A 121,896-nucleotide genomic window follows, 5' to 3' on the forward strand; every position below is an offset into this window, starting at 1 on the left:
AGTCTTCAAAAAAACCTATACACAATTTAACTTCCACTGATACTTCAAGGCAATCAAAAGCAGTAATTGGGTGTGGGACTTTCTGTTTCTGACCCATTGTGACTACAGAGGAGAAGACCATAGATGAATGTTAATGTTAATCGGCCCTCATTGAAACCCTCAGGATGAGATCAGGGAAGGTGATAAGTGCCCATCTCCTGCATTAACACTTTGTTAAAGAAGCCTGGATACAAAAGTCACAAAAAAGAATTAAATACAGTAAAAAAAAAAGCAGGTGAGGTTCCAAGAGGGAAAAAATGGGTAAATGGGTAATGGGGCCCTCTGCCACTTAGTACACAGTTCAGGACATCTCTGTTTGTCACTTCATATTCTGCTCTTTGTGTATCCAGGGAGCCATCCCTCAACACTGCAACAAAAGAGTATATTTTGGGTGTCTGGAGTTTGTGCTCAGAGCCCTTCAGACCAGCCACCAGTATTGAATATTCAAAGATGTTCTGCTGGTTGGGATGTGCTCCCATTGTAAGTATGTGATTCTGCAAAGTTACCTGCCTACATTCAAAATATTAAAGTAGGTGATTCTAGCCATTGGAACTGTAATTAACTGTTTATTGTTATCCTTGTCTTTAAGGAATATAAAACATCCCGCTGCTGAGTGTTGGGAGAGGAGAAATAGATTCTCCAGAAGGTCAGTTTGTGTTGAACAAAGACCTTTTATACTTACCAGCTTCCAGTGTCCAGTGACTCAGTCACAGTGACAACAGAGGAGGTGAAGCTCGTTTGATGTCACTGAAGGAGGATTCAGCATGATCAGTGTAAAGATGCTGTGGATTTTATACACAAGCAACCAACTCCTTGTCTCACAGCTTTGACTTGTTACAGTTAAGGAGTTTAATTCCGGGTTGTGGGATTGAACAGTTTATTTGAAGAGCTCGGAACAGCATGTTGCAACAGGTAGTGTTACTCCCCCCCCCCCCCCCCACCAGCTCCCAAGACTGGGGTTCAGTCCTGACCTCCGATGCTTTCCGTGTGGAGTGCCTGGGTTTCCCCCGGGTGCTCCAGTTTCCTCCCACGTCTACAACGCATGCCAGTTTGTAGGTGAATCAGCCGCTGGGAATTGACTCTGGTCTGAGTGAGTGTCAGGAGAGTTGATGGGTTTGTGGGAGAGAATGTGTTGTGGGGAAATAGTTGGGGGGGGTGGGATTGTTGGGATTGCTTTGAGAGCTGACATAGCCTTGATGGAACAAATGGCCTCCTTCTATGTTGTAAAGAAATATGAGAGGCGCGAGCTGGCATGGTCACATGGGCTGAATGGCCTCCTTTTGTGCTGTGAGCTTCTACAAATGTCCAACCAGACACTGCCTTTCTGGCAAGCTGCCAGATTCGCTGATGAATATTTTATTGAGCAGGTCGGTACATCCAGGGCACCCGGAGCCATTTGTTTCTCCCATGAACAATTAGAAAGATGCAGCAGAGCGCAGGAGATCAATTGTGTCTCATCAACTGTCTCACTTCAGTCAGAAGCAGCTTGATCACTTAAAGGGACCACATCACCTTGCAGGACCCATCATCAGTCGTGGCTGATGTGTAGTGATGGTGGGGTGGGGAAAGGGGCAGGTGGGAGAAGGAGGGAGTTCTCCCACTGCAAAGCTTCAAGCAGGAGTCAGACAGATTGTTGGGGACCATCCTCAGTTCCAGTCAGAGTTGTAAGATGTCCAGAACACTCCCAGTGCAATAGTGAGAGGGTGCTGCACTCTCGGAGGTGACACCTGTTGGATGAGATGTTAGGCCTATCTCTGAGCTCAGGACAATATAAAAGACCCCCGGTGGAATTTTGACAGAAATCAGTGAGTTCTCCGTAGGCTTGAAGGGTGGGTGCTGAAGGAATGATTTCCCTAGCGGAGAGGCCTGGATCTGGAGTGAACTCTCTGAATTTCTTCTCTTGCAGATTCCTCTTCTAGCCCAGAGAATTCTTGGACTACAGGACACCGATGGTCATGGGGATCAGACAGGAAAGTGGATCGGAGGCCAAGATCAAATCATATCGAACGGTGGAGCAGACTCAAGGGGCATAAACCACTCCTGCTCTTATTTCACAGGAGTCCTTCCCTATACTTATCCCTGAGCTAACCAACTGAACAGATCTGGCCAGATGTCTTTATTGTTTTGATGGGAGCTTGCTGCGCACAGTATGGGTGTTGTAGTATGGCGGTACTGGATTACCACCCAGAGGCGTGGACCACTGATCCAGAGACATGAGTTCAAATCCAACTATGGCCTCTGGGGAAGTTAAGTTCAAGCTATTAAATAAATAAGGAATAACGGTGCAGTGACACAGCTGGAAGTGCGGCTGTCTCCCAGTGCCAGAGACCCGGGTTCAGTCCTGACCTCCGATGCTGTCTGTGTTGAGTTTGCTGCACATCTCCCTATGACCATGTGGGTTTCCTCTGGGTGCTCCGGTTCCCCCCCACATCCCAAAGACATGCAAGTTGGTAGGTTGATTGACCGCTGTAAATTATCCCTAGTGTGTAGGTGAGGGGTAGAATCTAGGGGAGTGGATGAGAATGCAGGGAGAATGAAATATGGGATTAGTGTAGGATTAGTGTAAGTGGGTACTTGGTAGTTGGTGTGGACTCTGTTGGCTAACAGTCTTGTTTCCATGCTGTATCTCTCTATGATTCTACAACTAAAAATCTAGTATCAATAATAAGCATGAACCTACAGGAACATTGTAAAAACCAAGCCAATTCACTAATATGGTTTAAGGAAAGAAACCTGTCCTCCTTACCCACTCTGGACTCCAGAACATCAAGGTCAACTGCCTCCCCCATTTAGGGCCAACTATGCCTGGACAATAAGTGCAGGTGTTGCCAGAGATATCCTGTGGACAAATACCTAACAAATGTCAACAAATAACAAAAATTTCAAAGGTGCCTCCAGGGTGGAAAAATATTTGGGGAGATCCAGAGGTTATTGCAGGTGCTATTTAAAAGCAAAATCTGTTGCGTTAACTAGATATGATACCAATTATTTGCACAGTCCAACTGAAGTGCTAAAATTTCTGATCTGTGGTTTGGGAAAGGGAAGATGTAAGTTGTTCAGTCTCTCTAGGGAAAGCAGCTAACATAATCACAGACCCCTCCCACCCTGGTCATTCCTTCTCCCCCCTCCCACCAGGCAGAAGATAAAAAAGTCTGAGAACACGTACCACCGGACTCAAGGACACCTTCTACCCCACCTTTATCAGACCTCTCAAACGCTAAAGATCTCCCAATCAACCTCGTCGTGACCCTTACACTTTATTTGTCTACCTGCACTGCACTTTCTCTCGAACTGCAACACTATAGTTTGTTTTCATTTTACGACCTCGATGTAATTATGTGCGGCATGATCTGTCTGGACTACACGCAAAACAAAAGCTTTTCACCATATCTCAGTACAAACGGCAGTAATAAACCAATTCCAAACTACTACCAATACCAATACGCCTAATCACATTCCAGTCATGTGAAATGCATCAGGGAGAATAACTGGAACTAGCAGTGAAGGCCCCCACCCCAAGGGTCTTCTGCTAATCCACGAGGAATGGCCTTTGAAAAAGGCCCTCCATCAGTGACTGAAACTCCAGCGTCTACTCTCTCAGAGCAGAACTGGGGGAAGCTGGCTCCGGCAACAAGGGCACACAAAAGAAGGGACTATTTGATGCATGCCAGGAAACCTTCAAATCTACTGGTTAACTTCCAGAAGGAGAGACAAATAGGGCAGCTTTCACGTCCTCAGGTCACTGACAGTTAATGAATCTTTTTCTCAAAACTTTGCCAACTTGCATGAACAAGATCCCACAAGCAGCAACAAAGATAACGCTGGGTTTTGGTTGAGAAAATCCCATGGAGCTGCTTCACCTTGAATAGGCACAAGGTGTCTACACCCCTCAGAATTTAGAAGAATGAAATGTGCTGTTGTGGTAACATAAAAATTCTTATAAGACTTCACAGGGTTGATGTGGGGATGATTTGTTTGGCGTGTCTAGAAGCAGGGGTCATAGTAAAGTAAGAAGCTGGCCATTTCAGGATAAAATGAGAAGAAATTTCTTCATGAATCTTTGAAATTCTCTACCCTGTGGAGCCTCAGTCACAGAGTATGTTCCAGGTACAAATACAGATCTTTGGATCTTAAACAAATCAAGGGTCGGTGTAGAAAAATGGTGCTGAGGTAAAAGATCAATTATTGGTTTTATTGATGGCAGAGCAGGCAAGAAGGGCTGAATGGCCTCCTCCTACTCCCAATTCTTATATTACTTAAATACACAGCAGAAAGACAGACCACATTTACTCCCTGCCAATGTGCACACTTTATCCAACCTTCACCCACCACCATAATCTCTTTTTATTCCTTTCACCCTCGAGCATACATCCTGACACCCCTGAAACCCAGTTCTCCTCTTCACTCGACCACTCCCTGTTGAAGGGAGTTCCTGCCACTCTCTTAGTAAGGAGGCAAAACTAGGGGGCATAGGTTTAGGGTGAGAGAGGAAAGATCTAAAAGGGACCTTAGGGGCAGCTTTTTCATGCAGAGGGTAGTGAGTATTTGGAACGAGCTGCTAGAGGAAATGGTTGAGGCAGGTACAATAGTATTATATAAGAAGCACTTGGATAGGTACATGGAGGGGCGGGGCTTGGAGGGATATGGGCCAAACGCAGGAAATTGGGACTAGCTGGGTGGGCACCATGGTCGGCATGGACTGGTTGGGCCGAAGGGCCTGCATCCATGCTGTATTGCTCTATGACTGTATGACTCTAAGGAGGTTTCTCCTAAATTCCTGCATGGAGTTTTCTGTTACTATCCCCAATTCCTATTCCCCATGTGGGCACACTTGCTCTGTATCAACCCGACTGAACTCTTTCAGAATTTTAAAGCCCTCTATCGGGCAACCTTCACTCAGACCCAACTCCCTCGATCGCACAGACGGTGCCTTCACTCATCTTGTAGGTTCACCTACAGTGTGTCCATCAGCACTCTGCAGTGGGGTTTAAACTCTGAGCTGAGTCTGCAGTCACTGAGCCAGGGCCAACATTTGCATCCTTTTAAGGGGATGTTAATTAATTCTGTGTCAAATGTGCACATGAAAATATTCTTGCAATTTTTCTTCTCTGAATCACAGAAGCAATAATTTAATGAACCAGAAGGATAATGACAGGATTTGCTAAAATATTAAAATATTTAGTCTTCATTCTGAATCTCAATGAGCTGGAGAGAGAGAGAGAGAGAGAGTGTGTGTGTGTGTGTGTGTGTGTGTGTGTGTGTGTGTGTGTGTGTGTGTGTGTGTGTGTGTGTGTGTGTGTGTGTGTGTGTGTGTGTGTGTGTGTGTGTGGCTGCCTGGTGCCACATAGACTTGATGATGTGGTGTGATGTGCGGAATGAAGTTACACAATGCTGCACCCAGATTCACAACCCACTGAGTAAAGAAATTTCTCTCATCTCTGCTCTAAGTGGCCAAGCATTAATCCTGAGCCTTTGGCCCCTTTGCCCTGGATAGATAATGTCTCAACTGCCCACATTGGCCCAGAAAATTCATTGCACAAAGTTGCTTTTTTTTCAGAATTATGTGATTGAGATTAACATTTACTGAGAGTAAAATGCAACAATGCTCATTTCTGTGGGTAAGTCAGCCTTTGACCTCTGCCAGGGTTCCTGGACTGGGCGTGTGGTGCCCACAAGGTGGCATTATTTCACCACGAAATGCCTCTTCTGAGGCCTTGCAGGAGAAATTAGACCATGGGAGTGATCATCATTGGTCACTCTATTGTTTCAGTTACATTGTACTGGGTTTGGACCCTTGTGAGTTAAGTCTTTTACCTTTCATCTTTCTGGCTTCCCCCACAGGGCATAGAACTGACTCTCCACCCCCGTCCCACCCCATCACACCTCGATCTCTTCCCAACCCACGGTCTCCCAAACCTCCAGTTCCCCCAGTCAACTTAAAGTGTTCTGATGCTCCAACCTTCCAAGGTCTCTCCAGTCCCCAAATCTTCCAAGGCTCAGATCCCGACCAGAAATCCCCAATGTTCCACCATCCTCTCCCCACCAACCAATTAACAGATCTTCCAGCCTTGATTTCTTGATCCCTGCCCTGACCCCTGGCACCAATCCTTGTTATCCAGCTATCGATGGTTGGACCTCACACTCTGGAATTTCTAGACCAATGCATTTTGTGTGATCTTTAGCTTTGCGACGATCGTGCTGTTGCCCACGTCATCCACTGCTCATTGTACAGCAAGTGCTTTGAAATACTTCGGGAAGGTGACACCATGAAATGTATAAACAGAAGGCTTTTTCGTTCTGTATAAATACTGTGAAAACCTCCCTGATGAGCTCTGAGCAAAGGGTCTAATAAATTGAGACTTTGATATAGAAATACTGGAGGCTTAAGTGAAATAAGAGTTATTTCATTTAAATCATAAAGACCAGTTTTAATAAATCAGGACACAAGCTGTAATTTAATACACTTGGATTTAAAGTTGTAATATCTTCACATACAAAATTAAAGATTTATTTCTAAGGAAATATTGACAGTATCTGTGGGATTTATCTGCAGGTCCTGATATAGAAGATCATGATATTTGCAAAGGTTTGACAAATTAACATCATAAATCTGGTGTGAGCATATCAGAGGAGCTATATTGTGCACTTGATCTCCTGAGTGATTCTTAAGCATCAAGATCATGAAGATTTGGATTTTGAATTGCTTTGAAAAGTGACTCCAGGAGCCCAGCAGACAGACAATCAACCTTCTTTCCTCTGCTGTCGTCTCACTCCTTACTAAGTCATAAGAATTATCCGGGCAAGTGTGAGGTGTTGCACTTTGGGAGGTCAAATGAAAGGAGAAAGTATACAGTTATTGGTAGGCCCATAAATAGCATTGAAGTGCAGAGCAATCTTGGGGTCCAGGTCCATAGTTCACTGAAAGTGGCCACTCAAGTGGATAAGGTGGTAAGGAAGACGTACGGCGTTCTTACCTTCATTGGTTGGGGTATTGAGTATAAAGCTGTATAAAACTTTAATCAGACTGTACTTGGAGTATTGTGTCCAGTTCTGGTCACCCCATTATAGGAAGGATGTGGAGACTATGGAAAGGGTGTAGAAGATGTTTACCAAGATGTCGCCTGGATTAGAGGGTATGAGCTATAAGGAAAAGTCAGACACACTTGGATTGTTCTCTCTGGAGCTTTGCAGGCTGAAGGGAAACCTGATAGAGGTTTTTTTTAATTATAAGGGGCATAGATAGGGCAGACAGGATCTTTTCCCCAGGGTAGAAATGTCAAACACCAGAGACAGGTTTGGGGGGGTGGGGGGGCGTGGAAATTTAAAGGCAACGTGAGGGGCAGGTTTTTTAGGTAGAGAGTGGTCGGTGCCTGGAGTGGGTTACCAGGGGTAGCAGTGGAAGCAGGCAGTTTGGTGGGAGTTTAAGATGCTTTTAGATAGACACATGAATATGAAGGGAATGGAGGGATGTGGAGGATACACAGGAGGAGGACATTTAGTATAAATTGGCATCAAGATTGGCACAACATCGTGGGCCGAATGGCCTGTCCGGTGCTGGAGTGTTCTATGTTCTGTGTTAAAAACAATGGTAACTTAATTCATAATAGAGTGCACTTATGGAATATGGTACTGTGAACCTGTAACAGTCACTGTAGCAAACTGAAGTAGGTTACACTGTGTAGGACTTGTACTCCTGTAGGCTCGTAATGGGAAATAATGTTCAGTACAATTGAGCATTTAACATTAACTGCAAGATATTGGTATTGGTATTGGTATTGGTTTATTATTGTCACTTGTAGCGAGGTACAGTGAAAAGCTTGTCTTACAAACCAATCATACAGGTCAATTCATTACACAGTGCAGTTACATTGAGTCAGTACAGAGTGCATTGAGGTAGTACAGGTAAAAACAATAACAGTACAGAGTAAAGTGTCACAGCTACAGAGAAAGCGCAGTGCAATAAGGTGCAAGGTCACAACAAGGTAGATCGTGAGGTCATAGTCCATCTCATTGTGTAAGGGAACCGTTCAATAGTCTTATCACAGTGGGGTAGAAGCTGTCCTTATATCTGGTGGTACGTGCCCTCAGGCTCCTGTATCTTCTGCCTGATGGGAGACGAGAGAAGAGAGAATGTCCCAGGTGGGTGGGGTCTTTGATTATGCCGGCTGCTTCACCAAGACAACGAGAGTCCAAGGAGGGGAGGCTGGTGTCCGTGATGCGCTGGGAAGGGGAGGCTAGATAACAGAACCTGATACAATGACTCGTGATGACCCATGTTTCCTACCCATGAATAATTTCTTTTAGTAACATCTGCTTTTACGCAGCACCTGGCGACAACAAGTTGTGTCGCTGGAACATTCCGGCAAAGGAGGTGGTCGGGAAGCTGGGAGATGTGAGCCGGAAGGGACCAAAAGCACAAACTGGTCAAACATGCCCGAGGGAGCCTCTCCCCCCACACCCTGACGCCTCAGTACCTTAGACCTCTCTGAGGGAACCACAGGGAAATGTCCTACCAGCAAATAAAAGAGGCATTCAGAGACAGGGCTCTGTAAAAGGGCAGTGACTTCAGCTGGCCCTGTCTCACTGCCCCTCCTGCAGCCTGCTATCTAACTACTAAGAGGGTTATAAGGGTGCTTTTTCCTTTGAGCCTTGAGGCCACAAGGCTGCCCTTGGTGAACTTTGTTCAAACAGATTTTCAGTAGTGATCTTGACCCTCCCGCTTGGAAAGTAGGTTTTTGTCTGATTAAAACCTAATCCGACTGACTTCAGATCTGAGTGGAATCGAGCTAACTTTTAGTAACAGAGGCTTAAGCCTCTCCTCATAAACCTGCCGATCACACATGTACCTTTGACTTGTCTCACCACCATTAAACCTCGGCTGTGTCAATGTTTGAACTATTGTTTAATTACCTTTTCACATTTACAGTGTCCTTCAGATAAGATGTCTGCCTGGTTTAGTAGATGTTCAAAATCCCTCACCGCTGTTTCAAAGAAAGCAGAAATTCCTCCCAGTAATCTAAGTTATGTTCCGCCACAAATTAAAATCATTGTGCACTCTCTTTATAGCTGTTGATAAGAACTAGAAGCAGGACAAAGTCATTCATCCCCCCAACTGTTTCACCAGTCAGTAAAACCATGGCCCTTGCAATTTATTTGCCTACCTGCACTGCACTTTCTCTGTAGCTGCTACACTGTATTCTGCATTCTGTTTTCTTTTAACTGCCTCGATGTAGTCCATAAGATATAGGAGCAGCATTAGGCCATTTAGCCCATCTAGTCTGCTCCGCCATTCAATCATTGCTGATTCTTTTCCTGCCTTCTCCTTGTAACCCTTAACCCCCTTACCAATCAAGAACCTATCAACCTCTGCCTTAAACACACCCAATGACTTGACCTCCACACCCCTCTGTGGTAACGAATTCCACAGATTCACCACCCACTGGCTGAAGAAATTCTTCCTCATCTCAGTTTTAAAGAGACCCCTCTTTATTCTGAGGCTGTGTCCTCAGATCCTAGACTCCCCCACTGATGGTAACATCCTCTCCACATCCACTCTATCCAGGCCTATCAGTATCAGATGTACTTAGTGTATGTGTGGCTTGATCTGTCTGGAAGGCATGCAAACAAAAGATTTTCACTGCATCTCGGTACACATGACCGTTGTAATAAACCACTTCTAAACTAATTTGGGGGCGGCACGGTAACGTAATGGTTAGCATGACACTATTACAGCGCCAGCGATCGGGGTTCAATTCCCGTCGCTGTCTGTACGGAGTTTATACATTCTCCCATGTCTGCGTGGGTTTCCTCCAAGTGCTCCAGTTTCCTCCCACATTGCAAAGACTTACGGGTAGGTTAATTTGGGTTTAAAATTGGCAGCGCGGACTTGTTGGGCCAGAAGGGCCTGTTACCACGCTGTAAATAAAATTTTACAAAATTTTAAAAAAATGTAATTCCTGATCCTGATTCTACCCAAACCCACATCCCTCAGCCCCCTTGGAGTCTAAAGCTCTGCTCATACTTTTACGTACCAGCAACAAAAGAAACACACTGAGTCATGTATAAGTGTTAGAAACTATTTTATTAATAACTACTTGTGATAATAAGAAAAATAAAAAATGTTAGATATTAAACATTAACCCCCAAAACTAAACCCGAAGTGTGTGTGTGGCAAATTCCCAAACTCCAAGTCCAGGAATAGTTCTCAAAGTTCAGTTCAGCGAGCCATAAGGTGAAACATGAGCAAAGGCTTTTGCAAAACCATCGTTGACTGAAGAGAAAATGTAGAGAGAGAATAGAGAGAGATTACGAAATCCAAATGTTCCGTGATGGAACCCATACAACACCTCCATCACTGATGATCTCCACTGCTTTGTTCCGAAGTATTTGCCACCCCGAAAGGCATTCGAGATGTGGCCGTCCACAGAAGTACCTGTTTCCTTCTACAGGTTAACGACAAAGTGGACTCCACTGGACTATTCCAAAAATCCATACGTGGATTGTAGTGACAGACACAGTTATTGTTTTTCATCCATGGATACAGAGACCAGCAGGCAGTGTCTCTCTCTTCCTCTCTCTCTTTTCTGACTGAACCAAAACGTTGGCACGTCATTATCTTCTGCTGTTGTCGTAATGATCACACACACACACACACACACACACACAACTGTACTATATCTTAAAGGGACATTCACCAAATAGCAACCTAATCTGTAACAATACTCAACGACCCAGCATCTGCATCCTTCTGGGATGGAGCATCCAAAGATCTACAATCCAGAGTGAAGGGATTTCTCCTCATCTCATTCCTCAATGGCTCAACCCTTATCCTAAGATCATGCCTGGGTTCTACACTCTCCTGAGACACCACCCTGTCAGACCCTCCCAGAATCTTATCCATCTCAATGGGCTCACTTCTCCTTCTTAATTCCAGTACCATCCAATCACAGCGCAGAAGGAGGCCATTCAGCAATCAAGTTCATGCCAGCTCCTTGTAGCACAGTCCCACTCCCTCGATCTTTCCTGCAAACTATTCTTTCCCAAGTGCCCTCACACAGGATGATCTCCACGTCCCAGGAATCAATCCAATGAATCAACTCTCCTCTGGCTCCAAAGGACCTTTCCTCAGACCACTGATGAGATCTTACTGTGCTCAATGTATCTGCCATATTTTACTACATAAAAACTGTCTACACTTTAAACTGAATGATTGTGTGTTTAGGCTCAGGACATGTTTGGCACCAATCTTGCCCAATTCCATTTCTACAATGTGATAGGTGGCCAAGTCTCCCACACTAGATCAACAGTACAGTAGCACTGAGCCTGTGGTAATGGGGCAGACCTTCCTGAGAATGTAGGAAATGGTCGCTGTTAAAAGACACATTAAAGCAAAGAAGTGACTAATCGGGCCAATATGGAAATCATAGAATCATAGAGGGATGCAGCACAGATACAGGCCCTTCAGCCCGTCCAGTCTATGCCAACCATCAACCACCCATATTTGCTAATTCCACATTAGTCCGACTTTATTTTATTCTCATCAACTCCCCCCAGATTCTACCCGGTACCTACGCTCTAGCAGCCAATTTACCTACCAAGCCACACATTTTTGGGATGCAGAAGGAAACTGGAGTACCAGCTCGAAGCCCACGTGGTCACAGGGAGAACATGCAAACTCCACACAGACAGCGCCCGAGGCCAGGATCAAGCCCAGTCACTGGAGCTGCGAGGCAGCTGTGCCTCTGCGCCACACTAGAAATATCTTGATTCAGAAAGTGCAGAGAATGTGGATTTGGCTCCCACAGGGGTGGTTGAGGCAAGGAACTGAACTGTTTCCAAAAACGGGCAGGCACAGTAGTGTAGCGGTTAGCATAATACTTTACAGCGCCAGCGACCCGGGTTCAATTCCGGCCAGTGGTTGGGGAGCTACATTGTGGGGCTACAGAGGAGGGGAAATGGGACTGATGGGATTGGTTTGTGGTGAGCCAGCATGGCCTCAATGGGCTGTGTTATAACAAGTAAGTAAATAAATTAGTCTGCAACAGTCCATACATGACCAGAGCAGAAAATCATGGTGGCGAGGAGAGGGAGAGGGAAGTAATTCCAGGTGGCAACATGGCCATTGATGATGGAGGATGAAACCAGGGCTCAGGAGCGTACAGTGTTAGCACTGGAAATTGGGAGCACCTTATACACAAACTCAGGCCATCCCAGTGCATGCGACAAACAATGAAGTCACAGCCCAACGTATGCACAGCAAGCTCCCACAGACAGTGCAGTGATAATGGCCAGATAATCTGTTCTGGTGATGCTGGTAAACTGGTAAATTGATAAATTGCTTTATTATTGTCAGATGTACTGAAGAACAGTGAAAAACTTCGTTTTGCATGCCATCCGTACAGATCATTTCATCACATCAGTACATTGAGGTAGTACAAGGGAAAACAATAACAGAATGCAGAACAAAGTGTTTCAGTTACGGAGAAAGTGCAGTGCAGGCAGGCAATAAGGTGCAAGGCCAGGAGGAGGTAGATTGTGTGGTCAAGAATCTGTCTTACCGTACTAGGGGACCGTTCAATAGTCTTATAACAGTGGGATAGAAGCTGTCCTTGAGCCTGGTGCTACGTGCTTTTAGGCTTTTGTATCTTCTGCCCAATGGGAGAGGGGAGAAGAGAGAATATCTGGGGTGGGAGGGATCTTTGATTATATTGGCTGCTTCACCGAGGCAGCAAGAAGTGTAGACAGAATCCATGGAGGGGAGGCTGGTTTAGGGATTAATATTTGCCCCAGGACAGTGTAAAGGTTTCCCCACTCTTCCTCCAAATAGTGTCCCTCCCCTGAGAATGTGGACACAGCCTCCATTGAATGGGTTTTTCTGCCAAACAGCACTCATGACACTGCAGGACTCCCATCAGCACCGCACCTGACAAGGTTCAGCTCGTCTCTAGAGCAGTGTTTGAACCCACAGTCTTTGGACTCTGAGTTAGTCATGGGACATGGGAAGAGGCCCTCCGTCTGCCAACCATCCAACTCCCAGTTACACTCATCCCAGACCGATCCCATTTTATTCTCCCCACATTCCCATCAACTACCTCCAGATCCCATCGCTCAACTGCACACGAGGGGCAACCCACACGTCTTTGGGATGTGGGAGGAAACTGGAGCACCACGCAGTCACAGGGAGAACGTGCAAATTCCACGCAGACAGCACCCAAGGTTAGGATCGAACCTCAGTTGCTGGAGTTGTGAGGCAGCTGGTCTACTAACTGCGCCAGAGTGCCGCCCCTGCGCCCACAGTGTAGCGGTGACCATGCTGTCCACAGCTGTCCCTGTCAGTATTTACCCATCAGTGTATCTCGAGCTGCAGACACTCAGACTTGGCTGCACTGTTTATAAATGATCCACTATTCAAGAAAGAACCCCGGCTCGTGGCCTGTGCAGCACTGCCGTGTTCCTTTTGTAATATAAGAACAGAAAAGGCATCTTTCACAGATTCCTTCAACATGGGAGAAAGGCGAGGCCTCACCACAGCAGACCATCCCCCCAGGTCAACGCTTGGGTGGACCAGCCAGTGGGGACCTCGAGAGCCCATTGTGGTGCGGCAGGGACCTCTCCTGGCCTTGACTGAAAGTACACCTGGTGTCGTTCTCCATCACCTGCTTTTAGAACATAAGAGCACTACAGCACAGTGCAGGCCCTTCAGCCCACGATGTTGTGCCGACATTTTATCCTGCTCTAAGATCTATCTAACCCTCCCCTCCCACATAGCCCCCTATTTTTCTATCATTCATGTGTCTGTCTAAGAGTCTCTTAAATCTCCCTAATGTATCTGCCCCCACAACCTCTGCAGGCAGTGCGTTCTACGCACCTACCACTCTCTGTGTAAAAAACTTACCCCTGACATCCCCCTTATACCTTCCTCCAATCACCTTAAAATTATGTCCCCTCATGTTAGCCATTGTCGCACTGGGAAAAAGTCTCTGACTGTCCACTTGATCTGTGTTCTTATCATCTTGTACACCTCTATCAAATCACTTCTCATCCTCCTTCTCTCCAAAGAGAAAAGCCCTAGCTCACTCAACCTTTTGTCCCTCTAGCTCACTTTGCCCAGTCACTCAGCGGTGAAGTTAGTGGACTAGTGTTCAAAAGGCGCCAAAGATAAAAGTTCAAATTCCACAAACTCCCAATAAAAAGTATTGGGGTGTGGACCTTAAGAGCTGAGACCTGCAGTGTCATGGGTCCAGTGCTGGAAGGTGAGGTTACGTTGTGTGGCTCTGTTGTGTAACACAAACCCAAAGAGCTGATTGATGCCTTTTGTGCCATAAGTTTACGAATATTCTGTGGTTCCACGGTGGCAGCTGGGGGAATTATATTTACAAAGCTACTGTCAGTCGTGATAACTAGGGGACGACTGTGGAAACTCACCTGTTTCGCTAATGTCCTGTGGGAGGTCACAGGTATAAACAAGAGTTAAGAGTGAGGTGAGGGAAACATTTTTTTACACAGCATGTGTTGGAGGCTGGAGCACACTGCCTGCAGATGTGGTGGAGGCAGGTTCTATTGTGGTCTTCAAGAGGGAACTGGATAAAGACATGGTGAGGAAAAAATTGCAAAACTGCAGTGGGAGGGCTAAGGGATGGAACTAGCTCGTAAAGAGCCAGCACAGATATGATGGGCCAAATGGTCTCCATCTGCATTGTAACCACTGTATGATTCTATGATAAGGAAGGAAGTCTGCTGGCCTTACCTGGTCTGATCTAGGTGTGAATCCAGATCCAGCAGGGAGGTTTAGAATCCAGATGAAGGGGTCTTGACCCAAAATGTCAACTGTCCATTTCCCTCCATAGATGCTGCCCGACCCATTGAGTTCCTCCAGCGCCTTTGTGCGGTTGGTCCAGATTTCCAGCTTCTGCAGTCTCTCTTGTGTCTCCAGCAATGGTGTTGAGTTGTAACAGCCACCTCCATTTGGGGGAATTAGGGATGGACAATAACTGCTAGAACACATACATTCTGAAGCATTTCTTTAACTTGTGGAATGTGCCTCTCAATATGTTATCCCAACCACTCCGGACGTCTTGGATAATTCCACTCAACAACAACATGCATTTATGTAACACCTTGACTAAAAGGCTTTAACTTCCCAAGGAACTTCACAGGTGTGGAATCAGGCTGGGTGAAGAAACACTGATCAAAAGACAAAGGTCTTAATGAAAGTCTTAATCAAACTAAGAGAGTCAGCAAGGGTGAGCAGGGAGGGGCACAAGGGTGTCCTTAACATTGGGAGGTGAACATGTGCACGCCCACATTGCCCACACCTTATGAGAGACAGTGAGGTCATAGAGTTCTGCAGCACAAAACAGGTTCTGCAGCACAAAACAGGTCCTTCAGCCCATAGAGTCTGCACCAATAGGGCAGGCACGGTAGTGTAGTGGTTAGCATAATGTTATTACAGTGCCAGCGACCCGGGTTCAGTTCCAGCTGCTGTCTGTAAAGAGTTTGTACCTTCTCCCCGTGTCTGCGTGGGTTTCCTCCAGGTGCTCCGGTTTCCTCCCACATTCCAAAGACATACAGGTTAGGAAGTTGTGGGCATGCTATGTTGGCGCCGGAAGCGTGGCGACACTTGTGGGCTGCCCCCAGAACACTCTATGCAATAGATGCACTTCACTGTGTGTTTGGATGTACATGTGACTAATAAAGAAATCTGATCTTATCTTATTTACACTAATCCTACCCTAACTGCTCTCATTCTCCCTACAGTCTCATCAACTCCCCCAAGAATCTACCCCTCACCCACATACTAGGGTGTTCGAGTGCGGAGGATTCTAGGGCAGGAGGAAGACACAGTGAGGTGTTTGGGTGAGGTCATGGATGGACTTGAAAACCAGGGGAGAATTTTAAAATTGTGGTGTACTGGACTAGAAGCCAGTGTCAGTCAGTGAACATGGGGTGATGGGCTGCAGTTCTTGCATGCGTCGTGTTTTTAATGCATTATAAGCACCAGCCACATTATGAGACATAACAAGTCGACGGTGGGTCATACAAAGAGAGTTTAGCACTGGTGATCAGCACAGGTTAGTCAGAGAGGTAGGTTTCAGGTTCTTCTTACATCAGCAGAGGCTTTTATTGACCTTCGGGCTTGGACAAGATATTGGGAAATCCTAGTTATAAAGTCTCCCCATATTTGTCCCTGTTACTCTGCCAACAAAACAACAGAATCAGTGCTAGTAGAATCGACCGTGAATGTAGGTGGGATGTGGGCTCCCGAACCCTTGTGGGATCCTGAGTTCTGGAAATGCAGGGGACGTGCCTCATGTCCCAGAAAGAGAAGCTTAGATTTCCTTGCAAGTCTTCAGACATCCCGAAGCATTTAGTTTTTTGCAGTCACTGACACGTTGTCACTGTTGTGATGTAGGAAACACAGTGGGATAGATGTGAACAGGAAGATCCCAGAACAGGTACATGATCATGCTTCTGTGTTCTTGTTTGAAGAATGAGCTTTGATGAGGACATCAGTCAGAAATCTCCTGTTCTTCATAGAATATTATGCACAGAATCTTTTATTTCCCTTACACATCACCGCTGACACTCCCTCAGCACTGCAATGTAAATTGTAAATTGGTTTATTATGGTCGCATGTACAGTGAAAAACTTTGTTTTGCATGCCATCCATACAGATCATTTCATCACATCAGTGCATTGAGGTTGTACAAGGGAAAACATAAAACATTACAGCACAGTACAGGCCCTTCGGTCCACAATGTTGTGCCGACATTTTATCCAGCTCTATCTAACCCTTCCCTCCCACATAGCCCTCCATTTCTCTATCATTCATGTGTCTATAGAAGACTCTCTTAAATGTCTTAAAAAACAATAACAGAATACAGAATAAAGTGTTACAGTTACAGAGAAAGTGCAGTACAGGCAGACAATAAGGTGCAAGGTCATAATGAGGAAGATTGTGAGGTCAAGAGTTAACCTTCATTGTACAAGAGGTCCGTTCAATAGTCTTATAACAGCGGGATAGAAGCTGTCCTTGAGCCCGTGGTAGGTGCTTTCAGGCTTTTGTATCTTCTGCTCAATGGGAGGGGGACGAAGAGAGAATGTCCAGGGTGGGTGGGGTCTTTGATTATGTTGGCTGCTTTACCGAAGCAGTGAGAAGTGTAGACAGAGTCCATGGAGGGGAGGCTGGTTTCCCTGATAGAATATCAAACTGGTTTATAAACTCCCATTTTTGCAGGAGGACAGTGTGCGCACAGCTGATTCTTCCCGTGGAGTCACTCCTACAACAACAACTCCCATTTCTGTAGCACCTTTAAAATGCAAAAGCAGCGACAAAAAAGTGTTTCCAGTTCACATAAGGAGGCACTGGGGCAAATAAGCAAAGACTTTGTCTGAGGGTGACACAGCTGGTATAGTCGCTGCCTCACGGCGCCAGTGACCTGGGTTCAATCCTGACCTCAGGTGCTGTCTGTGTGGAGTTTGCATATTCTCCCTGTGACAGCATCGGTTTCCTCTGGGTGCTCCGGTTTCATCCCACGTCCCAGATCACATGCCAGTTGATCGGTTAATTGGCCACTGTAAATTTCCCCTGGTTTATAGGTAGGTGGTAGAATCTGATGGGATACCGTGAGGAGAATGAGAATAGGATTAACATAGGGTTGGTGTAAGTGAGTGGTTGACTCACTTCACAGACTCAGTGGGCTGAGGTGCCTGTTTCTGTGCTGTAAGACCCTATGACTAGAGGGAGATTTTAAACAGGTTCTTAATGGAGACAAGTGAAGCTGAGAGAATTCCAACATTCCAGAAATGATAGTTTGAGACAACCCACTAGTTGTAGAGCTACTAAAGTTGGGAATGGTCATGAGTCCAGAATTAAAGCAGTGCAGAAATTGCTGGTGAGTTTAGAGTTGGACGAGATTACAGAGGTAGGGAGGGAAAGTGTAGGGATTTAGAAACAGGAGTAAAAATTATAGCAGAGAGTCAGGAACTAGAGTCGGCCAGTGAGCTTTGGGACCACAGATGAATGAATCAGAATCAGGATCAGGTTTATTATCATGGACTTACAGTATATTTTGTGATATTAGTTGTTTGTACAGTGCGATAACTTAAAACTACTATAAATTACAAAATAAATAAATAATGCAAAAAAAGGAATAATGAGGTAGTGTTCATGGGTTTATGGACTGTTCAGAGGGGAAGAAGCTGTTCCTGAAACATTGAGTGTGGGTCTTCAGGCTCCTGTACCTCCTCCTTGATGGTAGTAACAAAAAAAGGGCATGTCCCGGATGGTGAGGGTCCTTAGTGATGGATGCCGCCTTCTTGAGGCACCACCTCTTAAAGATGTCCTCGATGGTGGGGAGGGTTGAGCCTGTGATGCAGCTGACTGAGTCTACAACCCTCTGCAGTCTCTTGCAATCCTGTGCATTGGAGCCTCCATACCAGGCGGTGATGCAACCAGTCAGAATGTGCTCCACTGTACATCTATAGAAATTTGCAAAAATCTTTGGTGACATGGCAAATCTCCTCAAACTCCTATCGAAGTAGAGCCACTGGCATGCCTTCTTCATGATTGTATCAATGTGTTGGGCCCAGGATAGATCCTTAGAGATGTTGACACCCAGGAACTTGAAGCTGCTCACCCCTTTCCACCACTGACCCCTCAATGAGAACTGGTGTGTGTTCTCCCGACTTCCCTTTTCTGAAGTCCACAATCAATTCCAGCAGAATACTGGGTCATCTCACATTCACATAGAGCAGAATGAGGTTGACCATGTGAATAAGGCATTAGTCAGGCCATATTTGTGAGGAATTTTGGGCCCCATATCTAAGGAGAGATGTGCTGGCCCTGGAGAGGGTCTAGAGGAGGTTCACAAGAATGATCCCGGGAATGAAAGGATTAACGTACGACGAGCGTTTGACGTCTCTGGGCCTGGAGTTCAGAGGGATGAAGGGGGGGGGGATCTCGTTGAAACCTACCAGATACTGAAAAGCCTGGATAGAGTGGACGTGGAGAGGATGTTTCCATCAGTGGGAGAGTCCAGGATCCGAGGGCACAGCCTCAGAATAAAGGGATGTCCCTTTAAAACTGAGATAAGAAGTGAATTCCACAGATTCACCAATTTCCACAGACGGCTGTGGAGGCCAAGTCATTGGGTGTATTAAAGGCAGAGATTCATAGGATCTTGATTGGTAAGGGGGTTAAGGGTTATGGGGAGAAAGTGGGAGAATGGGGCTGATAAAAAAAAATCAGCCATGATTGAATGCTGGAGCAGACTCGATAGGCCAAATGGCCTAATTCTGCTCCTTTATCTCATGGTCTAGTCAAGTCCAGAGGTAGTGAAGGTATAGGTGAGGGTTACAGAAGCAGGAATAGCCAGTCTCAGTGAAGGCGGAGAGTTCAAAACTCAGCTCAGTCACAAATATAACACCAAGGTTACGAATGGACTGGTTCAGATTCACAAACCCTCTGTTCTTGCAACACCCAATGAATGGGTGATCTCATCCTTCACAGATAAAGACTTATTAGCAATAAATATGATCACAAACAACAGGAAAAATGACCATAACTGCTGGAGGTGGCAGAGGAAGGCAGTAAAATGCTCCAATAAAAAGATGTGACTGAACAGAGGCAGACAGCGTTCTGTCTTAATGGACTCAGAGGCTTAGGGCCAGGAGTCTGCTCTGTGCTAAATTAATAAATTAGAAACACATCCACTCCTGGTTCTTTTCCCGTTTGTCTGTCGGATGAAATATGGAAAGTTGGTATTGAGATGCAATGGAGATGGGGGCCAACACTCCCTGCAGTCTCAATCAATGTCACAGGGGCCGGAAAAATGAGGGGAAGCGTGTTATAGGGGGTGAACGCTGATGTGCAGACAGCAGCCTGGCTGCTTATGAATGATGTGGCCTGTGCTGGAGAGGGCAGAAAGCTAATTAAAACTGGAGGAAGGGGCTTTAATTAAAATCAGCCCCTGTGCCCATCCTGCTCCACATTCTGCAGACTGATCACTGAGACACTTAGTTTTAATTTATAACCACTGAGCCTGTTTGCTAATCTAAAGGATGTGATCCTTCTAAAGTTACTTTTCCTTCCATTGGCTTTCCTTTTCTGTTTAATTCATTCACAGGACATGGAGACCAGCGATGAAGCCAGTATTTATTGTCTATTGCTGACTGACCCCTGAAACCAGTGATTTACTGGACCATTCAGAGGGAAGTTCAGAGCCAACGTCACTGGTAGGTAGACTTGGAGTCACACATGGGCCCACTAAGCAAGCACAGCACCTGCCTAATAGTTTTGTGGTCAATGCGACTGAGACCAGATGTTTATTCCAGATTTACTTAATTGCTTGAATTTGAATTTCCCAGCAGCCATGGTGGAATTTGAACTCACAATAATCCATAAACCTGGATTAGAATCCAGCTATCCAGACTGGGCCCAGTGGGTCTTGATTGTATACGTTGGGCTCATGTCAGGTATGGAAAAACACACCTACGGGCCTGGGTCTTGTTTAGATTGGCCCTGGTTGGAATGGGTTTGGGTCAGAGTTTCATTTTACAGACAGGCAGATTTCTACTCCACATACTGAACCTCAGCCCCACTTAATCACATGACTTCCAACCACTCTGCTCTGACCCTCCAGCTATCGGCCAGCCAAGATGTTCATCCTAATAGTTGGGGGGGTTGGAAATGGAATTGGAATTGGTTTACTATTGTCACATGTACCGAGGTACAGTGAGAAACTTGTCTTGCATACCGTTCATACAGATCAATTCATTACACAGTGCATTGAGGTAGTACAAGGTAAAACAATAACAGAATGCAGAATAAAGTGTAACAGCTACAGAGAAAGTGCAGTGCAGGTAGACAATAAGGTGCAAGGTCATAACGAGGTAGATTGTAAGGTCACGAGTCCATTTTATCGTACTAGGGGACTGTTCAATAGCTTTATAACAGTGGGATAGAAGCTGTCCTTAACCTGGTGGTATGCGCTTTCAGGCTTTTGTATCTTCTGCCTGATGGGAGAGGGGAGAAGAGAGAATGTCTGGGGTGGGTGGGGTCTTTGATTATGTTGGCTGCTTTACCGAGGCAGCGAGAAGTGTAGACAGAGTCCATGGAGGGGAGGCTGGTTTCTGTGATGTGCTGAGCTGTGTCCACAACTTTCTGCAGCTTTTTGCAGTCTTGGGCAGAGCAGTTGGTGTACCAAGCCGTGATGCATCCAGATAGGATGCTTTCTATGGTGTATCGATAAAAATTGGTGAGGGTTGAAGGGGACAGGCCAAATTTCTTTAGCCTCCTGAGGAAGTAGAGGTGCTGGTGAGCTTTCTTGGCTGTGGCGTCTACGTGGTTGGACTGTGACAGGCTATTGGTGGTGTTCACTCCCACGAACTTGAAGCTCTTGCAGAGACCTGCAGAATTTCTCTTAGGTAAGGCAGGTATGTGCTCGATGGGCCAAGTGGCCTCCTTCCACGCTGTGGCTCTTCTGTGATCTGTGATACTCGTGACCTTTCCATGGCCAGTCAAAAAGCGAAGAGACTCTTGTTACCTGATTGGAGGATTCTTGGTTGTCAACCTTGCTCAACTAGAAGTCGGCATAGACTGGCCTTCTCCTTGTCATGATTCCCACGACTTGTATATTGATGACTCTGTTTCAAAAATGTTGCTTCAAATCCCCCAATGATATTTCTCCCAGGCTTTCCCTCTGGCACGTTCTGAAGGTTTGATACCCACTGGCTTCACCCACACTAGGGTGGCAGTATCATCTGCCTGCTGATAGCTCTTCCACGTCACCCTCAGCCCTTGAATCAGCTATGACTCAGTTAAGAGCATTCTCACTTCCAATATGGACAAGACCCACTCCAGTCAAGACCCAGACCAAAGAGTTGAACACAAATTCACACTGATAATCCCATGACAGAGCTGAGGCAGGGCTGCACTTCCAGAGCTACTGTCTTTACCGTCTGTGACGGACTCTCCACAAAATTCTGGTACAGATAATTCTAAAGGTTCAAAAAGTTATGGGTGAAGAATTTTATTCTCATTTCAGTCCCTTTCCCAAAGAGTGTGACCTCTATGTCAAGATTTCCCCAGCCAGGAGAAAACATCTATCCAGCTCTCCACTCTGTAGGAATTTCATATGGTTCAATGATGGGTTGCTGCAATACAGAATGAGGCCATTCATCCCAACTTGCTGATACTGGATAATTTGAAGTGACAACAGAAACAGAACTCCCTGGCATTTTATGCACAAGCACTGCAAGAAATTGGAGAGATTGCAGCCCAGTCTATCACGAAAACCAGCCTCCCTTCCATGGACTTTGTCTACACTTCCCGCTGCCTCGGGAGAGCAGCCAACGTAATCAAGGACCCCTCCCAACTCGGTCATTCTCTCTTCTCCCCTCTCCCATTGGGCAGAAGATACAAAAGCTTGAGAATATGTACCACCAGGCTCAAAGACTGCTCCTATCCCACCATTTTAATACACTTGAGTGGACCTATTATACAATAAAGATGAATTCTTGATCTCTCAATCTACCTCATCATGGCCCTTGTATTTAATTTGTCTTCTGTTTTTTTTTCCTTTTGTACTACCCTTATTTATGGAATGATTTTATCTGGATGACATGCAAACAGAAGTTTTTCACTGTGTCGTGGTACATGTGACAATAATAAACCAATTACCAAGTATATTTCATGTGTATGGAAGCTGCTCTCTCACAATAACTCCGAGTGTAATGGTGGAGCACTGGGACTTCAGTCTGATGCCGCATGCAAGAGTCCTGAACCTGCTTCCATTCAAAGAATATTCAACTCAAGAAATGAACACTCAGAAATGGTGTTTGATTAACCCCTCCCTCTCCCCCACCCTGCACCCCCTCCCCAACCATTGCTGCCTGAACCTGGTTCCTCAACTGCCAAGATATCCCAGTCTTGGATTCCTAAACAGTGACTGCCCTTCTCACTAACTGGGCACGGTGGTAAAAAGTCAGAGAGACAGCATGGAAACAGGCCCTTCAGCCCACCAAGTCTTTACTGACCATCAAACACCCATTTACACTAATCCTACGTTATTCCTATTTTTTATTTCCCCTGCATTCTCATCAACTCCCCACAGATTCCACCACTCATCTACACACTAGAGGCAACTTACAGCATCCAATTAACCTGCCAACTCGCACACCTTTGGGATATGGGCGGAAACCCACACAGAGAGCATATTACAGATTCCACACAGACAATATCCAAGGTCAGGATTGAACCCTAGTCTCTGGCACTGTGAGACAGCACCTCTGCTAGCTGCACCACTGGGTCACCCAGGGTCTTACCCTGGACCTCCTTGATCTAACGTTGGCACAGGCTCGAGGAGCTGAATGACCACTTCCCACTCCTGTGTTCCTAAAGATTTGCTGCTTGAAAATGTACGGTTTAAAAAGTGCATTGTATTCCACCATACAGAATCATCTTGAGGAATGGCGATGTAAATGAAGCACTTACAATGTGTCTAGACAGGAGGAAGTAGGGTGAAAGGGGTTGTTGAGAGGGTGCGGAGGATGAGACCTAAGATTATTTAACAAGCAGCAGGTGCAATGGGAACGAGGAATCTTGTTAAATGTTTATTAGCAGACAGTTGAGAGTCCGAGATGGAGGCACCCGGGAGGATGGGAAAGAACAGAAGGTTAGCGTTGTGGTTCAGGCAGTCATGGCTTTGTTTCAGCTTTATTCATTCATTCATTCCATTATCATTAGACCTGCAGAGAGTTTCTGCTCCTCCGTGCGTACAGAAAGGGGAAGCCAGATCTCCTCGTCAGCTTCATGTTCTGCGTAGATCCACGGTTTTGTACTCACCGTCTTCGTTCACTGTTAGAATCCTAAAATTATTCAGCAATATACTGCACAAGGAGGAGACCCAGCCCATTGTGTCAGTAACAGCTCCTTGGCAGAGGAATCCTTAGAGTCCCTCCACACTATTTTCCCCAAACCCTGGACTTAACTTCTGTAAAATGTATTAATATCAACTCTCTCTTGCCCCATACAAAGCCTCTGTTCCACTTCCCTGTCCAGCATATGTTCCAGATCACAACAAAAGTATTTTCTCAGATTGTCTCCATGTCTTTCAACAATCTGTTTTCTTATTTTCCCAGTCCTGATGAAGAATTCTGGACCTGACGCATTAACTGTTTCTCTTTCCACAGATGCTGCCTGACCTGCTGAGTATCTGCAGAATTTTCTGTTCTTGTTTCAGATTTCCGGCATCTGCAGTTTTGTTTTTATTTTCAAATTCTTTCTGTTCCTGAGTCCACGATATATCATCTCCTGTGGTACCTAGAACATAGATCAGTACAGCAGAGGACAGGGACGCGACAAATTCTGCAGCTGCTGGAATCTGGAGCAAAACACAAAAAGTGCTGGAGGATCTCAGCAGGTCAGGCAGCATCCATGGAGGGAAACGAACAGTCGACATTTCGGGTCGAGACCCTTCATCAGGACTGGAAAGGAAGAGGGCAGGAGCCAGAATAGGAAGGTGGAGGGAGGGGGAGGAGCACACGCAGGCAGGGGAGAGGTGAGTCCGGGTGAGAGAGGGATGGTAGGTGGGTGGGGGAGGGGGAGAACATGTAATAAGCTATGAGGTAGAAGAGGCAAAGGGCTGAAGAAGAAGGAATCCAGTAGGGCAGGGCAGTGGACCATGGAATAAAGGATGGAAGAGGGGAGGGGAGGAGATGGGCAGGTCATCAAGGCAGGGGAAGGGAGCCACAGGAATAAGGGAAGACAAAGGAGTGAAGGAACACAGCACAGGACAGGCCCTTTGGCCCATGATGTGCCAAACTAATCAAACCAATGACTCCTACTTAATCTAACCCCTCTTCCCTGCACATTGACCATATCCCTGCCTTCTCTGTATATTCATGTCCCTGTCTAAGAGTCTCTTAAACACTCCTATGCTACCTGCCTCCACCACCACCCCTGGCAGCCCACTCCAGGCCCCCACCTCGCTCTGTGTAAAAAATGTGCCCCACACATCTCCTTTGTACTTTCCCCCTCTCACCTTAAATGCACGCCCTCTAGTATCAGACATTTCAATCCTGGGAAGAAAGAAAGAGATCCTGGTACTGGTAGTTCTAACCAAGTACCAGGAACCTGAACAATGACGGGCAGGTGATGGCCCCTCCCCCACGCTGGCCCATGCAGCCAGAATGGCCAACGTTGCTCTGCATACACAACCCAGCCCACTTAAAGCCCGTGCATTTCCCTCAAAGGCATGAAAACCGAGGGAAAATTGAGGGAAAGGATCTGGGAGAATTCCCCTCAAACCTTTGTCTTTGCCTTTCAGTGTTCACTAAGTATACGCGCTGTCATAGAGTCATTGAGTCACACAGTACAGAACAGGTCCTCCGGCCCAACTCACCCATGCTGACCAAAGTTCCCGCCAAAGCTATTCCCATTTGCCCGCATTTGGCCCATATTCCTCTAAACCTTTCCTATCCATGTAGTTGTCCAACTGTCTTTTAAATGCTGTTATTTTACCTGCCTCAACCACTTCCCCGTGAATGGAGCCTTCAGCTGTTTAATAAATGTTAAATAAATACAAGTTGTTGAGTGCAGCCCATGTGTTGATCTGCCATAAGGACAAGTGCAAGTAATTCAACTTGACAGAGAACTCCCTGGATTTGACCGGAGTCTGTGTTAATTATAATGTCTAAGGGCACATCTGGGTCTGAATTAAATAAAAATTGAGAGTGAGATAAAAACGTTTTGGTGCTTTACAAGTGCCAATCATAGCACAGAGTTTTAAATGTGATAATTTTATAACTACCATATTTCTGGAGCATTGTTTCAATGCTATTCAACCTGTCATCCTGAGTTCCTAAGCCAGTGTTTAATGATACAGATTTTCCATCCAGCTGCCTCCAGTGTGGGAGTCTGTCACATGTTATTATGTTCCTTTATTACGAGAGAGCTGCAATCCCTGAAGCTTCCATTCACACTCTGTGCTGCCTTGTCTCCTCAAGGCACTGGGTCCTGTTAGGCTGTGGGGGGGATTTCCCACCTCAACGGCCCTGACACAGGCAGGACTGAATATTGGGGAAGTCATAGGAGGAACTATCCATTAAAATTATGGGCAGGGATGTGGAATTTTGACTGTCCCAGAATACTGAACCCGTAGTTCCAAGCACACTGCTGGTTCTCCAAGGACTAGCTTACTTTTCATATGTGACTCTCAATTATCCCCAGTATCTACTTACATTTATTTAATCCCTTTGCTATTGGTATTGGTATTGGTTTATTATTGTCATTTGTACCGAGGTACAGTGAAAAACTTGTCTTGCAAGCCGATCATACAGGTCAATTCATTACACAGTGCAGTTACATTGAGTTAGTACAGAGTGCATTGAGGTAGTACAGGTAAAAACAATAACAGTACAAAGTGTCACAGCTACAGAGAAAGTGCAGGGCAATAAGGTGCAAGGTCATAACAAGGTGGATCGTGAGGTCATAGTCCATCTCATTGTATAAGGGAACCGTTAAATAGTCTTATCACAGTTGGGTAGAAGCTGTCCTTAAGTCTGGTGGTACGCGCCCTCAGGCTCCTACCCGATGGAAGAGGAGAGAAGACAGAATGACCCGGGTGGGTGGCGTCTTTGATTAATATTGCAAAGCACTTAAGAGAACTCTGTGAAGAAAATAAGACCAGGCTGCTTAGGGAAATGTGCACATGGATGGACATACATATGTACACATGAGCACATGGCTACAATCAAGCAAAAATATGCATGAACACAGACATGGGTGCCTGAGTATGACTATGTGTGTACACACGTGAATACAAGAGTGTTTGTACACATGTGAAAAGTATATATATTATGTACACATAGAGCACAAATATTGGACGTTATGTTGCAGTTGTACGAGACGTTGGTGAGGCCACACATGGAGTATTGCGTACAGTTTTGGTCACCCTGGCGTAGGAAAGACATCATTAAGCTAGAAAGAGTGCAGAGGAGATTTACGAGGACATTGCCAGGATTCAACGGCCGGAGTTATAGGGAGAGGTTGGGCAGGCAAGGACTTGATTTCTTGAAACATAGGAGATTGAGGGGTGAGCTTCTAGGGGTGTAAAAAATCATGAGGGGTAGAGATAGAATGAATGAACACAGTCTTTTTCCCAGGGAAAGGGAATCAAAAACTAGAGGGCATAGGTTTAAGGTGCGAGAGGAAAGATTTGAAAGTGTGATTTAATAGTGCAGAAGGAGTTGCCCTTCAGGTCCCTAAAAAATCTAAGGGTGGTGTATATATGGAATGAGCTGCCAGAGGAAGTGGTTGAGGCACCACAACAACAGTTAGAAGACATTTGGACAGGTACATGGAGAGGAAAGGGTTAGAGGGATTTGCGCTAAACGTGGGCAAATGGGACTGGCTTAGATGATCATCTTGGTCAGCATGGACAAGATGGGCCAAAGGGCCTGTTCCCGTGCTGTATGACTCTATGGCTCTACGAGTGCATACACAGTGCAGACATCACCAAGTGTGCACATTCATATTTGCGCGTGTACACACACACACACACACACACACACACACACACACACACACACACACACACACACACACACACACACACACACACACACACACACACACACACACACATGCAGGTCCAAGTTGCTTCTTTTATTTCTTGTTTATTCAGCAGTCACAATTGTTCTAACCTAGAGCAGATCAGCTTCCTGCTCCCAACTTTGGAGAAACTGACCAAGGAACTAGGGATCGATCTGTGCCCTCAGCTCGATACAGAGATAAACCTAAAGGCTGCTCTTCGGTGTTGAGGGATCAAAGTCAAAAGTCAAAGTCGAGTTTATTGTCACATGCACAAGTCCATGTGTGCACAGGTGCAATGAAAAACTTACTTGCAGCAGCATTACAGGCACATAGCGTCAGATAAACGACATTCACAAGAAAAACATAAATTAAACATAAATTATACACAATTTTTGCAAGAAAGATCACAATTGGAACAAAAAGCAAAGTCCATTGTAGTGCAAAGTGATCAAAGTGGTCATAGTGTTGCTATACTGAGGTAGAGATTAGGATGATGCAGGTGTGTATCAAGGTGTGTGGTGTGGAACTTTCATCCATCAAAGCAGACAAATGAAAGGGAGCCTTGTAGAAAGGAACCAGCTAATTCTGAACATCAAATCTGCTGTGTGAACAACATAGATACTAGCTGCCAAGACCAGGCCTGATGGCAGGAAGCAGCTTCACAGAGTATCCAGAGTATCTTTCAGAATAAAGTAATTTTGGCAAGGTCTCCCAAATCATTTTGATTGATCAGAATCAGGGTTGAGGGTGGATGTGTCGGGAGATTTCACTGAAGCATGAATGAGATGGGCTGAACAGGCTGTTTTGTACTTTAGAACCTGAAGGAAGAAAAATTCGGAAATAGACCTTGAGGAAACAATCCCAAATCCAGCAAAGTTTGCTTTATGTTGTTCAGGGGATGGAAAAGAATCTGAATAATGCACCCAGCACACTACAGGCACAAACCTGGGAGTATTACGGGGGTGTTGAAGTCCCTTTAAATATGGGCCTTTAAACAAGATATTCAATACTGCAGTGCATGAGGTCAGATGGAATTATTTTTAACGTTGCCATGCTGTTGAGCTAATTGACAGCCAGAACAGGAAAATGATCTTTCTAGCTTCCAAACTGGATGGCACAGTGGAGCAGCTAGTACTGCTGCTGCCTCACAGCGCAGAGACCTGAGTTCAGTCCTGACCTCTGGCGCTGTCTGTGTGGAGTTTGCACGTTCTCCCTGTGACCATATGGATTTTCTCCGGTGCTCCGGTTTCATCCCACATCCCAAAGACGTGCTGGTTGGTAGGTCAATTGGCCACTGCAAATTGCCCCAAGTGTGTAGGTGAGGGGTAGAACCTGGGGGGAGTTGATGGGAATGTGGGGAGAATTTGTGTGTGTGATGGTCAGTGAAGACTCCGTGGACTGAAAGGCCTGTTTCTGTGCTGAATGACTCACTGACTTTCTACATGGTCAAAGTGCATGGGAAAAAGAGGTTTTCTCTCAGTTTAATTTTCCATTGTCAAAGGTGCAAGTCCTTGTCTATCTGTGTATGCAGATGTGTGTGTGTGTGTGTGTGTGTGTGTGTGTGTGTGTGTGTGTGTGCGCGTGCGTGTGTTTCTGTGTATGTATTTGTATGCATATACAAACTCAGAAGTACATACACAGATAGACAAATAGGCATAGTATACCTTAGACAAATGAAACATAAACCTAGAAAGCCTCCCCTACATGTGTACTTTGACAATATAACTTGGAGGTCAGTGGGATCTGCTGCCTGTTCTGGCTGTCAATCAGCACAATACCATGGCAACATTAAAAAGAATCCCATCTGTCTTCATTTACTGCAGTATCCAACGCCCTATTTGCAGGCCCATACTTAAAGGGCCCTCACACCCCTATAGCAATTGCAGGAAGGGCTCACCACCTCTGTTGGTTCGTGTCTGCAATAATGTATGAACATGTGTGTTTGTCACTGTTTTTATGTTTGCATCTGTATGTAAGTGCTTCCATGAGTTTACATATCTGTACATGTTTATATATGGTTATTGGTGTGTCTGTTGACATCTGTACATTGATGTGGATAAATACACGTGTGCATTTATTGTTTGTGTGTATAAATGATTGCATGTGTGTTAATGTACATCTGCCCGTAAATTTACGTTTGGTGTGTTCCCACAATGTATGTATCAGCTTGTTGACCCTCTATTCTGTTCCACTTTCACGAGTGTGTGAAGTCAGGACGAGGAGTTCCAAAGCAAGAAGCAAGATTTGGAAGGTCAGAGGTTTAGCAACAGCAGAGGAAATGAGTTTTGTCTTCCAGAAGGGAGTTTCTCCCTCTAGCAACTTCTTCTGGCATTTCCACCTCAGGCCTGTCCAAGTGGTCCTCGGACAGTGCTTCCAAGCCCCAACAGCCATCTGTCACTAACTGCCCTGATAAGGTAACAGCAGCCTGAGGGTGAAGTGCTGAGGCTGCACAGAACCTTGGTTCCAAACGGACAGGAACAGAGAGTAAAGCCATTAATCAAAAACAGAATAAAATCTGTGCACCTTCAACAACGTAAGTGGATCCTTATCAGTAAGCACAAATCAGAAATATTCCAACACAGACCTTGGTCAGAGGGGAGCAGAAGGTTGTGAATTTGGATCCTACTCCAGAGACTGGAGCACATGGTCCAGACCAAGAATCCCGACGCGGTGATGAGCTTGGATTGTTGAAGGTGCCACGTTTTGGAGGAGTTGTAACATCAGTGTCCCATCTGAACTCCGGTAGATGTAAAAGATGCCACAGTGTTTTGGAATAAGATTAAGGTGCTTTCCCCATTCTCCTAGGCCAACATTTACCCCTCAACCGGTATGACCAAAGGAATGATCATCACATTGCTGGTTAGAGGGTAGGGTCATACAGCATGGAAACAATTCACTCATGCCAACCACGTTGCCTACCTGAGCTAGTCCCATTTGCCCACGCTTGACCCCTATCCCTCTAAAGCCTTCCTATCCATGTACCTGTCCAAATGTCTTTTGAACATTGTAAATGTACCTACTACTTCCTCTGGCAGCTCAGTCCAATACGCCCACCACCCTCTGTGTGGAAAAGTTGCCCCTCAGGTCCCCTTAAATCTTTCCCCTCTCACCTTACACTTAGACTCCCCTACCCCAGGAAAAAGACTGTGACCATTCACCTTATCTCTGCCCCTCATGACTTTATAAACCTCTCTAAGGTCTCCCTACATTCCCAGGGATAAAAGTCCCAGCCTATCCAGCCTCTCCTTATAACTCGAGCCCTTCAGTCCCAGTAACATCCTTGTGTTGTGGGAGCTTGCTGTGCACAAATTGACTGCTGCATTTCCCATGTTCCAACAGTAACTACACTTCATTGGGATATCCCGGGCTGTTGAGATATGATGCATAAATGACAGCCATTCCACCTTACACCAAGCGTTTCCATTTACTTGTGATCATTGTGAATATCCCTCTGCCACTAATCACATTCAACTCTCCACTGCTCAGACTCTCCGTAAAACAGCTTAACCGCTGAAGCAGCACTCTGCATTTCGTGCTCCAAAGGTTTGTCATTTTATAGCCTCTGCTGACTGGGATGCTAAAATCTATACACCTTCACCATTTTAAAAGCACTTTGATTTATTTTTATATTGCAAGTACCTTGCTGTTCCTTTTAGACACAGATGTTCTGTGTTAGTTCTACAGGCTAAACAAACTCCTTGGTTAGGTTTACAGAAGTGGACAGAGGCAGCGACTCTGTTGCTCGGTTCGAATCACCTGATGTGCTACAATCGCCAGGATGAAGGTCCCAGTCCTGCACTTTGTAGCTCCACACTGGAATGGGAGGGAGTTGCCAACTGTGACCACCACCCAGTGACTTCTGCTGCAGGTGGTTACCCGCTCTTTGATCGCAATTCTGAAGGTTTTATCACACAACTTACCCCTTCTCCCTCCTCCTGCCATTGGCTGGCCAACATGTCCACCTTCACAGCACCAATCAAATAGCGAGCAGCCTCTTCAGCGTCTAATTGGATGATCTTGACTGTCAGTCCAACAGCAATTTTTTTTCTTACCATCAACATTTTTGGAAATTTCTTTTGCATGACGAGATATTATGGGATGGGTTGTACACTTCCAGAAGAGAGTTATGGGCAGCGCATTGACCCAGCCAGTAGAACTGCTGCCTCACAGCTCCAATGACCCAATCCTCCGGCACTGTCTGTGTGGAGTTCGCACGTTCTCGCTGTGACTGCGTGGGTTTCCTCCGGGTGCTCCAGCTTCCTCCCACATCCCAAAGATGTGCAGGTCAGTAGGTTAACAAGTTGCCCCTGGTGTGTAGGTGAGTGGTAGGATCTGGGGGGAGTTGATGGGACTGTGGTGAGAATGAGTTAGGGTAAGATGAGTGTAACGATGGGCACTTGATTGTTGGCACAGATTTTGGTGCCCTCAGGGCCCATTTCCATGCTTTATCTCCCTGTGTCTCGAAGAGTCAATAGTGATTTTCAAAAGGTAGTTAGCTTGGCTGTCTTATGATTCCAATGACCTGGATTCGATCCTGACCTTGGGTGCTACCTGTGCAAAGCTTTCACACTCTCTCCCTCATTCCTATTCTGAATAGGCATCTCCTATTTATATTTGCTCCATTGCACATTCTTCATTGTCCCAACAGCAAGCTCCGACATCCAGGAGCTCAATGCTACACCCAGTATTGGTATTGGTTTATTATTGTCACTTGTACCGAGGTACAGTGAAAAACTTGTCTTGCATAATGTTCGTACAGATCAATTCATTACACAGTTCATTGAGGTAGTCCAGGGTAAAAACAATAACAGAATACAGAGTAAATGTCACAGCTACAGGGAAGTGCATTGCAGGTAGACAGTCATAACAAAGCAGATTGTGAGGTCAAGTGTCCATCTCATCGTATAAGGGAACCATTCAATAGTCTTATAACAGTGGGATAGAAGCTGTCCTTGAGCCTGGTGGTATGTGCTTTTAGGCTTTTGTATCTCCTGTCCAATAGGAGGGGGGAGAAGAGAGAATGTCTGGGGTGGGAGGGGTCTTTGATTTTGTTTTGCTGCTTTACCAAAGCAGCGAGAAGTGTAGGCAATGGAGGGGAGGCAGGTAATCAATGGAGGCATCACAACTGCCTCAGAATATCTAAGCCAAGGATGTTGACGGTGATAGAATTGGGAATAGTCCTCTTCCACCCACACCCCCAAACCGCCAATTCAAAAGGCTCCTCCTTTCTTACCAAAGGAGAATAACCACTGGGTGAGACGTCGGGACCTGCCCTCACCAGTAGAATTGACACAGTTACAATAGTGGCATGGCTATGGCACAGCACCAATCTGCTGGATATACTCAGTGAATGGGAGTTCAAACCTCACCATGGCTGAGGACTTTGTTTCTATTTAAAACAATAAATCTGCTATTAGTTAAAAACCAGTTGACAAGCTATGAGGCTGTCATAAATCCTTCATTATATGTGACTCCATTTAAAATGTTGACAGGTAAGGATAGAGTAGATGTGGCTAGGCTGTTTCCCTTGGTGGGCGTGTCCAGGACCAGAGGGCACAATCTTAGAATTAGAGGGTACAGTTTCAAGACAGAGATGAGGAGAAGTTTCTTTACCCAGAGGGTGGTGAAATTGTGGAACTCCTTGCCACGCACAGCAGTGGAGGCCAGATCAGTGGGGGTGTTCAAGGAGGAGATAGACAGATATCTAAATAGTCAGGGTATCAAGGGATATGGGGATAAGGCTGGCAAATGGGATTAGAATAGTTTTTTTTTTCTCTCTCTTTTTTTCCCACCCCATTTCTTTTTCCCTTTTCCTTGGAGCAGACTCGATGGGCCGAATGGCCTGCTTCTGCTCCCTTATCTTGTGATCTTGTGATCTTAACAAATGAGTGCTCAGTTGTATCCAATCAGGACAACTCACTATGGGCAATATATGTCGGTCTTAGCTGCATCATTCAAGTTTACATTAAGAAGAAATAGAATTCCAATAGGAGTCATCATGACACGCAGGGATGGTGAATTAGGGAGAAATAACCTTTGAAGTTATTAAGAAGCAAATCATTCTTACTGACAAGAGCCTCAAAATCTAAACAGCATTGTTTGAAACCCGAAAATGAACAGGGAGTTTAGGTAGAAACGTTCCACATCAATAAACATGTGGATTAAGTTACCAGAGAAGGAGCGAAGGTCATACAAAGTAATTATTATGAATGGCTTCAAGAGACGGCTACATATTCTTGCAAAGAAACAGAATTGGTGAGGCCACAGGAAGTTGGGATTAAAATCGACCAGAAGGAAACAGACTTATTAGGTCAAATGGCCCTTGCCCGATTTAATGGACTGGGGGAGGAAGGGAATGGATGACTAGAAAATCATCAAGGGTGCACAGCACACGCCCGTGCTCTTGATTCATATTTCCACTGCATCCTGAGTTCCCTGTGCAAGAGCCTGACACGTGTTCCATTGTCTCCTTGGAAGCTGTGAGAATCACTATACTGTCAACTGTGGCTCTATGGGAAGCACTCTTGCTTCTGAGTCAGAAGTTTGTGGTTTCAAATCCCATTTGAGAGAACTAAGCAGAAAACTCGAAGCAGCACTGTGGTATCCCGGAGGCTGTAAGCTAAATGTTGAACTTGCCTTAGCGGGATGCCATGAAAACCCAGCTGCCCGAGAGTGACCTGTGATATGTGCTTCTGGGTCGGGCTACCTAATGTGCGTGGAAAGCAGGTTTCATGGGGAATGTTGATGTTTGGTAGGGAAATCACTTCAGGCATAAGCGATTGACACTGTGAGGTGCCTGGTTGAATTTCCAGATTGACATGAAATGACCTGAACTGAATAGGCTGGGGATTATGTCCCTTGAGCGAAGGAGGCTGAGAGGTGACCTTATAGAGGTTTGTACAATCATTAATGGCATAGATAAGGTGGATGGTCACAGACTTTTTCCCACTGTAGGGGAGTCTAAAACTAGAGGGTACAGGTTTAAGGTGAGAGGGGATGGATTTAAAGGGGACCTGAGGTGTGACTTTTTCACACAGAGGGAGGTGGGTATAAGGAACATGTTGCTCGAGGAAGTGGGAGAGGTGGGTATAATTCCAACGTTTTTGGACAGGTATATGGATAGGAAAGGTGTGGAGGGATATGGGCCAAACACAGGCAAGTAGCTCAGGTTGACAACTTGGTCGTCATGGACAGGTTGGGCTGAAGGGCCTGTTTCAGTGCTGTATGACTCTCTGACCTGGAAATGGCTCTGGTAAGAACATTTTCAACCATGTAACACTGAAAGGTACAGCAAATTGTGATTAATCTCTAGGTTTAAAATACTGAAAAGCCTCAAATGCTATTGTGTGTACATTCTCCATGGCAGACTGGAGTCAATTCATGCATCATGGATTCAAAGAAACATGCATTACAGAAGACCAGTCAGACCAGTGCATTGGTATTGGCTATCTGAAAGGGCAGGTGCTCTCTCTCAAGGGCCTTCTTTATGTCCAGAACCTGGTGGGTTCCTCATCTGCCCAACGCTGTTTTACAATTATTGATCAAATCAACGTCTACCCTGTCAGACAGCTTGTTGTGTGAAAGCTTACTCAACTTTCAGTTAATTAATGAAGTGTCCATACTAGTGCCTGCTCGCTTTTGTCACGCGTGTTGCGACGCTGATATCTTGTAGTTACCATTCTTTGCCAAGGCTCAGTATACAGTTGTTATCTCTCTGCCATGTACCAATGTTAGGCTAGCAAAGTCCAGTTCCGGTAGCTGAAGTAGGGAGGATGAGAGAATAAGAGATATAAGATAAGATATCTTTATTAGTCACATGTACATCGAAACACACAGTGAAATGCATTTTTGTGTAGAATGTTCTGGGGGAAGCCTGCAAGTGTCACCATGTTTCCAGTGCCAACATAGCATGCCCACAACTTCCTAACCCATACGTCTTTGGAATGTGGGAAGAAACCGGAGCACCTGGAGGAAACCCACGCAGACACGAGGAGAATGTACAAACTCCTTACTGACAGTGGCCATTAAACCTTTGGTGCCTCGCAGGTCCATGCATCTGTGGGCATCATTAATAACGGGTTCTGTGGTTCTATACTCCTTTCTAATCCCAGCTGCTTTACAGCCAAAGAGCTTTCTTTCTCTGCCAGGTGTAATCACAGTCGCAACATGGAAATGCAGTTGGCCAGTTTGCAAAGGTCCCACAAATAATAATTTTATTTTGATTTAGCAATGCTGATTCAGTGATAAGCACCAGTCCAGGAGGCTTTTCTTCAAAATACCTCCATGGATTCTTCTATTCCACCTCAGAGGCCAAATCAGATCTCAGTTTTAACATCCAACCTTCCCTTTCAGTTCAGCCTTGGTTAGTAATGCCAGAGCAGTCACACTCTGCACTCTGCTCCTGAAATTCAGCTCTAAATGGAGTCAAATTAACAACCCAGGTTCAATTCCAGCAGCTGTCTGTGAGGAGTTTGTACATTCTCCCTGTGACTGCGTGGGTTTCCTCCGGGTGCTCTGGCTTCCTTCCACACTCCAAAGATGTACGGGTTAGGAAGTTGTGGGCATGCTATGTTGGCGCCAGAAGCGAGGCAACATTTGCGGGCTGCCCCCAGAACACTCTATGCAAAAGCTGCATTTCACTGTGTGTTTCGATATACATGTGACTAATAAAGAAATTTTATCTCACATGCATGTGCTATGATATTGTATATATACCACCTACAGTTAAAAACAAATTTCTCCCTGACACCTCCAGTATTGCACACTCCCTCCATGCATAGAGAAATAGGAGCAGGAGAAGGCCATTCAGCCCTCATGCCTGTTCTATCCTTCATTAAGATCGTGAGTGATTTTTACCTCAGCCACACATTCCTGAACTAGCCCCATAACCCGATGATTCCCAAAACCCAACCAATCAACCGCTCGCTGAATGACTGAACCTCCAGAGCCCACCTGGGCAGAGAATTCTAAAACTTTGCTCCCCAATGGGTGAACAAAACTCTTTACATCTCAGTCTTAAATGGCCAGTCCTTATTTTGAGACACAAGAGACTGCAGATGCTGGAGCTTGGGGCAACAAACAAGTCACTGGAGGAACTCAGTGGGTTGAGCAGCATCTGTGGGAGCAAAGGAATTGTCGATGTTTCAGGCTGAGATTCGAGTCCAGTCCTGATGCAGCGTTTCGACCCGAAACATCAACAATTCATTTGCCCCCACAGATGCTGCTCAACCCACTGAGTTCCTCCAGCAGATTGTTTGTTAATCCTTCTTTTGAGACTGTGATTGTTGGTTTGGGACACCCAGCCAAGGGAAATAACATCCCTACATCTACACAATCAAATTTCATAACAATTTTGATTTTTTAATTGAGATCTGCTCCTATACTTTACCAAACACTCACTTTGTGCGTTGGTGTGGGATTTGAACTATAACCTCCAAATGGAAAGGTTTATATAAAGATAATGATAACTGCGGAGATTATGTCACAGGACCAGCAGCCAGAGTTAGAACATAGAACATAGAACATTACAGCACAGTACAGGCCCTTCGGCCCACAATGTTGTGCCGACACTTTATCCTGCTCTAAGATCTATCTAACCCGTCCCTCCCACATAGCCCCCTATTTCTCTATCATTCATGTGTCTATCTAAGAGTCTCTTAAATGTCCCTAATGTATTTGCCCCCACCACCTCTGCCGGCAGTGCGTTCCATGCACCCACCACTCTCTGTGTAAAAAGCTTACCCCTGACATCCCCCTTACATCTTCCTCCAATCACCTTAAAATTATGTCCCCTCGTGTTAGCCATTGTCGCCCTGGGAAAAAGTCTCTGACTGTCCACTCGATCTATGCCTCTCATCATCTTGTACACCTCTATCAAGTCACCTCTCATAACTTCTTCTCCAAGTAGAAAAGCCTTAGCTCACTCAACCTATCTTCATAAGACATGCTCTCCAATCCAGGCAGCATCCTGGTAAATCTCCTCTGCACCCTCTCTAAAGCTTCCACATCCTTCCTATAATGAGGCGACCAGAACTGAACACAATACTCCAAGTGTGGTCTAACCAGAGTTCTATAGAGCTGCAAGATCACCTCGCAGCTCTTGAACTCAGTACCCCGACTAATGAAGGCCAACACGCCATATGCCTTCTTAACAGCACTATCAACCTGCGTGGCAACCTTGAGGGATCTATGGACATGGATGCCAACTTCCCTCTGTTCCTCCATTCTGGAACATTGAATCAGAGATGAGAGTTAGAATCCTATCAAGTAATTAAATAAATAAAACATATCGTTCACAAACATCCGTCAAAGGAGGAAATCTTCCCTCTGGCCTAAATGTGACTCCAGAACCCCCAATGCAGCTGACTCCTAACTCCCTCCTCTGTTCAGGGGCAATTACGGATGGGTAATAAATGCTGGCATTGCCAGAGACATCCACATCCCATGAACAAATGAAATAAAAATTGCTCTGCTCTCAGTGATGAAGTTACAGATGTGTCACACCTCCTGTGGGACTAACTCCCAGGAGCAAATGTAGAGCATGAATATGAGCATGGACTATTGAGCCAAATTGCCTCATTGCATACTGCAGATATTATATTATTCAATTCATTTCTCCGTGTAATGGAAAGGTTTCCTCTTTCATCCTCTGATATTCTAAAATTAAACTCTAGAGTGGCTGAGTTACAATGGAAACCAGATGTTTGTTGATGTAAGGAAAATAATCGCTGGCTGTTTCTTCACCAGTTTTAACTTGCCAGAAGAGGCAATATATATTAATACACCGGCAAGATATCTGAACACAGAATAAAATGTTGGCAGAGGCATAGGAGAGGGAACATGACTTCACTGGTTAAGGAAAAGCTGCATCCCAACCTCTTACTGCTACTAGTGTTCGGAGAAATAGTATTTGAATGTCATGAAGTCACAGTTAGTGCAGCTGTCTCGCGGTTCCAGTGACCCAAATACAATGCTAACCTCTGGTATGTCTGTGTGGAGTTGGCACCTGCTTCCCCTGACCACGTGGGTTTCCCCCGGGTGCTCTGGTTTCCTCCCAAATCACAAAGATGTGCTGGTAGATTGAAAGGTCGCTGTTAATTACCCCTTAGTGTAGGTTGATGGCAAAAAGAATCAGAAGAGATATGATGGGCATGTGTAAGGGTAAATTACAGGGGTATAGTGAAATCAGGACAGGAATGGGACCAGTGGGAGCCAGCATGGACCAGTGGGTTGAATAAGTTCCTTCTGTGTCATTAGAAGTACCTGTCTCACTGTCATTTTCTCTTTTAGTCCTTTGCTAACACTCTAATTGGTAGGCCTGGCAGCATCTATGGAGGGAAATAAACAGTCAACGTTTCGGGTCGAGACCCTCCATCTGAAGAGTCTCGACCCGAAACGTTGACTGTTTATTTCCCTCCATAGATGCTGCCTGACCTGCTGAGTTCCTCCAGCATTTTGTGTGTGTCGCTCCAGATTCCAGCATCTGCAGAATCTCTAGTACTCTAATTGGTAATTGATTTACTGTTATCACATGTACCGAGGTAGAGTGAAAAACTTGTCTTGCATACCATTCGTACAGATCATTATGCATGTCATCCATACAGATTATTTCATCACATTAGTACAAGGGAAAAGCAATAACAGAATGCAGAATAAATTGTCAGAGTTACAGAGAAAGTGCAGTGCAGGCAGACAATAAGGTGCAAGTCCATGAAAACGTAGATTGTAAGGTCAAGAGTCCATCTTATTGTACAAGAGGTTTGTTCAAGAAGTGGGATAGAAGCTGTTATAAGACTCTGTGGATTACACTGGAGATAAGACAGATGCACCCGCAACAAATGCATCAAAATAAAGGAGGTTACTGAATGGGCGGTGTTTAATATTGAAATACAAAAAAAAGTTGTTGGAGGTGTAGCGACTCACCGTCCGAGCAAGCGAACCGGCTCGGCAGTCGGTTCGCGCGTCGTCAGAGTGGCGAGGCCCAAGATGGCGGTGGGCCTTCGTCTTCCCTGAGCGACAGGGAGAACCCGCGCGCGGGAAAGATTTAATGACGTGGCATATACGTCATTGCCGTTTGGAGTGGGCGGGAACAGGCTCTCTTAAAAGGCCCGCGCAAGGCGGGAAAATAAACCAGTTCTTGTTCTGAAACCCTTCGACTAGCGTCTTGTTTTTTCACATCGTGGTAGCAGCCACTACAGAGGTCTGAAATAGAAAATGCTGCAAGTACTCAACAGTTCAGGTAGCATCTGCAGAAAAAAAAACAGAATTATTGTTTCAGGTCAAAGACCCTTCATGAGAACAGTAAATGTTAACTCTGTTTCTCTTTCCCACAATGCTGCCTGACCTGCTGCGTATTTCCGGCATTGAGATATTGATGGTTAACCAGAATGAATAGACCATGCAACCAGCAGTTTGATCCTATCTTTGTAGTGAATTAATTACTGTTGTGCTTCAAATCGAGTGTGCCCATGTAGGTTGGTGTGGAGTGGATGGGGGTGCATGAGGGGTGGGACATTTCTAGAGGTGGACTTTTTTTGGGATGTGTTCCCTCTTTCTGGGTTCCCTCCACCAGAATAAGTAGATTTATTAATCTGATAAACTCTTCAATCACTTAAAAAATCTTAGTTCCTGAGGGAATACACAGCGACCCAAACTCATGATTTGACCATTTAATAAATATCTTATGTTTTGACATAATACAAAATGTATAACTGAGGCTCAGTAGATAAGATGAAGTGAATCAAAAACAATTGGACTTGATAAAGCATCCTCAGAAACCAAGCCATGGCAATACACCTGGACATTACATGCTACAGCAAACATATGATGATACAGCTCTCTCCTTAAGGGACTATGGCCAATCATGCATGCTGTCCTCATCCAGGAGCCCAGGATGCTACTGGTCTCTGCTGCAAGGGAATGAACCAATGGTGAGATGAAGGAAAGTTTCTCGGGCAACTTGTGGCATGGTTTGGAGTGCACATCTTGATTGGTTGGAAGGTCTTCACCTTCAAAAGTGAATGAACGAATAGTTCTAAATATTCATAGGGAAAAAGAAATGGATCAAAAGAGATGATATCAACTTGAAGTAATAAGAGGCCTCTTCGTTTAAATTTTGGTAGGATTGTTGTCACACGTAGGCGAGACCAGCAAAGATGGTAGGTAAACTTCTCTGGATTTTACATTAATCTGGAATTTTAGTTCCGTGGACTTTATTAATGATATTAGTATTTAATTATGGATTTACTTAATTAATTGAATGTAAAATCCCACCTGCCCTGCTAGGATTCAAATTCACATCACCAGATCAAAGGTTGAAACTGAAGCTGCCATAAAGTCACAGAGTCACACAGCATGGAAACAGGCCCTCAGCCTACCGAGTCCCCACTGACCATCAGATACCCATTTCCTGCATGTTCCCATATTCCCTCCATTTTCTACCACTCGCCTACACCAGGGGCAATTTACAGCAGCCAATTAACCTACCAACCTATATGTCTTTGTGATGTAGGAGGAAACCGGAGCACCCTGAGGAAACACATGCAGTCACAGGGAAAATAATAAAATGCCACAGAGACAGTGCCCAAGGTCAGGATCAAACCTGGGCCGCTGGAGCAGCGAGGCGGCCGAACACCATTGGAATCTATCAGGCTCACCCAGTCAGGAACCACTTTGAGGATAAATCACCAGACCCTGCCTCTCTGCTGCATGGTGTGCTTCTATTGATCTCGATGCATCATTGCTGCTGAACTAACGACTCAGTACTTTGTATTCATTAGCTCATTGAATGGCAGCGTGAGCAGCAAGGTCAACATTTATTGCTCTTCTCCAGCTGTCCTGATATGGCGGTGGACTGCCTTCTTGCAGTAAAGGTTCCCCCAGGGTGTGAAGAGCCGGGGTTGAAACTGAGCAGCTTGCTGGACCATTTCAGAGAGTAGTTACATAGGAGCCAAGCACTTTGCACTGGGTCAGGAATCACAATGAGACTGGATAAGGAGCAACAGATTAACGGACATTAGTGAGCCAAGTGTGTGTTTAACAATGATAACAGATACTAGTTTTCTTTTAAGAAATCCTGATTTATTTAACTTAATTTAAAACCTTCAGCTTGCCGGGGTGGGGTTTGAATTCACACCACTGGTCATAGAATCGAAAACAGGCCCTTCAGCCCAACTGGTCCATGCCAACCAAGATTCCCATCTAAGCTAGTCCCATTTGCCTGTGTTTGGTCCATATCCCTCTAAACCTTTCCTATTCATGGACCTGTCCATGTACCTTTTAACTGTTGTTAATGTACCTGCCTCAACCACTTCCTTTGGCAGCTCATTTCATCTACTGACCAGTCTCTGGCTGAAAAATTTACCCCTCAGGTTCCTATTAAATCTTTTTCCTCTCACCTTAAACCTATGCCCTCTGGTTCTTGATTCCCCAAAAAGACTGTGTGCATTCACCCAATCAATGCCCCTCATAATTTTATACTCCTCTATAAAATCACCTCTCATTCTCCTACACTCCAGTGAAAAAGTCCCAACCTGCTCAACCTCTCTCTATAACAACTTTGACTTTGTAATTGGAATTGGTTTATTATTGTCACTTGTACTGAGGTACAGTGAAAAACTTGTCTTGCATACTGTTCGTGCAGATCAATTCATTACACAGTGTATTGAGGTAGTACAAGGTAAAACAACGCAGAATGCAAAGTGTTACAGTTACAGAGAAAGTGCAGAGCAGGCAGACAATAAAGTGCAAGGTCATAACGAGGTAGATGGTGAGGTCAAGAGTCCATCTTATCGTACTAGGTGACTGTTCGATAGTCTTATAACAGCGGGATAGGTCTGTTTAGTCACTTAATATTCTGGCTGGTTGTTTATTCAGGGAGCCGTCCCTCAACACAGTGACAAAACGGGTATATTCTGGGTGTCTGAAGTTTGTGCTTTCAGAACAGCCACCAGTACTGAATATTCAAAGGGGTTCTGCTAGTTGGGATGGGCTCCCATTGTAAATATATAATTCTGCAAATTTACCTGACTATATTCAAAATTTTAAAGTTAGGTAGGTGATTATAGCCACTGAAACTGTAATTAATTGTTTATTGTTGTCATTGTGTTTAAACTGTATAAAACATTGTGTCAGGAGAATGAGATTTTCTTGGACTCTCTCTCCGGAAGATCTGCTGTGTGAATAAAGACTTCCATATCTCCGAGTTACAGCTTCCACGTGGCTCAGTTTAGTCAGTCCCAACATCCAGTACCTGACTCTGACACTGAAACCTTCCAGGCTGGAGCTCAGTGGCCCCAAGTGGTGCTCCAATGTCAATTGCGTTCATGCCAATTGAGGACTGCAGACTACAGCCTTAAAGGTCTAAGGTCAGGTGCAGCCTGGACGGCAGGATCCAGAGTTTGCTTCAGAATCCCGAGACTTGGGATTTTTTTTTAATTACTAGGGAGTCTAGGTCAGATCCAGCAAAGTCCCCAGGTCTGCGCAGGCAGGCATGCACAGGTAAATTTGGAGAGCAAAGGAACAGTTGAGTCTGGGTGATAAACCCCCGAAAGATGTTGAGTGCTCCAGTGCATCCTTGTAATTGCGGGAGCTTGCCTGCCTTGTGTTGCAACTGAGCAGTCTTTATATTAACAGAGCACATGTGGCACCTTCTGGTCAGTGAAGAAACTGCACAGGAAGTGATCTGGCAACAGTGCAGAGGTCATTCCCTCACGATGGGAAGTCTGGACTCTTTAATCCGAATGTTCCTTTATGCACTTCAATAAGATCTTCCATGTGACGGAAGCAGAGGATTAGTGACAGGATAATTGGGCTTCTGAAGAGTCATACGTGTAGGCCTAGTCATTTTTTCAATCTACTTCATTGACTATGATTCAAATAATACATTCAAAATCAGTTCTTATCCCAATTATTTTCCACAGCCTCAAAACTATGGAGCTTTATCAGACCCCACCCCCACCTTTTTATAGAGTCATTGAGCAATACAGCATGGAAACGGGCCCTTTGGCCCAGCTGGTCCATGCTGACCAAGATTCCCATCTAAGCTAGTCCCATTTGCCCGGATTTGGCCCATAATCTCTCTAAACCTTTCCCATCAACGTACCTATCCAACTGTCTTTTAAATATTGTTATTGTACCTGCCTCGACTACTTCCTCAGGCAGCTCATTCCATATACACACCACCCTCTGTGTGAAGAAGTTGCCCTTCAGGTCCCTTTTAAATCTTTCCCCTCTCTCCCTAAACCTATGCCCTCTAGTTTTTGATTGCCTTTCCCTGGGGAAAAGACTGTGTGCTTTCACCCTATCTATTCCCCTCATGATTTTACACAGCTCTAAAAGGTCACTCCTCAGTCTCCTATGCTACAAGGAATAAGGTCCCAGCCTGCCCAACCTCTCCCTATAGCTCAGGCCCTTGAGTCCTGGCAACATTCTCGTAAATCTTCCTTGCACTCTTTCCAGCATGATGACATCTTTCGTATAACAGGGTAAACAAACCTGTACACAATACAGTTCAGTTTCACCAACGTTTTGTACAACTGCAACATAATGTCCCAACTCCTATACACAATGGAGACAACAAGAGACTGCGGATGCTGGAATCTGGAGCAACACACAAAGTGCTGGAGGAACACAGCGGGTCAGGCAGCATCTGTGGAGGGAAATGGACAGTTGACATTTCAGGTCAAGACCCTTCCTCTGGACTGGAAAGAAAGGGGCAGATAGCCAGGATAAGAAGGTGGGGGGAAGGGGCGGATCGGTGGATCCAGGTGAGGCGAGTGATAGGCAGATGAGGGCTGGAATGATGTCAGAAGCTGGGAGGTGATAGGTGGAAGTGACAAAGGGCTGAAGATGATGAAATCTGAGAGAGGATGGTGGGGCATGGAATAAAGGGAGGGAGGTGGGGAGGGGAACCAGTGGGAGGAGTGTGTGGGTGACGGGCAGATGGAGAGGGTAAGAGGTGCCGAAAGAGACACGGTGATGGGGGCCAGTTGGATCAGGAGGAGAGAGAAAAAACAAAATGGGGGAAAAGGGACGTTGGGGGGAGCGGTTACCGGAAGTTTGAGAATTCAACATTCATGCCACCAGGTTGGAGACTAACCAGGTGGAATATGAGGTGTTGTTCCTATAATTTTCGTTTGGCCTTGACCTGGCAGTGGAGGAGGCTGTGGACAGACATGTCAGTGTGGGAATGTGAGGCGGAATTGAAATGGCTGGCCACCGGGAGATCCCAGCTTGTACGGCGGTTGGAGCAGAGGGGCTCAATAAGTGATCTCCCAATCTGCGTCGGGTCTCACCAACGTAGAGGAGGCCGCACCGGGAGCACCGGATGTGACCTATAGTCAATGCCCTGACTGATGAAGGTGAGTGTGCCAGACACGTTCTTCACCACCCTGTCTACCTGTGACGCCACTTTCGGGAAACTATATACTTGTACCCCTAGGTCCCTCTGTTCTACAACACTCTCCAGGACCCTGCTGTTCACTGTGAAAGTCCTACCCTGGTTTGACTTTCCAAAATGCAACACCTCGCACTTATCCGAATTAAAATCCATTTGCCATTCCTTGGCCCACTTACCCAGCTGATCAAGATCCCCTTGTAATTTTCGATAACCTTCTTCACTGTCTATGAAGCGACCTATTCTACAGCACCTCTTTCCTCACTTCCTACTGCAACCTACTGGCTTTTAAAACAAGAAGAATATTGGTGTTAACTAGCTAACTTCTCCTGGGAGGGTAAGGAAAAGTTTAGTTTCTGGACCCCTTTTCATAACCTCAGATTCATTGACATGGAGAGTTACAGCATTGAAACAGGACTTTTGGCCACTGAGTCTGTGCCAACAATCATTTTTATACTAATCCCACCCAAACCCATTTTATTCTCCCCACATTCTCATCAACTCCCCCCCAGTTCCACCATTTATCTACACACTCAGGGCAATTAAACTACCAAACAGCACATTTTTGGGATGTGGGAGGAAGTGGAGACACCCAGAAGAAACGCATGCAGTTACAGGGAGAACGTGCAAACGTCACACAGACAGAACTGGGGCTCAGGATTGAACTTGAGTCACTGGAGCAATGAGGCAGCACCTCTACTGGTGCACCAGTGTGTCGTCTTAAAGACCTTTTCAGTCAACAAAGTTCTGCTGAAATGCAGCCATTCTTGTGGGAAATGCTGCATCAATTCATGCCCAGCAAACTCCACACTGAGTAACATTATAATAATCAGGCAATCTGTTCTTTGTGGGATCAATGTTAGCCAGAACACCTAGAAGCTCTCCCATTCTCTTCTTCAAATTATTGTGTCCTGTAGAAGGGTCCTGACCCAAAACGTTGACCACCTACTTTTCTCCACGGATGCTGCCTGGCCTGCTGAGTACTTCCAGCATCATGGTGTTTTTCATCTGGATTCCAGCATCTGCAGTCCTTTGTTTCTCTAGTATTACTGCTCCACTGCGGTCTCTTCAAGGATGCCCACTTTGAAGAAGTTTTCTTCCTCTGTGTCCTGAAGAAGGGTCCTGACCCGAAACGTTGACCACCGGCTTTTCTCCATGGATGCTGCCTGGCCTGCTGAGTTCCTCCAGCACCATAGTGTTTTTCATCTAGATTCCAGCAAAGGACTCCATTCCTTTGTTTCTCTTCAAATTATTGCCACAGGGTTTCCATGTCCACCTGAGAGCAGATTTCTTCAGCCAAAGAACAGTGAGAATGTGGAACTCGCTTACACTGGGAGTCTGGATAGATTTGAGGTCTTTTAGGGAGGGCTGGACAAGCACGGGGGAATAGAGGCTTACACTGATGAGAAAAGGCAGGAAGACACTTGAGTGTTGAGATCAAGAAGGAGGCAGTGTTGGGATCATTGAAGAGCATTAAGGTGGAGTTTTAGCTATAACCATAGAACCATAGAACACTACAGCACAGAAAACAGGCCATTCGGCCCTTCTAGTCTGTGCCGAAACTTTATTCCACTAAAGAGAGATTGGATAAACTGGGGTTGTTTTTTCTGGAGCATCAAGGCTGAGGGGAGACCTGATAGAAGTTTATAAAGTAATGAGATGCATAGATAGTGTAGATAATCAGAGTCTTCTTTCCCAGAGTAGAATTGTCAAATACTAGAGAGCATAGCTTTAAGGTGAGAGGGGGAAAGTTTAAGGGAGATATGTGGGGCAGGTTATTTACACAGAGAGCGGTGGGTGCCTGGAACGTGCTGCCAGGGGTGGTGGTGGACGCAGATATGATAGCGGCATTTAAGAGGCTCGTAGTTCAGCACTTGGATATGCAGAGAGTGGAGGGATATGGATCATGTTCAGGTGGAAGGGATTAAGTGTTAGTTAGTTAGTTAGGCACAAAATTGTGGGCCGAAAGGCCTGTTTCTGTGCTGTTCTATGTTCTATAAGTGGAGCATAAGTAGCACCATGGACTGTGAGGGCTAGATGGTCCGCTCCAATGCAGATATCCCATGTAATCCTTCATAATTATCGAATTAAAAAGGTGGTAACTCTACCAACTCTGGAATGTCAGCCCAGAAGATGTTCTCCCGTTTTGGATTGGGGCTCAACCCACTTCCGACCTTAGGAAACACCAGCAGCTTCCGCAGAGTGCCCTTTGTGTTTGAAAATAACAACTTTCAGAGTAGTAACTCTAGCCACAATGGCACTCAGGGTTCAGAATGCAGACAGTGGAAATTTGAAGTAAAAACAGAAAATGATGGAAGTATTCAGTAGGTCAGACAGCACGAGTGGAGAGAGAAAGAGTCCTTGATGCACCAGCCTTACTGTGCAGTATTTCCAACATTTTCTTTTGATTGTACAGAGCATTTGTTTTCTTTTGTAGAGACAGAGAATGAAGGAAACCAGGAGAGAAATCCAAAATCCTAGAAGCAGGAAAATGGTTGCCTAATAAAAATAATGTAGTCAATTTAATTTTAATTACTTTCATACTTCACAGATATTGTACATTAACCATCTCCCTGCTCTTTGACAATGGTGCCAGTTTTAAAGGGGATGGATAGAGCCATAAAGCAATACAGCACGGATACAGGCCCTTCGGCCCAACCAGTCCATGCCGACCACGGTGCCCACCCAGCTAGTCCCAATTTCCTGCGTTTGGCCCATATCCCTCCAAGCCCCGCCCCTCCATGTACCTATCCAAGTGCTTCTTAAATGATACTGTTGTACCTGCTTCACCCACTTCCTCTGGCAGCTCATTCAGGGTATGGGGGGCGATCACATGAAGATTATCAAGGAAACTAACATTGGAACCATAATCCCTTCCAGTTACAATAACCTTCCATTTTCTAATCAAAGGATGCTAAATAAGGATATTGTAGCTGAGGTTCTCTGATTGTGAAAGTTTGGAACTGACCTAATTTCAAAACATTTACAGGTTCCAGCATTTTTACACCACTGAGGCCCACTTTGTACAAATGAAGAATCAGAGGAGAGATCACAGGGGAATAATTACATGCCAATAATCTCATCCGATGATTTCATTAACTGTAAGTGCAGGATTTATACTTGTCATCTAAATTCTGAGAGACTTGAGCCTGTAAATTGTCTGTTATTTATACCCTGTGATGTTTATGAGATGCTTTCCATTCCTCCTGTGACCCTTACCTTTGGGATGGCGGAAGATAAGATATCAGAAATAAAGATTTATCATTTTTGCTTGATCCTGTCTACACTGAAATATTAACAGGTTATTTTAGGCATTCTCTCCCCTTATTTAGTTCCTTCTTTCCTGAAGATATTTCCTGCTACTGCTATAACCTCAACACACTAGGTTAATGGTAACTCCTCAATGCACTTCTCGTACATTGACAGTGCTTGGTGACAGGTGATTTGACTATGAGGGTTAACATAGGACAGTAGAGCACAGGAACAGGCCCTTTGGCCCACGATGCTGTGCCAAACTGATTAAACTAGCAAATAAAAGCCTACTCAACTAGTCCCTTCTGCTGACACAAGTCCATTTCCTTCCATTCTCTGCATATTCATGTTCCTATCCTGTGGCTGTCTACCCTATCTATGCCCTTCATAATCTAATAAACTTCTGTCAGGTCTCCACCGCTCCAGAGAAAACAACCCAAGATTTTCCAACCTCTCTTCATAGCACATGCTCTCTAATCCATGCAGCATCCTAGTGAACCTCTTCTGCACCCTCTCCAAAGCCTCCACATCCTTTCTATAATGGGCCGATCAGAACTGAATGGAATATTCCAGATGCAGTCTAACCAGAGTTTTATTATGCTGCAACTTAACTTCCTGACTCTTGAGCTCAATGTCTTGACTAATAAAGACAAGCATGCTGTCTGCCTTCTTTACCACCCCATCAACTGGTGTAGCCACTTCCAGGGAGCTATGGATTGGACCCCCAGGATCCCTCTGTACATCAATGCTGTTAGGGGTCCTGCCATTAACAGTGTACTTTCCCCATTCATTTCATCTCCCGGTTGTCAGAGATAAGCCCAAACTAGTGAACAGCAGTTGCTCCTCCTGGTTGATTTTCCCACCCACACCTCTGAGATAACTTCTACAGGGCAGCACAGAGGTGCAGCAAGTAGAAACACACGAGACTGCAGATGCTGGAATCTGAAGCAAGAAACAATCAGCTGGATGAACCTGAAAGTCGACAATTCCTTTCCCCCCACAGATGCTGCTCGACCGGCTCAGTTCCTCCAGCTGATTGTTTGTTAGTACAGCAAGCAGTGTTGCATTTCAGCAACCCAGCTTTGATCCTGTCTCTGTGAACATTCTCCATATGATCATGTGGATTTCCCCCTGGTCCTCAGGCTTCCTCCCACGTCCCAAAGCTTTACTGGTTGGTAGGTTCATTGTATATTACCCCTAGTGTAGGTGAGTGACAGGAGAATTGGGCTGAGCTGATGGGCATGTGAGAAGGAGTAAGTTACAGGGAGATAAGTGGAGGAATGGGACTGGGGGGTGGGGATTGGTTTGGGAGTCAGCAGGGACGATGGGCTGAATGGCTCCCTTCCATGCCATAAGAAAGTAAAAATACATGTGAAATTACACAGTGCAGGGCAGGCACCTAACAGACTGTGCAACTGAGTAATTCACTTGTTTCATTGGAAGCTGCAGGAAAACTAATCTAATGGTAATTCAGGATTACTGAAGTAGGATAGAATTTTACACAATGCAAGCCTGTGTTGTTCCCTTTAAAAGATCATTCATTTTAAGCCCACACCCCATAAATTGCAAATTAGTATATTCCTGAAGAGAACCTGGATTATTGCAACAGATTCCTCATAATTTGCAAATAAAGCCTTCCCCAAATGGTTATAGAGCTCCTGTGAAATCTGACTCCAGTATCCTTACAAACTTCATCAACCATCTGCATGAAGAAATCTCTCATTTCCATATGCAGATTTATGACTTTAAATCTGTAAATGTGGTTACCGCCCCACTTCAAAGTGGAAACTATTTCCCTACCTGTCCTATCAAAGGTGCTCACCACTACCCCACTGCCACCAGCCTCTCCACTAAATGCTTCGTGCTTGGCATCTCCTTCTAATTACCTCAGTGTATCTATCTGTTTGTCAGCACAAAACAGACCTTTTGGCCCTCCGAGTCTCTACAGACCATCAGCACCCATTCACACAATGCTACATTCACACAATGCCACAGCATCCGGAGACCCTGTGATCTTTGTCTCATAGGCTGATCTCAGAACATCCCTTAAGAGGGTGAACCCTTGCAAGGCATCAGGCCCTGACGGTGTACCTGGCCGGGTACTGAAAATCTGTGCCGACCAACTAGCCGGAGTATTCAAGGACATCTTCAAACTCTTACTGCTGTAGTCTGAGGTTCCCACCTGCTTCAAAAGGGCAGCAATCATTCCAGTGCCCAAGAAGAGCAGGGTGAGCTGCCTCAATGACTATCGACCGGTAGTACTCACATCTACTACAATGAAGTGCTTCGAGAGGTTGGTTATGGCGAGAATTAACTCCTGCCTGAGCAAGGACCTGCTCCCGTTGCAATTCGCCTATCGTGCAACAGATCTACAGTAGACGCATTCTCATTGGCTCTCTACTCTGCTTTGGAGCACCTAGACAGCTGCAAAACATACATCAGGCTATTGTTTATTGATTACACCTTGGCACTCAACACCATCGTCCCCTCAGTACTAATCACCAAGCTTCAACACCTGGGCCTCTGTACCTCCCTCTGCGATTGGATCCTTAACATCCTTATCGGGAGACCACAGTCAGTGCGGATCAGCAGTAACATCTCTTCCTCGCTGACAATCAACACAGGCGCCCCTCAAAGATGGCTGCTTTGTCCACTGCTCTACTATCTCTACATTCATGACTGTGTGGTGAAGCACAGTTCAAACAGCATCTATAAATTCGCCAATGACACCACTGTTGTTGGTAAAATCTCAGATGGTGACGAGGAGGCATAGAGAGTGAGCTAGATTGGCTGGTTGAGAGGTGTCGCAAAAACAACCTCGTACTCAATGTCAGCAACACCAAGGAAATGATTGTGGACTTCAGGAAGGGGAAGTTGGGAGGACACATTTGAGGGGTCAGCGGTGGAAAGGGTGAGCAGCTTCAGGTTTCTGGGCGTCAACATCTCGGAGGATCTATCCTGGGCCCAACGCATTGATGCAATCACGAAGAAGGCACACCAGTGGCTCTACTTCATTAGGATTTTGAGGAGATTTGGTATATCACCAAAGACAAATTTCTATAGATGGAGGGTGGAGAGCATTCTGGTGTTGCATCACAGCCTGGCATGGCTGTGATACAACTGTGTGCAGTTTTGGGCCCCATATCTTAGGAAGGATGTACTGATGTTGGAGAGGGTTCACAGGAGATTTACGAGGATGATTCCTGGAATGAAAGGGCTTACTTATGATGAGCATTTGTCAGCTCTTGGACTGTACTCACTGGAGTACAGAAGAATGAGAGGGGACCTCATAGCGACATTTAAAATGTTGATAGGAAAGGACAGAGTAGATGTGGCTAGGCTGTTTCCCTTGGTGGGTGAGTCCAGGACCGGGGGGCACAATCTTAGAATTAGAGAGTACCGGTTTAAAACAGAAATGAGGAGAAATTTCTTTAGCCGGAGGGTAGTGAAATTATGGAATTCTTTGCCACGTACAGCTGTGGAGGCCCGATCATTGGAGGCATTTAAGGGGGAGATAGATAGGTATCTCATTAGTCAAGGTATCAAGGGATGTGGGGATAAGGCCGGAAGTTGGGGCTAGGTAGGAATAGTATTAGTTTAGCTCATGGAGCAGACTCGATGGGCCAAATGGCCTACTTCTGCTCCTTTGTCTTGTGATCTTGTGATGGAGGCTCCAATGCACAGGATCGCAAGAGACTGCAGAGGGTTGTAGACTCAGCCAGCACCATCATGGGCACAACCCTCCCCACCAACGAGGACATCTTCAAGAGGCAGTGCTTTAAGAATACAGTATCCATCACTAAGGACCTCACCACCCAGGACATGCACTCTTTTCATTACTACCATCAGGGAGGAGGTACAGAAGCCTGAAGACCCACACTCAATGACTCAGGAGCAGCTGCTTCCCCTCCGCCATCAGATTTCTGAACGGTCCATGAACCCATGAACACTACCTTGTTATTCTGTTTTTTTTATGTTTGTAATTTATAATAATTTTATGTCTTTGCACTGTACTGCTGCCGTAAAACAACAAATTTCATGTCATATAAATCAGTGATAATAAATCTGATTCTGAATCCGGTCACATTTAATTTCATCACTTGGAGGGCATGTGCTATAAGGAGAAATTGGAGAAATTTGGATTGTTTTCTCTGGAGCAGTAGAGGCTGAGGGGAGACCTGATAGAAATTTTAAAAATTATGAGAGGCATAGTATCAGATACAGTCAGTATCGTTTTCCCAGACTAGAAATGTCTAGAGCGGTAACGTTCAAAGGAGATGTACAGGGCAAGTTCTTTTACACAGAGTAGTGGGTTCCTGGAATGTGCTGCCAGGGGTGGTGGTGGTGGAGGCAGATACGATCGAGGCGTTTAAGAGGCTGTTAGATAAACCATAGAACCACAGAACAGTTCAGCACAATACAGGCCCTTCGGCCCACAATGTTGTGCTGACCCTTAAACCTTGCCTAAGACTATCTAACCCCTTCCTCCCACATATCCCTCTCTTTTAAATTCCTCCATATGCTTATCTAGCAATCTCTTGAATTTGACCAATGTACCTGCCTCCACCACCATGAATGTGCAGGGAATAGAGGGGTTGGGGACCAAGGGATTAGATATCATTACCTTAATTGGTTCAGCACAATATTGTAGACCAAAGGTCCTGTTCCTGTGCTGTACTATGTTCTATTTAATGCGCCTGTAAATTTGTGCAGTGATGTTAAGAAGTAGCAGCACTTGCTTCTCTCTCAGTGAGTCTGTCCCTGCTGCAATGTCACCTTGACAGCGCAGGGCAGCACGAAGGGGACGCGCCGCCGCTGCACCGGTCCTCCGGCCAGTGGGGGACGCAACCTCGCCGGCGGACCCCACTCCCCCCCTCGGCCATTTTCCCCCTCCGCTCCCTCTCCCGGCTGCACTCCCTATTGGACGGCCGCGCTGCCGCTCAGGCGGTCCGACCAATCGGCCGCGGCGGGACGCGCGGGGTGGGGACATCCGGAGCGGGCGGCCAGTCAGTGGCGAGGAGAGTGGAGGTGACTTAAAGGAGAAGGTGAGTGAGCGGCGGCGCCATTGGGGGACGGAGGCTGAGGGGACGGTCGTGCCGCGCCCGCCGGTAATGAGCGGCTGCCCCGCCGGGCCCCGAGCGGCAGCCCGGGGCTTGGAGCCGGCCTGAGGGTGGGGCTGGGATAGGCCGGGCCTGCGGCCTGGGCCTGGTCGGGGCCTCGGACCCGCCGTAGGCCGGAGCCGGGGGGGAGGCGGCGCGGGGGCGGGCGGAGGACGCGGCGCGGCGGCTTCCTCCTGCCGGGCCGGTTACCCGCCCACCGCGGGGGGAGGCCGCAGGCCGAGGATCCCCCTTCGCCCGCCGGCCCTTCCCCGGGAGCTGCTCCCGCCTTAAACCCGCAGCCACGCCCGCGGATTCCCCCCGAGGGCCCGTCTCTTTGGACATTGGCCTCGGCCTCGCCGCCACCCCTCCCGGAGCCGCAGAGCGGCGGCAGGGCTTCCCCCCCCCCCGGGCTCCGGACCCCGTGTGAGCGGCTTCTCCCCTGCACCGACCGACCTTCAGGCTGCAGGGAGGGTCAGGGGAACGTTGCCGGGTGTTCGGGGCCCGGCAAATACATTCAAAGCTGCACCTTCGCATTGACTTAGGACCCGGGGGCTCGCTGTTAATCGGTTTATTCATTATGTCTGCGTATTAAACTGCTGGCAATAGCGCAGACCATGAGGGATGGGTCAGTTTAATCTTTGTAATTTGGGCATTGCTCTGACCAGGTATTGTGCAGATTGTTTGCTGGCCTCCTGAAGTGTTCTGAATGGTGTGTAACTTGTTTCTTCTTCCTTAAAGGTTTAACCATGATGTACGCTTGTGCTAAGTTTGTCTCCTGTCCTGCTGTGGTGAGTGTTTAATGGAAGCACTGTCTGGTTCTCTGCTCTGTACTCTGTTGGTTCATTTTGTATGAAGAAATTAAACTTGGTTTGCAATACTTTCTTCCAATGTGTGTCATCATGTCATTGTCTTTATTCTCAGTGTGAAGATGAGGTGTACTTAAATATTAGCAATTTGGAGCAAAAAATCTGCAGCCTGTCTCCAATGTTAGTAACTTCTCCAGCTTCTGATCTATCTTGGTATTGTCTCTCATCTGGCATTACTTGTACTGCTTAGCAAATTGTGAACCTTGGTCAGGAGTTAGTGAAACAGATCTCCAATGCGATATACTGATGCTTTGGAAAGGATGCATGGTGTTCAAGTGCAATAGTATTCTTGTAGCTGTGGGGCAATGTGGCTTGGGGTTTTAGTTGTTGGGCAGGATCTAGTCTGGCTGTTTTGGAGGGTGTTGTGGGCTGTTGACCATGGACCGTGGGGAGTTGGAGGAGGTTGTGGGTGGTTATGCTGAGAAGAAGCATTCAGGCTAAAGGCAATGATGGGTGGGGGTAAGTGGCTGGTGAGGAGGCTGATTGTGGGTTTTAGGCTGGTAGGCAAAGGGATCATTGTCCATTGGACAGAGCTTTTGGAGCAGGATTGTCTGTGGGACCTGGTGGGATGACAGTTGGGCAGCGTTGATGTTGGCAGGGTGGGTGTGGCCCATGGCCATTGATGGATGTGGAGTAGGGTGGAGGCTGTTCGGCATTGTTACTGAACCACTTATTTCCCTTTAGGTTCGCAGCACTTCAAGGACATTCCTTAGGCCTGTGTCAGCCTCTGTCTTAAGCAGACCAGAGCCCCGAAATGAACAAGTAAGTATATACTTCATGGTTTTGTCACTGCCTGGAAATGGAGTTGATGAAGGGCACATTTCACAGAGCCTGTTGATGGACACTTATCTTGTCACGAATGGACAGTGGCCCTTGCCCAATGCAGTGCAAGTCATAACTCTGCAGGTTCCCTTCAGTGAAATGGGCTGCTGGTGTAAATCCTAAAGTGGCATTTGAGTAACATGACTAAAGTATTTTGGGAGCTGGAATGATGAAAAGCATTTGCTGCTTCCCCATTGTGCCTGGTACAGATTCTGTTTTCTGCTGAATTTAGTGCTGGTGTTAAAACTACAGTAATAACTTCCATTTGTATAGAACTTAGCAAAAGCATCCAAAAGTATTTCACAGGAGTACTGTTGAAGTTATGATTGGTGCCTTTCACCCCAAATTGGGTCCAAAGATTGACAGGTCTTTGACAGATTCACAGGATTGAAAGGAGCAGAAGTATGGGAGGGAGATGTGCTGTGATCCATTTGAATAGAAAAGCAGACAGAAGTTAATGGGCTACTGTTCCATTAACCATTTTGCTCCCCATTCATTCTCCTCCATCCCAAAGCACTGTCTTTCACGATGATAAAGTTGCATGTGTGGTCACTGGTTTCAGTACTTTACCCTGGTGATGAACTTCAAGCTGTTTTGACAACGTGTGCTTCATGGCCTTCTGTGGCAGAAGAGGCACCCATTCACCTGTACAACAGTCCTTCCATTTTGAAAGAGGTTCATGCACTTACCCTGCATAGACTGTATGTTGTCTGGCTAGCGAGGGTTTCTCAGATTTAACATTGAACTGCCTGCTGTCCTTTTTATGTTGGTGGGGTGGGAGGGGGGAGACTTCTGTATCTCTTTTACATAGCCCTTTTTGCCTGCTGTATGTATACCTACATCGATATATTCTTTCAGGGTCTTATTTTTAATCAAATTGTCCCTTACAGAAGCTCAGAATGCAGTTTCTCATCCAGGTGTGCTACAGTATCCACATCTTCCCATTTATATTTTAGTCCTCTGGTTAAGGTGGTTAACAAACCACAGGCAAGTACAAACTAGTGGTATGTTAATGGTCCCTATACGTCAACTAAAACCTAGTCCACTGTTTCTAACAAGAAAAGCCCAAGACATGACTTCACACCTGCCTCTGTTCAAATCCATCAGATCTGATCAGAGTGCATGTAATATGCTCAGGTGCTGGAGATCTAACCTCCCCATTACCCCTTCCACTTTGGCCAGGAATACCTCTTGTGAAGTCAGTTGACAGTACAGCTGTGATTTGCTTCAAATCGTGTGATTTGAGTTGTTCCAAGTAATGTGGCCTGAAAGGAATGGTGATGTATTTTGAAGCAGTGCCTCTTAATACCCTCTTGCTCCTCTTTAGGCACAGCTCCTCCCCGCACCAGGGAGCGCACTGATGCAGGTTGTACGGCGGGACCTCCAGACCAGTGTCGCCACCAGGGACATCGACACTGCTGCTAAGTTTATTGGTGCTGGTGCTGCCACTGTGGGAGTGGCTGGCTCCGGTGCTGGCATTGGAACTGTATTCGGCAGCTTGATTATTGGATATGCCAGGTGAGCAACCTTGGTGTGCTGATCGTTCTCTCTCATTCTGTAGCATTTTACACAGGCTATTCACCCCATCTAGTTGATCCCATCATCAATGCCCCTTATCCTTTGAGGCTTCTGAAGTGGTTTTAAGGTGAGGTTTTGGCAAGGTCAATGAGAATCTACTAGTTTAGCTTTCCTCAAGCTGAACCAAGAGACCAGTTGTCTCTGCTTCCACCCTTGGGTTCAACTGAGGCTTTGAATTTGTTACAACATCTCCTCCTTTAGAAAGGAGGAATAATTTAATCCTCCAATTAGGGAGAATGCAGAGTGTTCAAATTTGAACAGACTCTTGCCAGAGTAGCACAGGTAGAATCATGAATTAGAGCTCTTGTTTGTGATTCTCGTCTTGTGTAGAGCAGAAAGCCAGGTTGTTGCCTTGAATGCACAGCTGGTGTATCCCTGGTTTTGAACTGTTCTCTGTATAATGAGAGAAGGTTGCTCCCACCTTCCAAGTGATGCATCTTCATGGAACCCAGTGTGTCTCTGGCATTAAAGCATCGTAATGACATTGAGGGTTGTCTCCTGTATCCACTGCTCTTGCTGCTGACAAGAGTAACTAAATTGGTTCAAATGCAGTTATGCCTACAAATAAATCTTCAATGTTTTGCATTGTTCCCTGTGAGGTAAAGCACCTCTTTCAACTGCTGAGGTCCATGTGGTGCTGATACTCCTGCTGTACTGCTGAGGGGGTTAGTTGTGGACCCTGTGACAATGTACCAGTGGATATTTTGTCTCTCCCCCACCCCCAAATGTCAGGGTGACACACCTTAAGGGCACTGGATGCAGGTCAGGGAATGTGGAGGAGCTCCTGCTGAGTTGCAGTGCATGTTGCAGCTGGTGCGCACTGCTGTCCTGAAGCACTGTTAGTGGAAAGCAAGTGATTAAGAGATTATTTGGAGCTGACCCCTTCTGTTGTTTGTTTGGTCTGACATATTGACCTTCCCACCTCAGTTCAGATTTATTTTCCAAAAATAAACTTTATTCTTAATAAAAGAACACAAATCAAAGCTCTTTACATTCTTAATGTTCCTGCTTCTATATGTAATGTTAATGCATCTTTGTACATAGCACCATTGCCACTCATGGCCCCCTGAGGTGATGCACCCTTCTGTCATTTGAGGGGCTCCCCCACTGGATTCAGTCCCTAAATGTCCAGTTGCAGAAGGACCCTAGACTGTGTCCTTCCCCACATCCTTTGCATTGGCTGCACATCATTCAGCACCTGCTCCTGCAGTCTGGAATGTGTGGAAGACCAACGAGTTTCAGGCAGACCAAAGGGCATCTTTCACCTCGTAACTCAGATGTGCAAATCAATGGGTTTAAAAGTCCTGTGGTTGTGAGGGTAATGTTCAGTTCCAGCTGGCCATTGAGGAGAACTGGAACAGAGAGGTTCCAGCATGCATTAGCTGGATGCTGGGGAATGAAAGGCAAGGTCAGGCAGAATTAAGTAATTTTAATGCTGGCTGGCAATGGGGGTAAGCTCGGGATGCATCAGCATTTGTCTTGTGGGTGGGAGAAAGCCCACTGTACAGATGGGGAGCTAAGGTTACCCATCCTGTTCGGTGAGTGTGTATGCTCATAGGAAGCAGCTGCTCAATGTACTGGAGCCCTGCCACAGGTGGCATGGACTCCCAACACATGCTGGAATTTACTGAGCAGGTAATGTGGCCAAGGAAACACAGCAGTTCAGGCAGCACCTGTGGAAAGATAAACAGTTAAAGTTTCAGGTCAAAGACTCTTCAGAAAAGTAAAGTTAGATTTTCACTTTTTCTCTGCAGGAACCCTTCCCTGAAACAGCAACTTTTCTCCTACGCAATCCTGGGCTTTGCCCTGTCTGAAGCCATGGGACTCTTCTGTCTGATGGTTGCCTTCCTCATCCTGTTTGCCATGTAAGTTCCTGCAGGAGATGTGGAAGACGGCCGGGGAAGAGTAAATTATTGCAATGGATGGATGGCTTCTGCCACCCCTAAGTATTCAAATGGATTATTATTTTGTCCAGTCCAATTGTGTAAGAACTCTTTGATTTAGTCCAACAGGGTCGATATCTGAATAAAATGGTTAAACCAGCTTCTAAAATGTGTGTCATTAATGAGCCTTGAGTTTCTGGTCCAGAAGCGCTGCATGCTTGAGGAGCAGGTTTGATTATTCGGAGCTGGAACTTTGGTTAATGCAGCAATGGTAGGGCTGCTATTTCTTCACCAGTGTCTGGAGCCACTCACAGGCTGATTTTATTCCTCGTATCTTGAAGACTGCACAATCGAGTGTCTGTAACAAGTACTTAAATCATAGCAGAACTTGTATGAAACCCACTGTCATTTAGTCTTGTGTGGTTCACTCCAAGCAATCCCACACCATGCAGGTAAACGGTTGGCTCTTGGAGAGTGCTGTCCAGTTGTTCAGTGAATTTGCTGATAGCCCTGCATTCTTTCCTTTGTATTTATCCAGATCCCTTATGAAACAGCTTCCCCCTCACTTGCGACATTGCTGGCAATGTTGGAGCAGTGGACAGTGCAAGAGATGTTAGTTTTGCATCTCTCCAGTTTTTTCATTGCAGCAAACACAGCTCTATCTGTTGAGAATATTAAGCTTCCATCAATTGTAGATCCATGGTGTGTCATTGCTTTTATTTAGTTATCTAGTTTCTGTGAAATAAATTTGACAGTTTATTCATAATCATTTCCAATTTATTCTACCTTTTGAACTCAAAGAAATAGTGCACATGATCTAACTAGTAAACCAAAATTACTTGTTTGCCCCAAGATTATCTGAGTTAAGATAAAGGCTGGAAAGGATATGGGCTTGCCTGTAGGATTGGCCATAAACTGAAGCAGCAAAAATCTGGATTAGAAGGTTAAAACCTTTCTCTTCAAGATTAGAGTCCAGGTGCTTGGATTTCTTTATGGCCTTGTTCCACCTGAGCAGGCATGGGATGTGTGTCCTGGCAGAAAGGACATTGGGAGATGCCAAAATCTTTAAACTGGTAAAGGAATCTGCAAGGAATATAAACCTAAGGATAAGTATACCTAAGAAGAAAAAGCATAGGGAAAAAATATTGATGGCAAGGAAGCAAAAAGTGTAATAGGAGTCCAAAATGATTGTTAGCCATGAAGTCATAGGAAATTCAATTAAAATGAGTTAAACTATCTTCACGACAATGTCTGTAATAATGCAGGGGAGCTGAAGGTAATTGAGCATTGGGAGGAACCAGGTAGAATATATTGCTGAGGGATGGCTGGAGAAAACTCAGACTGGGCATGGAGCAGTTTGGGGTAAGACATCAGAGTCAGGTTTATTATCACTGACTTGTACGTTGTTGTAAGGAAAGAGTTAAATTAGCCAAAAGTCATTTCTGATTCCTCCTTAGTATTTGCAGTATTGTGTAACACAAAATGGTGGTTGTAAGACAAAATGGTGTCAGCTCAGAATGCAGGAATGTTTTGAGAAATTATGGAAGTACAGATGCACATCATTGAGGTTAGATACCTGCTGTCTCTGTTTCTAAGTTGTGTTTAGGCTGAAGATCACAAGTGATAAGAAGGTACAGGCTGGTACCACTAAGGAATGGAAGAGTACTGGGGTAAAAGTTTTTGAGGGATATAAAAAGGGGTCACCTTTGTGCAAATCAGAACCTTCGCTTCAGCTGGGTTGTGACTGGTGCTAAGACACAGACAGAAGACTGCGAGAAAGACTGGGGCACCTGAGGTTCCCTCTAGCATTATATAGACCAGTTCATTGATTGGTTGATGTGTATTATTTTGCTTCCTTCTGTATTTTATGCTTTAACTCTAAAGTAGTTTCTATCACCTTTAACACGTGTATAGTGCCTCCTTTGTTTGTGAATACCTCTTGCTGCTGAATCAGGAAAGAAATGTTAAAGTATTTTTGTTACAAAATCGGCATAGTCGGCAGGATTCAGCGCAATGTTTTGCAAACAGCAGGAGGTACCCGCAGGTGGGACTGAATTTAGGGTACGGGGTGGACGGACAGCACCCATGGTTTTGGAGCAGTGGCCAACACATTGTCCGCATGTCACTCTCCCATGTGTCGGAGAGCAGAGGTGGAAAGCAGGAGTGGTGGCGTCCTGGGTATAGTCGCCACCCTGTTAAATGAGGTAGGGTTTCCCAAACAGAAAAGGTGCGGCCTATTGGATCTTGCTGTGTGCCTTAAAGAAGCTTGACTTATGACAGGCAGCAGAGCAATGAATGGCTGCCCTTTGGGGAAAGTGGTAACCCTGGAACAGAAAAAAGTTCACCTTGACTGAATCGGCATCGGTTCATGAATGGGCCAACAGCTGAAATCCAGCAAACCACCAGAGCCTGTAAACTGATTAAAGTGTGCCAGGAAGATTGGGCAAGGCTGATGGATCAGGATCCAGATCCTGTCAGGGCATTCGTGGCCAAGGGTTGGGACCCCAACAGCTGGGATGGCAATATATATTGTGACCCCCAACACTCAGCATGAGGGTCCTGAGGATCTCCCACCGAGGTAAGAGCGGGGCTCTACACCAGAGACCCTGATAGTACAGACATGTCCAGTAATAGTCCATAGTCACAAGACTACAACAACCCTGGGAGGTGGGTGGATGAGAGGAGGGAGTGACCAGGGTGTGGAAGGCTGAGGAAAAGGGGGCCATGTGAGATAAATGCACACAAAAGACTGGGGAATGTCTCTCCTCATGGTGAACTCAGTTGTGGGATATAGGTGCCAGCATGGTGCCTCTGACCATGGAGGAGACCAATGACTTGCTCCCTCTCTATACAAAGTAGTATCAATAACCAGATGTGGAATGAGAATGATGAGCCTGCAGACTTGTTTGCCCGAGTCTGATGTGCAGTATTGAGGGTTTATCCCTCTGCGGTGGACTGGGCACAACAGGGAGCACCTTGGCACACCATAGACGAGGGAATCATGACACTCTGATACACATACGGGGATTTACAGTAGATTAGGGTGGGGTGGCCTGGGTGATGAGATACAGAATCAGGGTCACGTGAACCAATTAGTTCAACATGCGTTGGCACAATTACAGGGGGGCCTGTTGGCTCTTTCGGCACCACAACTGGGACTGCCCTTGGGGGAGGCACTTGAAAAGATGGAGGGACAGGCAGATTGATGAGGGGAAAGTGAAAGTCAGGGCTTTACGGTCAGAGGGAGGTATGGGAGGCGGTAACCCCTGGCTAACTCGATGGTATTCCCACAGGAACCACATGTGCCTTATGGAAGTATCGCTGTGACAACGGGAAAGTTGAGCCCAGTGCCCCTCCCGTGGAGGGACAATTTATGACCAGGGCTGAGTTGGAGAAAATGATGGGAAAATGGGCTGACAACAGGGGCACAGGGACCGATCCAGAGTGGTCCAGCGCCCCCCCCCCCCCCACCCCCCCACCAACCTGTCGCACAAGGCGTGGTCAGTGTCCTCGGGTAGTCAGTACACTGAAGCCCCTCCACCAGGGGGACCCGAGACCTTATCTGACCATCACTTCACGGTGGAGAGATGGGAACAAGCAAAGGGTTAACGCTCTGTTAGACATGGGTGCTGAACACTCAGTTATAGGTGGAAGCCCTGACTGGCACCAGGGACCCCTGCAGCAGATAGAGGGGTTAGGGGGATCTATGGTAAGGGCACGGGAAACCACGGTTCAATTGGCCATTGAGGAGGGACCTCCGATGGAAGCTTGAGTACTGAGAGCTGCATTACTTGAAAACGTACTTGGGAGGAATGTGCTGCAGGGACAAGCAGTGCAGACTGACTAAACTGGGAAAATTTACATTTGGCATTTTAAAGGCAACTGTTTTAGTGGGATTAGCGAAGTGGGAGCCTCTTACCGTACCGCCACCCAGTGCCATGGTCTGCGTGAAGCAGTATCGGATGCTCGGAGGTCTCAGACACCGTAGCGTTGTTGTTAAAACAAGGTGTGATCAGGCATGCGATCTCAGAGTGTAACAGTCCTGTTTGGGCAGTGAGGAAATCAGACGGCAGCTGAAGGATAACAGTTGATTATCGCCAGCTGAACAGTTGATTATCATAACTGCTGCTGTCCTGGACATAGTGACTTCAGTGGAAAGGATGTCACAGGGAGACAAGAAGTGGTACGCCGTAATAGATCTGGCCAACGCATTCTTCTCCATTCCCCTGTCGTCAGAGTCACAGGATCAATTTGCCTTCACATGGGAAGGAAGGCAGGCAGTGGACCTTCACCAGGTTGCCTCGGGCTATGTACACAGTCCTACCCTGTGTCACGGACTGATAGTATGTACTCCCTCGCCTGATATACAGGTAGCCCACCACATCGACGACATCTTACACAGAGGACCCAGCCAGGAGGGGGCAGCTGCAGCCCTGGACGTGCTGGTCAGCCACATGAGTAATAGAGGATGGGTGGTCAGCCCACAGGGGCCAGGACAGACAGTCCTGTTTCTGGGTATCCAGTGGGTCTCTGGACATCGAGTGATTCTGGATAAAGTACGAAACAAGACTGCTGAAGTGGCTGCCCCCACCAATAAGTAAAAAACACAAAGGTTTGTGGGGCTATTGGGCTACTGGAGGCAGCACATACCACACCTAAATGACCTGCTCCAACCTCTATACACAGTAACTTGGAAAAAGGCAGCTTTTGAATGGGGTCCAGAGCAGCAACAACAGGTGTTCGGGGCTGCCGAGGAAGCAGTGGCTCAGACCCTGCCCCTGGCCCCTTGTTTTCATGGGCTGCTGTTTGAGTGACAGGTGTCCGTACACCACAACACCGCTGGACAGAGTTTGTGGCAAACACAGAATGGAGTGAAAATTCCCCTGGGATTCTGGTCCAGCACCCTGCCCGATGCAGCTGAATGATACTCACCCTTCGAAAGACAACTGCTAGCCTGCTATTGGGCGTCAGTGGAGACAGAACCTCCACAGAGGGGAGCCGGGTTACCATGAGACCTGACCTCCCCATTGTGACGTAGGTGCTCTCGGAGAGCTCAGCCCACAGGGTGGGGAGGGCACAGCCAGCCTCTGTTGTGAAGTGGAAGTGAGACATTGCAGAACGAGCAAGTAAGGGTCTGGAGGGGGTCAGTATACAGCCCACGCACCCGTGAATGAGTGCACAGTGACCCTCGACCCTCCCATCCTTGCGCCTCCCTCTCCTGTTACCTGGGGCGTGCTGCACGAACAGCTGGCAGAAGCAGACCGACGCCACGCCGGGTTCACGGACGGCTCCAGCCGCTGGGCAGCCAGTGTACAAGGGTGGAGAGCTGCTGTTCTGAACCCAGTCACAGGTACAGTTCTGAGGCAGCAGGGAGAGGGTGGTACCAGCCCGCCGGCTGAACAGGTGGCTGTCACCCTGTCGCTACAGCACGGAACAGATCAGCTGCACAGACACACAGGGTCTGGGGCAGTGGCGAGTGGGATGGCCGTGTGGATGACAAGATGGCAGAGGAGGGACTGGTAGATCCAGGGAAAGCCCCTGTGGGGGCAGGCACACTGGGAACAGATCTGGGAGGCAGCCCAACGAGTGAAGATCACTGCTTTCCATGTAGATGCCCACCAGAAAGACTCCTCTCTGTGCACCACCTTTGATGACCGAGTGGACCAGCTAGTCCGGGTACACCAGATGAACATCCCCGAATCCCATACGATGGGACAATGGGCACATAACATGGCTGGCCATCTGGGTGTTCAATGGGCAAAGCAATGAGGTGTACAGTTACCAGTGGACGTGACTGAGGAAGTTGTCAGTGCATGCGATGTTTGTCAGCAGGTTAAAAGGAGACTCCTCCCTGAAAGATCAGCTGCCCACATTGAAAGGGGAACTAGCCCAGCCCAGGTATGGCAGATTGATTATGCTGGACCCCTGCCACAGCAGCAATGGTTCAAATACTTGCTCACTGTGGTTGGCACCTATTCAGGTCTTCTGATGGCAATTCCTGGCACAAAAGCTGATCAGGACCAGACTCTGAAGGGATTGCAGAAGTTAAACAGTTGTTCTGGGGACCCACAAGAGATACAGTCGGATAATGGGTCTCATTTCTCAGGACAAGCAGTGAAAGACTGGACCACCAGCAAAGCCATTTATTGGTGTATCACACACCCTATTGCCCCCAAGCATCAGGGTTGATTGAGAGGGTGAATGGACTTTTGAAGCAACAAATCCGTCTGGTAACGCCAACCCACACCCTACGGGGTGGCTGGTTCTGCTGAATCAAGCCTTGTAAAACCTGAATAACAGACCCTTACCCCAAGGATCACCTATTACCCCAAGGATCACCTATTACCCCAAGGATCACCTATGACCAGAATGATCAAGTGTACCCCAAAACCTGAGGAGGGAGCAGGCACTGAAGGAAGGGCTCCCACGGTGGGTGGGAAAGTGTGGGTGCACATGCCAAATTCTCCGGTTTGCAAGGGGGAGATTGTAGCAGGCGGAGACAGTGACACCGACTGGGTATCAGTACAAGGGCAAGACCATCTGGTGTGTTTAAACAGGGAGAAATTGACAAAACAACAGTAATCTCGAAATCTCTGCAAAACTGATAAAAACAGATGCTTTGTTTTCCTTTAGGTGAAATAAGGGTGCTGGATGTAATCCTACCAACAACATGGTCTCCCCCACCCCGAGTAGAAAATGACACCTGGATGCACGGGAAGGGCACACAAAGGCCATACCCCAATGGGAAGAGAATAATTTTGTGATGGAATGAACCATGACTGGGGCCATGGTTGGTCTTGCTCCGGAACTAGAGCACTTCAATTCATATTATGTGGGGATAGTATTGGTATAGGTATTGGTTTATTATTGTCACTTGTACCAAAGTACAGTGAAAAACTTGTCTTGCACACCGATCATACAGGTCAATTCATTATGCAGTGCAGTTACATTGAGTCAGTACAGAGTGCATTGATGTAGTACAGGTAAAAACAATAAAAGTGTCGCAGCTACAGAGAAAGTGCAGTGCAATAAGGTGCAAGGTCACAACAAGGTAGATCGTGAGATCAGAGTCCATCTCATTGTATAAGGGAACCGTTCAATAGTCTTATCACAGTGGGGTAGAAGCAGTCCTTAAGTCTGGCGGTACATGCCCTCAGGCTCCTGTATCTTCTACCCGATGGAAGAGGAGAGAAGACAGAATGTCCCGGGTGGGTGGGGTCTTTGATTATGTTGCTACGCCAAGACAACGAGAGGTAAAGGAGGGGAGGCTGGTTTCCGTGACGCGCCGGGCTGTGTCCCCAACTGTCTGCAGTTTCTTGCGGTCCTGGGCAGAGCAGTTGCCGTCCCAAGCCGTGATGCATCCAGAGAGGATGCTTTCTATGGTGCATCGATAAAAGTTGGTGAGTTTATGGATGGTTTATTGTTCATGAACAAGACTTTAGATATCCTGGAAGGTACAAAGATACAGTTCTTATGTAGTAAGATCTTAGAGGTAACATTGTCAGGTGTTCCAGAGGCATAATTATCAGTCAGTATTGAGGACCACAGTAAGATTACAGTTCTGTTGGATCACACACATGTGAATATCGAGTGGGGCAGTGATTCCCACAAGCAGTCCATCGATTGGGGTGGTTACACCAAGCGTTTTTCAAAAACTGCTTTGATCATTATAAACTGTAAACAGGGAGCAAGTACAATGAATAGGGCATCAGAAAGCATGGGCAAGAGTTCCTGTCAGGGGCCAGGACCCTTCCAGATTTTCAAAACTACCAGAAAACCCACTACCCCAACGCCCTCAGGTGACTGAGACCCCTCCAGAGCCCAAGTGTCGTGAAACCCAGTGTAATACGAAAGGGGTGAGATTAGTGTTAGAAGATACAGGGGAATCTGTCACTTTGGTACCAGGATATCAGCATGTACAGGTGGTTTTTAATCTAACTGAAATAATGGTGCTTAAATGGTGCTTCCCTACAACAAAACAGTTACTCACCCACCTCCTTGGAAGGCAACTAAGCAGGAGTGAGTTTAAACCAGTCGAAAACTGAAGGAAGAGAGCGCTGTTGGAATTGGTAGGAACAGGTTATGCTTCAGGAGTAGCAACAGTCAATACCTTAGATATAGCAGAATTAAGATTAAGATAAGATCTCTTTATTAGTCACATGTGCATCGAAACACACGGTGAAATGTATCTTTTGCGTAGAGTGTTCTGGGGGCAGCCCGCAAGTGTCGCCACTCTTCTGGCACCAACGTAGCATGCCCACAAATTCCTAACCCGTATATCTTTGGAATGTGGGAGGAAACCGGAGCACCCGGAGGAAACCCACGCAGGCACAGGGAGAACGTACAAACTCCTTACAGACATAGCTAACCAGGTACAGTCTCTCCAGCAGAAAATGCAGGATATTACTAGAGAAAGTCAGGATCAGACATGAACTAACCAGCTGGGTTGGGATGCATCCCAGGTGATTCTGGATGCAGTTAAGTTTCTGAAGCCCCTTCAAGATACAACAAACCTGATTATTGACCGTTTAGGCATCACTTCTAGGACAGCACATAAGGCTGAGGTATGTGCTACCTATACTAGTTGGGTACTCGCTATAATTGGCACAAATTTATTACAACTTGATGCACATCAAGCACCAAATTGGGTATCAGGCAAGCAGCTAAAGGAATGGGTCCCCTTATGCCACCTTAGAAGTCTTACACTAACCAACAGAGTACTGGGTACCTGCGACGATGCTAAAGGAAAGTTTTGTCGGTGCAGTGTTACACATTCCCTGACATGGAAACAATTTAACCTACCCTTTGAAAAAGGTTCACAATGTGGGTAAATATCATGAGAACACTTGGATATCCTTCAGTAACCCACCAACACTGCTGTTGTTATACATGGTACTCGGAATGGGATGGATTTGTCAAGATGCCACAAGGGGAAGACCACTGGGCTGGTCCCGAAGAAATGACAAGACAGAAACTTACAAATTATGGTTTCAGTACAAATGAAAATTGTTCATTGTTCATTTTGCCTGTGAATAATCAATCTGTCTTGCAATATGCACCGGTAGGACAGACGGACTATATAGCAACAGCAGCCACAAGTTACACCAAGGGATGGAAACAATGCCCTTTAGAAGGTCACAGTGTAGCCATTGGGAATGGGACTAGGTCTGGTTATTGGAGGGCAAACTTTGCCCCAGCCAGTGGTAAACCTGGTAATGGAAGAAAACCTCATGATCCGACACACTGATATGGGTCAATATTTGTGGAGGTAGGTCGTCACCGAGTTGCCACCGGTTCCTGACTTGACCGCAAACTGGGTACAAGTTGTGGAAGAGGCAAGGAAAATCATCCATCAATGGACTAGACACACTGAAGTAATTACACCCAGGCTGATAAGGCAAATGAAGTATTGCGTAACCCAGGCTTTTGGGATAAGTTTTGGAATTGGGGGACAAAAAGATACATCGCTGGCTTAGGAGCTTGTCGCATCTTGCTGTAATTGCAATATTAATTGTTCTTGTAGTGCAGTTTATTTTAGCTTACTACCTTAAGTGAGAAGTCAGGTATATCGTATGATTTATTACCCGTATGGAATCTGCATTATAATAACCCCACTGTTTAACATTTATATTATAATCGATTTGTATTTAATGTAGTGTTTCACTCTTTTTCTTTTTGTTTTGACGTACTAATGAGGAATCAAGGGACGGAGTGCAAGGGAAGAGTTAAATTAGCCAAAAGTCATTTCTGATTCCTCCTTAGTATGTGCAGCAGTGTGTAACACAAAATGGTGGTTGTAAGACAAAATGGTTTCAGCTCGGATTGTGGGAATGTTTTGAGAACTTACGGGAGTACAGATGCACATCCCTGAGGTTAGATACCGGTGAAGAACGTTTTCTTCTTTACAGATCTGCTGTCTCTGTTTCTAAGTTAGGTGTTTAGGCCAAAGATCGCGGTAAGAAGGTACAGGCTGGTACCACTAAGGAATGGAAAAGTACTGGGGTAAAAGTTATGTTAAGTTTTTGAGGGGTATAAAAAGGGGGCACCTCCTTTGTGCAAATCGGGACCTTTTCTTAGGCTGGGTTGGGACTGGTGCTGTTGGACACCTGAGGTTCCCTCCGGCATTATATAGAGCAGTTCATTGATTGGTTGATGAGTATTATTTTGCTTCCTTCTGTGTTTTAAGTATTCTTCTTCCTTTCTGTATTTTATTCTTTATATAACTCTAATAAAGTAGTTTCTATAACCTTTAACACGTGTATAGTGCCTCCTTTGTTTACGAATACCTCTTGCTGCTGAATCAGGAAAGGACAAGGAACGAATTTTAAAATATTTTCGTTACAGTTGTGAAATGTGTTTTTTTTTGTGGCAGCAGTGCAGTGCAATGACATAAAAATTACTATAAATTACAAAATAGTGCAAAAAATATGGAATAATAAAGTAATGTTCACGGACTGTTCAGAAATCTGATGGCGGAGGGGAAGAAGCTGTTCCTAAATCGTTGAATGTGGGTCTTCAGCTCCTGTACCTCCTCACTGATGGTAGTAACGAAAAGAGGGCATGTCCCGGATGGTGAGGGTCCTTAGTGATGGATTCTTGAGGCACCGTCTCTTGAAGATGTCCTTGATGGTGGGGAGGATTGTGTCCGTGATGGCGCTGGCTGAGTCTACAACCGTCTGCAGCCTCTTGTGATCCTGTGCATTGGAGCCTCCATATCAATTGGTGATGCAACCAGTCAGAACGCTCTCCTCTGTACATCTATAGAAATTTGCAGGGGTCTTTGGTGACGTACCAAATCAATACTTATTAGCAGCAGGAAAAGAGGACAGATTTTTAAGACAAAAGTAGAATGTGTACAGATCAAGATCAATGATAAAGGGCCAAAAGGTTTGGTCTACAGGCACCCAACAGTGAAATGTATGAGGGGGGAAGTGGGAGACAAGACAGGGAATTGGGTTTAAAAAAGTGGACTGCTGGTGGGCTTCAAGCTCAAGAGTGGAAAGAAAGGCTAGCTACTTACTGTGGGAGCAGGTGAGGCATGGAGTTCCACAAGGATTACACTCAATCATTGCTGTTCTCAATTTATGTTAAAGTTTCAAACTCCAGAATCAAGTTCACAATTTCTAAATTTGGTGACAAATTGGAGGGTGAGGGACAGGCCATTCTGAAGAGGATTGCAGCAAGTTACACAGAAATAGTGTGAGATGGGTCATTAGAACGAATGGGGAGGTGGCTTATTACTAGGAAGGTGTGAATCTTGACAGGATGGAGAATACAAGTACACCAGTCATTAAATGTTGTGCCACTGGTTAACAAGGCCGTGAAGAAAAAAAATTCAAGCATGAGTTTATTTCTAGAGGGAGAAAATTAAGTAGGGTCATTAAACCAACTTGTATGGAAGTGTGATTAGACTCAACTTGGAGTACAACAGAGTACTGATGTTCCAGGGAGGATAAAGAATGCAGAGAAAATGTACGAGGATGATATCAGGAATGCTAAAGTATACATCAGGAAAGGATGACCAGACTGGGTTTCTCTTGAGAGAAGTTCACTGAGGGGGTGACCTAATAGATGTCTTGAAAATGATGAAGGATTTCATTCCAGCGAATGCAGCCAGAATGTTTCCATTTCTGGGAAGAACATAATCAGAGGCCGTCATCATAAGATAAGTCGCCAAGAAATCCAGTAGGAAATTCAAAAGAAATTTCTTCATCCAAAGAGCAATAAGAATGTGTAACTTGTGCTCACATGGAGTGGTTGAGGTGTACGGTGTAGATACACTTAAGGTGAGGCTGACCAAGTGAGTGGATACGGGACCAGAGGGGAGCACGAACTGTTTGGGCCGAATGGCCTGTTTACTGTGCCACAGGTCCTACGAGATATATAATATAGATAATTAGGATGTGTCACAGAGCAGGACACAATGTGTCGGAACTGTAGGCAACAATTTACATTTAACGGTGACTTAAAAACAAATAAAAATTCTAGACATTTGAAATAAAAACAAAATTCTGGAAATACTCAACAGGTCAATTAGCTTCTGTAAAGAAATGCAGAGTATTTTCTGATTTGATTTCAGATTTACAGCATCTGCACTTTTATTTCATCACTGTTAAGTACTGGTTAAAGTATAAAACCAAAAGTGAATGTGGTAAATTGTTTTATTATTGTCACATGTACCGAGGTACAGTGAAAAACTTGTCTTGCATAACCATTCATACAGATCAATTCATTACACAGTGCATTGAGGTAGTACAGGGTAAAACAATAACAGAGTGCAGAATAAAGTGTTACAGTTACAGACCTATCACACAGTCACTTTACTTTAGAGACACAAAAGATTCCAGATGCTGGAATCTGGAGCAAAAAAACAAACTGCTAGAAGAACTCAGTCGGTCAAGCAGCATCTGCTTGAGTTTTTTTTCAACAGTTTATCTTTTGCACTTTATTCTGAGAATCTCGTCACTGCATGGAGTTCATATGGAGTCTTTATTTGCCATATTTATACATGAGGAATTACAGAAGTTTGAGATATGGAGGGATTGAGTGTTCCAGTGCGTGATTTGTAAAAGGATAGTGTGCAGGTGTAGCAAGTAATTAAGAAAGCTGACAGGATTGGTTGCCCAGCTATAGGAAGAATGTCATAAGCTGGAAAGGTGCAGAAAACATTCACAAGGGTGTTACTGGGACTGGAGGGCTTGAGTTATAAGGAGAGGCTGGATAGGCTGGGACTTTTTTTCCCTGGAGTGTAGCAGGCTGAGGGGTGACCTTATAGAGGTTTATAAAATCATGAGGGGCATAGACAGGGTGAAAGCACACAGTCTTTTTCCCAGGGAGGCGGTGCTAAAAACAAGAGGGCATGTTTAAATCAGAGGCAAGAGATTTAAAAGGGAGATCAGGGACAGCTTCTTCGCCCAAAGGGTAGTACATATTTGGAATGAGCTGCCAGAAATAGTGGCTGAGGCGGGCAAATTAGCAACATTTAAAAGCCATCTAGATAAGTACATGGATAGGAGATGTTTAGAGGGCTATGGGCCAAACATGGGCAGATGGGACTAGCTCACTGGGCAACACAGTCAGCATGGATGAGTTGGGCCGAAGGGCCTGTTTCTGTGCTGTATGAATCTTTGACTCTAGAAGGCATAGGTTTAAAGTGAGAGGGGAAAGATTTAAAGGGGGCCTAAGGGTCAAGTTTTTCATGCAGAGGGTGCTGGGTGTATGCAATTAGCTGCCAGAGGAAGCGGTAGAGGCAGGTACAATTACAATGTTTAAAAGACACTTGGACAGGTACATGGATAGGAGAGGTTTAGAGGGATGTGGGCCAATGTACCTGCACTGTGTAATGAATTGACCTGTACGATCGGTATGCAAAACAGGTTTATCACTGTACCTCGGTACAAGTGACAATAATAAACCAATACCAAATGGGACTGGCTTGGACAGACTAGAGAAACAAAGGACGGTAGATGCTGTAACCTAGATGAAATACACCACGATGCTGGAGGAACTCAGCAGGCCAGGCAGCATCCGCTGAGAAAAGCAGGCAGTCAACGTTTTGGGTTAGGACCCTTCTTCAGGACACAGAGGAAGAAAACTTCTTCAAAGTGGGCACCCCTGAAGAGACCGCAGTGGAGCAGTAAATCTAGAGAAACAAAGGACTGCAGATGCTGGAATCCAGATGAAAAACACCATGATGCTGGAGGAACTCAGCAGGCTGGGCAGCATCCGTGGAGAAATGCAGGCGGTCAACGCTTCGGGCCAGGACCCTTCTGTTGACCGCCTGCTTTTCTCCACGGATGCTGCCTGTCCTGCTGAGTTCCTCCAGCATCATGGATAGCTTGGATAGTCATCTTGGTCAGCATGGACCAGTTGGGCTGAAGGGTCTGTTTCTGACTCTACAGCTCCAGGTAGGCAGAGCCCGCCATTTGGTGCCTCTGCATTCTGGGTGCCTGTTCATCGGACTGCCGTGGGGTGGCACCGCCTCCCGCCAAACGCCGGGTGTTCGGCATTTCACAGGCTGCAGGACGCCAGGGGACCGCGGGGCGACAGTGTTCCCCCGGAGCCGCTTGCCGAAGGGCGGTGGCCGAGGGGCGGCGATACTGGGAGCGGGCGGCGGGCGGCGGTGTCGGGGGCGGGCGGCGATACTGGGAGTGGGCAGCGGGTGGCGGTGTCGGGGGCGGGCGGCGGGCGGCGATACTGGGAGTGGGCAGCGGGTGGCGGTGTCGGGGGCGGGCGGCGATACTGGGAGCCACCGGCGGCGGCGCTGCGGAGCGCCCGGCTGGGCGCGCCTGCGCAGTGCGGGCCGAGCGGGCTGAACATGGCGGAGGCTCCGGTGGAGGAGAGCGTGAGCCCGATGCTGTTACCAGGCAGCACCGGCTCGGTAGCAACCGGCCTCCTCAGCCAGCTCCACGCTACCTCGTGGGACCCGACCCTCAGCACCGACTGGGACAGTGAGAAGCCCTCTCAGCCCTGCCTGCTGCGGATCAAAAGGTAAGTTAGCCGCGGGAGGGGAGTGGTGGGCGCTGGGGGGACGGGGGCGGCGGGACGGGGACCGGGGACCAGGGACTTGGGGGGGACGGGCGGGACGGGGACTTGGGGGGGACTGGGGGGACCGGGGGGGACTGGGACCGTGGGGGGGACGGGGGGAGCGGGGACTGGGGGGGAGCGGGGAGCGGGGACTGGGGGGGGGAGCGGGGACTGGGGGGGGGAGCGGGGACTGGGGGGGAGCGGGGAGCGGGGACTGGGGGGGGGGAGCGGGGAGCAGGGACCGGGGAGATCGGGGACTGGGGACCGGGGACTGGGGACCGGGGGGAACCGGGCGGGACGGGGACGGGGGTCACGGGGAGAGGGGCTGCAGGTGTCCCCCGGCCGGGACCTCTCCCGGGATCCCTCCAGGGGAACGGGTGGGCGGCGAACCCGGGAGATGATGCCGAGTGCCCAGGGAGTCCTGAAGCTGGGGGGTGGGTACAGGAGATGGAAGAAAGGGGAGGCTGGCGACCTAGGGGGAGACCTGCAGCCGGTTGACCAGAGGCAGCGGGACGGGCAGGAATGGGAGAGAAGAGACTGGGGGAATTCAGAGCTGCAGCTTCCTCAACTCAATCGCTGATCCCATCCACAATCCTTTCAAACCCAACCCTCGCACTACTGCACAACTATCAGTTTCACTTTTAAGACTACGCGCATTTATTCATTTTCATCTTCCTTCAATTGATGCCAGGCTACTCTTTCCCCCTCCCCTCCCCTCCCCTCCCCAAACCCACTTTTCATTTTGGTTTCAAAAGTCAGCTTCATTTGCATTCTGCGTTGGCATTAAAGGACTTCTTGTTTCAACTTTGTGCTTCTCCGCGGGTTGGAGGCCCTCCCTTGTCTGCCCTGTTTGAACTTCGAAATGTTGGGCTTCATATGTGTTTGTTGCTCTTTAAGGCGACGCCAACTGCTAAGTTTGCAGGTGTTCTGATAAAGTTTTTGTTTTTGGATCTTTACGATTTGTCCTGTTAGTATTCTAAAGCAATGGAACATTTAGTGGAACAAAAATATTGAGAATAAAATCTTTGGCGATCTGTGCAGTGAGCTGGAGAGTAAACTAATGGTTATGATGAGAATGCAGATGGATGTTGCAGTAGAAAAAGGGGAAGACCATTGAGCCCCTCAAGCTTTTTCTGCCATCCATTGAGCTTGCAGTGACATGTGCCCTGAGGTCCATGAATCTGCCTGTTCTTCATATACTGTGATAGAAGTTATCAACAAACACAACTGACCTAGAAACAATTGCCGTCTGTGGCAGAGGATCCCAGACTTGCAGCCCTTTGCAGGTGGAAGTGATTTTTGACTTTCACTGCTCCACAGCAAAAGTTTCTTTCAACCTTCCTAATAATTCTCCTTAATACCTTTTAGAAGCTTAGATCAAGTTGCAGATTAACTTTCTGAGTTTGGGGGAAATACAGCCCAAGGTTGGTAATTTTATCCTTGGTATTCCAATAGTGTTCTGGTTTTTAGTTTAATTTTTCTGAGATTTGCGTAAGGCCAGGATTTATTACCACCCTTAGCTGCCCTTGACAAAGCAGTGGTGGGCTGCTCCCTTGTTGCTGTTGATCACTCATAAAGTGTAATGCCCAGAACTGCCATCAATATTCTAAATAGTCCAAATAGTTTCTTGTATAACTTGATACTGTGTGTTTTAATTTGCAAGATATAAAGTCCATGTTCTGTTAGCCATTTTAATTATTTCCTGAACTTGTCCTTGATATTTTAATGATATATGTATGTGAATCCCCAAGTCTCTGTTTTGAAGGTAAATCTGTCCACTGGTTCAAAGTATGCAACTTTACTTGTATTGAAATCCATTTGTCACAGTTTTGCCCTTTCAGTTAATTTTTAATTATCAATTAACATATGATTGATGCTGCTCAGATAAATTATGCAGTAGGGCAAATTCTAAAAAGCTGTGGCTTTGTTCAAACGAAGTCACAAGGTAATAGTCTTAGTTCATGAATCAATGAAAGCTTCCCCTGCATCTTGAATAACTGAAAGGCCTTGGTAAGATATATTTATAGAGCTCAACCTGAAGAACATTGTTCACATGTTCTGTCCAATCAATTGCACTGACTTGTTAGCCTCTGGACTTGTTGTCTTTTAAAAGAGAACAGGGGATCTCTTTCCTTTAGTCTTAACCAAGGTTTATCTTGGATGAGGTCTTGCCAATCCAATAACATATTAGTCATGATTAATTGTGTAGTAGTTTTATCTCTATTTTCAAAGATTATGGGTTCACTTCCCTTTCAGAAATCAGCACGATGCTAACATTTTTCTTAGTACACTTCCTGGGCAGTCCCCATGTTGTCAGAGTGCCATCTTTTCAATGACTTACTAAATTAAACTCTTTTGGAGTCAATTTAAGAAAAGAAATATCCCATTGCCACAGTTTTGTAGTGAACCAGAAGTGTTTGCTCTGGAGGCCTGGACAGCATCATTTAACAAAAATATTATCCAATCATTGATGCTGCCGTTCTGTCTTAACTTGTCATGTGCAATTTAACTGCAGCATTTTCTACATTGCTACAATGGTGATACTTCAAAAGTACTTAATTGTCTAAAAACAGTTTGGGGATATGCTGTATTAATAAATGGTTCTATATAAATGTATCTCTCCTTCACGTCATCCAGTCAACTTTTAATCTAGAGTCTGGAATTGGCAAATAATGTCCTAAGATTTGGCGTTGTAACCTTTCTGCTTTTGGCATGGCCATTGTTTTCCCTGTTATTGATAAGTTATTAGATACAAGGGCCACTTTTACTGAGGCTTTGCACGTAAGAGTAAAAGTGAGAACAGGTTGAGTGAACTCGGCCTTTTCTCCTTGGAGCGACGGAGGTTGAGAGGTGACCCGATAGAGGTGTATAAGATGATGTGAGGCATTGATCGTGTGAATAGAGGCTTTTTCCCAGGGCTGAAATGGTTGCCACAAGAGGACATAGGTTTAAGGTGCTGGGGAGTAGCTACAGAGGAGATGTCAAGGGTAAGTTTTTTACTCAGAGAGTGGTGAGTGCGTGGAATGGGCTGCCAGCAACGGTGGTGGAGGTGGATACGATAGGGTCTTTTAGGAGACCTTTGGATAGGTACATGGAGCTGAGAAAAATAGAGGGCAATGGGTAAGCCTAGTAATTTCTAAGGTAGGGACATGTTCGGCACAGATTTGTGGGCTGGAGGGCCTGAATTGTGCTGTAGGTTTTCTATGTTCTATCATCGAAAAGTTGCTGATTAAATGCTGTGTTCAAAATCTAGCAAGTCCAAAAGTTGAAATGTTTATTTCTGAATACGATTTCCTTATTGTCGATAGTGACTTCAGTCAAATGCCATTGTGCTCTGCACAGGCTATGGGTTATGTATTTTTTCTGTTGGTAAGTTTCTGACATCTCTTCAAAGTGCCCCGTCTTCAAGGGCAAACTAAGGCCATTGGTGTTCGTGAGCAATTTGACTGTGGAAACCGTCGCAGCTAACCTTAATTCTATTCTTATCTGATGTTCAGCCTTTATTTTTAGCAGCAGCAACAGTCCACAGGCAGTGTGATAGGGTGGCAGATCTACTTCATTTGATATCCCAGTAGTGCCGAATAGATGATCCATCTGGGCTTCCTCCCCAGATCCACGCCATCGCTGAAGACGGTCTCCAGCCAGTTCGATTCACTCCACCAGATATCAAGAAATGACTGAAAGTATTGGATACAGCACAGACTGCGGGGCCAGACAACATCTCAGCTGTAGTAATGAACACCAGAACTAGCTGCCATCTAGCCAAACTGTTGCAGTACAGTTACAACACTGACATCTACCTGACAATGTGGAAAATTGCCCAGGTATGTCCCAATTACAACAAACAGGACACATCCAATCTGGCTAAATACTGCCCAATCAGTCTGCTTCGGTCATCAGCAAAGTGATGGAATTTTTCATCACAGTGCTATCAAAAGGCACCTACTCACCCAGGCCCAGTTTAGGTTTTGCCAGGACCACTTGACTCCAAACCCATCACAGCCATGGTCCAGAATTCCACAGGTGAGGTGAGAGTGACTGCTCTTGACATCAAGGCAGCACTTGACTGAATGTGGCTGGTAAAACTAAAGTCAATGAGCATCAAAGGGCAAGCACTCCAAAGTTTGGAGTATTTGTGTGCACAAAGAAAAATGGTTGTTGGAGGTTGGTCATCCCAGTCCCAGGACATCACTGCAGGAGTTCTTCAGAGCAGTGTCCTAGGCCCAACCATCCTGAGCTGCTTTATCAATGACCGACCTGCCTGCCATTATGTCAGAAGTGAGGAAGTTCTCTGATTACACAATTTCAAGTCCACTTACATCTCAGCAAATAAAGCAGCCCAGTGAGACCCAGGCAACATTCAGAAATGGGCTGATAAGTGGCAAGTAACAATCATGCCACAAAAGTGCCAGACAATGACTATTTACAATAAAAGGTCTCAATGGCACCACCATTGCTGAATCCCCCACCATCAATATCCTGGAGTCACCAATGACCAGAAACTCAAATGAACCAGCCACTTAAATATTACGGTTACAAAGGTCGAAGGCTGGGTATTCTCTGATGAGTCACTCGCCTCCTGACATTCCCAGGGCTCTTCCACTATAAGAAGGCATAAGTGAAAGTGTGATGGAACATTCTGCACTTTCCTGGTTGAGTGCAGGTAAGTTCGACACCATCCAGCCCACTTGATTGGTAGCCTATCAAACATCCGGTACATTTATTCCCTCCACCACTGGCATATGGTGACCGCATCGTGGACTGTCCACAAGCTGCACTGCAGTTACTTACCCAGGTGACTAAGACAGCACCTCCCAAGCATGTGCCACCAAGAAGGGCAAGGGCAGCACGTTCATTTGAACACCACCTGCAGGTCGCACAGTATCCCAATTTGGAAATATATCACCGTTCCTTCACTGTTGTGTTTAAAACGTCAAATTCTCAACAGCACTGTGGAAGCAACTTCACCAGATGGACTGCAACAGTTCAAGAAGGCAGCTCACTAACGCAATCAGGGATGGGCAATAAATGCACAGATGCCAAGAATGAATATAAGAGAAACAGTTGAATTCTCCTTGCCTTCCTCATTGCCTTCCCACCTCCAACCTTTAACAGGAACTCTATCATGATCAACCAAATCAGCACAGGGTAACCTGGGTTTTTGTGGTCCGTGTGGCTGAAAAGTACAATGGAGTGGGAGCTGGGTTGGTTTTAATAATGGGTCCATTATCTCTCTGGCTGCTAAAGTTGTTGGGTCTAGAACTTGCTTCTGAGGTACTTTGTAATGTTGGAAAAGGGTTACAGAAAATGCAGCTGTGTCTGGTATGAGGCTGCCTTTTCTCTGCATCTTAATCTACAATAAATAGGTCACCTGGCCCAAGCAAACTTTGGCCATTTTCACTTCCAGAGCATACCTGGCTAGGGATTTCCCTGTATCAAGTGAACTCTCTTGATTCAGTCTCTTCTCTCACTCAGAATTTGTAGCTTTATTAATTTTTATTTTTTCCACAGAGACGTGGAAGAAATCAAGCAATTTAATTTTATAGTCCTAATTCTGAATCGTTGCATCCTAGGAAATCAAACAAATGGAAGGTCATTCGACATGTGACGTGAGGCCCATTTCTACACCTCCACTTCCCATCTCTCCAGGCCTAATTACCAACTGCAACAACTTGTCTTCTTTAACATTTGCAATGTAACCAGGCCCTGGGTAGTGAAAGAGAGAAACCCAGGACAACTTGAGCCATTGTTTAACCTCTCCCTTGGGAAAAGAAGCAAGACCATGACACAGGAGAATTGTGATTGTGGAACTGCACATCATCACCTTGGGAGAGACAGAGTAAATGATGGGAGAGAAGGACAGAAAATGGTTAAACATATTCTTAAAATTTTCCTCACAACTGGAAACACTTTGTTTTCTGTCAAATTCTTCCACAATCTTAAAGACCTCAATTACAGAGATCAAGTTGTCATATTATTCCATAGCGTTGCGGTTTAACATTGAATGTGTTTTAATGCTTTCCTTCTTCTTTGATGCAGGGATATCATGTCTATTTACAAAGAGCCACCACCAGGGATGTTTGTGGTACCAGATCCACAAGATATGACTAAGGTACGACTGCAAAGTGTTCTATATTACATGGCGCACAATGTCATTTAGCGTCTGATGTTAAAGCAAAATGCAAATGCTGGAAATCTGAAACAAAAACAAACTGTATTTGACGTTCCTCCTGTAGAGTCACAAGATGCTGGGATCTGGAGCAGAAAACAAGCTGCTGGAGGAACTTAGCTGGCCAGGCAGCATCTGTAGAGGCGAAGGGATAGTTGACACCCTGCATCAGGTCTTCCAGTCGTGACCCAAAACATCGACAATCTCTTTGCCTCCAGAGATGCTGCCTGGCCCACTGATCCCCTCCACTGGCTTGTTTTTCCTTTCTCCTCCTGTGGAGTTGAGTCAAATCTACATATTTACATTTTAAAATAAGAAGCAAAATAGTAATGAGAGAATTTTTTCCCACAACTTATTATTAGAATCTGGAATGCATTGCCTGAAAGAGTGGGTCCTGCCAAGAACAGTTAGCAGGCAGATGCAGCAAGTAGTTAAGAGGGCAAATGAGAAATTAGCCTTTATTGAAAAGGGGTTGGGTTTAGAAATGGGGAAGTTTTGTTATAATTGTGCAGGATGAGGCCACATCTGGAGTACTGAACACAGTTTTGGTCCTATTACCTAAGAAATTATATTGTAGCATTGGAGGCAGTAAGGGAGATTCATCAGTTTAATTCCTGGGATAAGAAGATTGTTCTGTCAAGAGATGCCAGATGTTTTTTTGGAGTTGGATGAATGAGGGGCGATTTTATTGAAAGGCATTGATCCAAAGGGGGCACGGCAGAGTAGATGTCGAAGTTTTCAGTGGTGGGAGGGTCTCGAACAAGGGGACGGTTTCAAGATAATGGTCCGATCATTTAAAACCGAGAAATGTAGAAATTTCCTCCTGCAGAGGGGAGTGAATCCCTGGAATTCTCTGCCCTGGAGATTTGTGGAGGCTAGCTCATTAGAAGTATTAGAAATGGAGGTAGAGTTTTTGTTTAAAAGATTGGGGGATTGAGGGCTCTTGGATCTGGCACAAAGGAGTTGAGGGTTGGGGCTGATCAGTCATGATCATATGGACTTGCAGGGCAGGCTTGAAGGGCCGAGTGGCCTACTCCTGCTATTTTCATTTTGTTTCTTACTTGGTTGATTCAATAGTAGATCCAAAAAGGGGAACTGAGAAATAAAAAGTAAGGAATTCTTAGGACAATGGAAAAACAGAAATGTGTGCAGTTCTGTACCATTCTGAATTCGTATTTAGATACAAAACTAAACTTGTGCAATATTCTGCAGTGCTGCATGCAGGGCATCAGGATTCAGTGGAGTATTCATGTGAAGCAATCATTGGACCTGTATGAGCAACAAAACAACAACTTGCAATTGTATAGCACCTTTAACATAGCACAATGTACAAGGCTGCTTCATAAAACTTCATAGGGTGAATCATCAAACAAAATTTGGCACGCATCCATACAATCTAAGCTGGTCCCGTTTGCCTGTGTTTGACCCATATCTCTCTGACCCTTTCGTATGCATGTACCTGTCCAAGTGTCTTTTAAATGTTGTTATTGGACCTGCGTCAACCACTTCCTCTGGCAGCTCGTTCCATATACCCACCACCCTCTGCATGGAAAAAGTTGCCCCTCAGGTCCCTTTTAAATCTTTTCCCTCTCACCCTAAACCTATGCCCCCTAGTTTTGGACTCCCCTACTCTGGGGAAAAGACTGTTACCGTCCACCTTATCTATGCCATTGTCAAGTGAGGTGAGCATTTGAATTTAAATATTGGGCTTTTGCTTGACTGGAATTTGTGATAACATGTTTTAGTTTTAATTCATCTTAATATATCCCATAAACAAATGCTTGCATCTAATTTCCATTTATGATGGAAGCTGCCCATGTGACTTGTTTTGCCAGTGGATAATTGTCGTCCATATTCATAAGCACAAGGGTGGGCAATGGAAACCCATCCCCTACACCCTAAAATCAAGGATTGTGAGCTGCTCATAATTGACCCATGCACACACCTAATTTCTAGCATGAAAAGCAACTACGCTGCTGTACAAAGGGTATAATTAATGTCTCAGGTTTACATAGTTTCAGTCATAACTGTGAACGTGAACTTTCCTATTATAAATTCATGTGTGTGAACAAGGAAGATATTTAGTATTCCCTTGTATTTTTGTGTTCTAATGTAAGCATCTCCCAGCTTGTTCACTGGATATAATTTACTGTGGCTAAAACTGCCTACTTCTGCTAGAATTGGGTATTGCCATGGCCACATGGTTCTGGAGCTACATTCCTCATTACAGCCTTGGTCCAAACATGAACAAAAGCGCTAAGTCCCAAAGGGGAGCTAAGAATCATTGCCCTTGACATCAAGGCAACGTTTGGAGCCCTAATAGAACACTGGATATCAAAGGGAAAACTTTTTCTGGCTGGAGTCTTATCTTGCCCAAAGGAAGGATATTGTGGTTTTGGAGGTCAATCATCTTGGCCACAAGTGTTCCGTCAGGAATTCCTCAGAGTACTGCTTTAGTTCCTATCATTTTCAGCTGTTTCATCAATGACCTTCCTTTCATTCAGAAGTAGTTACAGTTATGCAGCATGGTACCAACCAGTGGGCACCCATCCATGTCAATTCCATCTTCCTGCACTTGACCCGTGGCCTTTTGTGTCTTGGCGATTTAAAGTGCTTGTCTGGACACGATTTAAATGCTGTCAGCGACTCTGCTCTGCTGTTGATGACTGCACAGTGTTCACTTCCATTTGCTGTTCTTTAGGAAGGAAGGCCCATGCCTGATTGCAACAAAACTTGGACAACATGTAGGGATGTGTTGATAAGTATCAATGGCTGTCTGCACTGAGAGTCCACTCACCCACCTTGACAATTCAATGGCATTATTGTTGTGGGTATCTATCATCAAAATCCTAGGGGTCACCATTCACCAGAAACTTAACTGGACTATTTGCTCACATACTGTGACTGCGTGAATCTTCAGTGAGTGACTCGTCTCCTGACTCCCGAAAGTGTTTCCATTATTTACAAGACCCAAGCAGGACCGTCACAGAATACCCTCTATGTACCTAGGTAAGTGTAGCTCCAAAAATACTGAAGCAGCAATGGCAAACCCATCCCCCAGCACTGGACATTCAGTCCTTCCACCACCAGTGCATCATAGCTGCATACAAAATGCTCTGCAGTAACTGACTCCAAACCTCTACCACCTAGAAAGATAACAATATCAGGTCCACATGAGCACTATGACCTGTAGATTTTCCATGACTTTCAGCTTTCTGACTTGGGACTATTTTGCTCGTCCTTCATTGTCACCGGATCTGAATCCTGAAACATTCTGCCCAGCAGCATTATAGAAACACCTTTCCCAGAAGGACTGCATCAGTTCAAGAGGATGAGTCTCAATCATCTTCCAAAGGGCATTTGGGAATGGGCAATAAATATTGCCGTTGTAGCACTTGCATTGAGACTTGTATTGATCTGGCATATCTGTGGTAAGATTGACATCCTATTGGAAGGTGGGTGCAGGACAGGGAAATGATGCAAGGTTATTTGCCCTAAACTCTTGCTGGGATGTATATGAATACCACTCACACAGGTCTACACTGAGCTTTACTATTCCCCCATGAAACAAAGTGCAAACTAAATGTAATTAGTGGTCAGAAACAGCTGCTTTCTCTGCACCCCTCCCATCACTAGCCCACCATTCCTGTTGCCATGTTGTAGGTCTTTTCTCCCTGGTTGCGTTTAGCATTCTTGGCAAATGGTGGGAAGTAAATCCACTAACCTTTCACTCCATGCTAAAATGTTGCACTCAGTCAGTTCCAAAGGGTCTAGGAAGTGAGGGTTTAATTTCTGGAAAGTGCAATAAAGAAATATTTTGATTTGGGCTTATGTGTCGTGTTTAACAAATGACTTTTGCTCGAGTTGATTGATGCTCAGTAATGTTTCAAGTACGTTCTGATCAGATTTTCTATTTGTTCTTTTGCATACAGATCCATGCACTAATCACAGGACCTTTCGATACACCTTATGAAGGAGGCTTTTTCCTCTTTCTCTTTCGCTGCCCTCCTGATTATCCCATCCACCCACCAAGAGTCAAGCTCATGACAACTGGAAATAACACTGTGCGCTTTAACCCAAACTTTTACAGAAATGGCAAAGTGTGCCTCAGCATACTTGGGTATGTACAGATTGTCAGATGTGAATATGGTGCTTATAAAGATAAGTTTGTAAGTAAGGTTGAGATGTATCTTACTAGCCTGATTCAGGACTAAATCCTGAACCCGAAAATCAGTTGAGAGATTTCCCCCTTCTCCTCCAGCCGGCCCCTATTTTGTACCATGTTAGGCAAGTGGCTTACTTGACCTTTCTGAATCTGATAGCTGTCTCAAAGAACTATTTTACCAGCACGTCAGCAATTGATGCACCTCATCAAGAGGTGCAAAATTCTTTGACCTATCGTGCGGTGGATGTGTGAATATGCAAATTGCTTTCCCTGCAGAGAACCATAGAAACACAAATATAGAACAGTACAACACAGGAACAGGTCCTTCGCCCATCATGGCTGTGCTGAGCATGATGCCAAATTAAACTCAACCCATCCCTGTATACAGTCTGTATTCCTCTTCGTTTGTCTAAATGCTTCCACCACCTCCCCTAGTGATGCATTCCAGGCATCTACCCTCCTTATGTTTCAAAATAAAACCTCGCCTCGTAAATCTCCTTTAAACTTTCCCCCTCTCACCTTAAAGCTATGTCCCTCTAGTATTTGACATTTCCACTGTGGGGGAGAAAAGACTCTGCTTATCAACCCTTTCTCTGCCTGTCTGATCTCCCCTCAGCCTCTGCTCCAGAAAAAACAATCCGAGTTTGTCCAACCTCCTCATAGTTAATATTTTCTAATCCAGGCAACGTTCTGGTGAACCTCTTCTGCACCCTCTCCAAAGCCTCCACATCTTTCCTGTAGTGTGGCAACCAGAACTGCACGTAGTACTCTAAATGTGTTCTAACCAAAGTTTTACACAGCTATAACATGACTTGCCAATTTTTATGCTCAGTGTTCTGACCAATGAAGGCAAGCATGCAGTACACCTTCTTTACCACCCTATTTACTTGTGTTGCCACTTTCAGGGAGCTGTGAACTTGCACCCCAAGATCCCTCTGTACATCAATGCTCCTAAGGGTCCTGCCATTAATTTCCTCTTGCATTTGACCTCCTAAAGTGCAACACTTCACAATTGTCTGTGTTAAACTCCATGTGCCATTTCTCTGCTCAGTTTTCCAACTGATCCAAATCCTGCTGTATCCCTTGACAACCTTTCTCATTATCCACAGCTCCACCAGTTTTTGGGTCATCTGCAAACTCACTAATCAAGTCACTTACATTTTCATCCAAATCATTAACGTATCACAAACAAGAGTTCCTAGCACTAATCCTCATGGAACACCAGTGGTCACTGACCACCAATCAGAAAACACTCCCTCCACCACTACCCTCTGTCTTCTGTGACCAAGCCAATGTTGGATTCAGTTTACCAACTCACCATAGATCCCATGTGACTTAATCTGTCACACTGTGTGTGCATGCATTTCTCTCATTTAAATGTGCCTGGCTACTCACTCAAACTTGAGTTGCTAATCAATTGAAAATCAAAAATCTGCAGTTTCTGGAGATCTGGAAATGCTCAACAGATCAGCATTTTGTATTTTAATTTAAAGTTTGCACTGAATAAAGGAATTGCTGATATCATGTTAGAATGGTGCAGAATCACCAATAGTCTGTTCTAGGAGGATTCTACTGTATCTTAAGGAAATACTTCTTTTTTAAGCACCTGGACAGGTCCTGCTTGGAGTCCAGCCCAGAGCATCTCTTCAGTACTCATATCCATTCAGTCCCTTATGACTGAGAATCCGTATCACAATGAGCCAGGTTTTGAGCAGGTGAGCTGGAGTCCACTTTAACAATATTATAGTTTTAAGATCTCATCATGCATTTGTAATTTTCACATGAAAAAGATTTTTAAGGGGAGACTGGATAAGTAGTTGAATGAAAGGGAAGGCTATACTAATGAGTTTAAATGAAGGAGTGGGAGGAGGCTATGAACCCGGCATAGACCGGTTGGAGTGACTGCCTGCTTCTATAAGGTATGTCTTCAGAGATTCTTGGTCTCGTGCTGAGATATGCCAAAATATATATAGTTATCTAAGGAACTTAAGTTTTAAAAAAACTCTGCCAATGTGATTTTCATCCTAGTTGGTTCTAAGAGCACTGTGCTTATCCTGGAGTCTCTGAGACCAGCAAAGTTCGACCATAAGATATTGGCGCAGGATTAGGCTATTCGGCCCATCGATTCTGCTCCGCCATTCAGTCAAGGCTGATTTTTTTTTCTCAACCCCATTCTCCTGTCTTCAACCCCGTAATCCTTAACCCCCTTAACAATTAAGAACCTATCAATCTCTGCCTCAAATACACACAATGGCTTGGCCTCCACAGCCCTCTTGGCAACGAATTCCACAGATTCACCACCCTCTGGCTGAAGAAATTCCTCCTCATCTCAGTTCCAAAGGAATGTCCCATATATTCTTCGGCTGTGCCCTTGGATCCTAGACTAATGGAAGCGACCTCTCTCTCCAGGCCTTTCAGTATCTGGTAGGTTTCAGTCTGATTCCCCTCTCATCCTTCTGAGCTCCATTGAGTACAGACCCAGAGCCATCAAATGCTTCTCGTATGTTAACCCTTTCATTCCCCCTACCTCCTTTGGTAGAAAGCACCTCTACCAAATTTGCTGATTTTAGCAGGGTCCAGATTTCACTCAGGACCTTGCAAAAGGGAAAATTACCCAGGATTCCTGTTTCTACTAACCATGTGACACTACTCGAGCCGGTGGATTAAAGGCCGATTTATTCAATTAGCATGTTGTGAATGAAAAACCATCATCATCAGCAATCAAAGCTTTCAAGTAATAACCACTTAGATGTGTTAATGTGTTTTAACAGTGGCTTGTCCTTTTTTAAAGGAACTAGAGGGCCAAAATGTAAAAATTCTCCTTTAAAGTTCATGGGTATGGTTTCGTGAATGCAGTTTATGTGGAATTCTCTTGCTGTTTCCTTAATGGACATTTTTGCCATTATCCTGCTTACTCACTGGTAATGCGTACATTTCCTGTGATCAACTCTTATGACTGCCTACCATCCCCACCATGCTACCTCTACCCTGGATCGCTCTGGAGTTTGGTGTCTGCTGAATTCAGTGATGCTGGATGCAGGGGGGGTGGGAAATGTCAGCTGGGGACTGCTTTTCAGTAACTCGTGAGTGGATGACCTGGAGAGAATTGGACTCCATTCTGGCCCTCATGGCTGAATGGTCTGTTTGCAGATTAGTCACGGGGCTAAGGCACCGAAATGTTGTCATTCCCATTAAAGTCCTAGTCCTTTGTCAGGTCCTTGAGTTGGAGGAAAAATTCGTATGGGAAGGAGAATGGGTAGGGTAACATTCTTAAGTATATTAATGAACGTTATTTTAAAACAATTTTTTTATGTAATCGTTTTAGGAGAGACATCCAGGAGACAGTAAAAACTATAACGAATGCATACGGCACGAATCTATCAGGGTAGCTGTTTGTGATATGTTAGATGGCAAGTGTCCCTGCCCAGATGCACTAAGGTATGTTTATTTCATGTGGATTAAGGTAAAATTAGTGAAACTATGCTCTGAAGTATTTGATCCAGATGCTTTGTGTAACAGGTCTATTCAATTCACTGTTCAATGCAATTTGCTTGATGATTGAAGATTGAGAGACTTTAATGAAAGTACTAAGAAGCTGTTTTCACCGGCTGGAGTCAGTACCCAGAGGATACAATGTTTGTCAGAAGGAAATGAGAATATTTAATCAGAGTTGTTGTAATCTGGAATGCATTACCAGAAAGGGTTTAGAAGCTGATTCAGTGGAAGGGAATTTGATATTTACAGTTCTGGGGAAATATGCTTACCATTGAGGGAGGCAAAGTAGCTGAATGGTTCTTCCAGGGAGCCAGCATAGATGCGATGGGGTGAATGGTCTCTTGTGCTCTATAACTCAAATGGCTATAACAAAAATATAATGTTGTTAAAGCGGGAATAGGCCATTTGGCTCCTCGTACTTGCTCCACCATTCAGTAATGTTCTACCTCAATACCACTTTCCCATATCCTTTGATTCCATTAATAACTAAAAATCTATCAATCTGTCTTGAATATACTGTTTTAATACTTGATTTCTCATTGAACTGCTTAATAATTCTATCATTTTAAAAAGAAACACTTCGGGTGTTTGTGTTCTGTCGGTGAAGGAGAAGGGGGTAGAAGTTAGTTAAATGGTCACAAGTGCTTTTCCAGCCAATTATATCATCTACAGCATTCAAACCAAGATAGAAGTAGCAGATCCTCAATGTGATTCAATTGTCAAACCCAAACCAACACTTCAAAACTTGGGTTTTTAGCCGCTTTATACTTTATTACTGGACAAAAAGTGGAATCAATTTTTAAGAAAGGGCAGACTTACAGTTATGTGGTTTCTTGGCCTATTGCATCCTCTGTATCTCAAATGCTTCCAAATCAGTTAACTACAGTGCATTTACTGTTATACTAGATATAGGTGCCAACTTAGGCAAAGCAAGATCCCATAAACAGCAATGATCTCCTTCAATGGTGGTTGAGGGAATCTCTTGCTCTTGTTTATCTGAATGTGTAAACAGGGCTTTGATTCAATAACTCAGCTGAAAAATGTTTCTTCTCAAAATGCATCGAACTCTCTTAACACTGCAATGGGTTGTCAGCCTAGTCTCTTCGCTAAAATATCTGCTATAGGACTTAAATCCACCTCTTGTAAGGAAATTACAAGGACAAAAGGGGGCTATCCCTGGCAGATAAGATAAAGGAATCTTTTGGGATTCTCTATATGAAGCAAAAGGTTAACTGAGGATCAGTGTGGTCATCTATGTGTGGAGCCAAAGGAGATGAGCGAGGTCTTAAATTAATACTTCTGTATTTACCTTGAAGAAAGACATGGAAACTACTTTGAGTTCAAGGAAGAGAACAGTGTTATCCTGAAACATATCGACATTATGAAAGAGGAGGTGTTGGTGGTCTTGAAGTGCGTAAAGTTGGATAAGTCCCCTGCGCCTGACCAGGTGTACCTTAGGACGTTGTCAGAAGCAAGGGAAGAAATTGCTGGGCCCCTGGCAGAGGTTATTGTATCTTCGTTAGCCACGGGTAAGGTATTGGAAGACTGGAGGATAGCGAATGTTGTACCTTTATTTAAGAAGGGCTGCGAGGACAAGCCAGGGAGCTACAAGTTAGTGATCCTTGCATCAAAGGTGGGATACTGAGAGACAGGATTTATTTGCATTTGGAAAGATAAGGACTGATTTAGGAATGGTTGGCATTGCTTTATGAGTGGGAAATCATGCCTCATGAATTTGAAGAGATGACCAAGTGGATTGACTAGGGGAGGGGGTAGATGATGTCTATGTGGACTTTAGCAAAACCTTTGACGTGGTAGGCTGGTCCAGAAGGCTAGAACACATAGGATACAGGGTGAACTAACTAATTGGATACAAAATTGGTTTGGTTGTAGGAGGCAGAGGGTGGCAGTGGAGGGTTGCTTTTCAGATCGGAGGCCTGTGACCAGTGGTATGCTGCAGGGATCGGTGCTCAGTCCCCTGTTGTTTGTCATACATAGTAATGATTTGGATAAGAATTGAAGTGGCATGTTTAGTAAGTTTGCAGATGACACCAAAATTGGTGGTATAGTGGATAGTGAAGAAGGCTGTTTAAGGTTACAGTGGGATATTGATCAACTGGGAAAGTGGGCAGGTGAAATTTAACTTGGACAAATGCAAAATGATGCATTTTGGGAAATTAAACCAGATCAGGAACACAGTGAATGGCAGGGCCCTGGGAGTGTTGTTGAACAGAGATTTAGAGGTATAAGTAACAAAGCAGTGACACAGGTAGGCAGTGCTGAAGAAGGCGTATGGCACACTTGCCCTCATTAGCCACGGTGTTGAGTACAAGAGTTGGGACGTCGATTCTGGCTGCTGTCTGTAAGGAGTTTGTATGTTCTCCCCGTGTCTGCGTGGGTTTCCTCCGGGTGCTCCGGTTTCCTCCCACATTCCAAAGACGTACGGGTTAGGAAGTTGTGGACATGCTATGTTGGTGCCAGAAGGGTGGCGACACTTGCGGGCTGCCCCCAGAACACTCTACGCAAAAAGATGTATTTCACTGTGTGTTTCGATGTACATGTGACTAATAAAAATATCTTGCGTCATGTAACAGTTGTACAAAACGCTGGTTTGACTGCACTTGGAGTATTGTGTGCAGATCTGGTCACCACCCTGTAGGAAGGATAGGATTGAGCTGGAGAGGCTGCAGAAAAGATTCACGAGGATGTTGTCTGGACTAGAGGGCTTGAGCTATGAGGGAATGGACAGGCTGGGACCCTTTACCCTGGAGCAAAGGAGGCTGAGGGGTTATAGAAGTTTATAAAATCATGAAGGATGTGGATAGGTTGGATAGTCACAGAATCTTTCCCAGGGTAGGAGATTCTTAAAACTAGATGGCATAGGTTTATGCAAGGGAAAGGTTTGTAGGGTCAGTAATACAGCACAGAAACAGGCCCTTCAGCCCAACTCATCCATGCTGACCAAGGTGCCCATCAGAGCTAGTCCCAGGTGCAATTACAATGTTTAAAAGACAATTGGGAAGGTGCATGGATGGGAAAGATTTGGAGGGATGTGGGCCAAATGCAGATGAATGGGATTGACAGAAATAGGCATCTTGGTCAGCATGGAGGCGTTGGGTTGAAGGGCCTGTTTCCAATCTGTATAACTCCGACTCTATGACCAAGCCTAGCAGGCACTAACCAGAAAGATTTCATTTTGTGTACTACAAAGCTTCCTCTGGCAGCTGCCTCCTGCCAGTTCAAACACGTCGGTGGAGATGGTGAATACCGACATTGTGCATTGTTCAGCTGTAGGTTGTATTTCATTACATTAAATTCCATTGTATTTCAAAATACTACAAATGTGAAATATTCATTGGTTAAACTACTGAATGATTGTGTTTTCCATTTGCTCAGAAGTGTGATGGAGAAATCTTTCATGGAGTTCTACGATTTCTATGAACTGTCTTGTAAGGATCGACTTCACCTGCAGGGACAAACTATGCAGGTAACATCAATTTACTTGATCCTGTTCATCTCAACTAAACGAGATTTGCTCCTGAGCTCTTTCTAGCCCAGTTCCTGATCACAGCTCTCATTGGCTAAGTAATGGCTTTCTTTATCCCTAGCTCTTTCTTCGTGGACACCATTCTTGCTGTATCCATCAACCTTTTCCTTGAACACTGAACTTCAGCTAACCTTTCCCTCCTGTGTTGTCCCTGCCCTTTCTTTCCAATCCATCTCCAGTCTTCCATTTTTGTTCCTTTTCCCTTTCCCTTTACTCCACCCCATCCCCCTCCTGGTCCATCCACCTGCTTCCCACCGTATCACCTCCCCTCTCTGGTTCCCCCTGCCCTTTATCTCTCCCTTAATTGTTCCCACCATCAGCTTCCTTACTTATCGTCTTTGTGTCCCCATTTATCACCCTCCAACAGCTGTCTCCACCTTCACCCTCTCCTTTTTCCTTTTCTGCTTCTTCCTATCACCCACCTGCCTCTTGTCAGCCAATCCCCTCTGCTCTGTGAGCATATGTTCTATGTTCCCTCTCCACTCTCAGTCCTACTGCAGGCTCTCGACCCGAAGCATCAACAGTTCCTTCTCCCCTCACAGATGCTGCTCAACCCTCTGAGTTCCTCCAGATTCCAGCATCTGCAGTCTCTTGTGTCTCCATTGGCCCTTTAGCGTACAGAAGTAACTTTATCCATCTCCTTTCTAGTTCTATTTTTAATCTGACCGGTTACAAATTTGGGCATTTGTTTACCTTTTAAGCTGGTAAAGCAATAGCTTTTAAAAGATTGTTAGATGTTTCAAGATTTATTAAACCCAAACCAAGAAACTATTGTTGACAATTAATTGTGCCCTGACACTTACAACATAACTACCATATATTCAGTTCTAGTCTTGTTGGGCTGATCTAAGAATTCTGGAGTATTTTTCCTATACCCACTAATGGTTCTGAAATGTTATTTCACATTTGCATACTACAATGAGCATCATTTTCTGTCACTTATTAATAAGTGACAGAAAATGATGCTCATTGTAGTATGCAAATATTAATATTTCTTTTTAACAAGTTCATTTTTCCTTCGGTCTGGTACAAACTCCGTCCGTCACTTATACACGTGTGCACACACAAGAACCTGCTCCCATATCTTGGGAGTGGGCCATCCAGTCCCTCGAGCCTGCTTCACTCAATATGATCACTGCTGATTTGAGCTTGCGTCGGCTCCACTTTTGTTGCTCTTCTGCATAATGGTTGACTCCTCTAAGATCAGAAAAATCTATCTCTGCCATGAATATGCTCACCAATTCAGCTTTCACACCTGAGGTGGAGAATTCACAAAGACTCATCACCCTCTTCTGCCATAAACAAACAATTCTCTATTCTGAAACTTCCTCTTAGTTCTTGATTGCCTCCTCAGAGGGAAACATTCTCTTCGGGTCTACTCTGCCATGCCTCCCAGAATCTTTTATTTCAATAAATGACCTCCCATTTCTCTAAACTGCAGTAAATACAGGCCCAATCTGTTTAATGAATCAAGTGCACCTGCTCTGAACTGCTTCAGTGTAAGTAAATTCCCCTTTCAAACAGGAGCCCAAAACTGTATGTGACAATCAGGTGTTGGTCCCACCCTGTGTAGCAAGGTCCAGATTTGTACTCCATCCCCTTTGCATGAAGCACTAATGTTCCATTTGTTTACCTGTTTGCTGTATGCTGATTATCTGTGCTTTATGTATAAGGATACTCAGATTCCATTCTACAGCAGCATTCCATGGTATGACCATTTAAGCAATATTTTGCTTTTCTATTCTTTTGACCAAAATGACTTGGATGAGGATGTGAAAGGGTGGGTTAGTAAGTTTGCTGATGGTATAAAGGTTGGTGGTGGTGTGGATAGTGTAGAAGGTTGCTGTAGATTACAACAGGACATTGATAGAATGCAGAGCTGGGCTGAGAAGTGGCAGATGGAGTTCAACTCGGATAAGTGTGAAGTGAGACACCTTCGGGAGATCGAATTTGAAGGCAGAATACAAAGTTAATGGCAGGACTGCTAGCAGTGTGGAGGAACAGAGGGATCTTGGGGTCCACGTCCATTGGTCCCTCAAGGTTGCAGCACAGGTTGATACGGTTGTTAAGAAGGCGTATGGTGTGTTGGCCTTCATTAGTCGGGGTATTGAGTTCAAGAGCCGCGAGGTGACGTTGCAGCTCTATAGAACTCTGGTTAGACCACGCTTGGCATATTGTGTTCAGTTCTGGTCGCCTCATTATAGGAAGGATGTGGAAGCTTTAGAGAGGGTGCAGAGGAGATTTACTAGGATGTTGCCTGGATTGGAGAGCATATCCAGGTTGAGCGAGCTAGGGCTTTTTTCTTTGGAGAGAAGGAGGATGAGAGGTGACTTGATAGAGGTATACAAGCTGATAAGAGGCATAGATCGAGTGGACAGTCAGAGACTTTTTTCCCAGGGTGGCAATGACTAACACAAGAGGACATAATTTTAAGGTGATTGGAGGAAGATATAAGGGGGATGTCAGGGGTAAGTTTTTTTTTACACAGAGTGGTGGGTGCGTGGAACGCACTGCTGGCAAAGGTTGTGGAGGTAGATACATTAGGGACATTTAAGAGACTCTTAGACACGTGAATGATGGAGGAATGGGGGGCTATGTGGGAGGGAAGGGTTAGATAGATCTTGGAGCAAGATAAAATGTCGGCACAAAATTGTGGGCCAAAGAGTCTGTACTGTGCTAATATCCTCATTTTCTCCCCATTATACATAGACAAGACCTTTTTTTGTGAGTTCTCCTAACAAAGATATCTTTTCTGCCTGTTCTCTGAACCATTCTCTCCCCTGCATGGACTCTGTCTATACCTCTCGCTGCCTTGGTGAAGCAGCCAGCATAATCAAAGACCCACCCAGGACATTCTCTCTTCCATCCTCTCCCATCAGGCAGAAGATGCAGGACCCTGAGGGCACATACCACCAGACTCAAGGACAGCTTCTATCCCACTGTTATAAGGCTATTGAACAGTACCCTTATATGATGAGATGGACTCTTGACCTCAATCTACCTTGTTATGACCTTGCACCCTTATGTCTACCTGCACTGCACTTCCTCTGTAGCTGTGACATTTTACTCTGTATTCTGTTACTGTTTTTGCCCTGTACTACTTCAATGCACTGTGTAATGAATTGACCTGTATGAACAGTATGCAAGACAGGTTTTCACTGTACCTCGGGACAAATGACAATAATAAACCAATACCAATCTTCTGCACGGGCAAGGTTGATGTTGCCTCTGCTGTGTTTGTTATTAATTAATTACAGGAATGTCATTCAGTTGGGTTTATTGACTAATGCAACCGTTCCTTTAGAATCATCAGTAATTCATCAGTGCTGTGAATATTGCATCTAGATCAACTCATCCTTTCTCAATGAACAGCTGAAAGCTGACATTAGCACCCATTGCAAAAAGACATCAGTGGCAATACACATAACATTAGCAGGTTTGAAAATAGTCATATTAACACTTTTCTTACGAGCTTCCCAAATGTGTCGTCATCTCTCAGTTCTGCACTCATCTTTGAAATGTTGTCATTGGAGAGGGGAAGCACTTGACCTTGAAAGCAATACATGATTATGCACACGTTTGTACAAAGGGATGATGCGTCTTGGAATGTGGTTGTTAAATCTTCTACACCTGCTCCATGCAAATTGTTTAGAGAAAAATGCAAATTTTTTTTTTATCACCAGTTGCTCCGTATCTTGCTTGCCAGCTTGGTATTGGTTTATTATTGTCACTTGCACCGATGTACAGTGAAAAGCTTGTCTTACAAACCAATCGTACAGGTCAATTCATTAAACAGTGCAGTACATTGAGTTAGTACAGAGTGCATTGGTGTAGTACAGGTAAGAACAATAACAGTACAGAGTAAAGTGTCACAGCTACAGGGAAAGTGCAGTGCAATAAAGTGCAAGGTCACAACAGGGTAGATCGTGAGGTCATAGTCCATCTCATTGTATCACAGTGAGGTAGAAGCTGTCCTTAAGTCTGGTAGTACGTGCCCTCAGGCTCCTATATCTTCTACCCGATGGAAGAGGAGAGAAGAGTGTGACCGGGTGGGTGGGGTCTTTGATTATGCCGGCTACTTCACCAAGACAACGAGAGGTAAGGACAGAGTCCAAGGAGGGGAGGCTGGTGTTCGTGATGCACTGAGCTGTGTCTACAACTCTCTTCAGCTTCTTGCGGTCTTGGGCAGAGCATATCTATTCCCATACCCGTTCCACTGTAATACCCATTCCAACCTCTTTCAGGTATTTTAGAATGCTAAAGGTAGTGTATGTGTGTGCATTTGTTGATAATAGTAATCATTTGGAATTGCAGTGTAAAATGCCAACCACATTCTTGTCCCTCTTGCAGGATCCCTTTGGAGAGAGGCGAGGTCATTTTGATTACCAGACCTTACTGAGTCGGCTGCAGGTCATTAGACAACGATTGAAAAAGAAAAATGAAGAGGAAGCAATAGAGCCAGATTCTGACAGCAGCTCCTCAGGAAATGAGCAAGACAGTCAAGGCACCTCCCATCCCTAGAATACAAACTCTGGGACAGGCCATGTCTGTGCTGGTGAGGATCCAAAGGAAGTTGGGCTGAAGCTCTGGTCCAGGGGAGAGACCTTTCCAGTGGTTTTGTAAATAGACCAAAGATCTGGGATCTTTGTGGGCAGCCTGTTTTACTCGGCTTTCGCTTTGTAATGATAGAAAGGAGAGAGAAGGGGAGAATTGGCTTGGGTAAGAATCATATGATTATAATTTTTTAAAGATTTTAGCTCTCCAATCCATACTCCTAATGGCAGGGTCCTGCTTTCATTGTTAAGTGCTGCTCTCTAAGGCCCAGATTACCCAACAAGGTTACCCTTGTGCCTCATCCTTATCAATATAACCACCTGTATGAGACAGTGTGGACGTTTTGTGTTTTTATATAGTGACATTCACATGCAAACAAGTCTGTGGTGATTTCCTTTGGGGTGTTATCGTTCCAAGTATTCATGGCTTCAAGATTTGCATCTTCTGTCATTTTGCAGTCGCACCAAGTAGAGAGGTATCCTTAGGCTGCTGTGTTCATTCCCAATCTACAGAATTATTTCACTCCATTTAAAGAAAATCTTCCTTGAGTATGTCTGCAAATTAATCCATAGTGTCTGTTTAAAAGGCTAACACAGTTCAACACTCATTCAGTAAATACGGAACGAGTAAGGCAGTAAAATACAAAACCAGTTACTGAAGTGCCACTTTTTACAGGCATCTATATTAATGACATTTGATTGTCCATTAAAAGAATATTTAAACATTTGCAGTACTCTTATTCATATTTCATTGATATCGACTATTTCCATAAAGCTCCACAAGGTGACTAATGGTATAATTCCTGTTGTTTCTGGTCCCTGTCCTAACAAATTACTAAAAAAAAATTCAAGTCATTTTATCAAACTATCCAAAGGTGTGTATTTTTGTTTTAAAAGGGAAGCTATCTATTATGGTCAACCACCCACTTGTGAAAGATTTAGTCTGACATTCATGGTTAGTGGACAGCTTTCTTCCTGACTCCTTGACGTATCAAGATTGGCAGCTGTAAATATTCTCACAGTCTGACTTTGAATCTTGCATGTCTGTAGTATTGTTGGTCAACTCTACTGGGTGCCTGCAAATGGTCTTGTGGAGTAACTTGTTCAGCAATCAGTTACCCATATCAAGTAGAAAGCTTGTTTGAAGTGTGGGCTGACAAATTAAATGGAGTCCAGTAAAAGCCTAACTATGTAACAGGGGTTAACTGTTATAACAATCTGCTCGAGAAGTACCATTACCTGATTTGTCTCTTTCGTTGTGTGATTATAAGGCAGGTGATCTGTCAGGTTTCTCTGGATCATTTTGGAGATGATGTGTGATCATAGGAAATGAATTTCTTGTGCATTAATGCACTGTTATGCTTGCTTAAAACTGGAGATAAATATAAACCTCACTTCAGAGTTTGCCCTATATTCTTCACCAGTGAAGACCCTCCTCCACACCTTGGAGTCTTTGACTTCCAAGCATGACCCTCTCATTCACTCAGATGTAGGTCCAAATCCAGTCCAGGATAATAGACTGTGGAGCTGCCCTTATTGATGTCCATCTGGTTCAAATTTGTTGTTGTCTTGCTTGATTGCTATTTTCCATTCAGGATTTGCTGGTCAGGTGAATGGAATAACTTGGTGCCTGCCATCACAGAGAGAACTTGTAAAATATCAACCCTGATTAGTCAATCACTGTAAAAGTTCTGGATTTGTTTATCCTGGTTTGTATGCAGTGGCATCTTTAACCAGTAATGAGAGAGGAACGTTTTCCAAGTTTGTTTCTTTATTGTTCCATCTCACTCAGAGAATATCCTTGGTAGTAGAAGTTGATTTATAAAGTGGACTGTATGCTTTTTGAATTTTCTTGTCTCTCTCAGGATCTCATTTCTGGTGTCCAAAAGATGAGGCTAAACACTGTTCCACAATGAGCCTCGCTCAATTATAATGAATTTGCCATGAATCCTTTGTTACACTAATCTATAAGGCTTGACCAACCATGAGTATTTTATGTTCAAAAGCATACTGTAGAGACCTGTAAATGTGTAATATGGAAATCTTGATGTTGAAGACAAAAAAATCCTGTTTATTTTTCCTAAAGTTTGTGGCAGGGTCTTGAAACTTGGCATTTCACATTGCAATCAGTATTTCCTTTTTCTCTAAATAATGTCTCCAATTGACTGTTCAGTGAGCTAGCTCCCTGCCACTGGAACTGAGCTATACAGACCAGAAAATACAAAATGCTAGAAATACTCAGCAGGTTAGGCAACATTTGTGGAGAAAGAAAGTGGGTTAATAGTTCAATTCTTGCACAGCAGTGCTCTTCCCTACAGATCAGAGGTGGCCTGGCTCCAATTCATAGTGTACATTGGGTTAGCTGATTCCAGAGTGTCTCCTTTGGCTTGCTGCCATTCATGTTGGGGGGGTGGGGGTGGGGGGGGTGGGATGGAAGGAGGTGGGTGGAGGAGGAAGATGGAAACATTCACCGAACTGCCTTTGTTTATGATTAATGTTCAAAAAAAAATCCTTGCTGGAAAGTGCATGAGGACAAGATCAAGTTTGGGTGTGACGCACATTTTGGTCAACCAGCCTAAAATTTCCCCATTAGGAAAGGCATCTTGTGGAGGAAGCTTCTGCTACTTGGCAGTTGTACCCAGTGAGAGTTTGGTGCTCCGAGACGAGCTAACTTTGGAACTGTGATTGTTTGGTGGCTATGTCATGTCATGCATTATTTCTATATCTTTTAGGAGGTCAGAGATTATATCCACGAGTATTGATCGCAGTTGTTGTTGTTGTTAAGCACTTTAAAGGTATAATGCAATTAATAGCAAAGGCTAGTTTGAGGATTGCTGTTCTAAGCAAATTGATTTGATAGATACCTGATGGAACAATAAAGTCACTTTATGGTTTTGACAATTGGTGTTCCTTATCGGATTCCTCCATGATGAACAAACACCTTGTTTCTCAAGAGTTTGAGTTAGTGTCAGACCACTTCACTGGCTTTGTTTGCTCACTATTAGTGTGATGTCTAGGGATCCTTCCTTCACCAATACTGCTGCAAACAGATCGGGCAACATGCATTGCTCTGTGTCTGTGTGTGAACATTTTAAAATCTGTTGTAATGTACCCTTAAGGCTTCAGCCCATAAACAACACAGTACAACATCGTGCCACAAAGAACAATAGGGATGTGAAAACCACTTTGCAGTTCAGAAGATTTACATTGCACAGATATCCAAATACTGGGCTGTCACAAACTGAGGGAAACCCCCTTCACACACACAGTTATTTGCAAATAAGCTTTGCTACCTGGAATTAGGTCTTGGATAAATGCAGATACTGACTTCAGTGCAAAACTGGTGCTGCATTTTCTCCTAATTTGAAGCAGGTTTGCCTCTCAGAACTAGAACCACCTACACATTAAGACAAAATTCCTCTCAGACACTATTCTGTGGATTGAATGGAAGGAATGTCTGAACCAAACGCAAATCATTGTTTGGTCCATTACTAGATGAACATGTGCAATGACCAGTCCGCCAGAGCTCTGGCCATTTGGGAGGATTGTTGGAATGTGTATGAATAAAAGGGTAATATTGTTGCTCTCCAGTTCAGTGAGCTATAATTAATGTAAGGGGAAGAGTGGTTGATCTGTTCACTTTGGGCAGTAATTTGTCAAACTGGAATTGTATTGAAAGGTGTAGTTCTATGTTTAGTTGCCAAGGTACTCTTTCTATCCAAAAGGCTTGCGTGAATATTAACTGCTACCAGAATCCAAAGTATCAGAAAAGGATAAACAAACACTGCATCAATGGGCTAATCTTTTACAAAGACATGCACTGGATTGCAAACATGTTAGAGGTTTGGAAAATTCAAGGCCAAAGCCTTTTCTGTATATTCACTCAGGTACTGTTGAAGCATACTGGTTGGGGTCCAACCAAGTAGCACACAGAAGCTCCTAGAAAATCATTGCTGAAAAGTCTTTCAAAAGGGTTGGGAACCAGAGCTCCTTGACACAGGCAGGGAAACCTTGAAGCTGATTCTGGTCAAAAAGGATTCTCCCGCAGAGGATTAATCTGTCACCTGTCTTTGGTCTTGTTTGATTCATCCCTGCATTAATCAAATGTTTTTTTTACTGCTTTGACGTTAACCCAATTGCTTGGATTTCTCTTTATTTAGCATTTGCTGAGTAAATGTTGGGTGACACTGGGCCAGCTAGAGCAGAAGATTCTAATTTGTGGAAGTGATGGAGTTGATACTGATGACTTCAGTCAATCTTCCAACACAGCCATCGTCCACTGACACCTAAAGTGCTTGTATGTTGGTCTGGAAAAGGCACTTTACATCTCCACTCTTGGCCAAACGTTCTGCAAGTCACTGCAGGAACTCGTGAGCCATTTGCAGGAGGGACTGGATGGGTGCAGGTGTCGATGAACTGTACCTTGGTGAAGAGTTAGGAAAGAAAATATCACTGAGGTGAGAACTTGGTATAAAACATCTGCTTGCATCTCCTTTTGTAAATTAAACCCTGGTTTGTTCAGCCTGGCTTCCAATGTTAGTTGCACCTCACTGCCGTGATGCCTTGGAAAACAAACCTGGCCAGATGGACCACACAGGAGACTTCTGTTTCTAAAATACCAGACAGTGCTGCAGTAGTTTTTGTCTCTGATCAGCTTCCTTTTCTGTGGAAAGACTTATCTGGTAGAGTGATGATAATTCAGCTTGACACCCTGTAGCGGCTATAATGTTCCAGATGGAGAGTACATTCTTGTTCATTATCAGTGAGCTAGGACTTTATCCAAGGCAACATGACTGAAGAGGTTGATGGCTGGTCTGAGGGTGAAAGGACAATTCAGTGATGCTGGTCAGGCTGGGCTATGGACACCGATTTAACCACCTGCAACTGTTAAGACTGTCTAATTGTGGTTAACAACTAATATGCAAACTATGTAAAAGCACTGATGTTATTTGTTTCATATTGTACATAAGCAACAATTGAATTTTTTGGGTGCAATAAATTTGCTGATAGCAGAAAATTTACACAACTGCATGAACCTTATGCTGTTTCATTCTCCGTAGAGGCAAGATGGGATGCGTGCTAGCCTTGTACGGTCATTAGTTGAAATCTCAGCACAGAAAAAAACCATTCAGTTGATTGGCCATTTGAAAGAGCAATCCATTTAGTCCCACTCTGTTATTTCCCCAAAGCCTTAGACTTTTTTCTTAGATGTCCCATTTTGTGGACTCCACTGTGTCCACAAAGCTAGCTTTCACTTAGATGGCGAGCAACTGAGTTGGCACCGTGGTTGTCATTTAAGATGTCGTAGTCACTCAGGCTGCAGCAGATTGATGATACTAAATCAGATTAAATCTTGCTGCATTTTGTGTGAGAATTGATATTGACCAGTGGATGCTAAAGTCTGTTTTAGGGAACTCTGCAGGAACAGGAGAATCTCTGCTTTGCTTGCAAGCACCACTCCATTTCTTTGACAGCGCCAAAAGAATTGTGCTTAACATATTCTGGCTCAGTAAGAATCTATATCCAAACTTAAACTTCCACCAAAGAGAATATGTGGTGGCTGCCTTGCCAGAAATGAAAGACTTGACTGTTTTCTTGTTTTCAAAGTGTATTCACTGTTGTAGGAAATGTCAGCTATTTTGCACACAGTAATTATCTACAAACTGATGATGCTCAAGTCCATTTTAGTGATGGTGGTTGAAGGATAAATAATGGGCAAATCTTTGCTGTTCTTCAAAAATTGTGATTATGGAACCATTCATGGCCAAATAAAAGGGTAGATGTGGTTTGAATTTAACATCAAGACAGTACAGTACTGTGCTGCTGTACTAAAATGTCACTTTAGGTCTGTGTTCGTACCTGTGGACTGAGAAGTGAACTGAAAACCACCTCAGGTGTGTAACAAATAAAAGCTCTTAGTATAGATCATGGAGACAATGGGCCAGAGTTTGTGTGGGTGGGAAAGAAACAGTTAAGGTGTTGAACTATTAAAAACAGTAATAATTGTGGGTTATCGTGAAGTAAACTAAAAATCCAACTTCTAAGCTCCTCCCTCTCAGTAACTTGCATTTATAGGCAGTGCCAGTTATGTAGTAAGACAAAAAAATTAACACAGCATCACAAAAGGTAGATCTGAAGGAAATGTGCAGATCATTTTTCGGGGAAAAAATTCAGCGCTGGGCACCTCCTGCTGAAAGCAAAATGATAACATCCTGATTGCAAGTAGTTTTAAGTCTGGAGCAAGTCACATACATGCAGGAACTTAAGCATAAGCTTGAAGTGAAGCTAGAAATCAGTAGAAATGCTTCATTTCTGCCTTCAACTTGGAAGGAAAACGTTGCATCTGGCAGCTGTTGGGTCACCAATTTGCACAATGAACCACTGGATAGTTTGTGCAGTCAGGACCTGTAATGGATGCAGGGAGGAGTCATTCAAAACATTAGCTCATTGGCCAGCATGAGTGACTTTAAACAGTCTAAAGCAGATAATATGACTGTCTGCTTCAGGGCACAGGGCAAAACTGAATCTGAATCCATGTTTGGTCCGTGATCAGCTTGAGGCAGTTATGTAAGCTCAGAGCTGGTTTTAAAACTGATATGCATACTGAAACTCTTCATTGCTTTAAACAACTGAACGTTTGGTATAAAATTAAAACCCTCTTCTGGATTGATTAAAACCCACTTTTTAATAACAGGTTAACTTGCAGTGCCCAGCAGTAGTGTTAAGAGTTTATCACCCTTTTCGCTGCCTGATATTTTTAATGCAATAAATTATTAAAAAACCAAGTCACTAGTTTTACAATTAGACTTTATTAAATATCCCTAAAGGTGATCAGTTGCTGTATCTGACTCCAAGCTCCAGCAACACCAGCCAACCTGCAGTTCAGCAATGCACTTTTAAAAAAAAGATATACAATGTTATCAATTTCCTCCACCCTTCCCCCACCTCCCTGCATCCTCAAAATTAAACCCTATCACTGGCCCTGGACATGTACTCAGGCAAGACTGGAAGAAATCTCTCTCCTAAACTGTGCAATACAAAGTTGCCACCCATAGCAATCTAAGAATGAGATCTTGGCACTGATACCAGAATCTATCAAAATTACAGACTGTTTCCTGTTTGAAGATCTTTTTTCCTCATGGCAAGCTTTCATCAGCTTCTTCTGGTGTCACATCCCGGGCGTACAGATCAGAGAAGAGAGCAGGCAACCAGTACTGAGGGTTCCTCGGGAGCTTGTTTGTCAATCCATGACAAGCCTTCCTTCAACAAGTGTCCTGAAAAAAACATGGGAAGATCTTACTTACTTAAAGAGATTAAGCTTGTCGTTGTATACTCCAACAAACTTCTACAGATGTTACTGTTGGAAGTCTCCTCGCTGGTTGAGTCGTGGTCTGGTACGGCAATCAAATGCGCAGGAACGCAAGAAGCTGCAGAGAGTAGTGGACTCTGCCCAATACATCCACAAGCACATCCCTCTCCACCATCAGTGGTATCTACAGGAGGTGCTGCCTTAAGGCAGCAACATCCATCATCAAAGATCCCCACCATGCAGGCTATGCCATCTTCTCACAGCTACAAATCGGGCAGGAGGTACAGAAGCCTTAAGTCCCACACCACCAGGTTCAAGAACAGCCACCTCCCTTCCAACATTTGGTTCCTGAACCAGCTGGCACAACCCTAATCACTAGAGTTTAGCAACATTGACCACTTGATCGCTTTGCACCAAAAGATCATCTTTGTTCTTTTCTCTAATTGTGTCCTTTCTTGTAAAAAAGTGTTTGTTTTTTCTTGTTGAATGCTACTTATACGATGCTATGTGCCTGTGAGGCTGCAAGTTTTTCAGTGTCAGATGTACACGTGCATCTGACAATAAACTCGACTTTGACTTGCAATGGTTTTTGACCACGTTTATTGACTACTTGTTCACCAGTACCAGTGAAGGTCCCACACTTATTAGTAAAAACACTTACTTGTCTGGAATGCCAAAGGAACAAAGAATGTAAAAAAAAACATTTAAACAGGAGAGAAGTGACACAATGTTAGAATGCAAAGGATCTGGGGTTCTAGTATGTGAAACAGAATGTAGGAATGTTGGCCTTCATTGCTGGGTTAAGGAGTGTAAGTGTAGGGAAGTGTTGATGCTGGTGAGACCACTTCCAGTTTTGGACTCCGTATTTAAGGATATGCCTGCATTACAGGCTGTGCAGAGAAGGTTTGCTAGTTCAGTTCCTAGGATGAAGGAAGATTGAGCACATTGGACCTATACTGACTGAGTGCAGAAGAACAAGAGATGACCATTGAAGCATACAAGATTCTCAGGCAATGTTCCCCTAATGAGGGTATCTAGAACCAGGAGGCATAGTTTTAGAACTAAGGAGTCACCATGAAGGTGGAGATGAAGAGAATTTTTTTTCTTGGAGGGTTGTGAATCTGGAATTTTCTACCACAGAGAGCAGTACAGGTGGAGTTATTGAATATATGTGAGGCAGAGATTGGCAGATATTTAAACTACAGGGGAATGAAGGGGTATGGAGAGAGAGAGAGAGAGAGAGAGAGAAAGCATAAATGGCACAGCAGGTTCAAGGGGTGATCGACCTACTCCTGCTAGTTCTTATGATGAGAACTTGCATTAAGCATTTGGGGAATCCACAGAAATAGCTGAAGGGAAAAGAAACAGAAGAATATGCTGATTGGGTTATGTTGATTAAAGAAAGCTCAGAGTAACAAAAACCTGATGGGCTAAATGACCGTTTCTGTGCTATAATTCTAGTAATTGCAATGGTGATAGTCTTGAAGGATCTAAAATGTGCAAAGGTGTTGAACACGAACACAAACACCAACATTTAAAGCAAAGTATTGGACCTAAAGCTGTCCCTCTTGATCCTTAAAGTGACTTTCCTTGTTATCATCCATATGGCAAATGGGCAGTGAGTGAGTAGTTACCAAGGGTTTAGGATGGAAAGATCACCAGGGAGGCACTCACCAACTGATATTCATTCAACCAACCCTATGTATGGCTATAGTGTACGAAAGGAATTTTTCTATTAGTTTGGTGGGCCAATTAGTGTAAATCCATCTAAACAAGTTCAGCACTATCCAGGAGAAGCAGCCGACTTGATTGGTATCCCATCAACAGCAGCGCACTATGGCTGCGGAGTGTGTCACCTACAAAGTGTACTTGGCAAGGCAACATCATCTCCCAATCCCACAGCCTCCACCTCCTGGAGAACAGGGGCTAAAGAGTACCACTCATTGCTGATTCCCCTGCAAGTCACAAGCCACCCTGACCTGCCGATATATCGCCATTCCTGCTTCAAGGTTGGGTCTAAATAGGGAAACTCCTTATCTGACACACAGAGAATAATTTCATTATTTGGGCTGCAACAGTTCACTCAAGGACAACAGGATGGCCAGTAAACACTGCCCTTACCAGCAATGCCCATGTCCAATAAATGATTTTTAAAAATCATTTTGTTGTAAACCTTCCATTGTCAACACTGAAAATGTTAAAAGGAAACTTCGAACTGTTGTTTAAATATTCTGGTGGGTTCCATTAGTTTGGATGGGCCATTCATTATTTATTAAATCGTTCTTCATATTTTTAAAACAGGAGCTTCATAACCGCAAAGAACCATATAGCTGGAGACATTTTGCCTCTGGCTCAGTCCTGTGACGCTGTATCCTCTTCAGTTCAGACAGTACTGTGACTGGTAACAACAGACTGCTCACACATCATGACCAGGGAGGTTAAAGGCAGCATTCCAGAGCAAGTGTAAATACCTACCAGCACCTGGTTGGCACGTTCTGTCTCCCACTTCAGGGCTTGATTTGATTTCACTGACTGTACATATCCATTCCTCTGTAAGACAAGATAGGGATGAGTTCAGATCTCTTCCCTGAGTAAATCAGTATCTAAATACATGAAACATTTGAAACAAGACACATGAACTGAAAGCACAAATGGAAATAAACGAGCATGATTTGCTAACTTCTATAGATGTGCAGTGGAGCGCATTTCTGACTGGTTGCATCACAGCCTGGTATGGTGGCTCCAAAGCACAGGTCACAAAGGGCTGCAGAGGGTTCTAGACTCAGCCAGCTCCATCACGGGCACAACCCTCCCAACCATCGAGGACACCTTCAAGTGGAGGTGCCTAAAGAAGACGGCATCCATCACTAAGGACCCTCACCATCCGAGACATGCCCTCTTCTCATTACTACCATCAGGGAGGAGTACAGGAGCCTGAAGACCCACACTCAATGATTTAGGAACGGCTTCTTCCCCTCCGTCATCAGATTTCTGAACAGTCCATGAATCCATGAACACCACCTCGTTATTCCCCTTTTTTTTGCACTATTTATTTATCTGACACTGTACTGCTGCTGCAGAACAACAAATTGCACGTCATCTAATTCAGTGATAATAACCTGATTCTGATAAGCAGAGACATGGCTGCAGGATGACACAGTCTGGGACGTGAACATTGAAGGGGCATAACATTCAGCAAGGGCAGGAAAGATGGGGGAGTGGCTCTGTTAATTAATTATGATCTTAGCACAATAGAGGGGGATGACTCCAGTCCGGTGTACCAGGATGTAGAAGCTGCCTGGGTGGAGACGAGAAAAAAAAGACAAAAAGTCACATGAACAGCCTCTCTAATAGAAACCACGTGGCGGGAGGGATTAATAAGGAATGCTTTATTAAAACATTCGACAAGGTTCCTCATGGTAGTCGGATCCAAAAGATTAAGGCACATGGGATCCACAGTGACTTGGTAGACTGAATTCAAATTGGCTTTGAGCATAGAAGACAGGATAGTGGTGGAGGGGCATTATAGTGACTGGAGATCCGTGACCAAGGATCTGTGCTGGGACCTCTGTTGTTTGTGATATATTTGACTTGGATGAAAATGTGAGTGGGCTGATTAGTAAGTTTGCACACGACACAAGAGTCGGCAGACTTGTGGATAGTGAAGGTTGTCAAAGGATGCAGCAGAATACAGACCAAGTGGAAACAAAGGCAGAGAAATAGCAGATGGGAGCTCTTAATCTGGACAAGTGCAAGGTGCTGCACTTTGGGAGGTCAGATGTAAGAGGAAATTACAGTAAACGGCAGGACCCTTAGAAGCATTGATGTACAGAGGGATCTTGGGCTGCAAGTCTATAGCCCCCGAAAGTGGCAACACAGGGAGTTCGGGTGATAAAGGAGGCATACGGCATACTTGCCCTCATCGGTTCAGGGCATTGAGTATAAAAGTCAGGAAGTCATGTTGCAGCTGTGTTAAAAACTTTGGTTAGACCACATTTATATGCAGCACTGGTCACTGCATTACAGGAAGGATGTGGAGGCTTTGGAGAGGGTTCACCATGATGTTGCCTGGATTAGAGAGTATTAGCTATAAGAGGAGGTTGTATAAACTTGGATTGTTTCCTCCGGAGCCGAGGCTGAGGGGAGACCGAGAGAGGCATAGAGAGGGTAAGTAAGCAGACTCCTTTTCCCAGGGTGGAAATATCAAATACCAGAGGACATAGCTTTTAAGGTGAGAGGTGGAACTTTTAAAGGAGATTTACGAGGGAAGTTTTGTTTTACACAGAGGAGGGTGGCTGCCTGGAACGTGCTGCTAGGGGAGGTGGTGGTGGCAGATATGATAGCAACGTTTAAGAGTCACATAGAGAGGTACAAGGACGGGGAATGGAGGGATACAGACCATGTGCAGGCAGATGTGCAATTTAAATTGGCATCATGGTCAGCATAGATATCATGGGCCAAAGGGAGGTTTCAGAAAAACACAACAACTAATCATGGGGGATATAACACTGACTAGAGAAAAAAAATCAGATGGGAAAGGAAGAGAAGCAGCTCAAGGTTCTTTATCGGAATCATTCTGCAGAAAACCACACAGCAGGTTATACCAGATCGGTTGCCGCCAGAGAGATGAGATAATTAACAGCCTCATCATGGTACCACTAGGCAGCAGCGATCATAATATGGGGAGGGCATAATAGCAGAACTAACCGAAGAGAGCTGGGAAATTAGCTGAGAGATCAGGCAATTAAGATACAGTGGCAGATATTTAACAACCCCTTTCAGAATACAGAAAATAGACCAAGCCCAAAGAAAAATTCCAAGGGGAGCAGGACACATCTGTAACTGTCTAAGAACATTTGAGATGGTGGCAAACTTTAAGAAAAGCACATAATTGGACAAGGGTGGGGGGTAGATCAGAAGATTGGACAGAATATTAAAAAAAGCAACAAATGATTATTAAGGAAGGAAAATTAACCCTTTGACTACAAGATAAAGCTAGCCAGAAATGTAAAAACATATAGTAAGACCTTCTATAGATATGTAAAAAAAATTAAAGTGTTGATTGGACAGGAAGTGTAGGGAATTAATGAAGGAAACAAGGTCCCGGCAGATGAATTGAAGTGCTGCTTTGCCATGGTTTCATTATGGAGGGTACAATTAACACAGCTGTATGCTGGAAGGAAGGTGGAGCTCAGGAAAAGTACAATCACCAGGGACGTGGTATTGAGCAAGTTATTGGAGCTGTCTCTGACAAGTCTCTGGATCCTGACAAATTTCATCTGAGGGTCCTAAAGAGGTGAGAGTCAAGGAAGGTTCCATTACCTTGGAATTTAGAAAATGTAATTCTTTATTCAAAAAGGGAGTGAGGCTGTGGTGTGGACAAGTCATGAAATCACCGGCCGGTTAGTCTAACATCTATCAGAAAACGTTAGAAGTTACTGTTAAATATATCATAGCAGGGCACTTAGAAAAAGTCAAGGTAATCAGGAAAAGTCAACAGGGTTTTGTGAAAGGGAAATGTGTTTGACCAATTTTTATTGGAGCTTGTTGAAGTGGTGAACAAAGGGTGGTATACTACAACCAATGGATGCAGTATACTTAGATGTCCATTAAACATTTCATGAGATGCCACATCATTTATTATGGAAAATGGAAGTCTGTAGTGCAGGATATAATGTCTGCATTGACAAGACTGGCTGGTGAACAGGAAACAGATAATAAGCATAAATGGGTCTATCTGAGGTTAGAAAGTTGTAGTGAATGGTGTGCCACAGGGATGGGAGCTGGGTGTCAGCTTTTACCACTTTACATAAACACCTCACACAAAGGGACTTAAGATATGATTCCTAAATGAGACGATGGCACAAAAATAGGTCGGGAAATTGTGAAGAAGATACAAGGAAATTGTGAAGAAGATACAAGGAGACTACAAAAGGATTTAAATGGGATATGTGAGTGGGCAAAGTTGTGGCGATGCGGTACAGTGCGGGAAAATGTGAAGATGTCTAATTTGGTAGAAATAAGTAAAAAAAAAGCATATTAACAACATGGTGAGATATTGCAGAGTTCTGGGATGCACAGGGATCTAGGTGCCCTAGTACATAATTAGTCAAAGACTAGTTTGTGACTACAGCATGTAATTAAGGAAACTAATAGCATGTTATTGCTAGTGGAATTGAGTACAAAGTAGGGAGCTTATGCTTCAGTTATAGAGGGCATTGGTGAGACCACATCTGGAGTTCAGTACACAGTCTGGCCTCTATTTCAGGAAGGATGTTAATGTGCTAGAAGCAAATCAGAGAAGGACTATTTAACTAATATCTGGAATGGGTGGATTTTCTTAGGAGGAGTACATTGCTAGGCTTTTATACACTGTTTAGAAGTGAGAGGGGACTTGACTGAAACGTAAAACTCTGAGGGATCTTGACAAGGTGCAGATGGAAAGGATGTTTCCTCTTGTGGGAGAATCTAAAACTAAGGGTCATTGTTAACAAAATAAGGGGTTGCCTATTTAAGATGAAACCTTTCCTCAGAGGTTCGCAAGTCTGTGGAATTCTCTTCATCAAAGGCTGGTGGAAGCAGAAGCTTTGACTACTTTTAAAGCAAAAGTAGACAGATACTTGATTAGTGAGGGGGTGAAAGGTTAACATGGGTCGATGAGAATCTGGAATTGAAGTTACAATCAGATCAGCCACTTAATGGTGGAGCAAGCTTGGGAGACTGAGTGGCCCACACCGCTGCTGTAGCTCCTCGATCAGACTTGGCTTGGGGTCAAATTTTGATAATACTCCTGGGATGTGACTCAGGATGTCTCACTGTTAAGTGCTCAACTTATTGATGCTGTATAACAGCACCAGCCTCAGGAATCAGGGCACCTACCTCGGCAATCTGCAGCACCACCGTATGATCCATGTTCAATTCTGCAGGAACAGACTGCACTAAGTACCTGCCTCCCACTGGGATAATAGTGAATCCGTTGCCCAAAGATTTCAGCTTCTTGATGGCCCGGATGAGATCGTCCCTGGAGGAGAAAGTCACAGAGGAAAGAAGATGAATGTTAAGAAATGAGGAAACAATTACCAGTTTCACGCGACCAGCTTGAGGGTTGAAGGATGATAGATGAGCAAAGAAAATATGATCAGGCAATGTGCACGTGAACAGGAGGAGGCCATTCAGCCCCTCAAGGTTATTTTGCCATTCAATTAGCTCGTGGCAATCTGTATGAAGTCATAGAGCAATACAGCACGGATACAGGCCCTTCAGCCCAACCAATCCATGCCAACCACAGTGCCCACCGAGCTAGTCCCAATTTCCTGCATTCGGCCCATATCCCTCCAAGCCCCGCCCCTCCATGTACCTATCCAAGTGCTTGTTAAATGATACTGTTGTACCTGCCTCACCCACTTCCTCTGGCAGCTCCTTCCAAACACTCACCGCCCTCTGCGTGAAAGTGTTGCCCCTCAGGTCCCTTTTAAATCTTTCCCCTCTCACCCTAAGTCTGTGCCCCCTAGTTTTGGACTCCCCTACCCTGGGGAAAAGACTCTTACCGTCCACCTTACGTATGCCCTTCATAATTTTAAACACTTCTATAAGGTCGCCCCTCATTCTCCTATGTTCCAAGGAATAAAGACCTAGCCTGGCCAACTTCTCCTGATAACTCAGGCCCTCTACTCCTGGCAACACGAAAACTGGCGATCGAAACTGTGCTCCAAGTGCAGCCTCACCAATGACTTACACAACTGCAACATAATGTCCCAACTCGTATGCCTTGACTGATGAAGGCCAGCGTGCTAAATGCCTTTCTTTACCATCATCTTCTTCACTCTAGGTCCTATCATTCATTCCATATCCCTTAATCCTCTGACTCATCAATCTCATCTTTAATACTTTAAATCGATCCTCTCAAAGATATTATGATGGAGATCAGCATGGTTTCCACTCCCCTTATTGTGTCTCATCTTAAAGTACCTTAATTCCACCTTACTCCCTAATAGAAAGAACATAGACCAGTACAGCACTAAAGCAGGCCCTTTGGCCCACAACGTCTGTGCTGACCACGATGCCGACTCAAACTAATTTCAGTTTGCATTGGGATCATGGTAATATACCCGAGAGAATGGAAAACAAACATTCAGGTTAAAAAGGCACAACTGAGCCTTTTTCTCTTGATGCTTCACTCATATGAAGGGTTAACTATTAACCTTATGTACACCAATGAAATTTACCAGAATAATGGTGAACATGCTCACGAGATTTACTGGAATAACAATGTGCACACCAAGATCTACTAGAACAATGGTCGAAGCAATTCATCTGCTCAGTCAATGCCACTGTACGATCACTTCAGAAGGACCAGCAACACTAAAATATTGTGCCTGAAAAGTTAATCCATAATACACACTCAATGACGGATGTATACACAACAGGAAGGATGGACCAGGTGATGGTGCTGCAAGTTTCTGTGATCCTATGAGTCCAGCCAGTCTTGATTAGACTGCCAAATAGCTGTCCTTAGTTGAGAGCAGGTACTGGTGTTACCTCTCAATCCAACAGCCCAGCATGAAGTTCCCCGCTGTACTCACTGACTGACGTCTTGAGCGAACTTGCCTCTTCCTTTCAGCACGCGCTGATGCAGCTCGTCCAGTGTGATCAGACCTGGCCAAGGATACGAGAATAAGTGGAAAAATTCCTGCACCAGGTCCCATCCGTCTGTTGCTCTCCAACTGACCGGCAGCAACACCTTAGTGATAACACTACACACAACAATACCTCACCCCATAACCACCCAGCCCTTTCTCCCTCTAAGATCTCTATATTCTGTTCTGGCCTCTTACACATTCCTAATTTTCCACTGCCCTCCACTGAACAATGTTTCTTCAGCCAGTAGATCTTTAGCTCCTAAATTCCCTTCTTAACCACCTCCCTCCCCTTCTCCACGTCACACCTTAAAGCCTTTCATTTTAACCATGATCAAATCTTTGAGAGAAACAACCTGGAAACAGACCCTTCGGCCCACTAAACCCCTGCCAGCATTCAACCACCCATTGACATTAATCCCATTACTTTATTCTCCTCTCCTTCCCACCAATTCCCTCATTAGGGGCAATTTACAGCAGCCAGTTAACCTACCAACCTGCACATAGAACATAGAACACAGAACACTACAGCACAGTACAGGCCTTTCGGCCCACAACGTCGTGCCGACATTTTATCCCACTCTAAGATCTATCTAACCATTCCCTCCCACATAGCCCCCTATTTTTCTATCATTCATGTGTCTAAGAGTCTCTTAAATGTCCCTAATGTATCTGCCCCCACAACCTCTGCCGGCAGTGCGTTCCACACACCCACCACCCACCAAACTTACCCCTGACATCTTCCTCCAATCACCTTAAAATTATGTCCCCTTGTGTTAGCCATTGTCGCCCTGGGAAAAAGTCTCTGACTGTCCACTCGATCTATGCCTCTTATCATCTTGTACACCTCTACCTAGTCACCTCTCATCCTCCTTCTCTCTCACATCTTTGGGATGTGGGAGTACACTGGAGCACTGGGAAGAAACCCATGTGGTCACAGGGAGAACATGCAACTGTCTTGAGCACTGTCATGGGGAAAGGGTTTTGGAGGAAGATGTGTTTTTGCACACTCAGGCTGCACTCTCTCCTCGCTGGGTCCCTGTACTCAGTGCCTGCTGAAGGTTGCTTGAACTGGTAGACCATGCTGGAATTCTAGCCTAATGGCATCCATTACTGCCCAGACACATTGCATGCTGCTCTAGTATATCCTTACATTGCCTGAAAAAATTTTTGGAACATTTTGCAAATTAAGGCTTTATACAAAAGCCTGTTCCTGTTGTAAGTAAGGCAGAGGGATGTGCAGAACTTCCATTCCCAACTCTCTGAAACCCCTGATTTTCATCTCCTCTGGTTGTAATTCTTCAGACACCTGAAACCATCAAACATCAGAATTTAAGACTAAAATGCAAAGGTTATCAGGCTGGCAGTCAGGGTGATCACACCAAGAATCTCCTCACACAACATCCACAGCAAACTCCAGGTTAAAGCAAAACTTCCCATACACTTTAATTCTTCACTTTAGTCTGGCAAAACAGCCTGTGTTCACAAAGTGAGTGACCCAATTAAAGTGACTTTAAAGTTCTGACCACAAACAGAGCACAGAGACACATGCAATAAATCTGAATGAAGTACCTCCGTTTCTGTGTTTCAGAGCCAGACAGACTTCAATAATCTGCACTCCCAGCTCATAGTAAAAGTCTCCAACACCCAGCATCTCCGACCAGAATCCTTTGCCAGCTGTAAAGAGGAAGATTAAAAACAAGGCTGGTGTAACAGAAGCTTTTAAAAATGTTTAATACAATTAATTTTGGGGTATTTTTGGTTCAACGGTGAAGACAACTGTGCCAAAGAATAGAGCCCTTTATCAGTTTCTCCTTCAAGGTGAGGCTTCTTCTACACTGTACCATCAAATACCCTCAGGACAGGTATGTTATTAGTTAGCTACAGAGTAAGGCTCCATCTACACTATCCCACATCCAAAAAGATCATGGGATGTGCAAAGTTGGAGAGAAGTGAACAGGCTTACATGCAAGAGGGTCCACTCCAATGGTGGCACACATGTCTTGAAACTGAACTCGGAACTGTGAGCTTTTCCGAATCTCCTGCTTGTGTTTGCTGGCAAATTCTTCCAGATGTGTCTTAAACATTTCTAACTGCTTTGACATCTGCAAAATACAAGACAAACTTAGGAATAATTGGATAACTATCCACTGGTACCTCCATACAAAGAGATGCAGAAACTTAAGAGCCAACATCAGGCAGTAAAATGATCACGTGAAGGGAAATCAGCTCAAAGGCACTAACCTGAACCAGCTGGTCCTCAGCCATCACTGTTCCTCTCTCCTTATACTTGGCCTAAACAAATCAAATGTTATTCTAGTGTTAGAGTCATAGCCACACAGCACAGAAACAGGCCCTAAAGCCCAACTCGTCCACGCCGACCAAGATTCCCATCTAAGCCAGCCCCATTTGCCCGCGTTTGGCCTATATCCCTCTAAACCTTTCCTATCCATGTACCTGTCCAAGTGCCTTTTAAATGCTGTTAATGTACCTGCCTCAACCACTTCCACTGGCAGTTCAATCCATGTACTCAGCGTCAGAATAGGTTTATTATCACTGACATATCTCATGAAATTTGTTGTTTTGTGGCAGCAGTGCAGTGCACAGACATAAAAACCTACAAATTACAAAAATAAATAGGTAGTGCAAAACAAGAGGAATAACGAGGTAGTGTTCATGGGTTCATGGACCGTTCAGAAATCTGATGGTGGAGGGGAAGAAGCTGTTCCTGAAACATTGAGTGTGGATCTTCAGGTTCCTGTACCTCCTCCCTGATGGTAGTAACATGAAGAGGGCACGTACCAGGTGGTGAGGGCCCTTAGTGACAGATGAAGCCTTCTTGAGGCACCGCCTCTTAAAGATGACAACCCTCTGGGTGAAAAAGTTGCCCCCTCAGGTTCCTAGTAAATCTCTCCCTTGAACATATACCCTCTAGTTCTTGATTCCCCAATCCTAGGAAAAAGACTGTGTGCATTCACCCTATCTATGCCCCTCATGATTTTATACACCTCTATAAGATCACCCTTCATTCTCCTATGCGCCAATGAAAAAAGTTCCAACCTGCTCAACCTCTCTCCATAACTCAGTCCCTCGAGTCTCGGCAACATCCTCGTAAATCTCCTCTGCACTCTTTGCAGCTTAATGGCATCTTTCCTATAGCAGGGTAACCAAAACTGAACACAATATTCCAAATGCAGCCTCACCAATGCCTTGTACAACTGCAACATAACATCCCAACTTCTATACTCAGTATCCCAATGATGAACGCCAGCGTGCCAAAAGCCTTCTTTACCACCCTGAATACCCGCAATGTCACTTTCAGGGAATCATGTTGTAGAACAGGTCCCTCTGTTCCCCAGGACCCTATCTTTAGACTAAAACAAAAATCTGTATTTGCAGAGCACATTTCAGGACGTCTGGAAGATTCAATAAGCTTTACAGCTAAAGAAAACATTTTCAAGTCAGGTCACTGTAGTGCTTCAGGAAACTTAGCAGCAATCTGCATACAGCAAGATCCTACAAGTGGCAAAGTAAACCAGATAATGTCTTAGCAGTAAAAATATTCTCCAGGAAGTTGGAGACAACTTCCATCTTCCTGAAAATTTTGTCACTGAATATTTTCTGTTCACCTGAAAGAGGAGCAGGTCCTGGGTTTTATGTCCTAACTGGAAGGTGGCTCTTCTGAGCATGAAGTATTGCACTGGGAGCAAAAACCTCGATTTTGTATTAAATATCTCTGGTGGGATTCCACGTTACCAAGCTTACATTTGGATCAGGATAACATCATTTGTGAAATCCCTTTCTATTAACTCTCCACCACTAATCCACACTTTCCTTCCCCAGGACGCCCAACTCACACCTCTTCAGTTATGATGCCAGTTGTCATTGAATCTAGGAGTGCGTGAGACAGTAGAATCATCTGGTAGCCTGTGCAAACGATGGGTTCACAGCCAGTAAAACAGGGTCATGGTGACTTACCCTGCCAACCACTGGGATTTTGTACAAACCCACCCCCAACTGCTACAGGTGAGATTTGCTAACCAGAGGTGTAGCCTCTTTAAAAATAAAAACAGAAAATGCTGTAAATACACAGCTGGTCAGGCAGGATCAGTGGAGCTTCTTTCAAATGAGATGTCACAACAACAAAAACTAATCTGCCCCCTGAGGCAGGCAAAAATTCCCAGGGAATTATTTTGAAGAAAAATATGGAATACTGCCTGGAATCCTGGCCAATATTTATCCCTCAGTATTATAAAAAAAGATCCAGTTAATCTCTCCGAGAGCTTGTTCTGCATCAAATTCAGTGCCATGTTTCCTGTACTATGACAATTTTAAAAACACTTAAATGGTTATGCTTTGGCATATACTAAAATTGTTAAATTTGCAAGAGTTCCAGTTTAAGTGGTATAAGCCAAAAGACCATCTGAGCCAGCGAGACATCAACAAGACCACAGTTCATCCGATGTCAAGTCCACTTTTAAACCTAATCCCTACACCCTTTGTCAGTTTTTGAACTGAGAAAAGAAGAATTTTTTTTCTTCCAGTAACTGCAGAGCTTATTCTGTAAATGCTCAGTTATGGGGGGGGGGGGGGGGGAGAGAAGGGGGAGGGCAGAGGGGGAGGGGAAGGAAGGGGAATGGGGAGGGGGTGGGGGGAGGAGGGGGGAGGGGAATGGGGGAGGGGGATGAGGGAGATGGGGAGGAAGGAGGGGAAAGGGGGAGGAGGGAGGGGAAAGGGGGAGGAGGGAGGGGAGAGGGGGGAGGGGAGGGGGAGGGGAGAGGGGGGGAGGGGGAGGGGAGAGGGGGGGAGGGGGAGGGGAGAGGGGGGGAGGGGGAGGGGAGAGGGGGGGAGGGGGAGGGGAGAGGGGGGAGGGGGAGGAGGGAGGGGAGAGGGGGGGAGGGAGAGGGGGGGAGGGAGAGGGGGGGAGGGAGAGGAGGGAGGGGAGAGGGGGGGGAGGGGAGAGGGGGGGAGGGGAGGGGGGGGAGGGGAGAGGGGGGGAGGGGAGGGGGGGGAGGGGAGGGGAGGGGGGGGGAGGGGAGGGGAGAGGGGGGGGAGGGGAGAGGGGGGGGAGGGGAGGGGGGAGGGGAGGGGGGAAGGAGGGGGAGGAGGGGGAGGGGGGGGAGGGGGGGGAGGAGGGGGAGGGGGGGAGGGGGGGGAGGGGGGGAGGGGGAGGGGAGAGGGGGGAGGGGGGGAGGGGGGGGAGGGGGGGAGGGGGAGGGGAGAGGGGGGAGGGGGGGAGGGGGGGAGTGGGGGGGGAGGGGGGGGAGGGGGGAGGGAGGAGGGGGAGGGGGGGGAGGGGGGGAGGGGGGAGGGGGGGAGAGGGGAGAGGGGGGAGGGGGGGGGAGGGGAGAGGGGGGAGGGGGGGGAGGGGAGAGGGGGGAGGGGGGGGAGGGGAGAGGGGGGAGGGGAGAGGGGGGAGGGGGGGAGGGGGGAGGGGAGGGGGGGGAGGGGAGGGGGGGAGGGGGAGGGGGGAGGGGGGAGGGGGGGAGGGGGGAGGGGAGAGGGGAGAGGGGGGGAGGGGGGGAGGGGGGAGGGGGGGAGGGGGGAGGGGGGAGGGGGGGGAGGGGGAGGGGGGAGGGGGAGGGGGGAGGGGAGAGGGGGGAGGGGGAGGGGAGAGGGGGGAGGGGGGAGGGGAGAGGGGGGAGGGGGGAGGGGGAGGGGAGAGGGGGGAGGGGAGAGAGGGGAGAGGGGGGAGAGGGGGGAGAGGGGGGGAGAGGGGAGAGGGGGGGAGAGGGGGGAGGGGGGAGGGGGGGAGGGGGGAGAGGGGGAGGGGGTGAGGGGGGAGTGGGGGTGAGGGGGGAGGGGGTGAGGTGGGAGGGGGTGAGGGGGGAGTGGGGTGAGGGGGGAGTGGGGGGAGGGGCCCCGGGCAGCAGCTTCAGTCAGTCACCCACCTCTGCGAGCTTCTTCCGGGCGATGGCGCCGGCTCCGACCCCCCTGCGGTGCATCGCGGAAACCCAGCGCCGCGTCGCTGCCGAGAGAAGAGCTTCAGGCCGCGGACTGCGGCTCCCGGACACCGGCCGGTCCCACAGCGCAGACCGAGGCCTCGATCCACGTCCAGCGCTCAGGCCCCGGGCCCGGGCTCCGCCCCGCGGTGACGTCCCGCCATCTGCCCCGCCCCCTCCACCTCCGCCCCGCCCCCCACAACCTCCACCCTCATCGTCCTCCCCCTCCCTGTGTCCACGCCACCTCCTTCTGTACCCCCTCCACTCCCCTTCCTCCCCCTCCCCCACGCACTCCTCTCCCCACCCCCTCCCTCCCCACACTCCGTCCTCTCCCCCACCCCCTCACCCCCCACCCCCTTCCTCCACATCCTCTCTTCTGCACCCCCTCCTCTTCCCCCCATCCCTTCGTCTTCCACCCTTTCTAGCCCCATCCTCCCCCCTCATCTTCGGCCCCTATCTTTTCCCCCTTCTTCCCCCTCATGCTTCATCTTGCCCCCTCATCCCCCTCATCTTCCCCGTCCCTTGTCTATCCTACCTAACCCTTAGCCTTCCCCACCCCTGCATACAATAGCTGCTTCCTTATCTTCCCCACCCCCTCTGCCTCCTCCAGCCCCACGTTTTACCCATTCCCCAAAAGAATGCAGTCTTTGGTGTAAACAAATTTAAACTAAACACATTAGGAAATTACCCTCAAATATTAGCCAAGTTTTTTTTTTACTATACTGCAGAGAAAGCTCAAAGGGCCAGGTGGCCTTCTCCTGCTCCTATTTCCCTTTTCCCCTTTAGTAGGTGTTCTTATGTGTGGAATTCCCCAATAATATAAAGAAGAGTTGAACTCTGCTTACTGTATATTCAAATCTTAAGATCCAAGTGAGCTTAATAATTTATTTAACTGAAGATCAATAATGATTGCATTGATTTTACTGGCAAACTTTTAACCTTAAGATTACTTAGTGCAACCACTCTGAATCAACAGCAGAAAGACTTCAGAACTGTTACTCCAGGGTGACAATATTGCCATTTTAATACAAAGGAAGAATCTGGATGTAATTTTTATTGATATTGCTAAGGCCTTTTAACCATCAGACATAAATTAATTAGTAGATCAATGAGTTGCCTTGGAATTTCACCGTTCATAAATCTTACTGGGGACATGTCAATTCTGAAACAGTGAATAAATGGTTGGCTGAGTCAGTAGGAACCGATTCCTAGTAAGTGTGAGTAAAGCTTGGTGATCCGCTTATCATCAGTTGTGATGGATTCCTTTCTTTACACTCTGGATAGTGAAGGCAGTGGTTTTTATTCCAGTGACAAGACAATTATACGTGCTCCCTTGTTGAGGGACCCGTTTTGTGGCATGCAGGAGATTTTGTTTAATGATTTCAGGAAGATGTTGTTTGAAGTATGGCTTTCAGATTAATATTAATAAATCTGTTGAATTTTATATGTTTTCTATGAATAGTGAATTTTATTTTATTCATAGAAAATGTTTTCTATGACTCTTAGCAGTGTGGAGGAGCAGAGGGATCTTGCGGTCCACGTCCATAGATCCCTCAAGGTTGCCATGCAGGTCGGTAGGGTTGTTAAGAAGGCGTATGGAGTGTTGATCTTCATTAGTCGGGGTATTGAGTTCAAGAGCCGCGAGGTGATGTTGCAGCTCTATAGAACTCTGGTCAGACCACACCTGGAGTATTGTGTTCAGTTCTGGTCGCCTCATTATAGGAAGGATGTGGAAGCTTTAGAGAGGGTGCAGAGGAGATTTACCAGGATGTTGCCTGTATTGGAGAGCATGTCTTATGAGGATAGGTTGAGTGAGCTGGGGCTTTTCTCTTTGGAGAGAAGGAGGATGAGAGGTGACTAGGTAGAGGTGCACAAGATGATAAGAGGCATAGATCGAGTGGACAGTCAGAGACTTTTTCCCAGGGCGACAATGGCTAACACGAGGGGACATAATTTTAAGGTGATTGCAGGAAGATATAAGGGGGATGTCAGGGGTAAGTTTGGTGGGTGGTGGGTGTGTGGAACGCACTGCCGGCAGAGGTTGTGGGGGCAGATACATTAGGGACATTTAAGAGACTCTTAAGATACATGAATGATAGAAAAATAGGGGGCTCTGTGGGAGGGAAGGGTTAGATAGATCTTAGAGTGGGATAAAATGTCGGCACAACATTGTGGGCCAAAGGGCCTGTACTGTGCTGCCGTGTTCTATGTTCTATGAACAAGACATTCTCGTTGAACAACACACAGAATTAGCAGATCAGTTCCAGTAAACTAGATTTTATTGATTCAGGGATATTGAAAAATATTTGGGTGTGCATTTCTATCCACAGGCTGACTGCATGAAAGAATCAGGAAGGTAAAGTTAGATAAGGAACGTTTGTATGTGCAAACTCAAGCCAACAGAGAAATTGGAACATTTTAGTACCCGCATGACTCCTGGATACTATTTTCTTTGCTATTAGAACATAGAACAGTACAGCACAGGAACAGGCCCTTCAGCCCACAATGTCTGCAACAACCATGATGCCAAATTAAACTAATCCCATCTGCCTGCACATGATCCAAGGCAATGTGGAGGCATACAGGAGTGAGGTAGATCGGCTGGTTGAGTGGTGTCGTAACCATACCCTCGCACTCAACATCAGTAAGATCAAGGAATTGATTGTGGACTTCAGGAAGGGCAAGTCGGGAGGACACACACCAGCCCTCACTGAGGGGTCAGCGGTGGAAAGGGTGAGCAGCTTCAATTTCCTGGGCATCAACATCTCTGGGGATCTATCTTGGGCCCAACACATTGATGCAGTCACGAAGAAGGTACGCCAGAAGCTCTACTTCACTGGGATTTTGAGGAGACTTGGTACGTCGCCAAAGACTCTTGCAAATTTCTATAGATGTATGGTAGAAAGCATTCTGACTGGTTGCATCACTGCCTGGTATTAAAGGCTCCAATGTGCAGGATCCATCATTAAGGACCGTCACCACCCGGGACATGCCCCCTTATTGTTACTACCATCAGGGAGGAGGTACAGGAGCCTGAAGACCCACACTCAACGTTTCAGGAACAGCTTCTTCCCCTCTGCCATCAGATTTCTGAACAGTCCATGAACCCATGAACACTACCTCGTTATTCCTCTTTTGCTCTATTTATTTATTTTTGTAACTTAGAGTAATTTTTATGTCTTGCACTGTACTGCTGCCGCAAAACAACAAGTTTCAAGATATATGTCAGTGATAATAAACCTGATTCTGATTTTGATTCTCAATCATATCCCGCCATTCCCTGCACGTTCATGAGCCTCTCTAAGTGCCTCTTAAATGCCATTATCGTATCTGCTTCCACCACCAGCCTAGGCAGTGGGTTTCAGGCACCTACCACCCTCTATGTAAAAAAAAATTGCCCCACACATCTCTTAAGCTTTCCCCCTCTCACCTTAAAGCTATGCCCTTTAGTATTTGACATTTCTGCCATGGAAAAGAGACTCTGGCTGTCAAACCTATCTATGCCTCTCATAATTTTATAAGCTTCTATCAGGTCTCCTTTCAGCCTCCAATGCTCCAGAGAAAACAATCCAAGACTGTCCAACCTCTCCTAATAGCTAACACTCTCTAATCCAGGCAGCATCCCGACGAACTCTGCACCCTCTCCAAAGCCTCCACGTCCTTCCTGTATTGGGGTAACCAGAACTGCACACAATGCTCCAAATGTGACCAAACCAAAGTTTTAATGGCAGCATCTAAGAAACTACTTAGTATATTTGATGGCATTCCTGATGATACCATTGATTGAAAGATTTTTACATTTACTTGAGAATATTTTCAGTGCTGATTTACATCCCAGTGCTGACAGTGGGCTGGGATCACTCAAACTAGAAATTCAAATCCCCGTCACAGTTATAAGGAAGTGGTTGGATTTTGCCAGACAAGGGATCCTTTGATGTTGAGATCCTTCAAATTTACCATTAATTCATTCAGATTAATAAAATAAGAAAAATCAAAACAAAACTGCAATGGCTGGATATCTGAAGTAAAAAATGAAAATGCAGCACTCAGCAGGTCAGGCAGCATCTGTGAAGGGAAAAGCAGAGTTGATAATTTAGCTTTAGAAGATCAGGGATAGTCCACACATAAAATTAGGAACCTGAAGTGCTTGAGCAATATTAGAAAACCCAAGCTTTGTAGGAATATTGACCTGTGGAAATAAGAGTCTGACTGACCATAATTATGTGGGACAGAGGGAGAAAGAATTCAGTAAAAATTTTTTAAAAACGCAGATGCTGGAAATCTAAAATTAAAAAAAACAGAAAATGCTGGAAATATTCAGCAGATCAGGATGCATCTGAGGGAAGAGAAACAGAGCTAATGTTTCAGGTCGAAGACATTAACTCTTCCCAGAGATGAGGCCTGACCTACTGAGTGCTTTCTGCATTTTCTGCTTGTATGAAAGAATGCAGTTTCTGGTCTCAAGCTCTCCCTTCAGGATTTTGGCATATGGTATTTTAATAATGACGTACATTTCAAACCACTGGGTAAGAAAAGGTAAGCCTATCAAAGATTTAATAATGCATTATTATTGAGCACCAATTCACATCATGCAAAGGGTAGTTTATCTGTGGGGTGCGCCAGAATGAACAAAACTTGTGGGTGATGTCAGCTCACTGCTGAAACTTTAGGTCATATTTCAGGACGCTGTTCCTCAGTCAGGAATGCCAGGGTGAAACGACACAATCATTTTCTCATTCCTTGTGACAAGATTTCGTTTTATGGTTGGACCTCATTTGAGGAACCAGGAATTAAGGACAGTGATTGTAAATTGTGAACTCCAGACATATTTTCAAAAGGACCAATAAAGTAATTGCAGTGGATGTCACAATTGGGTTTGAAGGTAATAATGGATCCCTCGGGGTAGCATGGAGAGGAACAGTGAATAAATATCATCACTCAAGTCCATAATCAAGATGCAATTTAATTCTGTGCAAGATATGTTTTCAGTTTTATTGTTGATGCTGGGGGAAAATGATTCCCTAG

At 45.3% G+C, this 121,896-nt stretch overlaps 3 protein-coding genes across 4 annotated transcripts; 2 read left to right on the plus strand and 1 right to left on the minus strand.

The window, feature by feature from the left end:
* Positions 1-53,218: 53,218 nt before the first annotated feature.
* atp5mc1 (ATP synthase membrane subunit c locus 1) lies at positions 53,219-58,698 on the plus strand. Of its 2 annotated transcripts, none has more exons than XM_052038581.1 (5): positions 53,219-53,326; positions 54,119-54,168; positions 54,931-55,008; positions 56,396-56,586; positions 58,401-58,698. In XM_052038581.1, the coding sequence occupies exons 2-5, from the start codon at positions 54,127-54,129 to the stop codon at positions 58,513-58,515; spliced, it is 426 nt and encodes a 141-aa protein (XP_051894541.1). In that variant the 5' UTR covers positions 53,219-53,326; positions 54,119-54,126; the 3' UTR covers positions 58,516-58,698. The 2 variants fall into 2 exon arrangements, with proteins under 2 accessions (XP_051894541.1, XP_051894540.1); XM_052038580.1 differs by lacking the exon at positions 53,219-53,326 and adding an exon at positions 53,337-53,389.
* A 14,134-nt stretch (positions 58,699-72,832) lies between these two features.
* ube2z (ubiquitin-conjugating enzyme E2Z) lies at positions 72,833-97,374 on the plus strand. Its single transcript, XM_052038625.1, has 7 exons — positions 72,833-73,019; positions 79,095-79,167; positions 83,157-83,344; positions 84,993-85,104; positions 86,715-86,827; positions 90,281-90,371; positions 94,782-97,374. The coding sequence occupies exons 1-7, from the start codon at positions 72,847-72,849 to the stop codon at positions 94,950-94,952; spliced, it is 921 nt and encodes a 306-aa protein (XP_051894585.1). The 5' UTR covers positions 72,833-72,846; the 3' UTR covers positions 94,953-97,374.
* A 4,400-nt stretch (positions 97,375-101,774) lies between these two features.
* On the minus strand, positions 101,775-117,014 carry snf8 (SNF8 subunit of ESCRT-II). The gene is given in 9 exon segments (XM_052038832.1): positions 101,775-102,204; positions 102,206-102,258; positions 104,765-104,843; positions 109,173-109,314; positions 110,876-110,948; positions 112,502-112,606; positions 112,896-113,034; positions 113,174-113,224; positions 116,821-117,014. Coding segments are annotated over 9 exon segments (780 nt in total). The 5' UTR covers positions 116,875-117,014; the 3' UTR covers positions 101,775-102,120.
* Positions 117,015-121,896: the final 4,882 nt, after the last annotated feature.

The sequence above is a fragment of the Pristis pectinata genome, chromosome 25, assembly GCF_009764475.1.
Source record: "Pristis pectinata isolate sPriPec2 chromosome 25, sPriPec2.1.pri, whole genome shotgun sequence".
Taxonomy (NCBI): domain Eukaryota; kingdom Metazoa; phylum Chordata; class Chondrichthyes; order Rhinopristiformes; family Pristidae; genus Pristis; species Pristis pectinata.

Bases quoted from the DNA above. Each gene is read 5' to 3' on its own strand.
- atp5mc1 (XM_052038581.1), top strand. From the start codon at position 54,127: ATGATGTACGCTTGTGCTAAGTTTGTCTCCTGTCCTGCTGTG. The intron at 55,009-56,395 runs GTAAGTATATAC...GCTCCTCTTTAG, and splicing joins CAGAGCCCCGAAATGAACAA to GCACAGCTCCTCCCCGCACC. The intron at 56,587-58,400 runs GTGAGCAACCTT...TTTTCTCTGCAG, and splicing joins TTGATTATTGGATATGCCAG to GAACCCTTCCCTGAAACAGC.
- ube2z (XM_052038625.1), top strand. From the start codon at position 72,847: ATGGCGGAGGCTCCGGTGGAGGAGAGCGTGAGCCCGATGCTGTTACCA. The intron at 79,168-83,156 runs GTACGACTGCAA...TTTTGCATACAG, and splicing joins ATCCACAAGATATGACTAAG to ATCCATGCACTAATCACAGG. The intron at 90,372-94,781 runs GTAACATCAATT...TCCCTCTTGCAG, and splicing joins TGCAGGGACAAACTATGCAG to GATCCCTTTGGAGAGAGGCG.